General features: G+C 38.8%; 1 protein-coding gene across 1 annotated transcript; it reads left to right on the top strand.

Moving 5' to 3' along the window:
* Positions 1-138,916: 138,916 nt before the first annotated feature.
* On the top strand, positions 138,917-140,661 carry LOC119784113. Its single transcript, XM_038286013.1, has 4 exons — positions 138,917-139,311; positions 139,383-139,438; positions 139,518-139,802; positions 139,877-140,661. Exons 1-4 carry the CDS (start codon positions 139,286-139,288, stop codon positions 140,380-140,382), a joined length of 873 nt encoding a protein of 290 aa, XP_038141941.1. The 5' UTR covers positions 138,917-139,285; the 3' UTR covers positions 140,383-140,661.
* Positions 140,662-144,179: the final 3,518 nt, after the last annotated feature.

Raw genomic sequence — 144,179 nt, 5'->3', positions numbered from 1 at the left:
CAAACCTTTTAAATCTTGCATGTAAAATTCCACATCAATCCTTGCTCTCTGGCATTACATTAACCTCACACACCGTCATTACTTGATATGTCACCACCGGAAGCATGTGAGGATGTTGAAAGAAAGGACGCTTTTCTCTCTACTAAATCTACAGTTTTGTTTTAAGCATGTGTGCTTATAAAACATTGATTTCTGCTGCAGAGCTGAAAAGTTAATAAAAGCAGCCTCATTATCTATATTTTTATTACAGAAATTGCTAAATGAGTGATTTATTATTTATCTACAGTGCTAGTTGAGTACTGGAAAGCATTTTAGGAAGCGCTCATTTGAAACAGCTAGAGTTCTTTCTCTTTGTTCCTTATGCCAACAGTTTTCTCTATAGTGACTGGCTAGCTGGGCTCCGAAGGTAATTGGACCATGTGGCTTAGGGGAAGTATAGACCCACCAGTGATGTCATGATCAGCAGCTCCATCTTTCAGGAAAAAGAGCTTTGTTGTACATGAAAAAAAAAACAAAAACGGTAAAAGTCATACTAAAAAGTAAGCCTGGAATGTCAAAAAGCATTGAAAACCAAAAGCTTTATTTAAAAGATGTTTTTTTTGTCACTAAAAAATGAACTTCTCAAGCAAAAGAGGTCATTATTGGAAGGTTCTGCCTGTCTTGGTATATTCAGAAATTCAGGATAAAAGATAAGCAAATGCTTTTCCTGGCGTGATCAGTGCATCCTGGCTTTATATGCTTCACAAAGACCAAGTCAGACTCCCAGGGTGTGGCTTTGTCAAGCTAGATATAAATAATCAACCTAAATGTAGGTCCACAACTTTTTGTAATAGACCATGTGTTTCACCACAGATTCATTGATTTGGTGAACAATACATAAACTTAATCCCCAAGTAGCCTAAAATACACATTTCCTAAAGAATTCCCTTTTCAAATAAAAAATTATTAACTTTCCAATATTTAGATGAAAGCCAATAATGCAAGCAATGCAGATCTTACAGGTGAAAGATTCATATAACTTTTTTGGCGTAGCGTATTCAGTCCCTCTGTGGGGTAGTGGTTTAAGTGTTTGACTTAAAAAGGGACTGTTTCCCTGCTACATCAACAATGGCATCTGGTATAAAAACAAGTAGTGGATATGATTTATCACTTTTTACTTGTTACACATCCTGTCAATAATTATACAGAACTAATGTGACAAGAACAAAGAGGACCTGGCAACAATATAAAAACATTTGGTAAGCCAGTTGTATCTAGAACATTTTTCGGCTATAGTGTTAAAATGTCCCAAACTATGACTTAGAAGGTGATGCACACAAATTTGATCCTCCTACTTATTTTAGGTGTTAAAAAAAGACAGATGTCTGGCACAAGGGGTTACCTTCCAAAGAGAGGCCAGTTAAGGAAGTCAGAGTGTGGTGTGAGGGGGCCATGGAGAAATTCCAGGACTGCTTTAAATGCTCTGACTAGAACATGATCAAAGCTGCAGTAACATATGACAACAAAATAGATATAGATGAGTATGCCATGACTGTGTCAGCCTACATCAACAAATCCATTGAGGATGTCAGCATCACAAAGAACATCACCAGTCGGGCCAACCAATGACCCTGGATGAATGGGTAGCTTCGGAAATCGCTACAAGCATGGAACTCAGCTTTTAAGTCTGGTGATAGAGAGGCTCTGATAACAATGCGTGCCAACTTGAACCATGCCATCAGATCAGCAAAGCAGAACCACAGCCAGAAAATTCATGATTTCTTACACGAGACCAGCAACACCAGGAGGATGTGGCAAGGCATACAAGCAATCACAGACATACAACAGCACTGACTCTTATCATGATGAAGTGCCTTGAAAAGCTGGTTAAAGAACTCGTCTCCAGTCTCCCCCCAACTTTTAACCGGCACCGCTCCAATGATGACACCATCTCCTCTGCTCTTCACATGAGCCTAGCACAACTAACGGAGAAGAACACCTGCTGTATGTGCGGATGCTTTTCCATTCAGCACCACAGCATCTGATAGGCAAACTGGATGGGCTTCAATATACCCCTCTGCAATTGGCTGCTAGACTTCCTCACACACAGACCTCAGGCAGTCCGGGTCGACAGAACACCTCTGATGACATCACCCTAAGCCCGCGGTTCTCAAAGTGTGTGGCGCGACCCACTGGTGGGGAATTGAGACGTGACAGGTGGGGCGCGCCAAGTTCCGGTGTGTGTGTGTGTGTGTGTGTGTGTGTGTGACTATAAATGTAGAACGTGTGAGAGCAAACTGTCCTTATAGCTGTATGTTGCCGCTTTTTAGACCAATCAAACCCACAAAGTAATCATTACTAGCCTACATGCAGTCTAATTAAAAGAACATTAGATATGAGAAACATTTCACCTGGAACTGAAGTGCCAAAATAATTATTGACGTGACGTCGGCATATTATTTGTAACGGAATAAACTTTCGCGCCCCAGTGTTGCCAACTCAGCGACTTTGTCGCTATATTTCAGACCCCTCCAGCGACTCTTTTTCAAAAAAGCGACTAGCGACAAATCTAGCGACTTTTGGAGACTCTTACGTGAAAGCACGTATCGTTCCTTTTCTTGTCCTCCAGCGGCAGGTGCTGCCGTGGGGCGCCTCCTCCGTCCCAACCCCGTTCTCCCCCGCTATTGCAGGAGTCCCTCTCAGCGCTGCAGTCAGAGCAGAGACACAGCATGTTTAACTTTAGCGTCCAGACTGCAAATAAAGCGCACATGCGCCGGGATTGACGGCGCAGGTTGATCATAAATAACTGAATTTGAAATATTTTATTAGTTTATTATGCAATGAAAAATAAAGTAAGTCTATTTTTTCCTATTCTGTCTGCAGCACCTGCTGATTTTAGGTCTGCTGAGGAGGACCAGTTTATTGAAATGACGTCTGACTCCACCCTGAAGCTCAGGTTTAATGCTCAGACTAATAGTGAATTCTGGTTAGGAGTGGAGAGGGAGTATCCACTCATCGGGCAGAGAGCTGTGTGCATTCTTCTTCCCTTTGCCACATCATATCTCTGTGAGATGGGCTTTTCAGCTGTTGCTTCAATGAAAACAAAATACAGATCTCAGCTGAACATTGAGCATGACTTGAGAGTGGCAGTATCAAGCCTGCAACCCCGTTTTGAGAAACTGTGCAATGCAAAACAGGCTCATTGCAGCCACTAATGCAGGGATAAATAGACCTGTCTTGCCAGATGGATTTCACTTCTTTTCTTTTATTAACAGATTGCAGAGTGGCACTTTAATTTTTTCTATCTTTGAGCTTGATACAAATTTTGACACAGCTGCATTTTTGTTTTCTTTATTTTTTAGCTTGCTGTTATTTGATGTAGATAGTTTGTATTTAGATACTACTTGTTACTTCAGTAAAATTGGAACATTTTAAGATTGTTGCATATTTCATTATCATTGTGTTGGGGCGATGGGGACAGGCGGGGCTTGAAAATTCCCCCTTGTCCAAAGTGGGGAATGACAGAAAAAGTTTGAGAACCACTGCCCTAAGCACAGGCTCCCCTCAGGGCTGTGTCCTGAGCCCCCTGCTGCTCACTCTGATGACACATGACTGCGCCCCCAGGTTCACGACCAATCACATTGTGAAGTTTGCAGACAATGTGGGCCTCATCAGAGATGACAACGACCAGGACTACAGAAAGGAGGTTGAGTAGCTGGTGGACTGGTGCAAAAATAACAGCCTGAAACTAAATGTGGAGAAGATAGATGAGATCATTGTAGCCTTCAGAAATAATTGGCCCAACCACGCTCCACTGCTCAGCTGTAGAGGTGGTCAACATCACTGAATTCCTTGGGGTGCACATTTAAGACAACCTCAACTGGACTGTAAACAGCACCTCACTGGTCAAGAGGGCACAGAAGCACATGTACTTCCTGCGGAGGTCAGGGAGAGCCCATCTGACCCCACCCATCCTAACGACCTTCTACATAAGCACCATAAAGAGCGTTCTGACCAGCTGTCACACTGTGTGGTGTGGAGGCTGCAGAGTCTCAGACTGGAAGAAAGTGAAAAGAGTAGTGAGAACAGCAGAGAAGATCATTGGGGCTCCTCTTCCCTACGTAAAAGAAATTGCATCCCAGTGCTGCATGTCCGGAGCCCGTAACATTATCAATGAACCCTCACACCCCCACCATGGTCTTTTCTCCCTGCTGCCGTCTGGGAAGAGGCTTCGCAGCATTCGATGCAAGTCCAGCAGATTCTGCAACAGTTTCTTACCCATCACCATCAGCCTGCAGATCTGTTGAAAAATCTCTGGATCATGTTACAGACTCTGCATCACACTGATAACACCAAACCAAAAATACTGCATATTTCCACCATATATATTAATACTCGAAACTACGATATCATTGCAGCACTTTATGGAATGGAAATGTTTATTTTGCGTCTGGAAAGGCATACTAAACTAAATGTTTTGTATACACTGTGTGTATACAAAAAACTATTAACGTTGTCTAAGTATTAAAAGGGATTCAGGGAGGGAAAGGTTTGGGAAATAATTTAGTTGGGGTGGGCATACACTGGACATTTTTTGCCCTGTATGGGCTGATTTCTCAGAAACAAAAGAATTTTTGGGATCATGCTAAGTTTCAGCTTCATTGTGCATCCTGCGTTGTGTTGTGTACAGGGAGTATGTAGGGGTGATAAGCCTCTGAAGACCACCTCCCGATTTGGAATCGTGTGATCGGATGTACATCAAGCATGTTTAAAATTCAATCTTGCAAGGAGATTGTGACCATATGCAGTCGAAGCAAATCAACAAGCGTTTACATGGTGATTTATTTAACCTTGTTCACTGCACATGTGCAAACAAGGGAATTATTTTTCTTCTTTCCTGGCTTGTCTTCAGGACAGATGAGTACGGCCATCTTCCTACGGTGCTGACTCCATTGTGTACTTTTTAGACGTACAATGTGAGCAGTCAGATTGCCTCAAAGCATGTATAAGATGAGATAGCATAAGCTGTGAACTTTTAAATCCTCTGGTTTCATCATATAGTTTTAGCTGTAGCTGAGTCCAATGACTGAAATAACCGTACAGCGTATGCTTGCCCAAAGCCATTTCTTTGATCACCTAAAAACAGAAATGATCAATTAAGAGTATTTCTGACAAACATAAAACGACAAGCATCTTTAAAAGACAATCTAAAAGTAACAATGTCCTCAAAGAAAATAATAATGGTATAGGCCAAGGCTTCCCAATGTAAGGGTCACAAAATACCAAGTTGAGCGATCAGTAAATTCATCATGATATAATCCCTGAGGTATATTGGCCAAAATAAAAATTGCATGAAGTTGAATGTCCTTTAAAATACATAAATGTACATTGAAAAAAGTAGATGTAACTCATTTTTTAATTGTATTTTATGCATAATTCCAATATCTAAAATTAAAGTATTGAATGTCCTATTAATTAATTAAATGTTCCATTAAATAACCCAAATTATAATAAAAGGCTTATTAAAATAACTTGATGTTATAAAAAAATACATTTTGTAAATATGAACAAAATGTAGGACATAGTCATACTTCTCTCCATATATAAAAATAAATAAAGACTGAAAAAACAACACGTTTTTCTAGAGGGTTTGTATCACTGTTGTTTCGGGGGTCAAAGGCTGAAATGTTTGGGAACCTTGTATATGCTACCATAATAATAAAAAAAATTATAAAGTACTTGGCTAAATAACAACATGTGTAAGTGGATTTTAATGTAGGCTGCTAAAAAATGCATAAACACGACGAGAAGAATCACTGACAAATCTCATTGCTTTCTGAAGGTTGTGATGCTGACTGAACAGATAAGGTACCAGGATTACTAAGCCTGGTTGTGGACCTTTTCTGGAGCAGGCTACTTGCCCAGAATAAAATCCCTGTGGTAACCTATGTGATCCTGCTTTTGTGAAACCTAGTCGATATCAGGAAATTTCTCCTTAATCCCTTATCTTGGTTTTGTGAGACAAGAACTCAGCAACTTCCAAGATGCATATGAATCTAATACCTTTAGATGAAGTGGTAGTGACGACGCTCAATATCAACACAACTTTTCCCTGTTTGATCCTTGACCCTTAAACCTGCTTGATTTCACCCTTCTCTCTTTTTTATCACATTGCTATCAATAAATCCCTCGTCGCCAAAAAATAATCTTTAACAAAAAGAAAACCGAAAACCAATCAGAAATATATGAAGTGCTTGTCGATTCAAGGTCCCTCCAAAAACCCCCAAGTCAATGGCCGGCCATTGTAGTAGCAGTGTGACAACAGTATCCTAGCAGCAGTATTATGAAAGCAAACAGATGATCTAAGGATATTTTGTTCAAGCAATTTGAGTATGAGTTACAATAAACCAAACAGCATTGTTATATGAATAAACATCAGTGAACCAAGTACTTAACATCTAAGGTCAAATCAAAGTCAAAATTTAAGTCAAGGTTCCTGATAGAAGATTTGGAGTAGGAGGCTAGAAGAAAAGTTTAAATATTTTGCTGGAGGATGAACAAGTTTTTTTTTTTTTTTTTTAAATCAATAAGTGTGCACAAAAAGTTCTGAAGAAGGAGCATGTAGAGCATAAATATCTAGGGCCCAAAAGTAGAACCCTGTGGTACACCATAGTTAGTTTGACTCTATGGGTTTGATTTTTTTTTGTGTTATCACTGCTTTATTTTATGTTATTAATGAAATAACACGACTTTTAAGTGTATTTGTGTTTTTTTTTTTTTTTTTTTTTGTCTAATCACATTTTGGTACAAAGTGATCTATTCAACATTTTGACATGCCAGGAAAAAAAAATCACTATTGTAGAAAACTTTTGTCATGTGGACATGTGCATTATTATATTTTGTCTACTTAGGGTTTAAAAATTCAGAGTTTGCTTATGCTACATTACTATCTCTCAGTAGTTAACATTTTGAAGAAGATAAACTGTCATAAATATGCGTGAATGATATTTGTTTCAATATCTTTTATATATATTTTTTAGTTAAGCTTATACATTTGTTTTTGTTGGCTGTTGATTTGATCCCCATTTGGGAAAGTTGTCTCTCACTATTATATTACAACCAGCCAGGGAAGGAGCTAGATGGGGGGCCAGGGGTGGCCATGGCCACCCTAAGCCAATCATTGGCCACCCCTGTGGCCACCCCTACCATTTTATTCCCTCTAATACAGACGGTGGCAGCAGTAATACTCTCAAGTGGAATATTCAAAACATTTACATTTTTTGTGGTTAATTATACAAATCAGTATACTAAAATTAAAGATAGGTACAGAATTCATGCTCTTTTCAGACCTACATTTTGTGTTATATATGGGGTAAAGTAATAAAAATAAAATGTTTCTGGAAGTCATCTAGGAGTCTGAAGTGAAATCATAGATAAATAACTATTTTAATAAAAACTTATTAAAAAAATTAATTTATGTATGTGTAAGTATTCATAAATATAGATTTTATGCAGAATGATTATTGATAAAAGTAGGTAAGTAATGACAATGGAAGAGGTGTTCGCCCCAGAAATCTAACCTGAGAGAATTGTATCCACTATACCTTTTATGTAAAAAGCATGGATGTTTAAATATATGCGTCTATTTGTTAGCAACGGCTGTAGGAAAATATAGTTTGTCTTTCTTTTGAAAATGTGGATGTTTTGCTTGTTTTTAAGCTGAAAGTGTATCCACTTTCGTCCACCCCTCAGTGTACATTGGTTATTGCCTGGCCACCCTTATAAAAATCTTCTGGTTACGCCTCTGCAACCAGGCCAACAACATTAAGCAGATCTATTTATTTATTTTTGGCAGAAGTTATATTCCGACATTTCAAATAATTTACCAGTAGGCTTATTGAGGTAATAGAAACCCTGCAGACTCAACAGTTATGACATGCATGTTACTGAATTATTCACGGAATTATACCATTAATTCAACTGCGCATGTTCAAAATAATACCATTCAGTGCAATCGGTGAGGTCAAAGCAAAGTAAAAGGAGTCATTTGAGACATTGTTTTAGCTCCATTTTGCCGAAATGCATGCATCATAATAGGCTGCACAGCTGGAATGATCACTGTTGGCCTAAAAGAGAAACTAAAACTGAAAAGATTTGATAGGATCAAAGACTCAGTCAACAATCAGCACCAGAGTAATGGTCTGAGGGAGATATTATTAACTGATTGAAAAAGAGATGGGGAAACATTTTATGAGTAAAAAAACTTAGTTTGTTGTTCTTCGGTTATATCTTAAGAAAATGCTGAAACACAGAATTTGAATCAAGGTTCATCATGAGTTATGGTGGCTTAGCTTTAGTAATATAGGGACTGAGTTTCTAGTGTTCAACCTATTAATGACATACCAAGAATCCTGGATTAGTGATAATCCATCAAAATAATAATGTAATAAGAGTACCAAAATAAAATCAAGGAGTGATTGTGACAGAAGATGAAAGATTGCATCATTAAGCATGCCTTTTTGTAGACAAAACATAGGAAATCAGATACATTGTGGAAAGAATTCCAGACTTCCTTAGTTTTAATATCTCCTGACATGTATAACAAGCTGCTTGACTCAACTTTGTGCAGATGAAAATATATTTTCAGAAACAGTGGTTACACTGCTAAATACTAGTTTACTGATTATTAGCCACAGCATAGCCAAACTCATCTTGCAGTTTATCCAGTAAATGTGTGAGTGTATAAAAAAAGATGCAAATATTGTTATTTTCATTTGATCAAATCTTCATATGTATCTATATCTAATAAATCTATATTTAAAGGGCATTAAATGGGCTATAGATTGTTATTTTAGATTTAAAAGATTGCAATTGAATACCTTGTTAGATATGTACGTATATAAAGTGTAGAAAACAGACAAAAATATTTTTGCAGAAGGCCTTGTGCTTTGTAATGGTTTTGACTAATGCAAATATCTTAACATACTCATTATATTTTATGGGTGTGGAAGTTCAAAAGTCTGGTTTTTACTATTTAAATACAGGCTAATATTCACGCCTCGAGACAATGGCCTTTAACAGGTGAATACTTCCTCATCCTCTGTCTTTCTTTTCAGCAGAAAAATTCAAATAATGTTCTTTCCAATTCAAAGTGAGCGTTTTTGGCAAATCTACGGGAAATTAATCAAGCTGAGTTTTATTAAAAAGGATTTGAATATTCAAATGAACGCTTGACTGATCTTTTGTTTAAGCCCTCTCCCTGTTACCAGTTATTAGCTCAAGAGGCTGAAAAGTTTCCTGCATTTTGACGAATTTCATGTTGGATTTACACTGGGGGGGATTTTATTAAACCATTATTTACATTGACTCATTTCCATTTTGGCTCCCTACATAAAGTTCAAGATTGACGCTTTTGAACAAACTTTGTGGGTTTTTTTCCTTCATTTGTTAGTTTTTATTATAGATTTGCAATGATGCCTCAATAAAAATAGCGTTGCGCTCACTGTTTACTGAGATGTAATTGGCTATCTGGAGAAGAGCGGTATTTGGGGCTGAACTTTAGGATGGAACAGAAATTACTGCCTCAGAGCCTCTTCCTAACGGAAGGTAGTTATTCTCCAAATAGAAATCTCTGCCTTGTGATAATTACTGCCACAGACTCTCTGAGTGATGCGATATGAATGTGTGAAGCCATTGTACGTGGGGGATCAAAATAATGACATGCCGACCCACGAGGGGTAAGGATTAAAAATGAGATGGATTGTTTTTTTTGCATGAAAAGCAGTTCAGTGATGTTGAACAAGTGGAATTCGGTGCACTGATTCAAAAAAGGACAACTTGCCCTCTGTGTGAGGCGCGTTAAACAAACCAAGTAATAGTGGCAGACTTCCCATTAATTAAGCTTGAAGGATTCTGCTTCAATCCTCCATTTGTTGATGGGGAATTGCATACTTCACAGCCCCTGCCCCTTTGATGGTAGTTTTGGGACCAACAAATTGATTGATGGATCGCTATTTGCATGTATCTTAAAAATGCATCTTTTTTTTCTTCCTATTTTTATTGGAAATAATGGAATGGAAGTAAGTGTGGTGGTGGGGCTGGTTGTGTGCGTCTGAACGGGGTGGTCGGCTTGTTAAGCAGAATTCATTTTCCACCAGATCATAATGCAATCATAGTGGGCCCGCTTTATTGTGCCAGTCAGCACTAGCGCACACACCCAGCCACACTCACACAAATATATCTTACTCTGTTTAGGAGATTTGATTTTATTATTCCATCTCACTGTGTCCTATTCAAGCATACACAACAGCCAGACAGTCCTATTTATTTATTCTCAGACTTTTGTAATCAGCCATATCAAGCATGAGCAAGGCTGTTACCCACTTCTTTCACGTTGCCTGTGAATCACAATGCTTTAAAGAAAAAGTAAAGTAACACTTTGTTGGCGACACAAAAAAAAAAAACACGGCTAGATTACATGTTGGCCTTCTGTAAGAAAATTGAAACCCTCTGTAATCCCACCTTAAGGAAATTGCTTTGATTATCATGTTCACTGCAATGTTATTATTGATGAGGAAAAGAGAATTGGGAAGAGTTGCTGTCCAAAGACCTACATTAAGTGCAATATTCAAATTGTCCTCCCCACTCTCAGTGTGAGCAGTGACCTTCGGGTGCCATGAAAGCACAGCCTTATAACCAAGGTAGCTAGTTTGCCTAAGGCATATGAGATATAAGCATATGTATATTGATATATTGAGGTGGTTCGCTCCCTTGGCAATGCAGTGAAGCGGGATATATATTTATATCTAGGTGTCCGGTGGATGCAGCGCCTGTGTCCGCTGATGAGAATGGGTATCTGACTCCACCGCATGTGGGTGAATTTACTTGAAGGAGTGTATGCAGGGGTTTCAATCTCCCTGCAAAGCATTTGAATATAGGCCGCTGATTTATTACCTTATTTGGTCTGTCTTCTGTATGCAAATGTATTAGTGGGGGGGCTGGGTTGATGGTGGCTTTAGCAGTGGTTCCATTGGTGCTAGGGGGGGCATGCTTTGGCTATATGCATAATGAGATTCCCAGGGTCATCCCTCCGGTGTGTCAGGGACCAAAAGTGAATAAGCCTCCAGGGTATGTAGAAATAGAAGGGGTGGGGGTTGTGGCGAGAGGGATGGAGGACGGTTATGGCAGACGGGGCCTTGCAACACCACATTGGAGTTGCATATTCCACCTTTTGTAACCCTTTCTAAACCCCTGGCAGGTCCACAGCCTATCTGCTGCCAGCTAATTCTACTGCTGCCACACAAACTAGCTCACAGTAAGAGTCTCTCGGGGCTCTTGGCTCGGTGGAAGTGCATTAGGCCTCATGACAATATATCCCCCTCCCTGGCCAATTATGGATCTGATCTGTGTGTTTAATAATTGCCCTCTTCAGAAGCATTCAATTGTGTCCAAATGGGAGTAGAATTGATTTTTTTCTTTGTACGATATTAGCCGATTACTTTGAGTGCCCCCCTAATTTGAATCGATTTGAATAATGGTTATTCATGTGATCTTTGCCTTTGCTACTGTGCGGCGCAATGACACGCCCTGGAGGTACAGTACAGCTACTGTGATAACTATACTGTATGCTACAGTGTTGGCATGTGCACACAATTTGTGATTACACAATGTGTCATAACTTTAGAAGTGAGAAATGATTAATACATTAAAGGCAAGGAGATGCATAGGAGACTCCAAGGGCATTGATCAACACAAAGTCCCGAGATTGATCCGTTATGCTGCAAATCAAATCACATTTATGTTTATCATAAGCTTTCAGCGTGGGCTATTTGCAGCTGGAGAAAACTTGCTGTTAGAATATTCAGTCATATGTGCTTGCTTACATGCAGTGTCCTCAAAATGCATAAACCTGCAAGATCTGAATGAAAATTTATGAAAAGACCCGCCTTGACTCACTTTGGTTGCGCATATATGCAAAGTGCGGACCTGAGTGCTGTCATTCGTAGCAGAATGAATGCTGCCTTGGCCATCATATGTGTCTCAAAGAGACCTGGGGGACACAGACGGTGATTTACCCCCCCACCTCCATCCTTCAGTCCCCCCCAATAGATAGACAATAGGGCTGTCTGACACTTAAAATATTAAAGAGGGGAATATGCACCGCTACGTTGATCTTCACTATCAATATTTAACATCCTTTTATGCATGTATGCTGAGTTGTCCAATTTCATTAAGGCCATTTGTCATCCTATAGGGCACTGGTCTTGGGCACTGAGAAGCCCAGGGACAAACCAATAGAAGGGGGTGTCCTCATATAGGTAAAATAACCTGGCTTCTTTGCATCATATACGGCAAGCTGCATAAGTTTTTTGGTCCTCACAGATAAACTGGATCTTTGCATTTTTGTCCCCAAAATCTTTCACATCATGTACAAAATTATGCAAGACAAAGATAAAACGAGTGAGTGCAAGGGAAGCTTTACATTGACAGTTTAATGTTTTTAAAGGGAAGGATCCACCCAGACCAATCTGGCCCAATGCGAATAATCCATCCCCCTTGTTGATTGACCACATTTTTTTTGGAGGGCTAAAAAGAGTTTAAACATCATGCTTGGATCTAAAGAAATGCAGCAGCATAAGCAAATTAAAGTGATGGTTTTTATCAGTCTGGAAACATCTGCTCTTTAAAAGGCTTAGGAGCTCCCGCAAAACTCAGTGACCGCCTTCAACCCCAATAAGGCAGTGTTGAGCCTTTTTATACAGTAAGATGGTCACATACAAAAATGACCCAGAACTACCTTTAAAGCACCTAAAATAAACTGAATGAAATTCATCAACCAGAACCACTGCTGTCCAAATGGATAAAAATCACATTCTCATGTTTGCCCAGACTGTTGTAAAACATTTTACAAACTGAAGGGGCAAATGTCTAACTTTAGTTGATGCATCTTGTGTCACACTAACACCAACATTTAAGAGAAATAAATCTAGTTAAAACATGTTGGTGGGAATACGATTGTGCTCCTTTAAGTTCTTGACAAACGACTTTGAAAGAATGGTCTTTATTTAAACACTTTTAGGTCAAACGCACTTTGGTATGTAGCAGAATGATAATAATGGAATAAAACTAGCAAGTACACCTCTGAATGGCGCAAAACTTTTCTTTGAATTTAGATAGGCTTAAAAGTCTAAAATTAAATCCAGTCCGTAGCATGACTTTATCAAAAAACATACATGTTTAAAAACACCCTATATGGCTGAATTAAATCATTTCAATAAAATAGAGTGGGCTCATAACCCTTCACAGTCATGTGAAAGACTCTTCGCCAGCCACAAATACTAAAGAGTTCGGGGAATTCATTTTTTTTTACTCGAAGTCAGGTTAGTATGAATAGGGTTTTTTTAACCTTAACTAATGCAATTATTACTCAAAAGCTTCCTGTTGTATTTGCTCAGGTACATTTTGTTCCACATCACAACTAAAGATTTAAAATATTTAAGATTAACAAACGAGGGGAATCTGTAGTGGCGGTACACTTGTTTTTGCATCACTATAAAAGGAAAGTAAAAAGCAACAAAGAAACTAAATGAAATTTTCTGTTGCTGCTGGCGCTAGTGCTAATTGTATAAAAAGGTTTATCTGCTCAAACATCATCAGTGGCATGGATTTCAAGCATTAACATTTCTGTTTCACTGCACTCAAAGCAACTACATAAGCACCTCCTGTGTTTTTGAATTCTGTCATTGCTTTGAACAACTCAACATTTCGTTTTCATCCGTTCTATGAATGTCACTGTGTGGGTAAACGCTCCCTTTTTTTGTCATTATAGAGAAAACGTATGAGTTCCTAAAAGAAAGGTGCAAGGAAGCATATAACCACAAATTGTGCATTCATCAGTATGTGTCTGTTCTGTGGGCGTTGCTCTGAGCTCGTTGACTAAGACAACGTGGTATACACGGAGCTCTATTTGCTACCCGTACATTTGGCTTGCGTTTATCACATTTCCTCTAACAATACATCTCGATTCCTAAAGGCACCGAATCTCAAATGTGACATTTTAACAACCCTTATTCCTTTCATACTGCACCATTTCCTTTTTGCACTTTAGTGTCATTTTCATTCCAAACCTGAATTACCAATTTGTCTTTGTGGCACAGGCAATTTACATGCATCCGTTTCAGTTTTTTTTATATGCAAAATGCACTAAAGTGTAGCATTTTTCCCATCACAAGGATATTTTCCTGGGTCTAATTTCATGGTTTTGATGGTGAGTGAGTCTGTCTCGGAGGAACTGTACCTCTTGTTCTCATAGCTCCTGGGTGACGTCTTGATGACAAGTGTCTTTAATATGCATGGAGAATGGCAGGTCCCACATTTTGTCCTCACAGTTTTGCATGTTGAGGGGAAATTGCCCAGTGCTGGAGCTGTGGTTACTGTAGGAGACGAATGTCAGTACCCATTCAAAAAGAGACCCTGGCTTTTTATGATTATTGCCTCTGTGTACGGCCATTAAAAGCCGAGTGTGGGGAATTGTCCGTGCGGCATTTTCGGCTTCTACAGTGAGGGCTAAGTTCCAGCAGCAAAGTCTGCAGAGACTTTTTCCCTTCTTATCTTTACCAAATGCAAAAAGACAACATATTTGCTCAAATAAAAATCACATGGATTGTTTGCTTTGGATTCCAGGTCCATAAGGACATCAAAAGTTTAAATTATCAAGGGAAAAAAAAAGAAAATACAGATTTAGCTTACAGTTAGGACATGTTTATTTCACTAGTGTCATTGAATGTATTTTGGAAATGTAAACAGAGGTTAACCTCAATCTCAAACCCCACACAATTGGGATCTCAGCCATTCCTCTATGTGTTCTGAATGGGTTGTGCTTTTAAATGCAATGATTAAATCTAATTATAATGTTATGTTTTTGCCTGATATCGATGGAACTTGTATTGTCTCATCATTATCTCTGATTAGTAAATTTGAGGGCATGCGTATGTTTTAAAAATATATTATTCACATCTGTTTTGTTGAATGAAGCCACTGTTTCACAGCTGGAGTGAATATGTGTTGACTTGAAACTAAGCCATCAGATTTTGTTCAAACAGAACCTAGAAGAACAGGGATGCCTTTTTTCATCACAAAGAGGGCTCATTGCTAAATGCAGTTTGGATTTAAATTCCAAGAAATTAAAGCTACTAGCTGACATCAGAACTCAGATACAGAATGTACTTTTAGAGAATAATTTTATGTTTTTTTTTTTGGCTCCAATCTGCTCTTCAGGTTTTCACAATTTTTCCTCATTTTCTTTTTTTTTTTAATTATTAGATGACAGAAATAATGTTGTACTGACTAGCGGTTTCAGTAACAATAAACTTGGACTGAGCACCTGATTTTTTGCGGATATGATGTCAAGAGCTTCTCACTGTTGATAGGCTCGGCCAAATTGGAGCCATATGAAATGTTTGCCCTGTATGAAACTTAACTTATTCTATCTTTTCAACAGCACTGCATCACAGACAGGTTCAGAATAAGACAGCAAATGGAGATTAAAGGGACACTTCTAAATATATCTTTTTCACTTTACAACAACATACGGTATTAACATTAGAGCTTATGTAATATACAAACATAAAGTGGTGCATTATTCTAAAGTGGAAATAAACGTACTTGTAGAACGTTTCAGTAAAGTTAAAGCATGAAGTCTAGGGCTTTGTCTTTTCGTCTAGGAACTGAAGATTTTGTCCTTCATTATCAATAAAATAGCTTAGCCTTGAAGGTCTTTTTGAAGCTACTTAGGTGTGTGTTTAGAAAGTGAGGGTTTTGACAAGGCCATTTTAATACACTGGATGCTCTAAGCTGAATCAATGCTCAAGTTTCAAGTCTTTTTCAGGCTTCAATAAATGTTTGTTCAAGATTTAATTTGTCTTTCTATCAATTCTGAAAGATAAACTTGTGGAGATTAAAACTAACAGCTGTCCTGTCAACAGATTTCCCCACCTGAGCTGTAGATCTCTAAAGCCCCTCCAGTGTTACCATGGGGACTACCATGAGAACCATCCATGCTCAGCCTTAATTTTGGAGTGTAGTTGTGTCTTGGTATGTTCACAGTAGTTCTGTATTTTTTCCCCATTTTCAGATGATGGATTGAAGTATGCTCCTTGTAATGCTTTTTGCTTGACATATTTTCATAATCCAACTCTGCTTTCCACCTCACTACATCTTCTTCTCTAACCTCTCTGCTGGATCCCTTAGTCTTCATGATGCTGTGTGTTTACTAATGTCCTTTGACAAACCTTTGAGGCCTTCTTAGAACAGATGGACTTATACTGGGATTACATTACACACAGGGATCCATTGTTTAGTCATTTTCTTCAAGGACAACTGGTTGATCTGGGTTTTATTTGGGGATTTTAGAGTAAATAGGGCAGAATAAAAGTTTGTGAATCAACTTTGGAATTCTTCATTTTAACCAAGTATGCTTTCACTTCACAAATGTTATTTTTCTTAGGTCAATCACATGTAATTGCAATAAAATGAATCACCAATGTTTTTTTTTTTTGTTTTTTTTTTACAGTGTCCTGTCTGGCAATGTGGCAATAAGAATAATTGTCTTGATGCCAAAAAAGAGCTTAAAAGGTTTTACTTTCATAAGTGGAGCAGTACGGCTATCGCCATAGTGTTCAACTTAATTGATACATATAGATAGCTTTATTATTATTCATGTAGGGAGTATTACAGATTATATGGACACTGCAATGTAAATAGAAAAGGAAAGGAAAAACAGGAAAAAAGGAGAAAAGGTGAAAGAAAGGATATGAAAGGGAGAACAATATTGTGTTCTTAATGTGGAAATAGAAATTAAAATAAATTGTGAAAATCGTAAGGCACATATGTCAGAGATTACACAACAAAATGAAATACAACTACAAGAGACTATTACAACTGTTTAATCATGACAGAAGACTGTCAGAAATTAGTTTTCTTTGAGCCATGAGCTTTTGTTTCTTCTGGGGAATGTGCTGCTGCCTGTGTTTCTTAAATGTATGGATGTGTTTTACCTCCTTTCTGTATCCCAGGCCTTCTCTCTGATTATATTAATAAAAATGAGGTTGATTGAAAACTTTAAATTAAACTTACATCAACTCAGTTTCTAGAACTTTTTGTGACTGTAAAAGAAACAGGGATGAGTGGTTGGGTGGGTTGGACTATCCTAGCACTACTGAAGAAAGGGGAACAATATCTGATTCACAACAACAAAAAGAAAATATTAAAACAAATAAGAAAGACTATGCTAGCACTTATATTCATAAAGTTTTTTTGTTGTTGTTCAGCAGTAGAACGGAATGGTATCAGGATATTAAAGCAACACTGCGTAACCAGTTAGCTTCAGGTAGGCAGACCTGCTTAGTGCCCTGAAGGAAACTAGCAATACAGCACTCTTCCTTGGTGTTTTTGATTCTGATAGCAGCAAACTTTGGAACATCAGATTGAGAAAAAAACTAGATTTACTTATAAAATGATCTTTATAGCAGCAGAATGAAAACTGGCAGAACCTCCATCTTATTAACCAGCACCAATTGGCTTATTATATATGTGTTATTCCATAAAAAAGCAGAGCCATAAAAAGTGATGATATAAACTGCAATGAGCTGTTGAAAAGAATTTATCTGCCAGTGTTTGTTTTTGTATTTTGGCTAAGGTGCAGCCATAAAAATCATTACACCATAAAAAAATAACAGCAAATGATACAATATATCTGTAAATATTATTTTAACTTTTAAAGAATAAAAATCCTATTAAAGATTTCTTTTTCAAATTTATGAGCTAAAATCAGGATAACATTTTCTCCTAAATGGCTTCATGGCTTTAGATACTATCTATGGACTTTGAAAGAAAAGCAGAATTTCTGAAGGAAACTCACAACAGCCAATATACTCCAGCTGTGAGGCATCAGTGCTGAAGCCAAATAATTCCATCTAAGCCTTACATTAATGCGGCAGCATATAAACAGGATGTGATATTCCCTCTATTCTCTATTACATAAGTAGTGCATGTGCACTTTTAAATAAAAAAGAGAACTTTGACAATGTAAACTTGTGATCATGCTTTACACTGCAAAAAATCTAAATCTAGATAAGTAATTTTTTCTTAAAATAAGTGCATTTGTCTTGAATTGAGGAGATAAAAGAGACATCTTGCCAATGGAACAAGACAATTTAGATTTATGTCAATGTCAATGTCAAATTTATTTATATAGCACTTTAAAAACAGGTATAAAACTGCACAAAAGTGCTGTACAGGACAAACAATAGTACTAATTAATAAAAACAGATTTAAGATAAGAAAAGACAATTGCATTGTCTTATTTCAAGTGAATATTATCTAATTATCTTATTTTAAGAGTAAAAATACTGATTCCATTGGCAAACTATCTCATTTACCTACTCAAATCAAGGGTAAATACACTTAATTCAAGAAATCTTTACTTATTTCTAGATCGTTTTTCCAGTGTATAAATCAGCAGAACTTTTATTGGCTTATGTTGAACCTAAAAACAAAATATATATATATTTTAAACAAGTATAAGCCAAATGTCAGTAGTAACTTTTTAAAGTGAAACCGTTGAATAATAAGACACCATCGTAATTTCTTATGACATTGAAAAATAAAGTTTAATCCAATGGATGATTTGCTCACATTATATATCAGTTTGAATCATTTCACCCGCTGTAGAGTCAGGCTATTTAGTCCTATATTTAGTGCTGAAATCTTACTGTTTGTGGTGAGGGAAAAATAAATTCATCAGTTGTGACAAGGATAGAGAAGTTCTCGTGATGAGTTCTCACTTTTGTCCTATGGAAGATTTGTTCAGACACAAATACCTTCGTCTTAAAGCAAGGCTGAATAAGACGCATCACTTCAACTCTACATAGAACATGACAGGTGATCTCCAATCATTGAGAGCTGGAAATATGTGAAGGTATCTCGAGTCAGGGAGATGTATTTTTTCCCCAAGAATGAAGACTATATAACCTGGGTTGTTAGGTTTGTTTTATGCTAATATTTGATGGTCTCAATATATATTGAATTTATGAAGGAGAGATCTTGTTTGTCTCTTACTTCACGCTTTTTCCCCCCTCTCAGCTCTCCAGCTTGTCTCATTTCTCACCTGAATGACACTCTTTGCAGTCAATCCAAACACACACGCACAGATCACACATAGCAGTGCACTTAACCATACACACTTGCAACACTAAACCCTTAGCTTTTTGTCTCACGGACACACACAGACAGACACACTTCTGGTGGCCATATCCGCCACACTTCTCACTGGCGCTAATCAATCTTACAATACATTCATCATCAGCACCCCACCGCAGGCTCAGTCCTGCTGAGTGAAATCTCATTTAGGCCTCTTTGGATGTTTCTTTGCGGAAATGCAAAATTACATCACGGACACAGAGAGACTTGGCCTGGTAGGGAGCAGCCGGTGACAATTAGACACCGAACAGACCAGGTGTGAATGGTGTTACTGCACTCCACAGAGAAAAAAGATTGCTCACAGGAAAACATTTGAAAAAGTGTCTGTCAGAGTAAGAGAACAACTGTTTGTTTCCTTTGGATCAGCAAGAAGTGTTAAGGTAAGTACTCTGAAGGTGAAGTATTCACTATAAAACAATAGCAAATGTTAGAAAATTTTTACTTCCTGTACACCTTCTGTCCTGTAAGGCGATATATACAGTAGGGGTACATACGCTATGAGAGTATTACCTAATTCATACAGTACAGTGCCTTAGAAAGAGCTGTTCTATCATATAAACTTTTCCACATTTATCAATGAATCATTTTAAATCCACATTACAAACATATTCTATAAAGTCTTTTGCAAATTCTGTTACATTTGTGGAACCACCTTTCATAACAGTTATAATGGCAAGTTGTCTCTACAGCACAATTTTGGTCATTTATCCACACATCAATCCACTATCTATATCTGTTTAACCTTTCAGGGTCATAGGAAGAATGGTCTCCAGCTGTCATCGTGCAACAGTCAAGCTACACCTTGGAAGATTCATTACCTAAAAGGAACCCATATATATGAGGAGAACATGCAAACTACATGCAAAAGTTGCTATTCAACAGCGTAAACCCAAGACATTCAGGGCAAAAGTGCTGAACACTGCACCACTGTCCTGGCCAGATGTATTTATTGAGTTATCTACTGTATTTATTGATTTTAATAATTTATTGCACCAAGTCTTTTTATTATGTAAACATCATAATAAAGTAGTGCATTATTAAATGCAACCATGCATCATTAAACAATTACCAAACAGAGTAAATCAGTTTACGATGAAGACATGTTACATGTTGATTGATTAAAGAAACCTCAGAGTGATAAAGGTTTGTTATATGAATTATAAAGAATATGTGTAATACTAATGAAAACTTGATAAGTTTCTAAAACTTTTTGTTTAAAATGCATTTTGTAACATGTCAACTTATCTAAAGCAACAGCTAACCGTTTTTTTTTGTAAAAGCACAACATATTGGCTTCATTTAGATTTATTATTATAAGATTGTGATTTTTCCTTATGGGTGTTTGCAGGGAACATCAAAAAGAGTTATGTGTTCTTTGTGAAAAACAAACAACAGGTTCCCAAACCATCCCGGACCAGGTTTTTCGAGGCCCAACAATATGAGACCAATACCAAGACTGAGGCATCATATCACATCCCAAGACAGAGACAAGAAAATGGTCTTGAGACTTGCTCCCCAACCCTTGATTTGCCCTGATGACTTATTCATTCATTATTAAAATCAGAGGTGTCAATAGTATTAGATGTAAAAGTAATATTACTCAAGTAGAAGTTTAATCCTACTTTTTTAAAATACTTTTGTAGAAGCTAGAGTATCAACTTAAGCTTTTCACTCAAGTGAAAGTGTAAAAGTACCTCTTTTAAAACTATGTAAAGTATAAAAGTAAAGCATCAAAAATGTAAAGAAGAGATGCTTTAAACATTATCCTGGTTACTGCACTACCCTATTATAGGAACATTTTCTACAATTCTGGATAATTATTTCCTAAAATTCCTTAATTTTCATAGTTTTATAACTAATGGTAACAGTGTCAAATTTAACTTGGCATCATCTTGAAAATCTATTTATTTTGGTAATTGCTGAATAAGTTGGTGCAGCACTGACTCCCACCAGAAATAAATACATTTTCTGGTTATATCTTTTTTAAATACCAACAGGCCATAACGAAAATAAGCTCAAATGTAACAAAATAAATCTATTTGTTAAATGCAAGAAGTAAAAAGTAGAGAAAACTGCAAAAAGGAGTAGAAGTAAAAACGGTGTCTTAAAATAATTACTCCAGTAAAGTATACAGTATATATATATATATATAGCCAAAATTTCTACCTACGTACTGTAAGGTAACAAAGTATTTGTACTGTGTTACATCACTGGTTAACATGATCCTCTGTGCTACTTATTGGATTGATAGTCACCTTTTCATGCCTTTCGGTTTAGTTTGGCATTCATGTCTCAGCAAAACCTTAGTTGGATAACTCTCAGTTCATCTGAAACCCACATTTCTCAATGCGATGTCCAGTATGATGCTTTTTTCTCTAATAAACATCAGAAGTTTTCAGCGGAACAGCTGGTTTATACATTCATAGAATAATACTGCATTCCGTCTAATATGGATTTTGGAATTGAAGATAGCTCTGCACTTTACATAACCAAGTTTTGTAATAAGAGCATATATTTAATTCCACATCCACATCTTACCACTTTTAGCAATACAAATCCACAACAATCTGAATTTTAGGAACTTATCCTTTTAAGCAGTGTAACCATAGGTACGCTAAAAGAGTTCTAAAGTAAATCCCAAATGTTAAAAGAAGTATTTCACTTATAGTAGCCTTTACCATTTTACATGTAGGGCAACCATCTTGGCTTAAAAGGTCAGGGTTGGAAGAAAACTTATTTTCTGAACTTAGAAAAAAATTTTAAATAGACTTTTCCATCTTGGCACTCTGCAATTCCCAATTTCAGGCTGAACATATATCTATAGCAAAAAGAACCTTGCACTAAAATAAACCACTTCGAACCTAAAATAAAACTAAAAAAGGCACAATCCCTCTAATTTTATAGAATTAAAAAAATAACAACAAATAAACTCTAGATAATTTGCAGAATTAGAAAGTGGCTGAGTAGATGGTTTTAGTAATATTAATCCCTCCTGTCTTTTCTCCCATAGAACATAAGCTTAGTTAACATAAGAATTAGCCTGCAAAGCTAAAACTGGAGTCCATTTTTCAGGGGCCTAACAATTACAGCACAACTGAGACTTAAATTAGGAGTCATGCGGCAGTAATGGTATTATTGTTTCGCCAAATCCTCTACACAGCAGTGTTTCTGCTTTAAATGAGTCCATCCAAAAAGGAAATTTGTCCCATTCTATAATTATTTTTTACAAAATTAATGAACGAAACGCTTAAGCACCGCAACGTCTAATTACAATGAACCTGAGCCTCATATTGGGAGTTTTAAGTGTATCAGGACTGTTAAATGTAGAAGGGCACAGCAATACATCCTGTCTCACAACTTATTAACACAAAGAGATATATTTCAGGGTTGCAGTGGAAATAAGATATAGATCCAAAATGTCAAACTAGGCTTACCGTAGTGCTTACTCCTCCCCGATATAACCACTTTAAAGTATTCTTTTTTTAACTTAACTTGCCTTTGGGTTTGGTTATGAGAGGCAGTATATGACAGAAAGTGAGGGGTCGTCTGTGCTGTTTGACAGCAAAGTGATGGAGGAATATATGTGACGTTTTGAAGGCTTTTCTTCGATGAACAATCATTTTTTAATATCAATTTTGTTCCCATATCATTTTATAGATGCAAGTAAATTACCTGGCAACCTGAAAACTATTTTTTAATATGTTCTCTCAGTCACACAACTCAATGTGAATAACTTTTATTAAACATAAAAATACAGACAACAAAAAAACCCCCAAATAGTTAAGAATTTGACTTTAATAGAATAATAAGTGAACCAATTGCTGGTAGCCCAATTTTTTTTGTCTTCTGTAACTAATTGACATTGAGAAGATTTCAAATGTAACTACACATATCAATCTGGGAAGGCTCCTGTAGAAAGTGTCCGTAAAAGGGAGGGACATGTAGTACAGTTCTTTTTGCTGATTGGGTACCTGTCTCTTGACCCTTTTTAGCCAGTCAAAGCAGCAGTAACAACTTGATTTGTTTCACAATTGACGGAGTTAACCGATAAATGAAATCGAATGAGTCAAAAGAAATATACAACCATCTTTCCCATCCACAAAGACAAAAATCGTGTCCTTTGATAATTTTTAAAAAAATAAATAGAAGGTATTCCAACTAAAACTGGTGCAGCCATGTTTGTTTTGCCTCATCCTTCCACTTCTGGTAGAAACGTTGACATCATACACTTCGCTGCATTTGATTGGTCTGAAACATTTTTGTATCAAGCAGAAAGCATCTGCTGGCACCTTGTAAGATGGGCTTTCAAGAGTTTGCGAATTCACAAATCTTACAACAATAAATCTTGTTTCCAAAGTAACAGAGTTCCATCCTCTAATATTATACAGAGTGTAAGCAAGAGGGAGTTGTTATATGACCAGTCATGGTTGTACAATCTCTCTAGACCTATAAAGTATACAATCTTTACCACTCTGGCAAAAAGTGACATTATCAAAGTAGCTGTGAGTGACATGAGAATATTTATATGCAATTACAGAAAAAAAGGAAGTCATTGTGGGTTTTTAAAAACCAAAATCAGACATGCAATTTTTTTCATTCTGCATTTTTTAGGCTGCTTTGTTAAAGAAAAACATTAACTTGTCTTTTTATATGGGCCACTAATTTTTACTTTCTCTAGTAAATCTGTTTCAAGAGTATGTGTTTCTTTCAAAGATATAAAGATTATAACTTAATTTCAGTAACAAACAAAAGGGTTTCAATGTTTCAGGTAACCTTTGGCCCCACAATAATGATTTCATTGCCTGTGCTGGTGGGCTAAACTTGCAAAAATTTGTAATTGTGATCATGAACTGTACAAAAAAATTTTTTGAGGGAGGGTAGCAAATGTCCCGGGGACCGCTCTTTGGATACACTGTTACTAGAAAATCCAGAGGCATGGCTCCATTTTTATGGCTTCTTTTTTTTTAGCCCACATTTTTTCCCAAGGATGTATATCTTAATTTGACTGTTTATCTAATATTTGATTTGAAATGTCCTGGTAGTTTGGATTCAGATACGAAGCCCTCAATATGGCCTCCAAAGGTGCCTATAAAGTGCCCTTGCAGTTAATTTATATACTTCCATTGTTCAGCTCAGTGAAGGCTTCTGTTATGATTGTCAGCCAATAAGCCGGGTGCTTGAAGTAAGCATGTGGTTACTTATGCAGATAGGATCGGATGAAAAACGGTTTCATCATTACATTTGTGCGAATGCACTGTGCCACTGTGAAAAAAAGACAATTTGATGGAGAAAGAATCACAGCTGTCAGCCCTGCTCCAATAAACCATAATTTACTTTATGTTTATGATGTTTTTTGTTTTCAAACAGTTTGCTCAATCACAGTATGTATCTTTCCCTGAAATGAAAAATTTTGCCCCTTCTCCATACAATAATCAGAAATCAACCTCCAAGATGACCACCATCTTGCCAAAGGAACTAAGAGCCTGATCTTCAAATATTTAGAATAAATTGTGCTAAATTGCTCATGGTATTTTTTTCATTAAGTACAATAATTGTGCATGTTGTATGTGATCTACAAAGATTGCTGTGCACATGTTCAGATGTACAACCTCCTGAATGTGAGGCTGAGGAGCAAGAAGTTTCTAATTTCCACCAGTTACTGTGACACTTCCATGGAGAAGGGAACTAGGAACCTGTAGAGGTCTAGCGAACGCCGTGCCAACAAGAGCTAGGGCACTGCAGGAAACTAATGGCAGACATACAAAATGCTGAGGATTGGACACTTTACCTACAAATAGTGTAGACATTTATGGCTGGGTTTTATTTGAGAATAAACTTGCAATGTTGTACAAACAATACCACATACAAGCTGTATTCTGACTATTTTACATAATAACAGTGTGTCATATCTTCAGTATTGTTCCACATAAACCTATTATAAAATATTTGCCAAAATATGAGGGTAATAAAAATAACTTCTAGTGCATTCTCACCTCAGGGAGACAGGATATCTTTGATTATGAATAAAAGTTCCAAAGATAGATAAGCTTAAACAAATTAATATGAAATAAATGAATTGCCTAGTTTACTGCAACTGTTGATTTAACTGTTTTTAATTAAAAACAATAATTTTTTACCACATTTTCACCAATTTTACAACCAACAGCCTATTTTTTTTTATTTTAAATTCTGCTGAAAAGAAAACCAGGTTTTAAGGCCTATGTCTTTACTGAGGTGCCAGCAAATGTTTCTTTTCTTTTGAAAATATTTAAATAGAGAATTATCTTTGAATAATTACAGCATTAAAGGTGGCGTTCAGAATGGCAGTCGGCACAGCTGGCAGGCAGTGAAACGAAACACAAAGGCTCATCCATTAATTATCACTTTTCACTCACTAATTTCGAGAAATTTTAATTGATGGAGTTTCAGAAGAGCTGCCTTACAACTGGACTGTGACTTAACGGTGACAGCGCAGAAAGATACAAAGAAATCTGAGCTCGTCATTTATGCCTATGTGAGCTTTTTATTTTTATTTTACTTTGGGTGCCTCTTAAGATATATCCAACCAGCTGATTGGCGAGTGAGCATGCAAAGTAGACATCTTTACAGTGCAAGAGTATGTGTGTTGATGTGTCCGTGCATGTGTGTGAACGTGCTCGCAAGTGTGCAGGGTTCACAGGCCCGGGCTTTGACATTCACGCTACACCACCTACGCGCTGGGGTCCCATCTCGAGGTCATTTACATATCTTTGAAAGACAGATTGAAAAGAAAGAGAAAGGAGGTGGCAGAGGGAACGGAGGGAGGGTGTGCAGGGGAAAAAAGAGGGGGAAAGATGAGATAGATGGAGAAAAGAGGGGTGATAGAGAGAGTGGGAAAGGGAGGAAAAGGGGAGAGCGAAGACCAAGCTCGAAGATTACATTCCCCCCATCTAGCAAAATGAGGGGGGGAAAGGCAGGGTGTGCAGGGGCCTACTGGGAGGATCCTTATTCATATTTGTGTGTGAATTGTTTATCACGGTGACAGAAGCGTGCCAGGGCTGAGATAAAGGCAGCGCTCCATCACGGGGCTGTGACAGCGGGAGGACACGGCGCGCACTCACCGCAGCAGCCCCAGAAATATTATTAATAGATGCTGACTTGATTTGCCACGATTGCAGCGTCTTGGCAGCGCTTGATTGTGGCCTGTGAAGTTCCGTCCAAAGGGGAAGCTATTTTTCATGAAGTGACAGAAGTCTTTGCGATTTCTATCCATACTCCCCGCACCTCCACCTCACCTTCCTCTTTCCTTTTCCCATCACTTCCTACCTTCTTTTCTCCTCTTCTTCTCAGCAGTTGAGCAGTTGCATCTTTTTGCCACTGAGCTGATATGCAAGGCTGCTTATTATGAGAGCAGTGTCAGATTTAGGGGGGGAGGGAAGAGGGAGAAATAGTCGCTCCTTTGATGGGATGGCCTGTGAGATGGCCTGTAGATGATATCCGGTGTGTGTGTGTTTGTGTGTGTTTGAGGCTGCCAAGCATGCATAAACTTCAGTAGTTGCAAGCAATATCACAGCTTTAGCTATATTGGAAAATTTGTTATCACACATGTGCATACATAAATTCATAAGTTCACACAAAGCTGGTAAACACAGATTTTTCCTTATAGACACACGTCAGCGGCAACGATGATGCCTACATTAGACCTCACAGCGAGGTTCGGATGAAGGCTGAGCGATTTACAGTACAGAGCAGGAAGCTCAAACGCCTCTCAGTGCTGACAACGTGTGTCGTTGCCACACTGAACACGTCCATCCTCGCTCAGTTTGAGGGAGATTCGCTTTCACTTTTCCCTCGCCATGTGCGTGCTCGTGCAGCCATGAGAGGGCATCTTAGTTCCACGAACTGCGCGGAAAGAGTGAATAAACTCAGATTTTTCGGGCTGTCAAAGTTCAGCTTATGCACACACCATCTTTGATAAATGGCTCCGCGACTATGATTTGAATTTCAATCCTGGCCCACCAACAAGTTTCACAGGCCTCCCCCTCCCTCCAGAGTGCGACAAGAAAAACAGAAGGAAAAGATCTGTGAGGATATTTGACAATGAAATAGACACTGAAACCTTTGTGCCGAGCATTTTCATCTCAGAAACCGCAGACAAGCCTCTCTGAGGGGAGTTGAAAGCTGGAGAGTACAGTGAGATCACGATTGTAGACCGCCGTCATAACGGCAGGGCCGCCTAACCCTCCCTGACCTTGTTTGCGCGCAGACTTATCAAAACGACCATGAGATCAGAACACGGCGGAGTTTCTCAGGTCTCTCTTTGTCGCTGCTCACACACACACCTGCGCCTGGCAACCGCAGGCTCTGTCCTCATTGGCGTGGAGACGGGAAGAAGCCTGCGGTCGCACATACACACACACACTCACGCACACTTGTACATACATTGCAGCGGAGTGCACTGCTGGTGGGGCCCTAACCTCATACAGGATGTGCGCTTGTCTCCGTACAGCCCTTATCTCTGCACTCTGCACTGCTACTGCAGCCAAGAGGCCACAGTGTGGGTGTGACACCTGCCAGGGAGAGGAGGTGGGAGGAGGGGAGGGAGCGGGAGAGTTGACTGAACAAACAGTGAGATGGGGCGATGGAGATAACTTTTTTAGCTTTTTCTTCTTTTTTTTTCTTAAGAAACTAGATTTGTAATTTCGCCAAGTTTTGAGTCCTTTTCCTGAGCTGCAACTCTAATAAAATTGAATTGGCTCCAGGCGTTGTGCTAACCAGTCAAAGACCTGGTAGCCACCAATATTTCCCACTGAAACCGTGTTTTACCCAAACTGCTGCTTTACTCCGGTAATATTCTACACATGCGTTTCTTTGAAAACGGCAATCTTTTCAGTCTCCAGACAAATAGTCGCACTGTTCACACTCGGCTGACAAATTAATTCCCATAATATTCAAATAGGATGGCGGCAGTAGTGGCGGCAGGCCATCTTTATTCAGCATTATGCTTTCTCCTCGGAACATTGTTTATCCAATCTGCAGCCGTGCCGGCCGCCGTCTACTTTGGAGTGTTCTGTCTTTCCAGCAATCTGTTTCTGATATTGCTCTATTTTCCTGGGACAGAGTGATATTTTTGCACTGGCCTCATAATATTCCAACCTTAATGGAATCATGGTGCTGAACCCCACCTCCCGACTACCCCCAACCCACCCTCTCAATTTGAATAAGCGCATTCAATTAAATCAAAACCTAGAATAGTGTGGCTTTTAATTGAAAGGGAATTATCCTCTATATGATTTCCGAAACGATCTCTGGGGAGGTAGTGGTGCTTTTCAACAACTCACCAATTAGACACTTGTCTCTTAAATGGAAACTACCTCCAAAGGAAATGCCCCGCATTAGGGCTTAATGATTTGGGCACTTACCAATTACGGTAGCAATGAATTTCTTTTCTCGTTAAAACAAGATGTCATTTTATGGATTCATAAAAGCCACTGCTCTGTATACTGTTGAGGCTTAGAGGAAGCACTAAGTGGTGCAATTACATCATATATTTGTAACACATTGTGTATTTAAAACTGTTTCATAATTCAGATGCTGGATATGCTGTGTGTATTTCCTGTTCATAGGAAAAATAATTTTAAATAAACACAGAAATCCATCCTTTTAGTGTAAGTTAAAAGTTTTTGCACCCCTCATTTCTTCTGCCATTTTGTAACAAATGTCTGTGTATATTTTGGGGATTAAGACTAATAGAGGATAATCTGTGCAGGTAATCCTAATTATCAAAAAATATTTTTAAATTGAAAAATGCAAATGCAAACAGCGTGAAAAGGGGTAGTTTTAAAATTGAGATATATTTTATAACTGTTCATCTGAAGGTTTGTTGGAGAACAATATAGCATCATGAAGACCAAGGAACAATGCAGACAAATCATGTATAATCATGTATTGGAACATTTCAAATAGAGCTGATTAGTTAATCTGAAAAATAGTGTGGGAAAAATGTGAAACCATTGCAAAACTTCTATTATATGGTTTTCCACTTAAGCAGTCTTCGCACATTTAGGATTAAACTGATACCCAATCAAGAGGCCCATGGTTACCTTGGAGGAGCTGCACTGATACTCAGCTCACGAGGGAAAATATTCCATAGGAAAACTATTATTCCTGCAATCTGGCCTTTCATGGAAAAGTAGCAGGAAGTTTAGCATGCCAAATAAGGAAAACGTCAAACATGTGAAAGGAAGATGATCTAGTCAGACCAACAACAGTGGAAATTTCTCATTCAATTCTAGGGAGGCTAAATCTCCCCTGTAAATTTAATCAAATTTCTGGTAAAAAAAAAAAAAAAAAAAAAAAATTCATAAATGTAGTCATTAAACTGCATTAAATACGCACAAAAATGCACCCGATTTCATTGGTGTGTTGCACATTAATCATCTGTTTATTCTGCTCTCGAACATGAACTTCCCTCCGCTCTGGAGCATTAGGGTTAGCGGTCAGCCTCTATGAGTAATCACTGTGAGGCGTTGTGCTTAAGAGGAGTCTTGATTGGATAACACACCAAAACATGTCACTTCCAGTGAGGCTAAACCTCTTAGGGGGTCTATGGAGCAGGGACAGATCGTGAAGCTGGCTGCTCGATGCTGATTGGCAAACACAGTTAAGGATTTGACAGTGGCCAGGCAGCGAGGAGGTTTTCCTCATGCACAGAGAGAAGAGTGATCATTCAGTCAGAACAGTAGTCTTATGCGGAACTCTTGCAGCGGTTTCTGGCGTTTGTTATTTCAGAGCGCTTCACGACAGCTATTTTCACCCATTGTAGTGATGTGTTTTATGTGTTTCAAGGTTTGTTAATGCAATACATGACATTTGGATTTTATTAACACCATTGAGTGGCCATATCATGAAACATTAGGAGATTTGAAATTACTGGGGATGCATGTGAAACAGTAAGCATGTACGACCAAAAACAACAGTGAAACACAATGAAGCCGGGATCATATAGTCATTTATTTAGACTAAAGGGACGGGGAAACTTAACAGAATTTATACTCAGATTGGTGGAATTGAACACTGGGTAATCCTTGAATTAAGAGCTGCAGAAAATTTGAGTGTGGCTGTTGATCCACCTTCCAGCAGATTGTTTACCCTAATCATGCTGTAGAATGCTTTAGATAACAGCATAGGAATTTCTCAGGATGGTCTAGTCAATGTCGAAACCAAAATTCAACTGAGAATCAAACAAATTGATGTAAAAAACGATGATCACCTTGTTCTACATTTTATCTGAACAAGCCTGCGCTTCTTTCTTCATGAAAGTGGCAAACTTTGGTACAGACATACCCTTAAAGATTTTCAGCTGTATCTGTACGCAAATTGGACTTAAAAAATGTTGACACTCGGGGCTGAATTCAAATGCATATCACATGATTTCTAGTTAAAGACGCCTGAAATTCATGAATGAAAAATAACGTAGAAGTTTTTGATTGTAGCATTAAATATTGAGGAAGGATCTATGAATATTTTGGTTAGGCCTTTTTCTTAAAAACTTGTAAAACTTTAATCCTGTTTGTTCAGTAAAGCCATTGTTTAGACAAAAGAGGGCAGCAGGCTGCTACTGAATGACCGTTTAAGAGGGGAAGGAAAGGAGAGGAGGGGTGATCTTGGCCAAAGAGACTCTGCGCCTGGTTTTGCTCACTGAAGAGGGCCTGCTTGTCTGCTCCATGGCTGTCTGTCTGTATGAGTGACTGCGAGATTGGTTTATTTTAGTTCATCATCTCGCTCATCAATCTTTTACATGGGACTGGGTCAGCAAAGATGACAAAAGTGAATCGCTTATGTGGTCTAAAGTTTCTGGCAGCGACTCAGTGTGAGTAAACTCAAAGACACGCTCTTCGCTTTCTTCTTATAAGCCCCCCTTCCCTGCTCAAGTGCTACCCACCCCTCCTATTTCTTCTCTGTCATCCACTCCCACTTTTTGCCCCCCCTTCATTCCTCGGCCATCACACACTCTCCACTCACCCCTTTTCCAGAGATATATGAAGGCAATGTGTGGATCTGGATGGCTTTGTGAACTAGGTGCCAGACCACATCTGAGAAGCTGTGCTGAGGGAGCACATTGCACGGTGATGTCGTCCTCTTTTCCCCTCTCTTTTCTCCCTGCGTGCACTTCTCCTTTTCTTTCCCTCCGAGGTGTTTGCAAGTGACCACTGATTGATAGATTTCCCCATTTGGCCAAGCGTCCTACCAGAAAATATCCCACTGATTCCAGATTTATTCCCAGTTATGTGCTCTGCTGAGTGTCTACTGGATCAGAGCTTGTGAGGATGGGGCGACCAGCAACCGTTTTAATCAAGAAAGAGAAGTAAATAAACTGAGGTGCATGAAAGGAATACCAGAATCTCAGCTTTTTCTCTTGAATTCAAACAGATGTCAGTTGTTGAACGGATTTGTCAAAGTGAGGAAAAACGGGCAGAGGGAATGCTGAGGCCTACTTGGTATGTGAGTACTATTAAATGAAGTCTTACCAAAGTTGAGACCCCAGCCAGCCTTCAACAATTTACTTAGGAAGCCTTCATTTCTTTGACCTTTTCCAACGACTCTCATTTTACATAGGTTCTCAAACTCATCCGGTTGTCAGGCTGTCATCTAAAGTCTACTAACACTTTCAGCGTGAGATTGGATGGGGGTAGAGGCTGCTTTCTATGAATAACATGTAAATTTATTTTCCATTTAATTAGTGGGAACACACATAAAAGTACCCTTGATGAGAATAATTAATTAAGATTAATCTCTTTCGTGTATTAAATGCCAAATGTCTTTAAACCCAGAGTGAAGCTGTGAAAAGGTTTTCAAGGAACTGTTTAAAATCCCCCAAATAAATCAGATTGATTATAATATATATATATATATATATATATATATATATATATATATATATATATATATATATATATATATATATATATATATATATATATATATATAACTAGCCTGGGTCAGAGATATTTTTAAGTTGTTCAAAATTCTTTGTGTTTAAAAAAAAAAGAAGTTACAAACCCTTTACCCTTCAGGTAGCTGTTGATATAAACAGGACATCCTTGCTTTTGTTGTAAGAAAAATGAAAAGCTTACAGTAATCTGTCACCTTGTTCTGACCTTAGGCACTACTTACTGTATTAGTTAAACTATTCTGTCCTTCGAGAAAAATAAATATCAAATTTAAACATATTATTATATTTAAACGTAATAGATTATGCTGTGTAAATCTAATGTATGATTTGGTTGAATAGTGCAAAGATTTGTTTGAAAAATTAATTTACTCTTACTGTGTTACTGTTTACACCGTTTTTATTTTCTGTTAAGATCATATTTAAGTATTTGAGAGCCTTTTAACAGAATTTTCCTGCCATCAAAAATATGTTAAGTTTTACTTGCTGGGATTGAAATAAAGATGCAATTGAGAACAGATTAATAATCTCTGGGTGGTAGTGGGGAGGGTGTATGTGTGTGGGGGGGTTGTTAATGGCTTTTCTTTTACGTTAAGATCTTAAAACCACATTTCAAAAGTTAAACTAAATGAGGAAACACATTTTATCCTGAGGGAGTAAATGTCCTTGAGCTTGAAGATTGTTAGATAAGAGTTCTTATGTGCAACTTCCCAATGAAGAACTTTAAATATGAACTAAAACCAAAGGCTCCCTCATTCTTGAGCTGACTGTGAATATACTGTGAGCTACACGTATATTTCAGCCTCCATAGTCGGGCATACCTCCATTTCTCAGGTCAAATCCCCTCATTTTACAAGCTGCAAGGTGTTTTACAAAAATAAAAGAAATTATGTTTAGTTGGGCACCTTGCACCATTTTTTTCTCCTCTGCTGTATAGTAGCACTCCTGGTAATGCAACCGATTCAGTGACGTGTACATGGGTGTTGCCATTGTAACCTATAAACATGACAGCTTAATTCTTTAGGTGTAGTATCTACAAGGGGTCACACCTGATGAAGAGTTGGAAGGTTTCTCCTTAACAGATAGATATAACAGAAAAATATAATCTATTTTATCTTAGCAAGGTGTAGCTAAGACGCTCAAATTTAAATTAAACAGATCATGCTGTAGATACTCTAAGTGTAATATGGCTAGACCATTGTGAAAGTGCATTTAATGCTAGTATTACAGTAGTAACATTTTAAAAGCTCCCTTTTAGGATGAAAGCCAATCAGATGGCCCACCAGTTTCCATCCAAATTCGGCCAACCTCCCTCCAAATACAAGCCGTTGAAGTGGCCCACCTTTTTCTGCCGGGAGTGTCCATGTTTACAGTAACTCTACCAATGGCAGCTTAGGGGTGATGCCTCAGTGACAGCCTCATCATAGGGGATTACATTACCCCCATGGACCTGTACCAGCAAAGGACCTGCCAAGGACCCATCATGGAAACAGAACATTTTAAACCGCTACTGTACATACAACGCTGGTCTGTAGTAATACTTGTGATCATTGATCACAGTTTGTAATTATGAATACATTTTTCCACCTTGTACACAAAGCAAATATACCCTTGTGGCTTTCTATGTTCAGGTTCTCTAACATGTTTTTTAACCTGATTCATGACCAAAAGGTTTGTTTTTATCAGCTGATTGGTCAATGTCATGTAAATCACAATGTTTTTAGTTGTGATACAGTATACAATTTAGTTCAGCATTTTAAAACCACAATGTGTAACTTTTGACCGAAGTTCTAAAGTACATACTGCCCTCGGCTCGTATTGACAATGTAATGACATATCCATACGCGTTGCAACTTTCCAAAAACTTGGCTTTCTAACATGAGACGGTTAAATCTGCTACAGAAAGAGTCATGTGACCCAGCCGTGTTATGGCAATCTGTACTCCCCTTTAACATGAAAGTTAACTATCTAGAAGTTGTTGTTAAAAAAAAAAAAACTGAGAGGAAATCTACCAGATCAGAAATTATTTGGATCTCTGATGTAGCAGATTACAAAACACAAATGGAGACTTTTTTTCATTTTACGACAGTGCAGGGTTGCCAGTTGCTTTCAGGAGTGCTAAACCAGGAAGATACAAGTCTAGCACTCCTAGTGGCTAAATGTGAAATTTCAAGATGCAAAATTTAAAACCTTTTGTGTGGCGAAACTTTATACTTTGTATCAGCGTGGATCACCTGTACGTTTAAGTCAGTTTTTTAACTTCTAAGGCTTTGACTTGAAGATGTATATTGCTAGTTTCTGATGTAATATACGTATTGAGTCCTGTCTAAAATGTTATTCTGATTTTCTTTTTTGACAGGATACAAGAGAGGTTACCTTGCAGGAAAGACTGATTGTCCCAGATTTGGTAATTCACAAACATCTTGCTGCAGGCCAGCCGATGCATTATCCTCCATCCAGAAATGTTTTGGACCAATGAAATGCAGCGATGTGTATGACATCAACTCATCAACACGATGCGGAAGACAAAACAAACATGGCTGGTTTTAGCTGAGATACTCTCTATTTCTTTTTGAAAAACAGGCAAAAAGATTTGATTTGTGCCTTTGTGGACGAGAAGATGTTTGCTAGTTCATCATGACCGGATTTGGTAAGAGTTTAAAATATTAGTTCCTCTGCTTATTGTGGAAAACAACAAGAATGTTATATGTCATAGATACTACTGCTGCTGTGATTGGCTTAAAGCTCAACATGGGAGGCATCTGGCACTTTCAATGTTGTGCCAGTTCATAATTAAAAAGAATTAGCGTTAAAAAGAACTAAGTTCAATGCACAGATGAAAGTGAACTAGCTCACATTCATAGTTTACCGTTTCAAACTTATAAATGAACTATTTTAACTTCATTTGGTAAATGAAGCCAAAGTCCTATACAATAGAACCTCATAATTAACCCTTCAAATGTGTGATGATATAGAAAGGAAGGGAAAATACTCGATGCAGTCAGGGTATACTGTATGTGCAGTGATCCCTTTATTTAGCCAAATTACATTGAACTTCAGAAACATTCAGGTACAGTAAGTTTCTGCGGAAAAGATCTGAATCAAAAATGATTTATTCTGTTGCTCATTTAGTTGCAGATATTTCCCAAGATAACTCGGATGCTTAACTCAGTGTGTCACTTTAAATTTAAGGTGGAAGTGGCTGACATACAGATTTGTTTGTTAAGTCCCGGTGGGAACAATTTGCACAAAAACGTGAGTTTTTTTTCTGTCCGAGTTTTCCTTTATTAGTTCATAAAACTTTGCAAAGTGCTCTGCTAAACTGACATCAGAAATACCAGTAAATTAGTCTGAATCGCGAAGACTACTACTAACAGTAGACATGCTGGTCTCTCATGCCATTTGCTATAATAAGTGTTGTAAAAACCTGACATCATCCAACGAAAGGGACGTTATCAATCGAACGCCATCATGAGCTGTGTGTGTTGCTCATTATTCTCAGAGTGAGGTCGCTGTCGTTCACATTCATTATTTAAAAACTGGTCCATTGAGTTCACCATTCACTAAAATATGAACCTATTCACTGAACGCCTTTCATTTAACGCATTCATGCACAACACTGTCCACTGGATTTATGCATTCAGCTAAAAGAATTGTATCCTTTTTCTGAAAACTTTCAACAGACGGATTTCGTATGGATGCGTATAGTTCAATTTTAAATCTGCACAGCATCCATCTGGCTTTGCTAGGTTACTAAAAAGCTATGGAGAAACATTGTGTCTTCATACTTAATAGCTGAGGTGAAACACAAAACAAAACCAAGGGAATCTTAACTGCATAAAAAAAACAAAAAACTTGGACTTTGCCAGAGGATGAAGATACAACTTTCCAGGAACATGTGACTCATCACACAAACTGCTCCACCACAGACGTGATCCGCTCTCTTCCAATGCAACCTCCACTGCCCTCTCTCTGTGCAATGCGCACACATACACAGCACACACAGAGAGAACATGGGTCAGCCAGCGCACATCAGAGAGAGACTCTTTGAAAAATAAGTCCTCATTTGGGCAGAGTGGATTCAGATGGCTTGGCTGCGGCTCAAAGGCGTGCGGCTCTCTGGGTCAGCTTATTATTTCGATGCAGGCAAGGCGCTGATGTTCTCAAGTGTGGTGCACTTCAATCAAGCAAACCCCAGCAGATCCACACATGGGTCAAGGCTATGGCCTCGTCTGTAGGGTCCAAAGTGGCCAAGTGTAACCTGCAGTGGTCTGAGATGAAGCCCAGTGTCCCTGGGCAACCATTCCAACAGCTCTTCTCAGTAATGAACTTGTTTGAGATCCCATACAAGCAACACAAATAAGTAAATAGATATTTAAATAAAAGCCTGTAAATTGAATTCTTCTGTGGCTAGGGAATCCCAGACCTGACCAGGGGAAAAAAAGGAAGAAAAATTAGTAAAATGTGCCAAGTTTTTTTGCAATCTTGAGTAAGAAGGCAGATGTTTAATTTCGTTTAGTGTGAGCAGCGACGCAGAGAGGTGTGGATTTCAGTGTGCGTGTTGGGGAATGAAGGTGGAGGTGATGGTGGTTGTGGTGGTGGTGGGGGGGTTCTCATGTTTGCATTTCGTCAGTGTTTGTGTTTGTGATGAAAAATATTTTTGCCTCTTTCTTTTTTTCTCCTCTCAAACAGAGGAGAGCATAATTAACATAAGCAGACTCTCCAAACAAAAACAAACAATTAAACTCATGAGTCACAAAAAAGTATGGAAGTAATCTTTGCCGTTTTTGTCTTTGGCTCAACTTTCTACCCGGTCTCCAATGATTCCTAGTTCACGCGTTTAGCTCTATAAACATACTATTGTTTGTTCGGCTGAGCTCTGATTATTACCATAAAGGATTGCTTTTCCACTTTTAATGTTGCGGTAGTGAGTTCCTTAAACACCGGCAGCAATTAAATCACACTACAATTGACCACACAGAACAAGATCCACCCCACACACACATTTAGAAATGTGTGTGGGGGGTGAATCAGGCATGTGCACACAACGAGACAAGAAAAAAAAAAGCTGAAATTACTAAAACTAATAAACACTTAACACAACGGGGTGAAACATAACTGTGGCTGAATAGCTGTCATGTGTGCTTGACCTACACTGTTCCTTCCTGACTGGTCAAATGCAGCCTTGCGAGAAGGTTAACTGGACTATATTTGTTTTTATTTCATCGTGGGCATCTGTTTTATGGCTTACATTAACAGTTATCGACAGCACCAATATTTGTCATGGCCCTGGAGTTGTGTAATTCAGACTTACCAAAGCGTGCCATCCACCACCATGGTCTGTTTCCCCCCTCTAGCTGTGCCGTGATAGGGTAATGTGGGATGTAATGATGGCCAATTAGATGGGATCACCAAGCAGGACGTGCAAACAAAGCCCAACAGACCAGACCTGGAGGGAATGGGTCCTGCTGTGGCTGTCGGCAAATTCGCGCCTCTCTTATCTCTTATCCGCATTGGACCTCCACTTCTGGGTAATTTCATTAAAGCCTAAATTATCTCAAATCTGAGTCTTTAACAAATTCTACTGGACTTAGAGTACAGCAGGATCCCTGACTGAGTTGGGCAGAGAGAATTAGCTGGACCACCCAATTTACAGCTGCACCAAAGGGCCATTGTGCAGCCAGCCAGTGCCTTGGATCACAGCACACATGAGGGTTGGTGGATGAATGAGAGCAGTATGTGGCAAGAGCAGATAACCTCTGGAACTTTCTTTCAGTAATTGACCCTAATTAATTGAACAGCCTTTAAGATTAGCTTGGTGCAAATTGAATAATATGTTTTCCTGATGGTTTGTTTGATATCTCACAAAGGCTTGAACATGCTTTTGTAATGCTATGTAACATTATGCCTAACAGCATTGGGAAAAACTGACTGGGTACTGTATCACTTTTGCGCTTTCTCATGTTTGTCCATATTTTAACAGTCACCATACATGTTCCAGATCATCAAATTAACATCAGTATCAGTTTTCAAATGATGAATTGAAATACTAAAGAGAAAACATATGAAAACCAGGTACTCCCAAAACTTAAAAAAAAAAAAAAAAACTGGTTGTGTCACCCTTGAGGCAAGTGTGGCTGTCAGTGCTGTACATGTTGTTCTGGGCTGTTCAGTGAACCCCACTGTGGTTTCTGGAGTCCTGAAGGCTTAGAAATGACTTTATAACCCGTAGTCTCTCATATGTTCTTAAATATCTTTAAACTGGAACAGTTTTTATTCATGTTATTTCTTAATTCTACTGGTCTGGCACTGATCAGACACTAAACATGGTGGCTAGTTAAACAAAGTCAGATTGCACCAAAAGAGATAATTCATAAGTTAGAAAGGGGTCTGATTCAGAAAAAATATATTCATGATCTTAAATATGTGAGACAAGGATGCTGTGGTGTGGGGGATTGGGAAGTTTACTTTTCTTCACAGCAGTCTATTCGGACCTGACATAGTACTATGAAATTTACACACTTTATCCTAACATACACTATGCAAAACAGGTGTGTGCCAAACGTGACAGGAAAACTTCACAGATGTGAGTAGAGCACCGATGGAAGCTCGAAACTTGCAGTGCATTGATACGGCCCGGCTCACATGGCCGCAACTAAAAACAGGCAGGACACGGCAACCAGAAACTTTTTTAGCCCTTCAGAGGCATTCATTAAAGTTATAAATGAGAGACAGCCCAAGATGTGTTTCCAGCAAGTGCTTCCCCCTCCTGGTCTTCTCTCAGCTTGGTTCTTGCCGACCAATTCCAGACCACTGGATCCGACTTAACCCAGGACTCGGTTGTGGTCCTATCCCCGTCTGATCCCCAGGATCAACCCTGGTCCTCTTTAGTCCTCTCCAGTGACACCCCATATCACGGTGACACACACCTCATGGGTGAAAAGGCAACCATGAGGAAACTACCATCTAGGTGGCCACGTAATTAGAAGCCCCTCCCATAATCAAGGACCTGTATTGACAAATAATTACTGCCTCACAGCAGGGCCGTCAGAGCCATGTTTGTGTTGCATCCCTTGGACGTTTTCTATATGCTTTCCCACCGAATTTCATTTCCTGTCACCGTGATGTCAATTAAAGCCCACTAATGGCTAAACATAAAAAGCAAAAAAATAAAAAATAAAAAAAAACATGCCTGCTTGATGTTTCCTAAGATAGCATCATAAAATACTGAAATTTGTTTTAAAAAATGCAAGGAAACTTTGCATAATATGTCAGAAAGGATGCATTTATAGGTTGTCTGAAATTAATCATTGTGTAAGTTGTAAACAATATTTCTGGGTAAGTCCAGGGTAAGGTAAAAGGAAATATCACAGCTGAGTATTTTTTTAAGACTCCAGGAAAATGTTGAACATTTAAAATCATGACTTGAAATCCAGTGAGGTAAAATCATACATGGTGAAGGCGAAAACAAATCCAGAAAACTTGGAATTTGCCATAAAAACTGGAGTATTACTGTCCCATGATGATTTCTGGATGACACATCAGTCTGTGTATGGAAGGCCAACCCTGTCTAAACCCAAACTGTAAAAACCACACATACCAGAATGTTAATTTGTGACATTTATGACAGAACTGTTCTGAAGCCGCTGCAAATGCAAAGAATATGCAACTGTCAAATATATATTTTTGTCAAATCCCTCGTAAATACTTAAAAAATATGTACTGTGTTAACAGTTCTTCAGCAGGAAAAGCCACAACACAGGGCAGACTCCCTGGGAACCGTCTACTCCACGTCAACAGCTCAGCTACACAGAGAGTACAAATGATGTTAGCAGCGCCTTTTTTCTAACTATAAGATTAACTTATTTGTATGTGCAATCCATACTATGAACCAGCTGCCAAAAGGACACATATGATTCTTATTTTGTTTAGATTTTTATTGTTGATGCTTAGAGCCTGAATTTCACGTACTGTGACCAAAGACACAGAAAGGCTTAAGATGTTTTATAGGCAGTTTCAGCAGCCTTAAAAGATTGCATCATGTCATATACTGTACAGAAGTGTGGATCAACGTCTGCTGGGTAGCATGTGGGCATCTTGATACAGCATGGAGAACATACAAAGCAAATGCATGGACAGGGTGAGGGGTGGTACCTATTACAAGAAGTTCCATTTGGAAGACATGTGAATTCAGCTCTAAATGAATAAGTCATGTTGAATGTGGATTTACAGCAACTGTTAAACCTTTAGTACAGGCAGGCCTGCTACAAATTAAACATGTTCTTGGGTTTTGTGAGGCTCTGTTTTCATCTAATTTATTATCCTTTTTTTTTTACAATTGCTTTTTAGGCAAACACTTTTGCAGTGTTCACTTTTTTATCTGATGTTACAAATTTACATTTCCTTCCCGCGTCAAATTTAAATAGACCGACATGCTCTGTATTGCCGCGAAAGTTGTCCAACAGATATTGAGAATTGAATAGGATTCATTTCACACTTTAGGATTCTATTGATAATTTTTGTCAATACATTTTTTGATTTTTTGCTCAATATAAGTTTTTTTTTTTTTTTTTTACTTATTCCCATAATTTGGAACCTAGTAGTGTCGGTACATACTTGACAGGTCACCAGTGCGTCACAGGGCAGAACCCATAGACAAACCTCCAAGCTACTCACATGCTTGTGCTCACTCTAACGGTCAATTCTGGATAAATAAATAACTAACTATACATGTATTTAATTTTTTTGGTGGAAACTAGACTACATTGATATTTGGTTGTCTCCAATCACTGCTCTACCTTATTTTTTATGTCGCAATGCTGTATTATTAGTAAGCAAAGCTTTTTTTTTGCATTTACTATCATGTGAGTCCTATTTATAAACATCCTTTTTTAGGCTGTGATTGCTGAACATCCAAATGTTTTCAAGTTTAAACAATCTGACCAAACAGTCAATATCTAAGATGATATTAATTACATTGTTTAGAAAAACGTAGGAACCACAGGTTTTAAAACTATGTGATGGAATTTGCTTTAACATCTGGGGCTCGGTTAATATGGACTTGGACTGAGGAGGTGCAGACTAAAATAGAAACTTCTGTTCAAAAGTCAACACGCTCAGACGTGAGATTTTGGCCAACCCACAAGACTTCTAAAGAGAAGCCTCATGGCAGAATTGTACACCATTTGGAGAAACTAAGAAAAAAATTATTGGAGGAGAAAAAGGTGAAGCTGTCAAGCATGGTAGTGGCAGCATGATGTTAAAGATCTGCCAAGCTAACATTTGTACTGATGCACTACATAATAATGAAGGAAAACAATTCCTTGAATTCTTGTACTTTACCTCACCTAGACTGGAAACCTGAAAATCAGACACACCTGTGCTCTAATAAAAAACAGTCTAAAAAAAAATCACACTGGTTTTGAATGGATTCATGAGGCTCACGTGAAGCTTCTAGAATGTGCTTCTCATTTAAGACCTCAGCATATATCCCAGCATTTCAAAAATCCTTTACAATGATGAGATGAGCCAGTTGTCTTATTTTCACTTCTACTTTCTCCTACTAAATAAAAAGAAAGTTTGCCATACTTGAATTAATTGTAGACTCTGATAGCCAGACGTTTGATCCAAATCCCCACTGAGTAGATTTTAAGAGCGGCGTCTCTATTCTCCGTGATTCTAAGGACTTCATCTTGGGTGGCTGTATGGAACAAACCATCTGCTACATCAGGTTCAAATCTGAAGGGTCTGTCCTGACATGTAAAGTTCACTTTTGAACACCCCAGCCTGAAAAGGTGGAAGCAATCTTTTCAAAAATTGCAACAAATATGGGGCCGTAAATATGTCACCGATTGCACGTGCATGACTGCCCATTCTGACAGGCAGGAAAACAGTAAATTATCACAATTATTCACAAAAGGCTAAGCTGAATTTTTCATACGCTTGTAAAAATTACAAGTTTATGGCAGCACCTTGAACCGATTTTAATAACCAGTATGGAAATATAATGCATATATAAAAGAATCTGAAATAAAATATGTTTTACTTGTAAGAACCGTTTATATATGTAGTAAAGTAGTGTGCTGAAAAAGCTCCAGTTTCCTCTATTAGAAATGAATAAGTGCAGCTGCCAAATCTGGCTCCCCACCTCCTCTCGCTCGTTCTTGTTGAGGCTTCATCACTAAAACGCACATGCAAACATAAATTATGCTAAGCTACACACATGTGCATGCAAAGCAGCACATACCGCAGATACACATGCACCCTTTGCTTTGCCTTTGTGATGCCTCTAGTGGGTCACAAAGCAAAACATGCGATTGACACCCTCTGGTTTCAACTTCTGTGACCCTTCCAGCAGCCTGTGAAGTAGGCACAGCACAGCAGAGCGGGGGCCCTTTGGAAATATCTGCGGTCAGCTGCGCGGGGAGGAGGGAGCGAAGGAAAGAAACTTGCTTTTAATAAACAAGATAATGGGTGCCATACGCCCCTTCTCACACCAGCGCTGCTTGCAGTCTCTCCCTCTTACCCCCCTTCCCCCTTTTCGTTGCCTTCTTGCTCTCCACCTTACATTTTCTATAAAAATTACATTCATCCTTAAAGAATGGAGTGAAAAAAGTGGGAGAGAGAAAAAAAATGAAGTCAATGGGGTGGGAAGGTTTGACTTTGGTGGAGGAGGTGGTGGTGGTGGAGGGGTGATCTTCAAACCAACAATTAACTGGCGTCAGGATGTTTATGGGCAGAGTTAGTTTAAGCGACTGGTCTTTGGATACTTCGGCGGTGGCCCTGTGCTCTTTGAACACAGAAATTATGAAAAATAAACCATCAGTTGTTATGGCAGAAAAAGAAAAAAATACGGTATTTAGGATTAAAGCTGTTGTGTCAAAGTAAACTCCTAGCATGTTTTATTATTTGTTAGGTGTGCACCCAAGTGGGTAGAAACACCTTAAGAATATTTTCCCCTATCAAGCTCAAAATGATTAAAGCAATTTGGACACCCGTACTGCACAGAGGCAAGGACGGGCAGAGGGACTGGAGCTCACTAGACTCCAGCTGTAAACGGCATGCTCTGACAGGAGCTCTGGAAGCTGTGACGCCATGCATGTTTCTGTTTTTGGAAGGCCACTTTTTCTGTTAAGGAAATGACAGAATCTTAGAACTGGAAGATCATTTTCCCCCATTAGGGATTTTTCACGGGGAATGTGCAGGGAGGGACACATCATTCTCAAACCAATACTCTAGCATTTCTTCAAGAAAGTGTCTTTCATAAGACTGGCTTGTCTCTCCTAATCAGCTGAAAATGTATCATTTTTGTAATTGTATTTGAAGAAGTCCAAAACTGGATGTCTTTGAATCTTTAAAGGACAGAATGAGATAATAGATATCCAGAAGTAGCTGCAGTTCACCAAGTGCCTTCTTTCTTTATGCATTTGTTCGCTTTTTCCACAATTAACAAAGTTACAGCACAGTTGTTATGAATATCACTCAAACAAATTTAGGTTGTCGCATTCTAACCTCACCGTGCTGATTCTCCAAGAGTTTGCCCTCTTTTTGTTTGACAAATGAGGAGAATCAGAGCTGCTCAGATCTTCACAACCAACTATTTATATTTGAACTGCACGTAGATCAGAATAAATGATGTGCAAATAAAGCAGAAGTACAAGTCTTTGACTTTATTCAAAATTAGTTTAATCTAAATTCTGCTTGTTCTTAAAACAAAACCTGAAAAATGTCCAGACAAATTGAAAGAGTGCTTTAAAAAAGTATTAGAACAAACAAAAAGTTTATCACATTACAGGTACAAATTTTAGTGTAAGTAAAGAAGATTTAAAATGATAAACAAACAAAAAATAGTAATAAAAGTGCAGTAAAAGAAAAATGATATGCATATTAAAGCCCATTCTTACGTTACTTCTACCTGTGCTCTTTGGGGAAATGCCTCTAAAAGCTGATATCTCTGGATTTTCATGTTTACACAATAGCTCAGGCTCGGTCAGCTACTTTCCAGTCTATTGCGCCTTCAAATAGGTTTTCTTCCAGGATAGCTCTTTATTTAGCTGTATATTTTAACAACTCTAACCAGTTAAGTTGTCCCTGCTGGAGAAGACACAGCATCAGGCTGCCATCACCATCTCATTCTGTTTGAATGCTGTTTTTAGGGGTAACCTGTGTTATTTTTCATGCCACAGTAGGAAACCTGATCTTTAAAGATTCCAAATAAGTAGGACTAAATTTGCTTGAAGAAGCATTGGTCTGTCGGGGGTATTGTAGCTTAAAGTGCATCAAAAGTTTTATAGATTCCAGCATGTGTGTCTGCATCTGGTCCTGCTTGAAGTTTCTTCCCGGTAAAGGTAGTTTTTCCTCTCCACTGCCACTTCATGCATGTTTCATGTGAGGGATTGCTGAAGAGTCAACAAGACAATGCAAGTGAATGTCTATTGTCATTACATGCTTATCCATTACATGCTTATCCTGCAAAGTCAATAATTCTATCAGCTGGATTTCCTTATATATATGTAACTTTTAATGTGACTCTATAACTTGATAAAATTGTCTTTGTAAATTCCCTTGAGATGACATGTGTTGTGAATTGCTGCTATATAAATAAACTGATTAGAATTGAATTGTGTCTCAATGCAACTCATTTTGTGGCAAGAACAGACATTTGCAACGCTAATGTCAGCATCCAAAGCTGCTGCACAGACCACAATGGACCAGATGACGAGCTTCAGAGCCAACGTAGAGAGCACGTCTGAAAGCTATACAGCTCCCTAGTATAATGAGCATTCACTGCTTGTCATAGTAAGTGGGATAAGGAAACATAGTAGCATCAGTGGTATATAGGTTTTAATTGCACTAAATGCTTCATGTTGTGGAACTTTAACTTCTGTTTACAGTAAATGTGAAAATAATATTGTATATATTATTTGCCTTGATGCAATATATATTTTACCATATTTAATGGAAGAAATTTGACCTTACAGTGATCATTCACTGTTCACACTATTATAAAAGGAGGTCCTTTTTGTTTGTTTTTGAACTTTTAGAACTCTTAACCAACCTAATGGTTGAATAACCTAGATATAGTCGATTAAAAATTATAAACATTTATTTAGCTCTGCTCATGTTTTACCTATTCAAAAATGTATGAGCCAAAAGGGATACTGAATTTAAAGGATTGTTAATTTTCTCTATATATGGTTTTCGATTAAAATGTGAATCATTGCAATTATTTAATCACAGACCCTTTTTTACACTGATTAGAATTTTAATCAAGTCTCACCATTAGAAATTATGACAATAATTATTTAAGAAAAAGCAAAAATAATAATGATTCATATTATTTACAATTTCTTTTTATGTAAAAGTATCGGAAATTTCTACAAACAAATGTGCAAGAATCCCTATTGCGACAAGTTCAACTTGAATCCTATCAGGTGCACACAGAGAAAGTCACCCACCCCACCAGCAGCATAAATGTCAATTTAAAGGCTTAGTGATGATTATTCCCTGGGAGGTTGTTAACATATCATTCTGTTTTTTTTTCTTTGTTTATATATGTTTAATCATGTTTTTTTTTTTTTTCATTTAATAGCATAATGATTGAAGAAATACTTTCCCTACTAATACCATTTTCACTGTTATTTCTGACAATCTAAAATGGTTACCATGCCCCCAGACTCTCTCTACATCATCTGTGATTAAACCTATATCTTCTTTCTGGCTGCAACTTCTGCAGATATTGCTGCATGTGAAGTTGTACTTGATTTTTAAACTTGTTGTGTATAGCCACCAACATGCTTTTTCCAACATGCTGGATGAAGCAGTTTTTATATCAGCATATCCTCCTTCCAGCAGTTTCCCCTCTTTGGTCATCAGCATATGTTTTGCTTAAGTCAGGCAGTGTTGGAAAAGTTCTCTTTCTACGTGAACTAGTTCAAAGTTCAGTTCACACATTTTAAAATGAACTAGTTCAGTTCATAGTTCATAATTCAAAATTTTGAACTAAGTTCACAGTTCCAAAAAATGAACTAGTTCATAGTTTTTTTCATATATTGCTCAATTACACCATAGCCTACTGTAGAACCACAGACAGCAATTATTTTATCAGTTGTAACACTGAAACTGTGCGTCAGATTTCATCTTCATATCCAGTTTTGAATCCTTATCCAAGGTTTACATTAGCATTGAGGGGACAGCATTTCCCCATTGTTACTTTAACGCTTTGTTGCTGTCCATTCACTTCACACTAGTAGCAGCTGCAGCTTTCACCCCTACAGTATATTCTCAAAAACATCAGGAAAAATGTGAGCTTGAATGGTCTTTTTTATGAGGAATTCTTAAAAGAAAAACTGGAAAGTAGTCTTTAAGGTGCAAATGTTTTTTAAATTGTAATAATTTTTTCAATTTGAAATTCCATTTCAGTACATACTAAAAAGGAATACTGGAATCCTGGAAAATTATACCAGGCAGGTTTAACAAACAAGTTACATGAATAGTAAAACCCTCAAGAACATTTTACTAACTCAAACTGAGGGACCAGGCTGAGGTAGGAATTTAAGGTTACTCAAGTGCGGATTTTTTTAAATGAAAGCCGGCGGGCAAAGTTTGCAGAGAAATGTAAGGTTGTTGCCATCATCCTCACCGACCACCTGGTCATAAAACTGTTTTTGCTGATCATACTGCTGCTTTGTCGCCTCCATGCTGCTGTGGCTTCCACGCTGCATTTTGTTTAGATGACGCACGCGGCTGTAGGCTACGACACTGGTAGCTGGTGTTGCCAGATTGGGTGTTTTTCCCGCTACATATTAAGGCCTGTTTACGGTGTGATTTAGCCGGGGTTTCGCCTGGAGTGTTCTATAGAAATTTTGCAACCTATTGAACGGAGCTGAACTGAGAGAGCGTGCCGTTCACAGACACCAGAATGAACGAGTTCACAATAACGTTCATCAGGCAGTAATACAGAACGTTCAGTTCACGTTCGCCCAAAATATGAACGAGTTCATGAACTTTCGTTCAATGAACGCGTTCAGGCACAACACTGAAGTCAGGCACACACTGTACGATTTTTTGCCTTTTTTGGGCCAGTCTTCCAGTCATGTGAGAATTTTTCGATCGGACTGACTTCCAGCTAATCGTGCATCATGTAGTGTATGAGGGGCGATCAGCCTCTCATGACCACCTTCTGATCAGGAGTCGTAAGGTCGGCAGAAAATCTAAATTCAGTCAGCCGTCGTTGGCAAATCGCTCAGTGCGCAAACAAGGATTCTTCTTCTTCTTCTCCCTCTCAGACGAAAACACAGAAGCATGGCAGGGGTGCGAGTGAAATGGAGTTCTTTCTATAAAATTGACAGACCATAGTAGCCACGTTTGCTCAGCCATTTCTTTGTCCAAATACGTCGTTGTCTTTTCTTTTTAGGGTTTTTTAGCAAAATCGCACAAATTGCCAAGGCAGCGCCTTTCACTCTAGTGAGCTTCATATTCCTGTTCTACTGATTTGGCTTTAGGATAGACGAGTCCAAGTAGCGCCATCTCACTGCAGAGCTGAGTCTGACGTGGTTTTTGGACATGCAGTGTAAGCAGGTATATCGCATCAGAGCGATATACCTTTGGTTTCGTTGTACAGTGTGAGCTGTAGCTACAATTGAAAAAATTGTACAGTCTATGTCCAGCTTTAATGACAAACGCATGCATGCAAAAAATCTTGATTGCAATTTGTTGTGCATCTGCTTTGTAGTTCAGCTTTCTGCATGCTATCATGTTTGCACATGATATCATCTGAATATTAGGACAATCTTTTTTGGGCGCGGGGCGGAAAGTCCCACAATGTCTGTTATGTCTAATTGCTTGTAATAAAATGTAAATGGAACCTCAATGCTCACCAAAACATCTTAGATATCTTTACAGAACAAATGTATTTTACCTGATATTTACATACTTACTGTAAATCCATTTTTTTATTTCTGAAGGCCCTTAGGTGTGAATAATTTTATATAAAGTAACAGGTTGAAGGGGTTAAATATAAAGGCAAAAGCCTTCATTTTTAAAGCAATTTTAAATTTTTTTCCTCTTTGCTTTGAATTTATTTGTAGTTGTTTCAGAACGAGATAGGAAAAAGTTTAAGGGGTTGGAATACTTTTGTCAGGCATTTACATTTGTTCATATTTTTCTAATTCTAACTCACAGTGCTGTCTGTTGAGAAGAAAAGCATAGAGGATCAGTGTTTTGGATCATTTCAGTGTCAGAGCCCATGACTGTATGAACACGTAATTTACATCCAAGGCAACAAAGTGGTTTTCACCACAGAGTCAAAGCTGTAAAACCGCCGCTAACTGGTTGATGTGGATCCCAGCGTCTTGTGAGACTTTATATTATGAAATCTTAAGTCTCAGTAGACTCCATCCTGGCAACCGCTCTGCTGCGCTGGGACTCCGTTTTTATTAGCTTGTCCGATCTTTTTCTCTCTTTCTCCCTTTTCTCCCCCTTTGCCCCTGCCTCTTAATTTTCATTGTCTTTCTCTCCCAGTTTTGCTCTCATCTGCTGGTGCTGGTTGGCCCTCTGAGACCACCACTGTGGTGTTGCGCCAAGTATTTTTGGCTCGGCTGTGCTTACATGCAAAATGCAAATTATGGTGAAATCTATTTCTCCATGATCTAATTTACTGTTAAAACCACGTTTTTTAAAGTAATATTTGTCACCCTAGCTCATTACAGGCAGACTTTTACCAATACATTAGTGATAGTGGCTCATATTTCTGGCACAAAAGAACCTGTTTTATTCAATTTTATCACTTGACTTTAAATTAAGATCCAGAAATGGATACAGTAATGTTATCAACATGAGTTAACCACATAATAACTGTTTTCTCCTCACTTAGATTTAATCATAGGACGAGTAAACACCTTACCAGGTATATCGCCTTCTCCTTCAACACTAATGTATTGTTTGCAGTCAGTTAGAGCAGGGGATCCCCTCCACCACCACCCCCGCCTTTGGCCAGACATTTGGCCGGCCCTATTCTCGTCTGGCACGCCATAAACCAAGGCCTGCCAGAACATGCTGGAGAGCCAGGATTTAGCTGCTCCGCTCGCAGGAATGTGTCAGTCATCCCTGACAGTCCGTCGATGCTGATGATTCAAAATGACAATATAATGAAAGCGGTGAGGTGGAGAGAGTGGGTTACTCTGATGTGCTACTCTTACCCACTTTGCTATCAGCTGAATGGGTTTGGGGGAGGAGGGAGGGAGCATAGTGCCAAGAAAAATGTTTGTTAAAGAATGTTGGTGAGTCAGAGTACGCATGAGCAACTAATTGTTCATCCTGGGCCTTGATAGAATATTCACCTTTTCTCACTTTAAAGCCATAAACCTAAATTTATTTCATTACAGCATATGACAGACCAACACAAATGAGTGTATAATTGTGATTCGGAGGATAAAGGATATATGCACCTTCGTTATTTTATTATTATTTTTTTTTTTTTTACAAATTAAAAAGTTACAATATTCTACTCTGTTAACTGTATTAACAATGTTATCAGTACACATAGCCTGTATGAAAAAATGGCAAGAAGGTTGTTGTGAATGAGAGCCATGATGACTCCCTTTTAACAGGACCGTGCAAGTATATGCATAAAGCAGTTTGCTTCAAACTATTTGGTCAGACCCAAGTGTAACATTTTTGACTAAATGGAGCAAACACCTGAAGGAAAAAACACCTCAACCCATTACCCCTATGAGAATACATGATAGCGACAGCATCATGCTGAGGGAATGTTTTTTCAGGAAACAGGGAATCTAGTTTGAGTTGATGGAAAGTTTAATGACATAAATGCATATAAACCCTGGAATTAAATCATGTTGGAAATTTTAGAGGACTTAAGAATGCAAAAAACAGGCTGGAATACAGTGGAAAGGTTCAGTCAAAAATATTATTGACTGAAAGGCCCAGTCAAGCCCAGATGTTGGTAAAATTTTCCACCAGTTTTCAGACTTTAAAACTACTGTATATTCAGATTCTCTTCCAGTCTGACCTAAGCAGAACACGACTGGGCTCATGTAAAGCTTGTTGATTCTTATTAAAAGATTTGCAGCTGTGATTTCGCAAAGCTTAGTAATACATACTATTACTAACTAGGACCCTAATAAAAATTCACCCCATACCTCTCTGATTTTTGATGATTACCATTTGTTTAAAACCATCTATCTTTTTATAGTACCTTATGATTATACATGCATTTGTGTTTGTTTATTTAAAAAATGAACTTGATAGAAACCCTAACTAAATGCATCTGAGTTTGTAGTTGTAATGTGACAAGATATAATTATATTTCAAAAGTATTAATAGTTTGACACAGCACTGTAGGTTTGAGAAAAAATGTAGAAAGACTGTCTCTTTATTTCCAAAACATTCATGATATGAAAATGGCTTCAGACAAAAATATCCCAAAAAAAGCAAAACAAAGAATCTGAATAAAAGGAGAAAGTTTCCCTTTTCTCTCCAACTAATAGATTTTCAGTACATGAAATATTAATCAAGATGGATTGTTAAACACTGGAGTGGGTGCATGGAGGGATTTGCATATTCAAGCCTCTTTCAAGCTCACCCATTATTTCATCTCTGAAATTCCACCTTGTGGCTTCTGTCAGCTGGAGAATACCTCTGATGAAGGTGTCCTAGTCTGTCTCTTTCCTGGCTCTGTCACCAGACAGATGTTGGCATTTGAATCGGAACCCTTGTGGGACCGGTGTGCTCCTCTGGGGCGTAAGGGGGAACAAATTATATTGACAAACATGCATGAGATTCAGCCTCCCTCAGACAACCTTTTCAGCAGAGAAAACTTCAACCGAGTCTGGCAGAGCATTAATATTCCTCTTTTTTTTTTTTAAATAAGGGACGACTCTGGTGACACTTTCTCTTGACTGACAGATCAGTTTGAAAACACAAAAACACACCATTTTCAGTTTTCTCAGAAGACTGCAGAAAAACGCTAACAAAGTGCCGTCTCTTCACTTAACCAGGTGAGGGAAGAACAATTGCAGCCTTTTTGCACCAGCATCCTATTTCAGCATCCCAGCGAGGGTGTTGAGTCTAATCTGTGGCTAAGTATCCTGATACTCCTCGCTTTCCCTGAAGTCTCCCAGGGGATGTCCTAGCTTGGCCGTCAGCTCAGGATTAATTAAAACTTCCCGCGTCCCTGCAGACGTATTAGTGAGCTGAGCGCCAGTCAAACACCAGTTAGCAGTTAGTGCAACAGAGGCTAATACCTTGTGCTTCAAGACGCCGTGCTATAATTAATAACTACTACCTCTCTTCTTGCTCAAGCATCACAAGTTGTTATTCAGAGCATGTGACCTAAAGGCTTTTATCCTTTATTACTGCTGGCATAAGGGAGCACAAGCAGTGTTTCTTTTTTTTATTTAGTTAATAACACTCTTTAACATAGTGCATGTGTGCCGTTTTAAAACAAGTGATTCACTTAGCTGTTTGCTAAGTATGTGCATGCATTAAATGTCTAAAGAGCTAATTAAAAGGGTGAGTTATACTCTTATGTATCATATAATGAGTGGAGTTTAGTCTATTAAATGGTCAATCATTTTCTTTAGGAGCTGAAGCTCATCTATAGATGTGGTCAGACGTTTACATATACTGATCAGCATCACATTACAGCACCTTGTTTTAATAAGGATAGAAGGATTGTTCAACAAAGTCAGATTATTTTTAGGGATAACTACACATTTGCAGTGGATTTTTTGCTTACATCAACAGCGTAATATTGATATAGTAGAATATTATAGATGCCCAATTTTTAGTAACTAATCTTGATATTAAAATTTGTTGGTTTTCATAACCCTGCCCAATTATACAGCATACTGAACTACGCAAAGGCCAGAAAACAGTGGACATGATTTATAATCCGATCCGAAAATTCAATTCAATCCAGTGTATTTATATAGCACCAATTCCCAACAAATGTCATCTCAAGGCACTTTACAGAGATAATTGAACCAGATCATATAGGCAAATTGGTTCAAGGTTTTCTATCTCAGGAGAACCAGGTGATTGCATCAACTCATTGACTCGAAGGCAATCCCTCACACCAAGCATGATTGTAGCGACAGTGGAGAGGAAAAACTTCCTTTTAACAGGAAGAAACCTCCAGCAGAACCAGGCTCAGGATTAGTAACCATCTGCCAAGGCTGACTGGGGTTCAAGGAGACAGAAGCAGAGATACAAAAGGCAACTCTCAACAAGCTCCTCAGGCGGCCCCGTCCAGGAAACATATAGCCAGGCAGACGAGTTCTGAGCCATCTCCCATGTCAGAGGATGAAGAGAGCACATACAGTTAGTGACAGTCAGAGAAACAGGAATACACTGAAAAACAGGCCAAGCTCCAGCATCTATAAACAAAGGAGTTAATGGCAGTAGCACAGCTGATACGTCTCTCCAGAATAGTGTCACAGCCAAACATGAACAGACCAGATGAAGCTACTATGAGGAAATGTAGAGAGAGCATAATGTTAGAGAGTGAACTAACAAATTGTGCAGAGTGGGAGAATAGAGATAGAATGAAGCAGAATCATGAAAAAAGGTCCCTATGTCCACCAGCAGTCTAAGCCTATAGCAGCATAACTATAGCGATGCTCAGGATAACCTGAGCTACTATAACTATAAGCTTTATGACAGATAATTGTGTAGGATGAATTTGTGGCAATTAGAGTACATCTCACTGAAACGCATGTGGGTGGTCAGATCTTACAATTCTCTGTAACAGCGAGTATGTAGCTCTGACCAGTGCAGCCCCCTTGTCTGTTTTAGTCGGCTCTAGGCAGAATTTGACGGGAATGTCATGTCTCTGACAAGAAGAGAGAGTCACAATTAAAAAGAAAAAAAAAACTAATTTGCTTTGGGGAAAAGTACAAATTGAAATTTCAGAAATGCATCATTAACCAGCCAGGTTCTGCTTCATGTAGGATGTTTACAAGCAGGTCAGTGTTTAAAGTACACAATCAATAGAAAATAGCATACAGTACTTGACCCATAATAGGAGCTCAGGAGTACAGACTACCCTCCTTGTTTTTATCTATTTAAAGTATATCACAATACATCAATATTAATACTTTTTTTGGAATCATTGTCCTGTTCTGTTAATTAGAATACTCTAAAATGAATAATTTACTTTTGGACAATTATCAACGAACCCAGAACCCTAAGAGACTAAATATACTTATAAACTAAAAGATACCAGGTCACCAGTGTCTATTTCTACTGTGAAGTGGGAAGAACTTTGTCATGGTTCTCTTCTCAGCAGCTCACAAACTTCCACAGGCCCATGATTGAAAGTATCCTGTGCCTCAGCATGACAGTGTGATTTGAGAGGTGCACGCCACAGGATAGGAAGGCCTCAGCTCAGGGGGTGATAACAGCACAAGGGATTGAGGGATGCTGTCTAGATCTGGACTTGGTTTATGCTGCAATAGTCCAGAAAATGACCAGACACATTGCTGCAGATCCTACCATCCTGGTTAATGCACTTCAGAAACATTTAAACAGAATCATTTAATTCAAAACAAATAGACTTAAAAGCAGTTAATTTCCCAAAGCTGTGAGAGTAATGATCACAAAAGCTGTAATTTATCTAAATACTGTATGCTACATTTCCATGTACTTATTTTTCTTTCAACGATGTTTATATCCTCTACAAGTGCTTCTTATTTTTTCTTCTAGGAGTTTCTCTTTCAATTTTTCTCTTGGGGTGTTTAATATTTTATGTTTATCTTCTGAAGCTGTTTAATATTTTATGCTTTTTTTTAAGAATGTCCTCTAAGAATGTTTACTATATTATTTTTTTAATATGTTTTTAATTTCTGTCTTTGTTCTATCTGTGCATTCTGAGCTGGGAGTCTCACCTATAATCTACTATAGTATCATGATAACAATAAAGATAAATTTAAAAACATTTAAGCTTTAAGGTAATGCTTTCATACAAGGGAAAACCAACTGTCAAACATGCTGGTGGCAACATCATGTGACAGGATGGGAAGATGAAGATGTAGGACAACCTTCAAATTATTTAACTCAGAGTTTATTATTAATAGTTAAGTCAAGTAAGACAATAATGTTAAAACAAAACAAAACACAAAACAGACCAGTAATACACTTCTTAAATAGTTCCAATTGAAGATTTAATTGATTATGTTGGGGAGTGGTTGCCTAGTGGTTGGGATCCCATTCCTCTTGTGCTCTGAGAAGGTTGCAAGTACCCAGTTCAAACCCCACAGCCTCCACTATGGGTTCCTGAGCAAAACCCTTAACCCCACACTGCTCCTTGGGTGCCAAACAATGGCAGCCCACTGCTCTCCAAGGGGATGGGTTAAAGGCAGAGAGTTAATTTTTCCATTGTGAGATCAATAAAGCTCCTTTTCTATCCTTTTATTATGTTCTTCTTCTTTAAATGTCTACAAAAAAGAGTGACAGCAAAACTTTTAGGTGTTAATTTGTGCAACTTGCTAAGGGACATTTTTCATGACATCCATGATATTGTTGTTTGCTTATATTGTATGTCTAATGTTGAACCTATGTGATATGTAATTTAAGAATTTCACTATAATTAAGATTACTTGTTTCTTGTGTTTTTTATATAAACTTGGAAAAGACTTGGAAATGCCAAATAAAACCCCACGTTAGGGCAGATATTTGAAACTAAAAAGTAGGTAAAACATAAATTACTTTGACATTCTAAATGGTAGAATTAAAAAATATGTCCTGTTTCAAACAAAGATGCATTTAGAATGATGCAATAGGACAACTATCTCCATATTCCTGTCTGTTTCAAAGACTGTAATCCCATAAAATCATAATTTAAGAAACTGTAAAGACAATCAGTTCAGTTCCTTTGTGAATTCCAAAATAACTTTGTTTTTTAAGAAAAAAGCTAGACCTTGTACAAATGCAGCTAAGCAGTTTTGTTAAATAAACCTACTGAGATTAGATATTATTTGTGTGTAACTTTCCGCTTTTGCAAAGCTTGCTGATTTTTCTTTCTTCACACTTACTCTAACCAAATGGACCCATTCTCTTTGAATGAAGTTTTACTTTCGCTTAAAAGACTCAAGCTGTCTTCAGACCTGGCTCTTGAATAAACATGGGCTGAGGGGGGTATCAGGGGGGACGAGATTGCCTGTGGTTTGGCAAAATGTCAGCACAGAGAGATGCAGTACTAGATGGGGCCCTGATCTGCTTGATCACTCACTCTTACAGAGTCCACTGAAAGGGTAGCAGTGCGAGTAATTTCACTGGCAAACAAACGGTGAAAATATACAAATAAACACATATTCTGACTCTGAGGATATCATATCATATCTCTTATGTCCAAATGGATATCAGCTATTCTAGGTTACAGGACCTGACCAGCACCTTTGAAGGATTCGAGGAGAACACATGAGGATGTGGAGAGAGGATATAGGCAATCCCTGCAATATTAATGTCCAAAATGTCATAGAAAAGTCACAATAACTCCTGGTTAGGTTTGCAGAGTGACACCGGGAGTCGGTGTGAGACTTACGTCGTATAATGAATGAACTAAAGGCTCCTACTATCAATCCCTCTGGACTCAGGTTTGTCCCTGAGTATAAACACGACTGCAAAGTGACTTTCCGTCTAGACATAAGGCACCCTCATGAAGAACAAGATTTGAGTCCACAGTCTGCTAAAATTAGCTTTAGATGACATTCATTAGCAGAGCGGGAGGTAGGAGGTTAGGATTTCAAATTTCGACAGTAATAAATACTTTTTCCAGAGACATTGATAAACTGTTACAGTAAAAAGTTTTGCATGCTGATGCTACTGACTAGAAATATGAAATTCTATAAAAACACAATACAGTGGTTTATAAATCATTTCTAAAATACCTCTACTTAATACTTTTTTTAATCAAGTGAATGTAAAAAGTAGTTTTCCAACAAATGACTCCAGTAAAAGTAAAGTTCTTACTTGATAAAAGGGCTACTGAAGCACTGATGAATTCAATCATAATATGTTTGCAATTTAATAATTTTGGTCAGAAGAAACAGTTTTAAAAAATACATTTTTTATATAAACTCATCAAATCAATCTTCACAATGGATAATACATACGTTAGGTAAGGATAAAGAAAGTCAAGTGACAACATCTTCTTTACTTTATATTGATCTGATCTCAAAAAGCTATAGTTGGACTTGGTGAATTAAGCAAGCAGAATGTTTTATTCAAGTACATACTCTTGCAATAACAATTTTTAAGTAAATTAAAATGTACAGGTACAAGTAGCCTGTTCTTTTATTTCCAAAAGTTTTTAGGTAAATGTACCGGTAACTGAGTAAATGTTTCTGCTGATATGTCAGATATATAGTATAAACCTATTTTTTTGGAGGGATTCATATGCTTACAATTGTTGATTGTTAAAAGTTAAAATCACAAGTTATGAAGGGAAACACTGTTGATTTTCTAACATGACAAATCTCTAATGATACTCAGAGCACTTCTGAATAGTTCATGACTTCCTCTGAATGATTCCTGTTCTGGAAGCACGTGTTGCACCAGGTAGAGTACTTATCCTGTTGGTTAAAATGTAGACTGCCTCCAGGTTTAATGTCCACTTTTACCCACAAGATATAAAATAATCATTAACTCATCCAAGTGAAGACCAAGTGGTCAGTTTTACCTTCTATTTCAAGCATTAAACAGTAAAACATCAGAGCAGACACCATACTGCTATTTGAGATTACAAATAAATCATTGAGCGCTTTTAAATCGCTGGGTAACATAACAGTCTGCTACTACTGTTAGTTACTGTTACTCCTTACAGGGAAAAATACCACAGAAAACTTCAGCTTATGATTTAAACACATTTCTATCATTACCCTAGATCGAAGAATGTACGTTTATTTACTTCTGATCACCTCCCCCTATAAAAAGAGGCTGCACTCAGCTTTAAACACAGGCCAGGCGTACACAGATGAGCCTGCGCAACGTCTCTTTTGAGAGCGTGTAAGCCTCTTATATCGAAATGGTTTGTTTGTCCCCAAGTCACAAATCATTAAGTATTTTGCTCCACTTTTTCGCTCAGTGGGTTGTATGAAAATGAGCAACAAGCCTGTATGCCTCCTGTGTACGGATTATGAGCCCGTGTTTGTGAGGGTCTGACTCTAATGGGCAAGTAATTACAGTTTGTTTATGAGTTTATCGATGCATGCCACCACCATGCCTGCATGGGTTACGGGCAATGCAAGATAAGGATCACGCATTTATTATTATTCTGCTACACTCCCTCTAAAGAGTGAGTTAACTCACATTGTGAACTCCCACCGAGATCATATTACAAGGCCCAATACTTTTAATCTGTGCTTCTGTTGGTCGGGGGCATGAATCTATCTTGACTTCGCTACCTTGGGATGAACAAAATATATAATTCTTACTTTGATCTGAAGAACAAAGCTGGAGAGAGAAAGAAAGAATTTACTCATTATAGAAAGAATTAAAACCTCTATCACGTGTCTGAAACAATATTCTTTACCTAACAAGGTCAAAGGTCACCCTGTGTTTACATCCGTCTTGCTTTGGGCCAAAAAATGTTGCAGGGCCGAATGGCAGTTCAGAGTCCTGCACCATGTTGCTCTGGGGGTATTTTACATGGTGTGTTGTCAGCACGGCAACAACATCAGGCGGCTTCAAATCCTGCTTCTGTTTCTAGGGCTCCTGTCGACCTGCGCAGCATATGCTCTGGGAACTCTTGACGCAGACCTGCTTGCCTCTATTCCTGTTGGTGCGGTCAGATTTAATCAAAATGGCATCTGTTGGTGTTTAATGTGAGTAATTGTTCCATACAGTATCCCTGTGTGTATGTGCGTGTCTGCAGAAAACCAATGTTAGCATACATTGAAAGGGAGGGATTGGGCAAATGTGGTTTCTTACTGTAGGCATTCATTCAGATTACTATTAATGCATAATTTTGCACCACACATTGTCAACACCCTGGACTGCTTTTTTTTTTTGCAACTTTGTCTTCTTGTTATGAACACATTCCCTTTGTGATGGCATGCTGGCCTGTGTCAAATTATGTGCCAAAGTAATAACTGTCTTGTATGAATGTACCTCCATCTGGCTGTTCAAATAAATGTCCTCCTCGACAACAAATAGATCTCTAATCAAATCTGCCCTCCTATCTTGCCAGAGTGAAGATACATGGAAATATAGCATATGTGTGTGTGACCGAATGTGTATCTCTGCCTTGTGTGAGAGCAAAGATAGATTGCAAGTGTGTGCATGACTCCAATGTGTGTGTTTGTGTACAGTATGCGTGTTTGCATTAAGGTTTGCCTAACAGCCCATTGTTGACTTCAAAAGGATTCCTCTGAGGTTTTAATTATGCTACTGCTTAGCTTGGCACCAGAAAAAGAGAGTGATCCTGGCTGAAGCCTACAAATCTCTCAGTGTGTTCACATCCACGCCCTTCAAAGTCATCAACTCACCCGGACCTCCCAGACACATTAAGAAGAAGCGCTTTTGTCGGGCCCAAGCATTCACCTCATTGACAAACACAAACAAATGCACACATGGACAGGAGGAAAGAGCAGAGGCCACATGGGCAAACACTGCCCAAGGTGACCTGTCCTAACATGTGTATTTGCATACATGCTTGTAGGCTATCAAAAAGACCAGATAAAAAGTTACAGTCATTTATCAATGCATTTTGGTAAATTTATGGATCAATAGTGCAGTGTCTACAACGTAGATCCAAACTTGTTGCCATAGGACCTCTTTATACCTTGTTAGGACAACTCTACAATAATCAACCAAAACATGGATGGTGTCTATAAGATGGTCTAGAAGTTTTAAATTTGTACTTCAAGAATGATAAAATAGATCTTGATGGGTTTTCCATCTTGGATGTTCTTTATCATAACAGTCTGGGTTCTGATGTGGCATAATGAGCCTAGTAACAGCAATAGCAGCTCAAATAATCGGAAACAGGGCTAGTTACCTTGGCCTCATTAGAAACCTAAAACTTCACGCAGAACCAATGCAGTCATTCAAAGTATATTATTCTTAAGCTCTAATCACCGGGGCTGCTTTGTATCATTTACTGCACTGGTTTCAATCAGAATCTTATCAAGCAGCTGTGCAAGCAGCCCACCCTCTCCTTTGGAAAAACGCTGTGCTATCCCAGGCCTGTCTACATCAAAATGTGTATTCCCTGCAATTGGGATGAATATAGAAGAGAAACACGAACACCTCCAAATTGTGCATAAGCTCTTAATCTTTTCAGATAATGAGATATTAAAGGAAGATTTTATGCTTGTACTCTTTTATATTCCAAATGTATTCATTGGGCTTCCAAAGAAAATATCTGGAAGTATATGGTCAGTAAGACTTTAAGAGAAAAAGTATGTGGTCACTTAAGTAGTGCTTTAATGTTCAAAGTTCTAGCATGATCAGCTCCACTTACAATTATTAATGAAAAACTTAATGATTTGGAACTTTGTGTTAATAATTTCTCCTTAGGCTCTACTCATCTTATTTAAAATGGATGCTACACTTGTTGGTACAATACAAACACGGGGCTGACAAAAACTGAACAAAACTTTCTCCTCCAAGAACGAGGAGCTTTCCAAAATATCTATATTTATGTTGAAAGAAATAAATCTTCATAGCTTAGATTAGAGTTAGATGCAAAGCAGATAAGAAACTTAAGGTGTATGTAGAGCTATGGTAAGAGGCTTTTATTTCCAAATTACAGCCAGATATTTGATAGGCTGATCTCACCGCTGGGAGGTTAAATAGTCTACAAGAAGCACCAAGTCTGGTTGATTTTTTTTTGGTTTGTGGGTTTTTTCCCCTGTGATGTCTCTGAAAAATCTGAAATGTAATTTAGATTCTGGATATAAATGTAATTCTACGTCGATTGAAGAATTAAATATTGCCAAAATAATTTTTACACCAATAGGAAATTTGTTGTGGTGATAAGGTGATACAAACTGAAAAGCAAACATAGAGTTTTCATAAATCCTGACATCAATGGGACTTTTGGAAAAAAATATCAAACCTAGGATCAGCTTGGAAATCAAGCAAGGTACTAAGTTTAGACATTTAACAAATAGTAGTCATAGGAGATGAACCTCTGCAATTGTCCTCCATTCTTCCAATTTTATCCCATCTATCCATCCTCTAAACACATCTGGTCAACTTTCTTATTTTTACAGAAAAAAAATCAACTCTTTTTGTATTTTTTTTTCTTTTTTTGTTGTACCAGAGTATCTTCATCAAGCTAATGCTGTTAGTCACAATTTCACAACTATGCACTACTTGGTGTTGGTCTATCACTCCTGAGAAAACACAGGAGAGTACTGCATGTGGCAAAAAGTTAAAAGTAAAACTGTTTTAGTACTCAGTAAGATTCTCAGCATAGAAGTATGTTAAGTTATTGTACCTTAAAGAGAGCTTCCAGTTAGGCTGCAGTAAGAAGATAAACTTAAAGGTTTCTTAGTCACTATACAATCTGATTTAGAACTATGAATTCAGTTGATGATCCAGAACAGGCTGTTTATCCATTTTAATGGACCCCTTAGGTTTGCCAAAAAGTCAGACAGCAGAGAGGCAGACAAGCCAAACAACCCTACACAATCACACCTAAGGGCAATGCAGAGCAACCAATTCAGATAGCATGTAAGTTTTTGGATGAGGGTAGAAAACCTATGTAAGTGTTCAGGGAAAACCCACGCTTGCACGGGAAGAACATGCCAGCTTGTTAACTCCAAACATTACGACTGCTGCCAAGAGTTGAAATGAGAACCTTCCAGCTGTGAGGGTTAAACATGTTCCCGGTGTTTTCAACAATCAGAGCTTATCTGTGTTGTGTCCGATTCTCTGCATGCATGTTGGCTCGACTGAGGGCCCACATTTAGTAGAAAGAAATAGCTTATTTGATCCAAAAACTTCTCTCATTGCTGGTAATTTTGAATAAAAATATTGACTTTGGTCTCCAAAAGTGATGACCTGAGATTTGAGTGACAGCATTAGCTCACATCCCCCACAATTCCTCTTAGACTTTTGTTGCAATGATACAAAATAGAAAAAACAAACCATCTTCCACTAGCAATAACAGCAGAAAATGTTTTTGTGCCTGTATTTTTACCATGAAATGACTTTCTTGATGTCTTCCAGAGTGGGTGACATATAGTTAATGTAGTGTATCCCCCTCCTCTGTCTTACCCATATGCCTCTAAATCTGAAGTGGAATAACCGGAATTATCTCAAAGGCAAATGATGGTTGTTGGTAGCAGACAATCTTCAAATGACTGTATCTTTTATCCGTGTACCCTTTTCCAGGGTAAAACAGAAGAAGTAAGGGACTTGAGAAGTGATACATCTGCGTACCTGCTTAAAAGAGTTTCCTCTCTCAACGAGGGATTAAGAGCAAGATGTTATTTTTCTTTCTTTTTTTTTCCTTGTTATTCTTCACCATTGCACTCCACCCTCCTCATTAGAGACCATGCATATTCTCCCTGGAGAGTCCTCCGACGTTTCAACTCTTCTCCACAGGTACAGGTCTCTGGGGTCCTTCACTTTTTCTCATCCTGTTCCATCTCCTCCCCTTTCCTTCTTTTTGCTCTCCTTCCATGTTACCTACTCGTCAGTCTCCCAGTCCGTCACCCTTCTTTTTATGTACTTCCCACTCCCTACGCCTTTAGATCATCTCTATCTCCTTCCCACAACCTATACCTTTACTTTGGTGGTTCTCGGTGCAGTCGCTCCCGTCTTTGCTCCTTCTCGCCTTCCTTCTCTCTCACCTTCTATCTGCATATGCAAGTGCTTATTTTGAAGTCGTGGCCCACAACAGATATTCAATATTAATGAGGACCCTCATGAATTTTTGAGCTCTAATTAGATGGCTCATAGTTCGTTAACTGAGAGGGTTTCAGTGCTCAGTGGTGATGATGGAGGGCTTGGGGGTGCTCAGAGAGAGAGGGGCAGTCAGACCCTTATCCATCACCTATGCACTCCCTCCCCCCAAAAATATCCCTCAGTCATGGCAACAACATTGTAAGAAGTGTGTGGGGTGGGATGGGGGGGGCAATATGAGAGTTCGGATCAGCAGGCCTCATTAGAAGACAGCTGGCCATTAGTTTTCATGCCCCATGCATTGTATCATCTCTGCAATCCGTCTCCTGCTGGGACATTATTTAGCAATTCTATTTTATCGTCACTTCAAATGATGCAACGGCCTTTTCAGGCACAAGTAGACAGATGCAGGATTGAATGAAGAAGTTGACACCTCCACCCATCTGTGGCAAGAGATGCATCCCTTTCAAAGACACAAATGACCAAGTCCTCTATCCATCACTTCTATGTTTCGCCTTGGTTTGGATTACAGCCCGAAAAGGTCAACATGTCTACATTTTTTATAGACATTGATAATATCAATGACATGTCCATGGCTTTTTTTTACCCTTGTCTGGACAAATTCCTCTAATTTAAAATGTATCTACCTATACTATGCTCAAAGCATTCAAATTTTCCTTATTGTTTCTGATTCCCAAAGGTGTGACATGAGCACCAAATACTACAGGCATCCTCACCTACCGACACCCACCCTTCCATTCAAACCCCATTCCCAATCCCCTCCCACCCTTTCCCTGCTTACTTGTGCATATGCAGAGGAAGGAAGCATCTCTGCTGTGGCATCAGCAAAACATCGAACTACAAAAGAGATGCGCACCTCTGACAGTAACCATCAAGAAGGGCGTTGACAGAATAAGGGCGGTAGATGATGATCTGAGAGGCAGGGATGTGCAGAAGGAGGCGAGAAGGAAAGAGAAAGGGCTTTCTTTCCTCACACTCCCCCCTTTTTCATAATTTTTTTCTCCTTTTCCCAAGATTCATCAAGCCCCTCTTGACATATGTCTGACTAGGGTGACGTTATTCTCCCTAGAGGGCAGGGTGCCCCTTTCTCCTTTCCTTGCCACTCCTTCAACGAGTCCTTTCCTTTTCCGTCAATTTACATTTCAAAACAGGCGATGAGCCGATCAAAGACGGTCACTAACGATGAGGCCTTTCATCAGCAGCTGGCGTGGAATGTGGAGATAGTATACAGTAAGGTTTCATTGATCATAAGCTGGTGGGTGTGCTGTTTGGCAATGGGGCTGTTTGCATTCAGGGCTCCTGTCATTCTTGTACCCTCTAAGTTTGTCTCTTGGGGCAAGGCGTTGCTAACGAGCGTTGTGCCAGCAGCTTTACATGCAAATAAATTAATTGCAGGCACCTGCAACTGCATGAATCGTAAATAAAAATGAAAATCTTATATTGATGCAGAGTTTTGATGGTGTGTGGAAAATAGCAGGGCAGGAGATGGAGGCACAAACCAAGAACTTTTGAAAAAAAAAATGGATATACTTGTATTTTTGTATTCTTATCAAGTGAAAACTTTTCTTTGGTTTGTCTTAAGAGCAAAATTATAACTTTTGAAAAACTTAAAGAAGTGAATATTGCAATAAATACTGAGTCAGATCCGTAATCTTGGGATCATACCCCCAGGGTGGGAGATTATATTAGCAGAGACATTCATCTCCAGTAATTTAGTAATGTAGATAGTAGATTAGCTCTATTCCCTCCCGTCTGCCAACACCTGGGGCGTAACTCATATTCAATACCTCCTTGTTCTCATCCAGTACGTTTAAACTGTTGTAGGTGGCCATTTGACTCCAAATTACCCAGCACTCCAGGGAGGCAATTGAATAGAAGCTGACCAGAACACCCCACCTACTACACTGTAACCCCCCCCCCCCCCAACACTATTCTCCATTCACACAAGTCTACAGACACTTTTCACTCAATTACTATTGCAGATCACACATTAAGGTGTAAAAAGAACCGGATTATGAACATTAATGCCTAATCACGTGTCATTTTATAGCACTCACATGCATTGAAACATGTGCTCTTTTCTCCTGTAATTACAACCAAGCACCAGAAGGAAGGCATACTAAAAATGTCTTTGAGGGAGGAATGGCAAAAAACTCCAAAGATAGATTTCAGATGGCATATTTGCGCTGAGGATTTTTTTTTTGTGTTTGCCCTTCTTTGCTTTCTTTCCAAAAAGGACCCTGCCGTTTTGCAGAGCTTGCTGCTCCCGGGGTAGTATGCTTTTTATTATTTTTCCAATTAGAGTCAATTGACCTGACAGAATGGAGGGCAATTAGCGATATTTCCCCCTCCTCACAGGCCTGCGGGGTAATTTGCTGGAGGTTCTCGGCAGTGCTTTATGCGGATAAACGCCCCGCCCCATAAACCCTTTCTGGAACATAATGGCCTATGATTTTTCAGAATATATCTCCTCTTAGTTTCCTCTTTTTTCCAAAGTACAATTTCAAGCCGGTGAAAGGTATCATCTCTTAGACGGCCTATAAATTCCCTCTATCACACAAAAAGCGGGTCTAGAAAATGTATTGCTTTAGTATTTATGCATGGAAATGAGATTTTTACTCATGTTTGGGGATTGTTGCCAGAGTGGTAGCTGGAGCTGTGTTGATTTCATAACATATCCATAAGGAGGCATAATTGTGAGTAGATCAATGCTCCAAGTGTATGCAGAATTAACTAGGGGCATTGAAAGACGTACTTACGGAGGATGGAGAGGAGGAGTTGTGGGGCGAGCTTGTTGGCTTAAATCTCGCCTTGCTATTGATAAACTTGATGAATGTAATTTGTGCCTGCAACCCTGGGTTTTTGTCCCCTTTTATACCTGCAATGCCAGAATGCTCTGCTCCTGTATGCAGAAAAGCACAATGGCCCAGTCCACGTTGGCTCCCATCTCAATACCTGTATCTGCCTGTGCCTCTGCTGACGAGCCTGACACACAAAGAGAAAAATAATCTTCTGAACTAAGCTCGTCTGGCACATCCACTGCTGAGTCTATAAGTGCGGTGGAAATCTCCTCAAACTGATGCACTGAAATAAATACGCTTAATTTACCGATGATGAAGCCGCGGCAGAAACTGTAAAGGCCGTCAAATAAAGGAGCGATCGACATAGCGGCATCGAGACTGAGACAGAGTGGGTTAGTGGCGCATGCTATGTGTATGGTTAGATGCTAATTCAACCCGAGAGGGGTGGGTTGGGGGGAGTGCAACAAAAACACATTTGATTCATTGGGTGAAATTTATTCCATGCATGCGAATCCACTGCCCCAACCCGAGCACATCATTTGCTCGACATTCAGTACATCTGTTGTGTTAAGTGACTGTAATTTAGGTGACATTGGCACAAAGCCTCTTAATGTAGCCCCGGTGGACCCCCTGTAAGAGGGGCACGCGGGAACAAACAGAGGCATCTCGCAGCTGGAGCCGCGTCAAGGATCATTTCCCTCTTCACATGATTAATTACAGTTTGATCACTTGAATCTAAATCTGATTAATTTTGGTCACATGTCAGGGAGGCATCGACGGTCCATGATGTATACTGTGTAAATCTGCTGCAAACTCTCCTTGAGAATAATTTTATGAGGGTACAACATGTGAAACTAATGTCTTGCACATGTGAGGAGCTAAAATGATCACTTTGTGTCATTCATGCATGAATCTTTGCAGTCTCATCTGTAAATGTGAGAAACTGGCACTGAGAAAATGAAATATGCTTCCTCTAATGGGCCATCTTTGCAATGGGGTGATTTGAGATATACATTTATGGTCTCTGCGTTTTTGCATAAGTAGAAAAGGAGACAAGCTGCTAACTGCTGTCCCACATTAACCTTCCTGGGATATTTGGTGTATGGGGTTGGCTTGAGGAGCTTACCTTGAAAAAGTTTGAAGTTGTATCTCACAGTGACCAGCAGTTGAAATACATCAGGCAAGAAGTAAAAACAAGAGTAGTGAAAAGCACATGTGCTGTTTTCCCCTTGGATTCTAGGCAGGATTCCCATCCTAAGTGGGTGTTGTGGAACTCCTTAGATGTCGAAGCTTCACCATGACCACAAGTTTACAGTATGGATCACAACTGTTTACTTGCCGTGTCTCAAAACCCACAGGAAGACTTTCTTTATTAATTCATTTAAAGTCACTTTATCCCTTTGTTTTTTTGTTTTTTTTTTGACCGTCCAGAAGCAGAGGGGCCTTCAGATGTTTTGAATAAGGATGCCAGTAAGAGAAAACCTAACATTTTAGGGTGGCACACCAAAACCAAGTGGTATAACAGAGTTTAACATAGTTCTTTGCCATATTTATGGGTAGGGGTGGTGTAAACATGGAGTCAAGGGTGATTAGCATGTTATTACTGACAAAAAATGTCACACACATTGCGATTAATAAAAAAAAAAAAAAAAAACTATTCTTTTGTCATAAATTCATATTTTCACGCAATAAATAAATTATTTATTCTTAATATTTTTGACCAGATAAAAAAGAACACATTAAGGCCATTAAAATGATTTAATCCTTATGAAACATTTGTGCTTGGCTTTAATCGTTTAACACATACTGTTAATGTTTTATTCCTATTTCAACAGAGAGATAAAGGCTGTAAATCACATACTTATCTGCACAGACCTAAATAGTTAGAGCCTGAATGGTTTCGCTTTTTGCCAAATTGAAAAAATATATACTGAAAGATAGCCGCTACAAGTGTGGAAGACTCCATTGTGCAACCCATAAATGCTGTCATCTTAGTCGCTTGTTTGCAAATTACCATCCACCCTGAAAGTTATTACGACTGCACATTTGTTGCGCACATGCGCCCTGCACCTCTGTGTGTAAATGACTGCTGGAATGTTTTTCTGAGTGTGGAAACTGAGAATAATTGGCTTGTCACCCTGGAGTCAATTTGGGTGTACCACTACCTTCCTCATCCAATCCACCAAATGCAGATGTATTTGCTATTTTCAAGAGAATATTGCAGCTACTTTGAAATGTTTATACCGACCTCATGCTGTCAAGAAACTTTAAAAATTTTCCTCAGATTTTTATTTTATTTTATACCATCAAAGCTGCATATTCCTGACCCGAGTTGAGCACAGATTTGTTTTATAGATAATTGTTTCAATTTGCATTCTTAAGTTTCAATATGTGCCACACATGTAATTTGTTTCATATACCGGTATGTATTTTAGACTTTGTTATAAAACAAATCCCAACCTAGAGACAAGCAATTTCTAGCCAACTTTATACACCTAACTAGTCAGTAGATAACCTTTCGTCTTTAGAACTTCATTTGATTCAATTCTCCAATTAAGTTTATAATAAAAATATTTGTATGTGATTGATTTGATACGTTTTCTATAATTACTCTGTATAATTACACTCCATGATCTTGCATACAGGAAGTTTTACAAATATGCATTTAAACCATGTACACACCGTGAAAATAAAACAGTGAAATTAAATTGATCAAATAACAAACTGAGCCTGACAGGTTTTAGAAAACATTTTTCATAATAACTTTCTAGACTTCTTTGTTTTTTTCTATATTTTTCAGCAGGTATGTCATGAAAACCTGTTTTTAAAACAAACTGATAAAGTAAAACTAAAAAAAATGGATGAAGAAAGTTGCACATGAATTCAAATAAATTAAATTGATCTTTAAGATCATTGAACTATAAATAAAGTGCTTAGTGTTTGACTTAAAGCATGCAAAGATTTTAGTTTTTTTAAATTGATATTGTTCAACTATATATTTGTTTAATTCTAGCTGATTATTTAGATAACCCTCCTTACCTGCTTTGCTCTCCTATGTTGTGAACATTTTTAGATTAAATTATATTAAAATAGTTGGCTACAATTTGTTACTGAAAATAAAACTTCTAATCTTTATAAAATGCTATAATTTTAAACATTATATTTTCAAATAAATATGCTTGATTAAAGTTTTAAATAATTTTGATTGCAAAAATTTGTAAATTCAATAATCTCTGTGCAATAAATCAAAATCAGTACATTGTAATAGAAAACTAATCAATATCAATCGAAAACTTGTCCGATCAGATTCTCAATATTTCCACTAAGGTCCATCCAGAACCACCAGCTATAGATTTAGCCCTTTAATCTCTAATAGCCAAACGAAGCAAAGTTGGTTGTAGCCCTGACCTCATTTCAAAGATTAAAGGTGATGTTTAGGTAAGATTAGAGTTACAATTTCACTTCTGACTTTTTTCTCCTGGTCCTTATTTTAAAATATATACAGACCAGTATGGAAGACTTATATTGTAATACATTTTTAAGCCATCTTGCAAAGTTCTAAGGTAAAGACATACACATACACCAACATAAAAGAGTCAGGATCATGTGTTGGCTGGAAGGACGGGTGCACTTCATAAATTAGATGAAAACATTAGAGAAATGCAGCATCTCAGAACATCAGTCAGGAAGTTTTAACTTGCAAACAAATAAGTCGTCTTCTGACAATGAACCTAAGCTTCAGACCAAATAAGTCACAACCTGCCCTGAAGACTTCAAAGTTAAGGTTTTTTGGTGACCATCAAGAGTTGATCTCAGACCCATAGAAAACTAGTCTGCAGGCCTGACTCAGAATCATTGGATTTGTCTCAAGAACTAAGATAAAATGTAATCAAATATCTGTTTGAAGCATATGGAAAGTTTTACAGTGTTTGGCTTGATTACACCTTTTTTTTATAGCAATTTAACTAGCAGTTCATAAAATGTATTGCTTAACATGTTAACTGGTTAACATGATTTGCATCCATATGGAAATGTGGGTCTGAACTTTGTTTAAATTCAGATATTGTGTCCACTGCATTACAAATATGGCAGGAATGTTTTGGAAGTGGAAACTTTACATGCCATGCAAAGAAAACACAGTGATGCTACAGTTCACCTTACAGAACCCGAAGGCCCCAAGGCCTTAATCTTGTTTGCCCTCACTCTCTTTCTCTCTCTCTCTCTCTGCCTCTGTGTGTGTCTGTTTGTGTGAATCTTGTGATCATAACTCATCATTTAGCAACACAATCAACATTTCTGCCAAACCCCGTAATTAGATCAGGATTATAAACATAGTAGAGCTAAGTATTTAGTGAAACTGAGTGTCCAGTAATTTACGCAGTTTTGCAACAATATCTGGATGCCGTGTTTATGTTTCCCCTGTGGGCTTCTTTCAGCCATCAGACGACAGCTCACTCACAGTGGCGTAATTTTCCAATCCTGCAACGATAAAATAATTTGTCAGTGTCAAACAATGTTTAGTCTAATAAAACTCACCTTCACTGGGCTTTGTGGACAAACAGATGAGAAGCTGTAATTGTGGATGTGTTGTGTGTTTACCAGAGACTAGACTCCAAAAAGAGGAGCGGGGGGTGTTGGGGAGTGGGAGTGGGGGGGTGATACTTACAGGGAAGCTTTGTGAGGAGTGTGAGCTCTGGAACTGTGATCCTCAAGGGCGAAGCAACGGAAAACAAAAGCGCACTACAGTCGTGGCCTACATTCACGTCGTGGGTGCTTTCAACGCCAACCGAGCTTATTTTCATACACCATTAATTGCTTGAATAGATTGCCTGTTGAATTCTTAATATGCTATAAATTCCATGTTTGTTTTTGCCTGAGTTGACAGGCACATTGTGTCAGGCCTTGCCCTGTAATCAGCGCCGGCCTTGGATGAAACTCATTTAAAAAGCAAGACCAAACAAACAAAAAAGCTTTTCTGTCTTTTTCTCTTTAACTTTACGCTCCTGTGGGCTTTTGTGACCAGGTTTGTGCCTCTTCGCGCCTCTCTAACAACAGATCTGCCCCTTAGATCCTCGGTGGCCTTGTGTTTTGCGCATTAAACTGACTCTTTGTGCTCATCTTCCCTATTCAGAATGTGGGTGTGAAAACTGGAGAGGGTCACCAGGCAGTACGCAGCATTGCCAAACAGATTATCCAGCAGCACAGTGTGAAGTTGGACAGCAGTAAAGGGACATTTCTGGGGTTTTGTCTGCCTCAAAGTGCAGAATCATTCACTCCGGGGCTTTTACCTGTAGGAGTCAAACCCCTGCTTCCAATCCATTTTAATGCATAACCAGCAGGGCTTTCCTTTCCAGCTTAATTCATACGCGGGGACTTTGCATGTTTAAAGCTCTATGCAAATATTATTGGATTTTCCAAGGATTTGGGCGGATTTCCTGCCATGGATTTTCCTTTACAAATGTCTTTAGAAAATAAAGTGAACCTATTTTATTTAAATTCGGTTTAAGGAGGCAAACAAATATTTAGATGCTAAAAATATTGAAGGATCTTCTGAAGTGGGAATCTTAACTTTAGATTTTTTTTTGCATGCAATGGCATTTACTTTTCCCCTAATCTTTTTGATGGAAAAATAACTTTTTGCTAAATAAAATCACAGTTTAAACTTGATCATTATCAGTAAATCAGTCCAACATACCTAAATTCTACAGATGCAAAGAAGAACAAAGAAATGTCCCAACGGATCTCTTTAATGATCATCTGCATTGTTTTTCTGCGGCCTTGACAGATAGTATATGAACCCAGCCTTGAAAGAAAGCCCTGACAACATCACATCCTTGAGCAAACCAAAAGGCTGTCCGGAATAATGGGCTGCTGTTGCACTCATGTCATCTGAGAGGAGAGTTGTATTCAGGAGCAGCAGAGAGGAATATGATGGGGGTTTGTTTGGACATGACCGTGGCTGCTATGCGCCATCCCCTAAAGCCATGGAAAATGACACTGGGAACCAAACAAGAACAGGTAGAGGCTGCATCTATGGAAGATTCTCAAAGGTGGCCCTCGTAAGGGAAAAAAAAAAACTTCTAAGAGATGCTGCCTGTATATACTGTACTCCTAATTGCAAAAAAGCCGCCCCAATGGAGCAACAAGGACTATAATCAGATGAGAAGAATTTGGGGAGCACATGTTTTTGATTAGTTATAAACGTGCTCTCCTTCTGTGTTACACTATATGAACAGGCAAACTTTACTTTACTGTTTCACAATATGGGTCAATATCTACTTTAGAGTTCTATACAGGTTAAAGCACATCCTTAAAGCCGGTTCCTTGATATATATCTGTCTGTTCATTTATACAGCTTTCATTTATCACAGTTTTGTCTGTTGGTGGCTTTTTTGGCTTGGAGTGAGGCAGGCCCTGGCCTCAAGCTGAAGGCTTGATTACAGTCCTGGCAAGAGAACAGAAAGCTGAGGGGCAGGAGAGATGGGATGGTGGAAGATGGTGTGTGTGTGTGTTTTTGCTGGGGACAGGGATAGGGGGTGGGTATATGGAGGTACATCAGGGCCTGACTCAAAGCAGCTGTGGAGGTAGTTGGGGTCCTTTTTGCTTTTCTGACGCTGACCTCAGCAGAAGTACTGTATACATGATATACAATGTCTACAAGTCAGTTCTGCTACTTCAACTCTTAATCAAAAAGCCAACAGCATTGATTTGACAACTGAAGTACTGATCAAACATCAAGAGAAGCATCTACTTTTATTTATCAAAGGAGTGACGGATATAAGAACCTTGACGACTTTAATAATTATATCTGTATAATCACAAGCATGTTGAAGCAATAACCGATAGTATCTGTCTGATTACATGAAAAAGGTCAAAAGATCTCAAACAGAAACTTATGTCTCAAGAATATATTAGAAACAAATTCGATGATTACTACCAGCTACAAAAAAAGACTTGTATAGAGGACAATCTTTTATTTCTGTGTGGATCATCTAAATAAATTGTCCTCCTAATTTTCAGTCATTCTGGTTATATGTTTAATTAAGGCCATCCTATGTGCTCGTCCTGTTTTAAAGCACTTTCAGGCATATATCTGTGGTGAGCTACAGTTTCAGGTTTCAGACAGTCATTGAAGCTCACATTTCTCACCGCGGTTCTTTGAAAATAACAGAGGGTCGTAAGAGAAAAAGTATTTACAAAGTGTATAATAAGAAGAGAAAGGAGGAGTTGAGTGACCAACGGAGCAAAAAGCAGTGATCATTTATCCGAACGGTCAGTTAACGGAGTTTGCTAGTCCACTACGTAGTCCCCACTCTATGTAGTGATTGAGGTATTTAGGGGGTTAGGGTGGACGTTTGGGCTCAGTAAGCTTGTATGAGCTATGAGAAGAGCAACTTTTAAACAGAGCATGCATGAGGAGAAATGTGCACATGAATTTTTTTTTAAGTGGAGAGGGAAAAAATTGCAAAAAATTCACCACAGTACCTTTAAGTATACAACAATGAGAAAATGTTATCTTTTCATACTTCAAACCTGACCTTTAAAAGAATTGCAACAACCCTCCTCACATCAGCTAAAAGAAATCTTGATAGTCACAAAAACCTGAAAAGAAAAATACCTTACAATATAAATTTTTTTTCCTTCTATTACATGTGCCCCACTATGTAAAACAAACCTTGATGACTTTCATATATAGAGGCTGTATTGTGAAGACCAATAGATTCTTTCAAGAAGTATGAACAGTATAACTCTGTAAGGAGCAAGCATTTAATGATATAAAATTGGGGGGTTTGAAAATTGCTGCTAAAAGGGCTATAGCTACTTCCTTGGCTCGATTAAATGCATTTTTATTTGTGGCATTCCAATTTGGGCTTTTGTGGGGAAAGGTTAGCCTGGTAAACCAGACTAAATGGGAGATTGTTGATAAGAACAACCCGTTGTTTTTCAAACCATGTCTTTGCCTATTGGCAAACCCTCTGGCCAATGAGTGCAACTGACTGTGACGCACTGTAGTAAGGGTGACAGAAAGCTGGTGGGGGAGTGTAAACAAACAGCCTGTCGGTAAAACAACAAATACCTCAAAAATGAATGAGCGTAGAGCCTCTTCCTGCTCACGTTTCAATGAAAACCCGAAAGTCTAATCCTTCTAAAACTGATTCCAAAGCTGAGTCAAAAATCTCCATCAGAGCCAGCGGTCATTCACACGTTACTATGCTGAGAGAGGGCCACTGCAGGCGGGCTGTGGTAAGCCCTGGCTGCTGTTAGCTTCGGAGCTCCACTGGTTGCCGCGGTCCTCTCAACTTCAGAAATTGTTTTTTTTTTCATTTAGCATTAAATCGATAAATGGACCATATAGTGACACTTTGAAGAATAATATTACTATATTATAATATTACTTTTATTGAACAACAGAAAGAGAACTTTTAACTTTGAATGGAGCGCTCCATTGAAAGCTGCTGCTGCTGCCGCAGTGCATGCTACTGTATTGTGCACCTTTGTCGTCACGCCCTCAAAACCCCGCCCACTTTGCATCCGGACATTCAAAACAGATCTTTGACATTGTGATTGGCCCACCAGATTTAGGGCCTGGGGCATTGATCGCGGCTAGACCAAACTCACAGGCAAAAATTATTTTGGCCGCTGGCGGGTGGGGCTAGTTTACTACTGTAGGCAAGGGAAAGTTTACAATTAGGTAGAGGTTATAAAACCTCTTATGATGTTAGATACTTGATAAACATTTATGGGGAATCTAAACAGCAGCAGTTCTTTTGAGTGAAGTAAATCATAAATCATTTCATTAAAAATTAATACTTCAAAATATATGTTATAGAGATTTGTTATCTCTAATGACAACAAAATGTTTAGAATTGCAATGCTCTAAAGAGGGAAGTAGGCTTTTTGAGTGGCCTAAAAAAAAGTATGAACTCTAGAGGATTGATTTGAACAAGAAGACAAATCATAATCTGATAAGAAGATAGACCGAAGATAGAGTTAAAAAGTAGACTTGTACATAATCAATAAAACATTTCAATATACAAATTACCTTAACAACAATAGCAGTTCAAAAGGAAAGAAAATGCATAGAGTGAGAAAAGCCTGAAAAAAACAGAACAATGAAAGACAAAACTCTCACTCTCTTTAAGTAAAAAAATAAAGCTTTAACAAACTTCACAGTTCACTCTCTGAGAAACAACTTTTACTGCCTCACCAAAAGCGAAAAGGCCTCTCTATGAACTGTAGTGAGTGCAAACGCTATGACCCTCGGCATAGAGTTATGAAATTGAATAGTCCAGGACAGCCCTGAGGTACATTATTGTTGAATAAGGTAATGTATTGTCATTTATGCCATTTGGGTTCTAATGTACAGTAAGTATTGAAGGTCCACAACAGTTTGGTAAATACATGGTATTATCATGATTAGTATTTGCAAAAGAAAACTAACATGCTACAGTAATATCTATAAATAGCTCAAGATGAGCATATGCCAGCTGGGCCCGTCAGGTTTTAAGGCTTAATCAAGTAAGACCTCATCTTTTTAGTCCTCAAAAGCATACCATTTTCACACTTACCATTGTGAGAGTCTGTCAATGTCCAGTCGCCATCTCATTATCATCTCCTCATCATTGCTATTGGCTCAGTCTTCCCCTCAATTTTCCCCGTCAGGCTCAAACATATGAGGCAGCAGTTGTAGGCCCTGTTTATTGACTGGATTCTGTTTGTCATGTTGAAATATTGCCTTACCAATTGACGAAGATTCATATGTATTTTCATGGCTATTGCTATCTGTTTCAATGTGGCCAAAAAAAAAATAAAAAAAAGGTTTTAATTTTAATCATTATTATCTGAATATCTCAAAACTTAAGTGTTGACAGTAATTAAAGACAGGGAAGCACTTTCAATTAAATATTTCACCCTATCTTTAATTGAACTTAGAATTTAATGGTAGATAAAGTGAACTTGTTTATTTCCTTAACAAAAATACATTTTTAGTTTAAACAACACTGATGAATAACACAACACTAAAAGTAAAGGATCAAAATTCATCTAGATGTACACATAAAATGCAGGAAGATTGCACCCCTTCCAGCAGCTTCTGCTACGTAAGCTACCTACTGTATCTTTAGTCTGGGCTATATGACTGAAGTAAGAGCAAAAGCAGACACTAAATTGAAGCAAAATATTTCCAATGATTAGTCTGTGCAGCATTTATCTAGTTTGGATGTTGGCTGGTCTCACAGACTCAATGGAAATAGTTTAGAAGAATCAGATTACAATCAAATTACTATAGGTGTGTTCTAAAAACAGTTCTTACAGTAGCTTGTTGTAAATCTTTTTACATGAGCAGCCCTTTTGGGATATAGTGAAGGGCATCATTTAAAAATGCTCAGTTGCAGCTGTAATCTTGGTTGTAATCTACGGTTACAGAAAAGCAATATTGCATTGTTTACCCAAAACCTGACTTGTGATTGGTCTGTACTGTAACCAAGTATTGAGATTTCACAGACCAACTTAAACCCCCTGTAAATCAATCGGGCTAGCCAGGCTAACATCAGCCCCTTGCCCCTTATTAGCTGCTTGATCTCCAACATCTGAATAAGGAGATACAGCTTTAAAGATTTCAAGAGAACATGAAAAAAATTTTTTTATCATATATTTTAAATATTTAAAATGGCAGTTGTTTCTTGTGTATAAACTGCTTTTGCATCAGTATCTGTTCTCACTCCTCTTGTCTGCCCTGTGGTTCTTGGCATGAAGTCCTAGTGACGTTGCTTTGTTTTTCAGTGGACAGTGTTATCTGATCGGCTTGAAACTAAATTGCTCGCATAATTACAGAATATATAGTTTAGCCAAACGCTCAGAGCAGGTGACGTTATCATTACAGGATACCTCTGCACAACAGCTGAGAATACTACTACAGATTAAGGAACCCAAGGTGCATTTTGGAGCTCTTAAATTGGTTTAAGGGAATCTGTTGTTACTGTCTGGAAGACATTTAACATATTTGAGTTTTACCAGAAGGTGATTGTTTTTTTTTCTTATTTTTAACTAGCAATGCAACAAAAGTTTATCTCACTTTAAACTTTAATATTTTGTTTCTATAAGTCAAGCTTATCAGCCCTATAAGGCTGTAATGCAAACCCTTTGCTTATTATATATTGCAAGTTTAATTGAATTGAATTGTATTCCAGCCAAAGCAGTTAATTTTGCAATACCCATCAAGGGTTGTTTATTTTCCATTATTAAATCACTAAACCCGGGCTTTTGGGTTCAGTAAGGCTCTCTCTCTCTTTTTTTTTTTTGTGGGGGGGGCGGGGGGTTACCTATCAAAGGAGACTTTGATGGCAGGATACAGACCAGTCTTTTACTTTTGCAGGAAACCAAAACATATGCATGTGCAAATAGCACTTTACAAGCTATTTTAACAATGTGGAAACCCTAATTGACGCACAAAGCTATGTAAATGTTGTGTTAACATTAACAAAGCCAATATTAATTTACCTTGATGGACTTCTTTGTGCAATCCGAATTTAGTTAATTAATTCGTTCAAGGCGCACATAATTGACACAAGTGATGGTCGAACATGCAAATTAAATTGATAGTCTTTGACAATGCTGTACTAATCAGATTCTTTTTTCTGAAGACTGAACACACATCTTTTTTTTATAATAAGAATAAGAAAAAATGCATCCTAATTTAAACAACCACACCTGTTAAGCCTGGGAGTTTGTCAATTCGAGTGATGCAATGTTGTCTTTTCATTAAGTTTTTATGCATTCAGAACAGATAAAAACAGAGAAAAAATATGATGAGCTGGAAGTGTTGCCAGAATGATAATATATTCAAAATAATGACAGCAAGAGGAAGAGAGAGAGAAAAAGAGCTCCCTAATGGCAATGATCAGGAGAAGAGTATTGTAAAGAAGTACGACGAAGCTGACTTGTGGAATGGGTTTACTAGCCAGAAACTCCCACTCTTTTCCTCACTATCTGAGAGGGGGTGGTTCCTACACAGACAAAACACATTATGTCCCAGTATAGTTATCTCACACACTCCCACAAACCGTCTGTTAACATTTAAGAGAGGGGCTCCAGAGAGGATCTAGATTTGGGGAGCACCTGGATCTCAGCTAGAAGTGAAGATCTGAATAAACAGAAAAGCAGAGGCATAGAATCCGTATTTCAGAGCTGCAATGGGAAGCCTAGCACAGCAGCAAACCAAAGGGCACAAGTTTGACTGAGGAGATTTATTAAAGAGAGATTTCAATACATGGCATGGCCATTCTTTTGATTCCTGACTGACAGCTGGGTTTGGATTAAAGTGACTAGAGGCCATCCTCAAAGGCAGAGGTCGGGCACACAGTGAGGATTTATCCCTGCAACTAATGCAACGCGTTTGAGCGTGAATCAAATGCCTTTTGTTTCAGAGCAGGACTTTAATGCGAAGATCACATGTTGTTGTTGTTTGAAATTTTCAAAATGCATTCTTAAGTATCCCTCTTGAATGTGAATCATCTCATTACCAGGCATTCTCACACTGCGATAATGTGAAGCATAATGTGTTTTATATCATCATGGTATGAAACGGGGCCAGCAGTGCACTGTGTAAAAATCCCCTTCAGTGGCATTATTTTGGTCGTCACAAGCATAAATTTGGATGTGAGAAACATCAAAGCCCCCATATAAATGCCTTTCTCTTCATGTTGTCAGCCTATCTTTGAATCACTCCCCCTCCCCCCTAGGGCCATGGTTATTTACATTTTCAAATCTGCATTTTTCATATAGATCTGTCTGCCTCTGATTTTAATATCAGTGATGTTTCCCACGACACCTTTTGTTTTATTATGCATTATGAATTTCTTCCCCTCTCACTCCTCCCTTTTCTTTCCTTCCCTCTCTCTGTCTCGCCTCCATCTTTTTCTAATCCCTATCCCCCACACTAGGCTTATGAGTCCCAGTGTTTTATCATGGGGAGAGAGATTTATCATTTCAATCTCATTTCAATAAATAAAATAATCTCTCTTCTCCTGTACGTGACAGCAGCTAATAGTATTTTGTTATCGTGGAGTGAAACTTTGGAGACTTGGTGCTCTGGCTGGAATGCTTTGCAGTGGGTTTCTGCAGAAGGCTGCAGTTGCATTGCATTCATAGTGAGGCACAGATATCAATTGAACTGTGCAAAAATGCTTTCAATTGGATGGTTTGGATTTAGTTTTGCACACAGAGTAGAAATATTTTAGTTTTTGAAAAAGTGAAAAAAATCCAAAGGTTGGTTTAAGGTGTGATGCATATCATTGTGATGAGAAGACCATTAAAATATATACATGTTTTTTTGTTTTTTTTATCATTCATTAAATTACCCACACCATCTTTGTTTGGTCGGTGACCCTCTATGGCACAGCATCCAATGATCCTTCTCAAACTTCTACTTCACATAAACCTCAAAACTTCTTACATATCAGTTGTCTGTTGCTCCAGTCAAGTAAAATGTTGTCTTAGGCCCCGTCCACACGAAGTCAAAACGAACACGAAACGCTGATATTCTCCAAAACGTTTGCCGTAAAGACGGAGACGTAAAATAAATGTGAGCGTCCACACGAATGCATGAAAACGCTGCAAAATGTATGCCAGGCCTGTAAGTGGCGCTGTGGTCGACGAAATGTTGGGCATGGGCACTAATATTTATACATGTTTGCCCTGCGGGCCCATTTTCGTGGTTAAGTCAAATTCAGGTGCTGAACTACGTATGTTGTCGATATTGCTCTGTTCTTCCTGGAGATATTCCAGAAGAAGAAGATTCTGTTGTAAGCCCGACAGCAGGGTGAGTAGCATTAGCAGCAACGGCGCCATTGTTGTTTTGATACTGTGTCGCGCATGCGTGTTTAGAGGCGACGCTATGACGCATGCGTGTAAAAAAAAAAAATGCGGTTAGAGCGTAAAGATGGAAACGCGAAAAAGGCGTTTAGAAATCTTCCCACTCTGAAGGCTGAATAAAAAAAAGATCGTTTACAGACCCCCGAAACGCCGGCTTCGTATGGATGAGAGGCTGGTTTGGTGAAAAATTTGTGCGTTTAGGCCAGGGTTCGTCTTCGTGTGGACGGGGCCTGAGTCACCTTCAGCATGACAAATAAACTGCCTCATGTTAAAGGGATAGTACGGTATTTTTGACATGAATCTGTATGGCATCCCCATCACCAGTGGCATGCAATCACACTGACTTACCCCTGGCAGCGTCCTGTGAGCAGAGTTATCGTCCAGTTTTGGTCAAGCCGAAAGTAGTCCGGCAGGTTTTTAGGAACAGCGAAATAAAACTTTTCTCTTCCCAAAACATTATGTGTTCAAAAGAGTGATATTTTTGCATCCCAAAAACATTGTAGTGGAAAAAGTCACACGTCGTTATCAATTGGTCCATGTCTCCCTCTGCCTAGCTGTGCGGAGGGAGACATGGCTGTTGTTGGGCTCGCTGTCTGAATGACGGCGCGCACTGATACGAACAGAGAGAAAATAGGACCAATTGATAACGACGTGTGACTTTTTCCACTACAATGTTTTTGGGATGCAAAAATATCACTCTTTTGAACACATAATGTTTTGGGAAGAGAAAAGTTTTATTTCGCTGTTCCTAAAAACCTGCCGGACTACTTTCGGCTTGACCAAAACTGGACGATAACTCTGCTCACAGGACGCTGCCAGGGGTAAGTCAGTGTGATTGCATGCCACTGGTGATGGGGATGCCATACAGATTCATGTCAAAAAAACCGAACTATCCCTTTAATTAAGGGCTAAAAATCACCCAAAACCTGTGTTAACAGTAAGGCTGTTCAACGCATATTAATCTGTACCTTCATAGGAGACAAAGTAATTAAGCTGACATGGGTTTCTGGGTTTATCAATTCATTGGACCACTTGTGATTGACAATCAACCGTACAAGATTTAAAGAGAACTATCCGAGAAAACAAAGGAAAGCGCTGACATCTCATCAGCCTGTTGAGAGGCTGTTGCCTTAGAGGTTTAACAAAAAATATTTATATATATATATGTTTTTTTAAGTATCCTGTTTAAGTACAGACCTTCAAAGGGACAGCTTGGATGCTTTGCTGTAATTTTCTTTGTTGAATTTTCCTGACCTGTGATAGAAATATGTCATAATTGAGGCTGCTGCACCTCAGACTAGAAGAATGTGAGGAGAGTGGTGAGGACAGCATAGAAGATAATCTCCTCTTCCCTTTATTAAGGACATTTCATCCCAGCGCTGCGTGTCTGAGCCCGTATCATCATCAGTGACCCCTCACAAACCCACCATGGACTGTTCCCTGCTGCCCTCTGGAAGGAGGCTGTGCAGTATCAGCTGCAGTTCTAATAGGTTCTACAACTTTTACCCCTCTGCCATCAGACTGTTGAACTGCTGAACTAAAAACTAGACTCTGTATCACATTATTTTGCACTACCAATGTTGGTGCACTTTTATAATCTTTTTAAATAGGACACAACTTAATGTTAGTACCGCATTTTGCACAATATTTATTTTTGCACTGCACTGAATGTTTTCATATTAATGCCCTTTTGCACTGTTATCTAAACTTTTTTTTTCTCCCACAATGTTTACATTTTTATCACTGCTGCACTTTATATTGGTAATGTTTATCTATTCCAAATGCAATGTCATTACAACTGCTGTAAGCAACAAAATTTTGTTTTGTATACACCCTGTGCTAACAAAATGACAATAAAGTTTGTCTGAGTCATAATCAAGAACTTAAAACATCCTTGAGCATTTGGATTCTAACAGCAGTACTCCAGTTTTACTGAATGTGTAAAATTCGTACTATATATTAACAGTAATGGCAATAATATTGCTCTTTCAAAATTTGGTGGGCTGTGGGCTTACAAGTAGTCTGTGCAAAAAAATAATCAAAGAAGTGGCCTACCATGACTATGAAGCTGATCCCAGTGGGAAATTTGTCATCTGTATTTGTCCCTAACTAGGCAGGGCCAGTGATTGCCTTGCCAGTCCAGAGACTGACTGCAGTTCTACTGTGAGGGGCCTTGGTCAAGGTCAATGACCGGCATACCTGACATGTAACAACAATACTATGCATACTGCTTTAAGTTAATAGACTATATTAATTAGGCAATGTATGCTTCCAAAAAAAAAAAAAAAATCCACTGTCCCATGTCTTCTTTTTTTTTTACAACTAGACTATTAGTATTCAGATACCCTAACCCTATAACCAGGCAGGCCATTATGTTTAAACTTTTTATCTAGCTATTTAAAACACACTAGAATGTGGAAGTTTCATTTCATTTTGACAGTGTTTTCTCAGATGGGAACTATCTTGAAAGTTTAGACAAAAGGAGTCTAAAGTCTGAAACTACAATAGCAGAAATATACTAATTTAGGCTTTGAAACTTGAAGATAAGCTGGTTTTTGCCATTTATTGAGGGCAAATATGTATCTACTTCAAATAAAAACTGTTAAACCTTACGTACAACACAGATTTTGTCTTTTATTTAAAAACACATTTTACTTTTAATCTAATCTTAAAGAGAACAGAACCTTAAACATCCAATAACTTATTTTGCAAAGCAAAATTCACATATTCAAAAGAAATAGGAGAAATTCAACAAGCATGACCCACATCTCATTCTTAGCATAGAACATTTTTTTTCTTTCATTAGGTATACAGTTGACAGAAGATCTAAAGTTCCCTTTTCTACAAAACTAACTGCTTTATTTATTTCATTCAAATATCCCCTTCTTATCATCTTGCTGAGAGCAAAACTAGAGAATTCACAATTATGTCATTTGTGGTTCTTTTATGTTTCTTTTTTGTGGCAAGTGGATACTTTCAACTAAATGATTTTGACTCAAATACTATAAGTTTAAGTACCACTGATGTAAACTGATAACAAGCACTACTATAGCATCCATCTCCTACTATCCTTTAGGTATAAGCCCTTTATAGTTTGATTTGCAATGAATTGCCCATTTCAATAGAAAACAAGAGGGACAAGTTGGAAAAGCTATAAGCCGTCCACCCCATCGGATGATTTCTTTATCTTCCTATAAAATCTGTACAAAATGACATCATTCCAGTTGAGCACATCATTGCTAATTACAATATCTCAAAAACCTCTAACAAAAAACATAATATCTCTTTGAAATATTGTCGCTTATCTCTCACTTACTAAAGTGAAGCACGGTGTTAAACAATTATACTTGTTGTTCCCATGGATGTAACAGTGTAAAATAACCCTGCTCCGACATGCATTTGTCTGCAGATTCACTGTCACTCAGAGGTTAAACTTAACATTGTGTTAGATGCTCGGTTATTAGACGAGTAATGCACTTATTGCGTTTGGTTTGTTCTCATTTCGTCTCCAATATGGGAAGCCACTTGCAGCCTCCTGAAAGCTACTGGGCTGCACTCATGTATGCTTTTATCTCTCAGCCAGGAGATGTTCTTAAAGCACGGTCTGTCAGATCTGCCTGCACCGTGGTGTGCAGAAGAACAAGAGCAGCCATCAAGACGACAGTTTTATTTTAATTGCTATCTCCCTTTCCTCTCGGTCCTTCATTTTCCCTTACCCCTGGAGCAAATCAACAGAAAAAATGTAAAAGGACTGACAGGAAAACAATTGCGTTTCAAATTGAACTCCCTGCAGAGTGTGTTCACTTCCTTAACCTGACATCCCTCCCTTCCCCACACATGGCAGAGGAGAAGGCAAGGCATGCAGGCAACCACACTAAAGCCGGGGAGAAGGGTTGGTAGTGGGGGTGTAGTGGGGGGGACCGTCCTTTTGAATATGTGTTTTCTGTTTATCATTAGCTGACTGGGTGCTTCATCATTCGGCGAAAATCCCTATCTGCTGAACATAAGGCCGAGAGACAGCGGGGAATCAATCTTTTGTGCTTGGGCAGATAAACACAGGACGCAATCAGGGGGAGACGGAGCGACGGAGCAGGCCGCGGGACTCACGCCGCCGGTGATGGATGGCGGAAGTGAAAGTGTCAGGATGGCATTATGCAAATGGGGGAGGCATCCGAGCATCGCCCCGGTGATTATGGGAGATGGGAGAGCAGCCTGTGGTCCCCCTGGCACCAAGGCAGCCATTTTGGGGGGCTCGTTGTTTCCTGCTGAAGCGACGGGAGGTGGGGAGGGGTGGATAGAGTGGTGGTAGAGAGGGAAGGAGGAGATGAAGGAGGAGAGGGGAGGGAAGAACGTGTCATGGTATCATTCCCTCACATGCGCCAGCGCCTCACCCCCACCCCGCACCCATTACCCAAAAAAAGGGGGAGGAATAAGTCTATAAGCAGAGTGAGAGGCATCTGTGTCATTTACTGAAACAAATGATCAGCCTTCTTTTTCTGTGGGGATTGAATGAGGAGGGTGAGGCGGCCCAGTGATAGAGATAGAACACTGATGGAACAATCATGAATAATGAACTTGAACTGGACAGAAATAAAAGCTGGTTGGGGTGATTGCAACAGCTGCTGTGCTCCCTTTTTTTCATTTTATTTTTATTTTTTTCCCCCTCCAACAAGGGGAAGTGACTGCAGACCGAGCAGCTTTCAGAGGCCAACGTGACCCCTGGGTACAGTGGTATCCATCCTGACTGCGTCAATTTGACAGACACATACACTATACCACACACACACACTCGCAATCTCAATGACAAGCAGGCAGGACACACACTTTCACGGTAATGACCAAGGATGCCGCTTGTATTCAAATGAGGGTTGAAGTGAGAGCAAGAGCAGATACTTCAGGGAGCAGCCTGGCCCAGAGGGGAGATCCACTCACACTCCCTGCTGCACCATTACAGTAAGATTGGATGAAGATGGAAACATGGAAAATATGATGGTATAGTGAGAGGAGGAGGACGAAGCAAGGAGACTGGCTGGCCCTGATGCTCTGTGTCTGCTGGCCTGTCTGCCTGTATGTGAAACTAGCACTTTGAGAGGCAAACAATTCTGTTTTGCTCTTACAACACAAGGGAAGCATGCATCTCGTAATGGAACTGATTCAAACACTTTTATTGCTGCTGATTTAAGTCTGATCCCAGCCATTAAACTCTCACCATGTCATCCCCCTCCTGAAGTCCCCATCCTCAAAAAGACAAAGCGAGCTGAAGTGCCCCGTCCTCCACCTCTAACGTTACCACTCGCCACAACACACCAGACACTACCCCTCCGTTCTGCCTGATTGGATCCATTTGCATTGGACACCTCCTCTGCATATTGATTGATGGGTTTAATCAGCGAATCAGGGGGAGAGCTCAGACATCAATCTCTGTCAGACCGCTACCTTTTTTCCGAGCCTCTGATTCCCTGCTAGGACTCATCAAGGGAAGCAAGTTTAGACAGAAGGAAAGAGGGAGGATGAGGGACCAGAGACGGAAAAAATGGAGTGAAAGGAAGAAAGGCAGCCAGTAGAGTGGAAGGAGAAAGTGTTGGAAATCATAAAAAAAAAGTTGGGTGGATTTTTCTGACTGATCCCAGTGAAAATACATCAGGTGTGGGAAAAGGCTGGCCAACTGAGTGAATCCATGTAGGAGATATAGAAATGAAAAAGTAACCAAACACAAATTCATACATGCTTTCCATGGACAGTAATGCAGAACATGTAAGCATCAAGCATGGAAGAGGAGTTCAAATAATAGTGGTGTGTTTTACATGTGAGGATCCACTGTTATCACTGTTCACTCTTCTGAATCCTTAACAGCGCCTGCTGAAGGCATACCTACATTTTGGAGGTTAACCATCTTTTATCACTTTACAGCCATACTCTTCCATGTTTGAATAATTTTTATTAAATATCAATTTGATATATTATTTTCTTAATGATTTTGTCCCTATTAATCTGAGATCCGTGAACAAATTCTAAAACAAATAAAATATGTGAAATCTGTTTTTTTTTCTTTGTGTTAAAGACAAATGTAGAAAATGTACAGAGATTAAAGAAAAAAAAAGCCAGGTAATTTAATCTGCATTTCTACAGCCAGGCTTTTTAAAACACATGCCTAAATGTACGATGTCCGCAGACAGTGTGAAGAGGGTAAGGTATTTCCAGGTACCTGGATGTGTAGGGGAACTTTATAATGTCTTTACAGACATCTTAAATACTATCTCACTCATTCGAGCAATTGTTCCTAGATGTTTCAAAGTAGCCAACATCAATACTGTCGCCAAGCACTCAGCTCCATCCCCATAAAGTGCCCTTTCACACATTGGTCTAACAGCTCAATTGACAATCCTATTTCTACTGCCCTATACAGCTCTCACACATATGGACAAAGGACTCTTATGAACCTTGTTCATCGACTTCAACTCTGCATTTAATACTAACCCCCGCCCCCCCAACACTTTCCTCAACTAGGTTGGTCTGTTCCTGAACACTTTAGTATGAATATGGCTGCTGGCCTTTCTATCCTCGAGACCACATGCAGCCAGGATTAGCAGTAATACTTTCCCCACCATCACACTGAATACAGGTGCACCCCAAGGATGTGTGCTGAGCCCCCATTTAATCACCCTGCTGACACAGAAGTTTACCCAGTGAAATGGCTCAAACTTCCTAAAAAGAAGTGGATTTTTGCGATTTTTTTTTACAGACCCGTCCTCTCCACAATTTTTCCACTATGTCAGACTCATCACTGGTAAATGAAAATGGGGATGAGCATGTAGGACGGCCTTACATAAACATATCACTAGAATGATTGACAATAAGGAGGGCCACTTATTTTTATGATCCACCCGGAAAAAGAACATCGTCCGGTATACCTTTATGCTTGTGGATGACAGGAAAACGGTAGGTCTTCTCTCTGACAATGATGAGTCAAACTACAGATATGAGGTGTATTACTTGGTCCTAAATAAATAACTGACAAAATGAATGTTTATTTAAGAAAAAAACACACCATCAACAATCAATAATGTTCATGTAGAGAAAGGAGCAACACCAATTTCCTGGGAACGCATGTCTCAGAAGACCTGGCCTGGAGCAGGAGCACAACGCCATCAGCCAAGATAAGAAACCAGCATCTCTTTCTTTACAAACTGAGAGGAGCCGAAGCCCCAGTCACCAATCATGTGTACCTTCTATAGGACTGCCATCGAGAGCATCCACTACATCCTGCAGAAATTCTTTTCAACATGAGAACAGCTGTGAGGATCATCTGCACCCGTTGCCTTTTACCCCAGGATCTACACAGCATGGCAGGTGACCCCACACACCTGTTACAATGCCTCTTTAGCCTGCTGCCAGGAGGAAGGTTTTGGTGTCTTCAGGTCAGAACCAGCTGAGAGACATTTTAATCAGCCAGTCAGAAAGCTCTGCTCTCTCCCTGCTTTCTCTAACGTTTCTTTCCAACCCATTTGAGATAAAACTAAACTCTAATTTCAAAATAAACTTTAAAGGTATCTTTTTACAGAATTAGAGTTTATTCAAGAGGCATTTGGATTTATTACCTCAAATGTAAACAGTGTTATCAAATATAATTCTAAAGGGGTCATAGAATGATTATATAGGGTATTTGGTGCTGGTTGGGCTGAAAATGGCATATTTGCTGTTCTGTGAGCTCTAATGCAAGCCTGGTTAAAAAGCCCCAGAATGAAACAACATTTTCTTCCTTTCATGGTATGCTCCTGAATATTTAGATGAGCTGTGCGCTGACTGGTTGGTTTGCAAGGAGCGAAGCTGCTGAGCAAAGAAGCATCATAGCAACAAGCACTCACTCACTGAAACATCAAAATTGTTTATATGGTACGTTGACCAGACGTCCTCTTTTTCTTGGACATGTCCTACTTTTCATACCCAAAAAAATGTCTGGGGGGAATTTCGACAGTGCAGCACATAGTCGAAACACACCGGGCCTTCGAACCAAGCCATCAGCTCCGGGGCTGGTCCGGGAAGGGGGCAGGGAGCAAGAGGGGACGGATCGACTGAATCCAACCTGGTGACAGTAGCCTGGACACAGGCAGCCCCATGTTTCCCCCCGCCTGCCTTACGGGCCCCCAGCCCCCCTTCTCCGGCTGAGAATAGGCGGCTCTCTGCTCCAGGCGGCTCTCTGCCCCCCCCAAAAACAAAAGAGGTTTTGATGGCCTTACTGTCGGAAAAGCCCCTCGTTTCAGTAAAAGAAGTTAAGCAAATCCTGCTTTAAGCTGTCCAACAATTTGAAAGCTGTATTTGGTAAGACACATAGAGCAAATGAAGAAGCTGAGCATCAAACTTTGCAGGGATCTTCTGATAGACAAAAATAATTCATGCCTGTCGAGTCTTTAGATCCTTTGGAAGACTGAAAGATTTCTCTTTTCTCCGTGCAGCCTGGAACACTGCATTTACCCCCGTGGTTGTGGCTCATTTTCAATAGAGAAACTGCCTACTATTTAATTCTTGTAGAATCAAACCCAACTTTAGGCTAAACAGCTAAACTAGTGTCTTACGTCTTCATGACCTCATGTTCTTGGGCCAATGAACCAGTGGGCTGGTCTGTATGTCATCGAGATGTTGCGATAAGGCAACATCGCAGAGTTTACGTCAATTCTGGACTTAGTTTGGATTAACCCGTTTTATGGTGAAAGTTTAGAGTTGTGAGTTGCAGAGAAAGGAGGTGTCGATGAGGTTATAACTTCTCTGTATGTCCATTTCACCCAATGAACTATCGTTATTCATCTATGACAATGTGAACTCTTTGCATTCTACTGTATGACCCCTTGAAAAATAGAAGACATAAAAAATAGAAGTACAGACCTTTGCAGGCAACAAGGAACTTAAATAGAAGTGCATAAGTAAAAAGAAATAGAAAATATGTTGGGAGCTGGAGAAAATCCCATCTTTCTCCAGCAGAGTCCGCCGTGGATCCTCTGAGGGAGCCTCCTGCACAGCTGCAGCTCATCTAGATCATCAGAGGATCCACTATATAAGCTGTCTTCAGACCTTGCCTCAACGCCGCAGTGTTGTTCCAGTTGGAAACCCGAGTCTCCTCTGTGAAAGCTCAGGAAGAGCTAACCTGCCGAGCCGACCCTCTGAGCCAAACCCTGAAGACTCTCTGAGAACCTCCAAGCAGCTCTGGACTAGAGCTGGGAAACCAAAGCCAAGGTCTGTTCAAGCTAGACGTGAGACGCTGAAGCAGCAAACGGACTCTGCTGATAAACTCTTCTCCAGAACCAACAGTGACTCTCCCAAAGAGAACCTCAAGAACCCTCAAGGTACAATCAGAGCTCACTTGAAAATCAAATCCTGTCAGCAGTCCATAACTGCTCTGTCTCTCACGCAGACTCCGGTGAAACCAGAACCCAGGCCCGAACCAGTCATCAATACATTCTGTGTGTTGTGCATAATAAACTTGTTAAACTTTTCATCCTTGTGTCCGTCAGTGGCGTTCTGCATTATTGGGTCTCCATTAGAGAACCCATCATGACAAAATAAAAAAGCCAAAAAATTGGAAATACAAAGAAGTCAAATTGTGTGCCTCTTGCCTTTTGTAGTGTCACCAGATGCATGTGAAAGCTTTTGTGTGAGAGCATAGATATGATGTTCTTTATACAGCAAAATAGATAAACAGAGCTGTAAGTTGTAAATCTATAGTTTAAAAAACTGCTTTGGCTGACTATGACTGATTTTATATAAACGTCTGTTGAGCAGCTTTACTCTCAGTTAAAAAGTGAAGGCTTCACTAACTTTTTATTTATTTAGGGATATTAGATTAATGTGTACTAAATATCACCTTACACTCAGATTTATTAAATATTTTTTTACTTCAGTGTGTAATTTCACTGTGTTTGTGTTTGTCGGTCACATACAATTCAAATTAAACGTCAAACCTTGTGGTTTTAAAGTAAAAAAATATTTTTTTAAAAAGATTATAAAGGAGACAAATGTTTGTGGGAGACCCAAACAGTTTAAAGCAAGTCTTATTGTGAAAACCGTTACATTTCTATTTTACATGACTTCACAATAAAGGCAAAACTTCACATTAAACTTCCAATTGTCTCTTTTTAAACTTTGCTGCTTGGAAGTGACAGATGACAAAACGGTAAGTTAATTGGTACCAAACAGCATACTCTTCCGAGTTCAACTCTTCCTGTCTAATTTCACAGGTCCTCCAACAGGTGTAGCTGTCACAGTCACAGGATCAATATAAGGGGCTTGGAAAACAGCCCGTTCCCTCCTCTCAGAGCAGTTTGTATGCGCACACGCATGCATGTGCTTCTTTGTCTGCACAATTGTATATATAGAAAGTGTTAATTGAGTTGTGATTGCCATTGTGTGTCTCATCTGGGGATGAACAAGACCCCCCGCCCCCACCACCTCACCCTTCCCATGTCAGTGTGAGTGTACCTGCGACACATCGAGCTGACAGACGTTTCGTTTCCTTCTCACTTGATAATTACTGTAATACAAATTCAATTAAAAGTAAAGCAGCTCAAAAGGCAGGATGAATTAAAATTGGAATGAAAACAGAAATCAGAGATACATATTTTTACAGATGTGTGTAGAAGATACTGGCAGATTACACAAGTGGGTCTAATTCCTAAGTGTAAGCAGACAGAAGTATTATGCTTTGTTAATATTGACTGATTCCATGCTTTTTATAGATTTTAGATTATTAAAAAGTATACAATACTTAACAAAAATGGTAAAGCAGAATATCTGGATTAAGGGATCTAGATGTCACACAGACAAACACGCAAACAGTCTAGCAGAAGCCATGCATTCAGCAATCCCAGTGCTTTATTTATTCTTTTTTTTTTTCTTTGTTCTGTTAAACTTTTTCATTTTCTGATAATGGAAGAGATAACACATTTCTGTTATTGTGGAGCATTTGTAGACCTTTAAGATCAAAGGGGGACATGTTTACTGACAGCTTCTATTCAAATGGTTTTTCCAGAGATTCTGAAGTAGAGCTCTGGAAACTCCTTATGAGCCTTTTTACCTACAGTAAAATTATGTCACATCAGTTTGAGATTTTTGAAGTTATAAAAGAATACCTGAAGTGTTGGAAAGCTAAAAATCGAATACATAATGCTAATACTTAATGGTAATTAATGGTATTAATTCAACTTAATACCAAGTTTTTATGATAAAGTTTGAAAATCACAACACTATCCAAATCAAACTGGTCTTGACAGAAATAGTGATTAGCTTGATTAATAATAAAATAGATATTAATTTAGTTATTAGAGCAGTTGAAAATTACCAGCTAGTCAGATGTATACCATTTGTTTTATCTGACTTAAGATATCTAAAACTATTTAAACAGACTATATATTTCTATCGGTGGAATACCATCACAGATATGAGCAGTCTGATAGAAAGTGAGTTAGATCTATTGCCCTGTTAAAAAGCAATGTCTGTCTTCCTATGTGAATTTATATTGTTTCTGAATGCTGACCGTATTTATCAGCAACCTATCAGCTCACTTTAGCTCCACTAAGAGCTATCTAAACCATTTTTAGACCTTTAGAATCAGAAGGAGTAATTTGATATAACATATATTGTAATCTTTTTTGCTTTCCATGACTTCAGGGATTTTTTTTTTACAACTTCAAGAATTTTAAACTGATGTGACATAATAGAACTGCAGGTAAAAAGGTGAACTTTCCAGAACTTCACTTCAGAATTGTCTGGAAAAAAAAAACAAAACAAAAAAAATTTGAATCGAAGCTGTCTGGAAACATGTCCCACTCTGACTTTAATGGTCTACAAGGACTCCACAATAACAGAAATTTGCTACCTCTCCCATTCAAAGAATATGCTTAATTCCGATTAGTGTACATGCAGTTGCTTGGATACGCAGTTTTTCTCATCATAATTAAAAAATTTGTAAATCGAAAAGTTTTTTGTCTTTTCTTTGGTTATTTAGTCAGATGTTAAATTCTGTTTGATGATCTGACGTATTTAAATGTGACCCACGGTGCGCAAGTAAAGTAAAAGATTTATTGAACTCCATTCCTCTGTAGCTCATCTTTAAAACATCTTTCTATTAAACTCAATTACTTCCTGTGTGAATTTGGCATTGATGGAAAGGAGCACCATAATTTTGTTCTGGGGTTTATAAAAAAAAAACAACATAAACAAAAAACATTGCAACATGCTCATTTTTTGGAGGAAGAAACTTTTAATACCCACAGCTCTTAATGACGGCACTGCAATTAGAGTGGCTGCATTTTTGCTCTAGCCGCGAGTCAAAGGAAAACAAATAAAGCAGCTCGATTTAGAAACCTTATTAGACTTTGAGTCCCAGAGCAATTAAAGTATTACAGCTGAAGTGCTTCTGTGAACCCAGCGATGGAAAGCATTTATAGGTGGTCTCTACTTTACTGGTGGTCTGTTACTGTTGCTTTTTTTTTTTTTTGCTCCTTTATTTGTGGCATTCAGCTCTGCAGACGCTCAAGTGTTTATATGTAAGTACACCGTCAAAAGATATTGGACAATGAAAGCTCTTGAAATTACAGTGTCTTTCAAGGGCAAATTACACACATACAAACTTTAACGGCCTCTGCTCGCTATTCATACTCCGGTTTATGGCAAAATATTACGATGTACGTCACAGATTTACGGAAACTGTAATTATTTAGAGCCTAATTCCAACAGGAAAAAAATGATTAAAATTAAACACATTGCATCTATTTTATCATTCATACTTTAATCTTCCTGCTGCAGCGTTTGCCCCACGCAGTGTCTAAATTGGCTTGGCTGTGATGATGCCCTTTGCAACGCAATCTCTCCAATTTGATGCCTTATCAAATTACTAACCCAGAGGAAATTAATGGTATCATCTATGTCAAGGCATTGATGTAGTTTCACTTAGCCTGAAACACTGAGGTCCTAATTGAAAGATTAGATTCCTTTAGATTTTCTATCCATCTTTATACTAATTACAATTGAAGAGGAAAAGTGGCTGCCCCACATGTCAATTCAACAAATAAAACCAGGTAAAGATTAAGGGAGGAAAAAAGATGTTTCACTCACTCAAAAATTCAATAACACATTAATGTAATTGGCTGTAATTGGAGTAGAAGTGCTGTGCAGACAGGCAGGATTTCATTTTTTATTTTTATTTTTTCTAATATTTTATTTTAATCAGCTGTAATACATATCTGGACTATAAACATTGACTGAAACCTGCAGTACCACTAGGGGGGGTGGTGATGCTTTATGGGCTTCTGGGAAGCACATGGCTCACTCTGAATGCATGCTCAAGTGTTGTCTCTCATTCATGCACAGGAACATGCAGACAGAGGGGAGGTGTCTAGGAGGAAGAAAGAGGGAAAAATGTAAAAAAAAAAAAATATGATCACAGCCTGTGTATCTGCTGCTGCAGCTCTGTCTGGTGTAACACCAGTGTGTAGTACTACCCTCAGTCTTTTAATACCATAATCCCTCTGACCTTCACCTCCTTGGACCACTTCTGACACCTCCAGTTCGGCCACCTTTGGCCTCGTTGCTCCTCACAATCACAGAGCAAGACCCCCAACTCCACCATAATTGACTAATGACCCCATATCAATATTTGACTGTGGTCACAGGCTTTCGGTACTGTTGTAATTTAGAGTGGATTAGTGTTCGCCTCAGCACGTTTCTTTTGGCAGCCAGCCAGTGGGACTAGCTTTTGATAACAGGTTCCTTCTTGTGTGAGTGTGTATTTCCAGAGTAAGAGAGCATGCGTGTGTGCGTGGTTTGGAGTGCATGCATGTCTTGATGTGAACTAAATAAGCTGCCCATTGCCCCACGGGACTTAGAGACACCAAAGCAACAAAAAAAAAAAAAAAAGTGCTGCAGTGTTTCCTGATGAGAAGATGGGAAAACACACATGCACACGCATCTGCGGTCACAGGTTGACTAACTAACTGCCTCAGCCTGTTCCAAAGAAATGTCCCAGCCCAGTTTTTGTTTCTCTCTGCGAATGGTACATGAAGGCCAAGACGGATGAATACCTGTAAAAGTAACAAGCAAAAAAAACATAGAGGACCAATTTAGGACGACTTATAGAATATCAAAAGAAGATAAACTTTTTTTACTTTGTACATAACCTGAGGAAACTTGAATGTACAACCACAGGTGAAAGTTTCTATATAGTTGTTAGGCTTTTATGTGTAAGACCAGTAAATGCACAGAAAACACAAATAAAAGCTATATAATGTGTCACATATTTGTGTCCAACCCTCTTGATTTTCATACACCTTAAAAAATATATCCAGTGCCTTCAGCAGTCACTTGATTGCTGATAGGCTGAAGATTCTGTTGAAAAGACAGCTATTAGCCACACAATCCCTGTAAAAAGAATCTTCTTTTTTGGAAAATTGGCAAGAAGAAAGCCATTGATGAAAGAAAGCCATAAGATATTTTTCACAGTTCACCTGAGGTTAGGAAGTTGGGAAACAGCAAGCATGTGGATGTTCTTGTCAGATCAGATTATGAAACAATGAAACAATTCAGTATTAATTTTAAAATCTTTCTGTGGAAGAAAGTACCAATGCATATTACCCAATGGGGGCACATCATGGAGTTGGGAAGCTTTTACTTAGTAGAAAAAAGAAAATGTACATCAGAGAAATGGGTGGAACTAAATATGGAAAAATCTTGAGGGAAAATCTGGTAGATCTGTAGCTAAAATGTTTAGATAACAGCATGTTAAGAGTGGGCCGGTCAAAGTCCATAAAGAAATTAAACTGATAACATGTGTGAAGACAAGACAATTGATGTTAAAATTGGGCAGCAAATCTAAGCAAGCCTCTTTGGAAAGAAAATGCAATAGGCAAAGCTTGGACCGGAAAGTCTAGAAGCTGTAGTATCAGTGAAAGGTGGTTCTGGAAAGAACATGTTAAATTGTTAAACATTTTATAAGCAGATTAAAATTTCAAAACTATTTACCAATTTCTTTTCACATAACAACTTATTAATTTAAGTTGGTCTGTTAATGTGGAACAGTTAAAGACGTATGAAAACTTGTTTTAAGACAGTGTGTGTGATTCATGAAAAACTCTTATGGTAACTCTTAAGTTATGCTTGAAAGATTTGGTTTGAACTACTAGAAGAAGTTGCCTAAAAGGGACTTTTCAAGCTTGACTATGACCTGGTTGACTTAGAATCTTCACAGACCTCTACAGATATGCTAATAAGCACAAACTAACTCAATCCTTACTTGATTTATCTATCTTGAATCTATTCAGATTTATAGACTCCTCTTCTTCTATTTTATGTCTGCATTGCCAGTCCAGACTTGTTAGGATCCACTGTCTGGCTCTCTGCTGCGCTAAACAAACCACCCAGCTGAACTATGGCGGCCCTGAAACACATACAAGACAAACAGAGGTGTGAGGGGGGGGAGCCCAAGTCTTAGTTTCTACCCTGAGCTTGTGCTTTCTGCATGCAGAGCACGCGGGCGGTGTTTATCTCGCTTGCCGGTGGAATGTTTGTGTAACTGAACCCTACGCTGATCGAGTTCAAATCACGGGAAGGATAATTAAAAACATGTTGATCCCTTCAGTCACAGCGAAAGGGGGCAGATTTATTAATGATACTCTTACGGCATTAGCGGACTGCATGCTGCAACTGAAGAGATGGCCACATTGCTGGAAATCATTGGTTAGATTGTCGTTTACCTGCAGGCCCGTGCTGGCATGAGTGGTCTTTCATGTAAATGATTTTGTCTAGAGAATGAGAGAAACAGGAGACAGAGGGAGGAGTGTGAGATTGAATTAATAGCTTCGGGTCATGGGGGGGGATAATGATTTCTTCATGGACATAGTCTGAGTCAAATGGCCTGGGCATCTTTTTCTGTTCTTTCAAGGAGGAATGAATGAAAGGGCGAAACATTACATTGAACAGGGGCATTTACTGAATATGTAAATGTGTTTGGTTTTACGACACATTCTACATGCCAATAACGCTTCCAAATGACCCACTTTGCATTCACGCAATGCAAATTTTCCCACTGCGTCGTTAGATCTTGTTGATTGAGTGGTGCTCCCATATGCTAAACAACTGAACATATATTTTCTTTACGATATCAAAACATTATGACATAAGGAATTGAAACCCAGTTGTTTCTAAATATCTTCTTCAGTGTGTTTAATCAAGCTTGAGTTTTGTTCAATCCCTTTTTTTTTTTAGTTACAAAACAGATATTCCCCTTCAGCATTCTTCCCTCCATCAAAGATCCAGGTGTTTGCTGGAGGTCAATGTCTTTGCGAACTGTTTTTGTGAATTGAGCCTCCATGGACACACGTGAATGTAAAAGGCGTACCTAACACTCCCAACAGCCCATGCCAAAAGAGCCCTGTGGGGGTCTGGGAGCAAGGAGGGGTCCAGCAGAGAGGGCCCAGGCCAGGGCCTAATGGTGGGAACAGTGCCGAGGTGAAGCTTTCTTTTTGTTCGTTTTGGATAAAGAGAACTTTTGAGAGGCAGCGTGCGTTTTTGTTCCATAGAGGGCCATCAAAGGCTGCAGGCCATGCTTGTTCTGAGCTGTGTTGTTTTGGTGTGTGTGTGTGTGCATGGGGGTAAGACATTGGGCAGACAGGGGACAGAGTTACTCGCTCCAGGGAGAGAAATATGCTCTTGCAAGAATATTGGAAGCAAGAGACGTATCATCTGTCTGCAACAAGAAAAAAAGAAGTGAGAGAGTGTAAGACGGGGCAATAGAAAGAAACAGATGGACCGGGGGTAGAAAGTGAGACAGAGAAAGTAAGGTGTGATGGGTGTTTTATAGGGTACTTAATGTCTCATGTATCTGAGCTACTGTCATTTCAGGACATCCATTTTAATGTCTGCAGCAGACTAGTTCAAATTTTTATTTCTGACAATATCAATTTCCATTCTTAAATATTAAAATAACTAAGTAATTCCAAATCTCCATGACAAGAGCCTGCTGTTCAGCATGATCAAGAGATGATTTTAGGCGGACTGCTGTGAACTCTCCATGCTCCCTGACCTGTCTGACCTGTCCAAGAGTTCCACTTCCACACAGCATTCTGATTGATGGGCCTTCAAGAGCCCTAGATCACCCCTTGTCTCCTGGGTTGAAGGTGAACAGAAATTTGTCAATAAGTTCTTACTGACACCTAATCATTACAAAAGATCTGATAGAGACTTTGGTTTAATGTTGATTGTCCAGCCAAAACCCTGTCTTTAAAAGACTCCCAGAAACTTCTGAACTTCATTGACCTCCCACTGGATAATTTTACATCTGCATTTAACCCATCCCCTTGGGGAGCAGTGGGCTGCCATTGTGTCGTGCCAGGGGAGGAGGGTGGGGATAAGGGCTTTGCTCAGGAACTCAGAGTGGCGGCTGTGGGGATTGAACTGGTACTTGCAAACTTCTCAGAGCACCAGCGCGCTGCTCTAACCATTAGGCCAACACTCACCCCAATAAAATTATCAATCTAAATGCTTTCTGGTGTAAAATCTTAACCCAGATTTATACTACTTGCCTCTGCGATTCAAGTCACAACTTTGCTGCTTTCATTTCAGTCCTAATTTACACTGCAAGCACTCTGATCTACTCTGTCATGATCTTAGTGCTGATGACTGGCTTAATTTCTCATTTCATTCACCTGCCTAGCACCACCCAGTTTCTCAATACTGCTCATATTTTTCACCTGATCCAGTTTCTATTCAACCAACCTTTTTCCAGTCATCACTGCCTGATTATTTAAATCCTTGGCGAGAGTTTTCTAGCGGATCTTATTGTTTCTGATTGCCTGATCCTGATCCATTCTGCCTGTGGACCTCTGAGGCTGCCTGTCCCTGCTCTGATCTGTTTGCCTGACCTGTCTTTGGACTCCTGCTGGATTCTGCCTCTTTACTAACGTTGGCGCTGCTTCCTGCCACCACCCTGGATTTTCTTTCGGTACCTCTTCTCTGATCTTCTGGCACAGACTACTGTGAGCCTCCTCAAAACCGGCTTTGGCTTCACTCACTGGATTGTCCTGCCTTTCTTCGTCTGCTTTTGTCTGATCTCCTGCCTGTTGTCATCAGGGTTTCAATGTCTGGGACTCTCAGGGCAGTGTTAGCAGCGTCTTGTCGGCAGCTGACTGGCTGGAACTTACCTCATCCTCTGGGCACGCACTGAACTTTAAGACCAGGTTAGTGACTCACACGTTCATAACCTTCCTTCGCCAGATTGACTTTGTCACTAACCTGTTTGGTCTTCCTGCTGAGGTTCCTTTCTTAGACACCTTAGCTGTTCACTGCAGCTCAGTCACTTTAAATAAATGCTTTTTGAGATATCATATTGTCTGTCTGCCTAAAAACTGTGTTTTCTGTTCTGAGCCCTAACAGTAAGTCCCTCAATGTGCTATGAGAAAAAATGTGGGTCCAGCATTAATGCCACTATCATAGTTTATCTGCTTATTATAATGAGTGCATTTACCTACTAAATTTCCGGACAAAGTATAAATTAGTGGTTATGGTCAGACAAAAATCCATCATAAGTACGCTAAGCCAGCTGTGAAACATAGTCATGGCACCATAGTGCTGTGGGATTGCTATGGGTGCAACAACAAAGTTAGAGCAAATTGACTAAACCTGCTTAAAATGAGTAAAGTGGGCAAGTAATAAACTTTTGAAATGCCCATAGTGTACCTTAAAGGCCCGTGTCTTACTAGAAAACCAACTGGACTATGCCAGTTATGTTTAACAGAGCAGATAAATATCAAACCATAATGGACCTTGTTAATGGCTATAAAAAGAGCCATCAATCATCTTTAAAAGGCATTTATCCAAAAATAAGTGGGGGCATATGTTTGCATTAGAGCCTGTATCTACACTTTTTACACTGTGTAGATTAGAGAACACATAAATCATCACTGTTCAAATAAACCGCCATAAGCCAATAATTATTGTATTATATTCATGCCGATGATTATGTAATGACCTAAACTCAGTTACTATGGATGGATTAACAAGGAAATAACTAAGTAAATCAAGAAATGCAGTAACTAAATGACTCATTTTACTACTACTACTACACGGAAGACCTCGGAGCCTGTGGTGGTGTAGCTGTTAAATGACCCTGTGGGGCTTTTTTCTTTGGTCTTTTAACTGTTCAATTGATTGTCAAGCCTGTAAGCCCTTAAAGCATCCATTAATTTGTGAGGGAGCATTGGTCTCCTCCACAGCTTATTGTAATTGATGGGATCACATGGCTTTTTAAAATAGCAGGGGCAGACAGCTACCTTGGAAGTAAGTGGTGTGATGCCTGCAAAGCTCTCTATCCTGTTAAAGCTGATTCTTTAGAACTTAGGAAATGCTTCAAATGATTACAAATAGGAAACAAATACGGTGGACAATGAACATGCTAAATACAATGTTTAGTTACACTCCTTTATATGATTAAAATTAATCTTTAAATGTAAGATTTGAACTTTGTTAACAATGTATGCAAATATATAAAAGAGATAGATGATACCCAAGACGGCTTCCTGAAGTCACTGACCATGCGTCTATTATTACTCCACTGTATTCATGCTGTGTAAATCTTCCTCGAAGGACACAACAATGCAGACAGTCATCTGTAAAAGGCAAATTAACTTTAATAATAGCTTTGTTTGACTGCTAATTGCTGTAATCCATAAAGCATCCTCCGAGATGACATCACGTAAAGGCTGTCAAGTATCAGAGATGCATGAAAAAGAGTCAAAACCAGCTAATAACCTCTGACAAAATATATAAAATGATTGAATGACTCCTCTCCAAAAGGAGCTGCACTCGGGATAAGCTTGGACATGCAGTGAAAGAGGAAAAAAGTCAAAGCATGCTGTCCATGTAAGTCTATACATGTTTACATGTACTGATTTAAAGAGTTACATCATACACTATGCTTCTGTTGTTATTTGCAGGACCCTCTGTTAGCATGGCCATGAGTTACATTACAGGGGTTTCCTCACAATTTATTTGAATAAATTTTTTTTTTCACTACTATGATTATTTATCGCATGTAAAATGGGCTGGGACACTGTGATGTATGTTATCGGCCATGACAATGATAACCAGGACAATAATTACACAAAGCCCAGCTCATCCATCACAGTCACTTATCACTTAAACAATCAGGCGTTTAACAGACAAAGGCGAGGAGACAAAAGGAAAGATCCACAGTCGGGATTCTCTGTTGGTTGTACCTCTGTCAAAGCACACTTAGCTCCGCTGGTCCACTACATGCTGTGTCATGAAGATTTCTGGTGTCCAAAAGTTAGGAATGAATTCAAATCACTTTTATTGGACTCTGATTGAGCACAATCAATAATTGTGACTTCTGGATATATATATATATATATATATATATATATATATATATATATATATATATATATATATATATATATATATATATATATATATATTTCTTTATTCATGTATATGAATAAAGAAATGAGAATGGAGGTGTTAGTTGTGTTCATCAGATTGACAGCCTAGGGGTAGAAACTGTCTATATGGTGGTTGTTTTTTGGGGGGGGGTTTGCAGATGGTGCTCTGTAGCACCTGCCTGGAGGTAACAGTTTATCTAGGATGTGTGGTGTCTGCAGAGGTGTTAACTGCCCTTTTTCTTACTCTAAACCTGAACAAGTCCCAGACAGAGAGGAGGCCAGTTTTGATGAACTAAACCACACTGACAATCTGAATGATGGTAGTGTAAAAAATGATCAGCACATCCTATGGGAGGTTGTACTCCCAGAGTTGCTGTAGGAGGTACAACCTCTGCTAGGCCTCTCTACAAACAGTGTCTATCTGTCCACCTCAGGTACTGAAAAAGGAATATTGGTTGTGATGTATTAATGCACCATTAACAAAGTTATATAATGTTGAAACTACAGTCGTAGGTAATCACCCGGGGAGCTGTTATAGCATTGCACCCAAACCATGGCGAAATCAAGAATAAAAAATAATTAAAATCAAATGCAATGCAAAACCTTGTTATAAGTAAGTAATGTTTATTTATATAGCCCCTTGTACAGACATAGAGGGTTTTTTTATTAGTGTATTGATCAATATAAAGCTTGAAAAAAGTTCAGACTGAACTTTTTCTAGCTTTAGCATAACCTGGACAACTGTGAATCTTCACAGATAAATAATCAATAAACATTACTTTAGCAACAGGATTAACTTGTCTTTTTTATCAATTTAATCAGGTTTTTAAACTAATTGGATTTGGTTTCTATGTAAATACTCTGATACCTGGAACATTTGATGATTTTAGCTTAAAGATCCAATCCATCCATCCATCCATCCATCCATCCATCCATCCATCCATCCATCCATCCATCCATCGCTAAATCATGTGGGGATGGTGCTTGCATACTGGTCATAATATGTGTGTGTTAGTGACTCTGACTGGATGAACTATGTGGTCATAGTGTGTAGCACTTGAGGCGATTTGGAGAAAAAAAAGTTATAAGTTTAGTCTGTTTGCAATCAGAATAACTACCTAAAGCCAGTGCAAACATTTTACAAAACAGATTCCCTTAATTCTTAATGGTATTTGGTATTTTTTTTACTTTTACTCCGTATTACCTTTAAATCAGAGGTACTCTGAGGGAATAAACTTTTAATGTTCAGTTCTCAGTAAGTGTTTTATACACAAAGGGAAGTTGTTGGTGCACAGCCTGTAACTTTTTCCATAAAAATCTCCCCTAACACAAGGAAAACAATAATTGTAAAGTTAATAAAATAACATTTGCTTAAACTCATAAAATGAGTTTGAGCTTGGAGATGATTTTAGACGGTAGAAACGAGTTCAGTCTCACACTAACCAGCCGCTCCATTTTAGTAACCTTTTAGATTTATATTAAATATAGATAACAGAAAGGTTTTTAGATTGTAACAGCTTTTAGCTTTTTAAGGTAACTTCATTATAAAAAAACTAAACAGTTTTTTAATTTGGCAAGTGGTTTTTACTATGTGACAGTAAATGTTAGAATTCCTCAACTTTCTTCCTAGTTTTATCAAAATGACCCATTTGTTTTTTTACTGTATGCATAAATTTTTTTTTGTTACTGTGTGCGTACAGTCGATTATATAGACATGCCATTGATCATGAACTTGAACCCCAAAGCCAGCAGCCTCAGATAGGACACAGAAACTGGAGACGGCACAGCTTGAGTGACAGAAAGAGTGAGCTTCCCCAGCAGCAAGAGGTCAAAGGTTACCTAAATACTCAGAAAGCCCCCTGGGCCGGGTTGATCCACTCTGGGGTAATGGGTTTGACACCTCCTGGGACTTGTAACCCCTTAACCCTGGACTGTCAATGTATTGGCCTGTTGGGAGAAAAACGTAGATTCCTCTGAAGAGGCAGCTAGAGCTGCAGAATGTAGAGACACAAGGTATCTGACCTTCGGCCCAGCACTGGGGAATATAAAACTAACCACTATCAGCTCAACATATCATTTTCAATAGAAAGCTTGGAGGCTGTATGGCCTTATGGAGAGAATGTGGTGAAAAACTGTATAAAACATTAGGATGAAGAGCAAACATCTGCTTTATGCAAGTTCAAAAAAAAAAAAGGAAATGCACTTTCCAGCAGAGTTTTATTCCCTTGTTTATTGCTGAAGGATTGTGAATAAGTTTCCTTTGAACATGATGGATCATTAAAGTAATGGTGTTCTGTGGTTTTGTTCTTTTTCTGCTTAGATGTTTCTTCTTTTTAATACAAATTTCTATCTGTGTCTTTGTCTCTCCTGAGAGCTGCTTTTGCTCTACTTACCAGGAAACACTTTCTAGATATGCAAATTTCCTGAAACAAGAAAGAGTGAAAAAGTAAGTGTGCGTGGGAGAGAGAGTGGCACATTGTTGTATTTGTTTTAATACAGGGACAACCATGGGTCTCAAGGCAACATGTGCGTCTCTGAGAACATGCATACACTGAATACATTGTGTCGTTTTTCTATCAATGTACATACTTGCATTAAAAAACATCACAATAAAGTGGCTACAGACTCTGTAAGGCCACCCTCTTATATTCATTATGTTCTTATGATGCAGTTTTGAACTACAACTTAATTTGGTTTCCTGTATTAAAGTAGAATATGATTCTAACCTTAAATGGCAAAAGTTATTTATATAGAGCAGGGCTGAAATAATTAATCGGATTAATTGTGATTAATCAATTATTTAAATAATGGTCAACTAATTTAGCAATGGATTAAAAGTTAACTGAGAATAGAGACTATAAAACATGATTTTAGCTGACACAGAAAAACCCGCATTGAGCATCAGTGATACCAAAATGATAGTAAATATATGTAAACATTTTGCATTTAACATATATCATTTTTGTCTGTCAATATGCTCTATCCAGAACTCCTCACGTGGAAAAGTTTTAGTTTCACCTGGTTTAATTTTGATAAAGCCTTCTTTAAGGAACCTTTGGCTATCTAATTATTAATAATTTAATAAAAAAAAATAATAACTGGTTAATCGATTTGCAAAATATTTGTTAGTTGCTGCCCTAGTATAGAGTTTAACAAAAAATATATAAGTCTTAAACCTCCTTCTATAACTGTCCATAATTGTAGAATGGAAGGAATAAAAGGATAAAGGTTTCATGCTAAATATTGTACTATTAAACAAGTTAAAATAAAAATACCAACGTCTGCGCATTAACAGAAATATAGCATCTGAAAGGTCTTATTTATACAGTTTATCTGCAAAAAAAAAAAACTGGTTTGGGGTTTAAGTTACTCTTTAAGTTCACCTTACTTCAATTTTTTTTTTTATGTGGTTTAATAGCTTGAGTGTATATTTATTTTCTTATATTAGAAATCTGCCCTCGCTGCACAGCCTCCTATTATTCTTTACTTCTATGCTGTTTTTTGTTGTTTTGTTTTTTTGCCCTTGTGTATATCTACATAATTATGCTACCATTTGCATTTTACTCTGGATGCTGTAACAAGAATTTCCCCTCTGAGGGTCCATAAAGGATATATCTACTCTATTGTATTTCATAAATTTTTAAAGGAAATGTCTAAAATTGTGGTAAGAGTCTTTATTTTCCTACATTTGGTCTAAATATATTTATTTGTCTTCAACAGTAACATTTTTATAAAAAGTACACCTCTGTGTAAATTAGTGTTGGGATAAAAAGAGCTGTTCTCTACAGACCTCTGAAGTTTGTTAAAGAGCTATAGATCAAGACACTTTAGATTAGTCTGCACTTTATGGTTATAAAACAATAATTCAAGCTTTAAACCCTTATTTAGTTGAACAACAGAAATAATAGAGAATAGAACATTTATTACAGAAGCCAAGTAGCTTATAGTTTCTCTGGAGGAGCATAACACAGATCAGAGAATCTATTGAGAGGGAGGCTATTAGTTCCTAAATCTGGCAGTTATAGAAGGAAAGAAAGAAAAGAGCTGTTGTTGAAAAAAAGCCACAAAAAGTCTCTTAACAAGTAGAGGAACATGCTCTTGCCAGAAAGGACCATTAATAACCTTATTGGCCTGCATGCAAAGTATCGTATTTGATGGAAAACTAACAGAGCATCACCCCGAACACATTTAGACCTGAAATCAGCAACATGCAAAGGGGATGCTTTTCTTTAGCTGGAGAAACAAAACGACTGTTTGAAGTTGATGGGAAGATAAATTGAGTTAAACATGGGACAGTCTAAGAAAATCTCTTGGAGGTAAAAAAGCACACAGGATCAGAGCTGCTACTTAAAGCAGGTTAAAAACCCTAAACCCACAACCAGAGATGCTTTGAATCAAAGCATATCAAATTTCAAAGTGGCCCAGTCAAAGCTCACACAGAAATTAAATGAAAATCTTTAGAAAGTCTCAAACATTGAGGTCCACCAGGATTCTCCTTCCTATATGACTGAGCTCACATTATTTTCTTAGGAGTATTTAGGGGAAAATTGAGTCTGTAGATGTGCAAATTTGGTAAAGACAGAGGGACAGTTCACAGTTAAAATCTACTTTGTGCTTGTTTAGTCAACAAATCCTTACAAAAACATTGAAGTTTGGGGTCTTAATGTGTAAACGTAAAAAAAATAAATAAATAAATCGAAGGGTAGTGAAAGATTTTGCAAGCCACAGTATCATTATAGACAGGAAATCAAATACGGTTCCCCCAAACACATTTATAGACAGATGGACACAACATGTTTGGAAGGAGCAACCTCCCCCCAAGGAGTAATTCAATGTCAGAACTGGTATGTTTGATGACAAAATCAAACAGCTACATTAAGATGTGTTCCTATTTAGCTCTTATATCTTACCTTTGTGACCCATGTCAGAAAGTCAATAACAAGATACACACCACTCTTTACTGGAAGCCCAGTGCACCACTTTAGCAGGCAATTTCCCTGACAGTCATTAGCTAACAACTAAATCAGAACCCAGACACAGCTACATAACAGAGCCTGATTAAAGCACAAAAGCAGGTGATTAGAAATTACAGGAAACGTGTTATGTTTTTTACACAAACTTGTTCCGAGTGGAAAGAGAGCATATGTTTGAAAATGAGCCTGTAAAGTGATTTTGGATTTCTGCCACCACCCCTCAACAGCACTGGCAGCGAGTGTCATTCAAGATGTGGCCTTTCCACACTCATAAAGAACACATAAAACACACATTGTGCACTCGTTAAGTACTTACAGAGGTGAGATTTATGTGCAGGGGTCTGGTTTTCCAAATAGAGACCGGTGCTGTCTATTGAATTGCCTGCAATATATTTAAAAAGCGCTTCGGCATGAATGCCAATATGATTGCGTAGAACAGGTAAATAATTTCTGACACAACGAAGAGTTCAAATGAAGAGGATTCCAATTAAAAACCAGCTTCAGCAACAAACCGTAGATTTAAAAATCCTACTCAGCCATGTTAAAAGCATTGTTGTGATGTAAGAGCATGGCCATAATAAATTATTTCAGATCTCTTTGTGTTATGTGAAATGTATCCTGTAAAATTAAAACAAAACTTTCCAAACAAAAAACACCTTTTGCTCCTTTTGGTCACAGTATTTAGCCAAATAAGAACAGCAAACTCCAAAAATAGACTAACACACAAAACATATGCAAAGGAAAAAATACTGCAATAGCGAAATTCTATGGTCACAGAAAACATAGCAGCATTGTGCAAATATATTTACAACCGGAAGTGAAGTGAAGCTGCAAACTAGCATGGCATAACTGAAGTGCTCCAGACCAGGAGATTTAGATGTTCGTCAAAACATGTTTTCCTTTTAACCTTCTTACCACCTAGGCTGTGTTTGATTTCAGCGGCTGTTAAAATACACCATGAAAATAAGGAGGCCTGAACCTGAAGAGTCCGGCTATAGATTTAAACAGGTTCAGCTTTATCCAGCTGTCACCATCCCTCACTCAGCGTACGCTCAGCCATGACAGTTGACTCACAATGCAGGCAAAGAATGGATGCTGAATTACTTACTACTGTTCTGTCAGATAATTTCATTGTTGAGGAGTTTCAGCACCACTAGCATCATTGCAGGTATCAGCTTTGTAGTCCCCACACTGCAGAGATATTGGAATCTGTGCTTAAATGTCAGCCAAACCCATTTGCTCAAGGACAGATAAAACATTTCAGTAAACCAATAGACTCACCTAACCTTTCAATTAAGAATTTTCATTCATTTATTACAGAACTATTATATTAAACAGCACTTATAATTCAAAACTTTTCATCGCCATTTCCTTTTTCCTCTGAAGGAAGAGCTGCCAGCTTGCTTGGAGTTGAATTGAATCACAGGATACCAAAGGCTAAGGAGGATACACTTCCAAGCAGGCAAAAAGAAGGCTGCATTTGTCAGCCGCATAATATGCGGCTGACAAATGCATATTTGTCAGCCGCATATTAGACTATTAGACTTCTTCATATTATGAAGAAGTCTTTGAACCCAAAGATGCCTCAGTGCCACACTATGACATAATCTGACAACAAATCTGGCTTTTGGAGGAGGCAGCCCCCGGATTCAAACACAGCCCTGACCTCACTAAGCATACTGTTCATGCATTTGCTAGGGATCTAGTTCCATATGAGCTGGTGATCATCTTCCACTAGTGGTCTGGAGGACTCCCATTATGGGGAGCTACTCGACAGGTTTTCTTGAATTGTAGTTGTTTTTGCCTTTTGCACTATTTTTCTTTGCATGTTTTGTGTGTTAGCATCTGTTATGTTTTTCAGCAGTTCTTTGTATTTGCAGTGCGTTTGCACTTTGCTGCTCTCCATATTCTGTTGTTGTAGCATTTCTCTTTAGTAAAATCTGTCCTATGGATGTGTTTTATCTTTGTGTGTTAGTCTCACATTTGTCTTTGCCAGTCTCATTTTGTATGCCGTGCTTATTTTATTTGCTGCATGTTCATATGCAGCCAAAGCCTGCAAATGAGGAACATGTCAAGAAAATCCTACTTGGATAGCTTGGCTTTGTCGACCATTGCTTGATTAACTAGAACTGATTGCAGATGTGCAACAGATTGAATACTAGGAAAAAAACAATATTTGATTTAGTTTGAGGGAATTCACATTTATCTGGTTATTTCAGTGTATTATATCTTACTTTTAACAATTTAAAGGTTTGATTTCTGTTCAGCTAAATGATAAAGAATGAAAATTCAATAGAAATTTTCTGAAACGATCTATCTTGGTTGATTTTATATACCCTGCAAAAACCTGGAATAAACATGGTTTGGTACCCAGTGTTGGAAAAGTTCTCTTTCTACGTGAACTAGTTCAAAGTTCAGTTCACACATTTTAAAATGAACTAGTTCAGTTCATAGTTCATAATTCAAAATTTTGAACTAAGTTCACAGTTCCAAAAAATGAACTAGTTCAGTTCTTTTTTTCATGTATTGCTCAATTACACCATAGCCTACTGTAGAACCACAGACAGCAATTATTTTATCAGTTGTAACACTGAAACTGTGCGTCAGATTTCATCTTCATATCCAGTTTTGAATCCTTATCCAACCAGGGTTTACATTAGCATTGAGGGGACAGCAATTCCCCATTGTTGCTTTAACGCTTTGTTGCTGTCCATTCACTTCACACTAGTAGCAGCTGCAGTTTTCACCCCTACAGTATATTCTCAAAAACATCAGGAAAAATGTGCTGCTTGAATGGTCTTTTTTATGAGGAATTATTAAAAGAAAAACAGGAAAGTAGTCTTTAAGGTGCAAATGTTTTTTTAATTTTAATATTTTTTTCAATTTGAAATTCCATTTCAGTACATACTAAAAAAGGAATCCTGGAAAATTATACCAGGCAGGTTTAACAAACAGGTTACATGAATAGTAAAACCCTAAAGAACATTTTACTAACACAAACTGAGGGACCAGGCTGAGGTAGGAATTTAAGGTTACTGAAGTGCGGATTGTTTTACCGAAAGCAAAGTTTGCAGAGAAATGTCAGATTGTTGCCATCATCCTCACCGACCACCTGGTCATAAAACTGTTTTAAGTGATCATACTGCTGCTTTGTCGCATCCACGGTCGCCTCCATGCTGCTGTGGCTTCCACGCTGCATTTGTTTTGATGACGCACGCGGCTGTAGGCTACGACACTGGTAGCTGGTGTTGCCAGATTGGGTGTTTTCCCCGCTACATATTAAGGCCTGTTTACGGTGTGATTTAGCCGGGGTTTCGCCTGGAGGACTCTATAGAAATTTGGCAACCTATTGAACGGAGCTGAACTGAGAGAGCGTTCCGTTCACAGACACCAGAATGAACGAGTTCACAATAACGTTCATCATGCAGTAATGCAGTACGTTCAGTTCAAGTTCGCCCAAAATATGAACGAGTTCATGAACTTTCGTTCAATGAACGCGTTCAGGCACAACACTGTTGGTACCTATTTCGTTTAAAAAAAGTTATTAACTTCTAATTTTAGAGAGGTAGAATAGATATCATGAAGTGATGTTGCATGGACTAACAAGACCAAAAAAAAATTCTAAACAGAGAACCTACAAAGAAGGGGACTAGTAATGTCCACTGCTATTTAATAATTACAATCTCAAACATTTTGCAAATGCAACTTACGAAAGTTAACACATTTCTAACTGGTTAATGAAATTCAATTCCAAAACCATGTAAAAAATAAATAAATCTAACCTATTTCTTTCAAAGCATTGTTAGGTATGCACTCAAGAGAAATCCAACAGGAATCCAAGCCCAGTCCAGAGAGCAGGTACTGGCATGACAAAAGACAAACAGAAGGGAAAGAAAATCTATACAACAGAAAACAGACAGCATATACACAGCAGAAGCTAATAACAATGAACAACAGGTGTGTGATTCATAAAGATCAGATGAGTGACAAGTAAAGCAGACTTCCAGAACATGAGAGAACTAGCTCTTCACTAAAAGTGAAAGAAAACATTTTAATTTTTTAAATAGATTTTATGAAAGAAAAGTGGAATATATAGGTCTGCTGGTACAAGTGTGAAAAAACGGTAAGAAATGGGTAGGAATTGTGGTCTGGGGGACTCCCATTAGCGATATTGCTGCTTGGTAGTGATGTATTAAATCAGTTTGATTTAACTAAAAAGACTCAAAATAATATCTGCAAGGTTTCTCTGAGTTATCAGGGTCATAACCACTGTAATGTATCCGCTGGCCCGGATGAAGTTCTAAATGTAAAGAAATTGAATATATTATAGTACAGAGTTTTCAAGTGATGAAATATATTGAATGAAAAAATATATTTGATTTCAAAAAAGTTATAAAGGTTAGTGCCAATGCAATTACAAAATTAAAAAGAAAAAAAACAGGGATGAATGTTACGTCTCGTATTACGTCAATTTTCTTTGAATTCAAAGTGAAAATTAAATAATTCTTCCATTTTTCAAAACAAAAAAGGTTTTAAAAGTTGGACTGTTTTCACAGTTTTTTTAACAAACAACATGAGTGAGTATGTAAAGGTTATCAATAGATCTCACAAGGCAATAAAAAGCCTTTAAAGTGTGACCCTTTTGGCTCTTCATATATATCCATCAGTGACACTCTGTTGTTACCATAGGTCAAAAGCAAACCAGTTTTTTCACTTTGCTGTTAAAGTTCAAGCAGAACAGCTTTTAAGCCTTTCTTTGTTGTGAAGCTCTTTAGTCATTATCTTACTTTAATTACTAATTATTGTTGGTTTCATTGCATGTAGAAGTCTGGGACATCTTTATTGCTACAGTCCAGTTTGACCATAGTGTTACCTAAATGCTGCCGTTGCACAGAGTCCTGAAGCTATACAAAAATGTTCAATTAAAAACTTGCAAAGAATAAAAATGCAGGACTAACGGAAGAAGAGCGCAATGTCCGATCCAGTATTGTCCGAAAGGCAAAATATTATTTTTAATGTGATTTTCTATTTTCAATTTTTTTTTTTACCAGGATTATTTTAGTTTAATTTTATTGAATAAATATAATTTTAGTGAATAAATATAATTTGACTGCATGAAAAAAAAATGTTCCCTTTGCACAACAACTATCAATCTGGATAGGAACAAGTGCTACGCAATATAATGTGAATATAATGCCAAGGTGCAGAATAAAAACATTGCTAAAGACTGTGTTAAATAAAGTATTTGCTGGTTAATCTATTCTAAGTTTCAGAAAATCAAACTTTGTATGTCAGAAAGATATTCCGCTTAGACAAGACTAAGTCAATAACCAATTTATAAAAGATAACAAAGAGGGTCGTGTGAACAGGAAGCAGAGGACAGACTACTTTCATAGTGATTTCTCTCTAAACTTCTCTCTTGCTGTTGTTATTTTTTATTCCATCATAACTCAAATAACACACAGCATGTTTGGCTCCAATGATGCACTCAAACAAGCATTCAAACAAGCAGACATAGAGTCTTGATAAGACTGTGCAATGAAATAAAAAAAAGAAATGCAGCAAAACTCTTTCCTGAGAGATCACAGGTCACCTTTAGCTCATCAAAGGATAAAGTTCCTCTTCAACAGAAGGTGTCACTGCCGATACTAATGCGTCTTTAATTCAACCAGTTACACCCTTAGACGTTTGAATCAAAACATTTAAGCAGACCTGCTCACTGGAGGCAGAAGCGAACCTTGTAAAAATGAATTATTGATGGCATACGAGGCTCCTTTCTGACTGGGAACAATGTAACCAGCACATCTGAGCTCTTTAAAATCAAGGTCTCTCTGCTTCGCTTTCATGTTCTGACGAGAGCTCAGCCTCCAAGCCACAAGACATTCCTTGATTAACCGGTGATGTCCAAGTCTCTTTCTCTGAGGCACTGCAGTCCTGTCGGGACAGAGCGCGTTATTGTTGGGATACCTGCATAGCTGCATGATTGGTGTCAAATAAACATGGTGCTAAAGCTGCAGTGCTAGAGGTCTTTTTACCTGTAATTATTGCATGGCTAGCTTTCTACTGTGGGACGGCTGCCAGCTTGCTTTGGCTTTTATGGGGCTTCTGGTCTTTTCTTGTGGTTGTCATGCTGCAATTAAAACTGTCTCCAATCGCTGGGTGGCAAAAGGCACTGAGACAGACTCTTGTCTCTCTCTCACACAGACACACATACAATATGAATGCGTACCAGTGTGCACACCCACAAACACACGCTGGAGTCTCTGGCTGGGGGCAATGGGAAAGCGTATGATATAGGAAAAACATAGTTAATTACATTTGACAGGTATCTATTAAAGTGCATTCTTAGAACATAGAGGGCTTCACACATCTAATGGAAACACACACTCATCTGCTGCCCATGAATAATACGGCTTCCAAACCAAAAAGCTTTGGGCCCCCCCTTATCTCACCAACATCAAGCATCTGTCAGCGAATAGACAAATCACCACTAATCAAATGCACTAAAGTATAAACCAAGGTCTTACACTGGTATTCAGATGCTTTTTAATTAGTTATTCAGGGGTTCTTTTCACTTTTGAGTTAACACACTCTTGAATCCCTCATGAGAAGGAGCAAAAGCTCTCCTGTTTATTACAGACAATAGTGACGTGATTATAATCATGGTGCTTTCGTCCTGATTCTGCTATCAAAGGAAAGGTGTAGGGACTGCAGAAATGCTGCAGATAGGACCTGCTGGGGAAATGTCCAACATGCAGTGGTTGGTGTGTCTATGCATTAAGGTAAGGATAGTTTTTGCCTTTTTTATGTTCTCTCATAGGGTGTTTGACTGTTGACTTTTTTGTCTCGTCTGAACTGTTCTTTCATCTAGTCTTGTAGAAGTCTGTTGGATCTGTTTTCATTAAAATCTAATGTGGGTGACTGGTAAAAAGAAATAAAACAAGAGCCATACTGGATTTAAAATAACACGGCACAAAATGGAAAAATATAAATCCGATGTGAACAGCTATGATGCATACTTTTGAGAAGTTCGTCAGTTCCACAATTATCAAATTACTAAATAAATAAATTGTTTTAAATATTAGATGCAAAATGACAGTAATCCCTGATTAATGTGCATAAAAACTAAAATAGATAAGTGTTTTATTGCAGCAAATCTTGCACTGAATAATTTGATATATTGCAATTAGTTGCAGTAAAGTTCCTCTTTTTCGGTCATAAAACGACTAGTACCCCAGTTTTGTCCTTCCCGACACTTCCTAAATAAATATATCTGTAGCTTTTTTATTGTTTTTGCATCTATAGTTTATCTATTGTTTTCGTTCATCATATTTCCATGGAACACATGCATAACAACATGATTTCCTGTTTTCCTTTTGGTCTAAATACACTATATTAATTTAAACGATGAAGTCGGGAATATATTGCATTCATATTTCACTTTTCCAAAACGGGTCCTTTATTTCCATCTGAAAATTGTGCCCCTTGTCTCAAAAATATTTAGCAGTTGGTTTAAGATACAGCTGAACCCAAAGCCCGCATCTATAGTCGTATTTTTAAAATAGGCCATATGGAGGTGGAGAAAGCATGTGTATCTGTCTGAGTTGGGGTAGGGAGGGGTGGGGGGGTGTGGTCTTTGCTAGGATGGAAAGCGTCACGAACATGGAGAGAGTAATCACACTGATGATAGTTTTGGAACGGAGCAGTTATGTGAGATGGAGGACTACTTTCCAGAGGCAGAGAAACAGGGTCTAAAGAGGGAAGAAATGTTGTTAGCTTTGCTATGAGCATTAAGAATATGGAATGCTCACTCTGATGATTGTCTTATTATTCATTATTTTATTTTATTTTAGATTATGGGTAATATGTAGATTAAACTATAGAATCTATGGTCTCTATCTAGATACGCTCCAACTCACTTGAGGCATGTAGTAGGCGGGGCCCTTTTTATATCCCACAGTGGTAGAGCTACTGACATCAGTTTTTCTAAGTGATGTCACAATAACAGTAAGGCCAAAACCTATACCCATTCAGAATTACTCTCACTGAACATGAGGAGGTCCCCAAACAGACATTTAGACACAAAAACAGATATACAAAATTCATGCAGCAAACTGTCAAAATAATGCCTTGAATTTGGGAATTATTAGAGCAACTTAGACTCGTAAAAAACAAATTACCCTATGAAAATTTTTCAGTAAAGTTAAAAAAAGTGTAATAAAAGGTAGTGATCATCAGTAGTTGTTCTAAACATTTGGATTAATCTAGACATCAGAATTGGATCTTTAATTTTAAGGTCGTAGAGAAGCTGCTCGACACATTGAAACTAAACAAACAACGAGATCTGGTGAAAAGACCTTCTAAAAAGAAATTGATAAAAGTGATCATTGCAAAAAATGAAAAAAAGTGTTCCTATTTCACAAGTCATTACACAGTCATGACCAGATTCATTAAAATAAAGATGGAAAAAAGTGAAGCTAACAAACCTTAACAAAAATGTGGAGGATAGGATATGCTTATGTATGGAGGTGAGGGACTGGGGACACAGAGCCATAACCCAGATGGGCCAATCCAAACCCTCCTCCACTTTTTACAAACTAAAGATTTTAACATTTTCTCAATTCCAACTTTTAGCTAAAGTCAATGATTGGACAGAGGCTACATAAGGGAAATATGACCTAACTTTATATGTAAAAGAATCAGTTAGGTGAAGAGTATTAAACAACCTAAGTGCATCATATAAAAGTACAGTGATGCAGTCAAATACACAGAATTTAGAGAAACACAGAACAACATCAGTAAAAACAGATGTTTCTGTGCAGAAAAATAAATTTTTACTTTGGGATTGGCCTAATAGGACTCAGAACTGACAGTTTACATGATCACCTGATGTTGGCTAAGGCCAAATGTATTTTTAAATACAAAAAGTGAAAATACTAGAATATAATTTAAAGCTGATTTAAAAAAATTTAAACAGCAAATGAATGCTTTGAATATTATCCCTACTTAGACTCCCATTCAGGAGCGACTAAACAGTAGGCATTGTGAAGGCCTTGTTGCAAGCACATGTTTGACAATCGGAGCAAAGCTGCACTAAAGGCATAGTAAGCATGTGAGGTAGATGCACAGAGAGATTGACGGGAAATTTTGCAGAAGAATCTGAAATTCTATGTTTATTCAAATCCCATAAACTAACCAGGGACTGGAGGTGGTTGGGACATGGGTTTGGAAGCTGGATTTTTTCAGTCAAAAACTTAGAGTTGTTCAGTCCCTCTGCTGCAGCAGAGCAGCTGGTGGAGGAAGTGGCTGAACTCAGAGAGCTGTTATTCGGCTTTCTCTATCTCACACAAAGGCTCACTCTAACCTATGATGAGCTGAAACACCCATTAAGTCCAAAATATGTAGTAACACCTGTAAGCAGATAAGGGCTCTGTAAGACGCAGCTGAAATGTCAAGCAAACAAATGCCAAGTGACCAACTCTGAAATTTGGGTTTGGTGTGAATGCACATTAAGGTCATTCAATCTGATGCAACTACAATTGGACAAGCTTTAAGTTAAATTTAAGACAGACTTAAATCTGAATATATTTTTTTCATTTTCTAATTTTTTTAGATTCAAAACACCCTCCATTCTATCAAGAGACTTAGCATATCTCATATCCTCTACAGGCCAATTTATGCTTCTGACGCATAGCCTCTGCAACTGTGAAATATGTGCGTGACCACGCCCCCCGCGCAGAGGTTCTGCAACCGTCGTTGCGCACATCAAAAAAATCCTGACTATGCGTCGGACGGTCCCAAACCAGCGCAGACCTCAAGTGGAAGTGCGCACACAAAAAGCAGCTGTGATTGGACCTTGGTATGCCTTTCCGGCTGTCTGTGTGGTCGTTCCTCTCGATTTGGTGCCGGGGCGCCATTTATATAAACCGAGGAACAACTACAATGGACAACTACGACGAAAGGTTAATCGGTCTTTTTTTGCCAACTCCACTAACAGAACCAGTTCCTCTTCGATGTCTAGCAACTCTAGATCCATCTCCGTGATATCTTGCTGATGCGCCATTGTTGTTTTAGAAAAACACCCCCGCCGGCGCCGCCGAAGTTTGGTGGGAAACTGCCGTGTGTCCCCAGGAATTCCAGACCGATGGTGCAGAAGCATACTGTTGGGTTTTAATCCAGAAAAATGTGAGTTTAAAAGATTAAAAGGAAATGATCAACACAGAGACAGGGTTTTGTGACGTCAGCGTGTGCCGGGTGGAGAGAAGATGCTGGCTCGGAAAAAACCAGCACCTTCTCACACAGATCCCTTCATGGCAAAGCCTTTTATTAACAGTTTACAACATCAAACAGGCGGGCCTAAAACAGAAGGGCCAGTAATGATTGTCTGGGAGGATGCAGGTAACAAGATAGTGTGAATTGACCAACTGGGTGGATGGAAGTCACACAACCGTGTGATTCTGACTGGAGGTCATAAAAGTTTATGACCCTTCTGGTTGATTCACAGCATAGAAATGTAACATCCTCTTTCTTTCAATGTTTCATATGTCCACACAATAATTTTATAATTATCACTCTAACACATACCACCAAAACTGGTTCGCTACCAGACCCAAGCGACATTTGATGTGTGCGGTTGCAGAAGTATAATCTGCCCTCACCTAAGGAATTCATCTCTGCATGGTTTTGGCAATACAAAGTATTTTCTTGCATTTCATGAATGCCTTTTGGGGTTACAATTAACAGCATAATCTGGGAATCATGTATGTAGTGACCTTTTTTTTTCTGTCTTGAATTATCCTGTAAGAACAACTATTTTAGGTGTAACGTTTTCAGATAAGTAAAGCATCAGGGATGGTGTGGGAATTTCCTCTTTAAACCGATTGGCGACATTGTTTTAGTCCTTTTTCACACTGTTTTTTGAGTTCTATTTTCATAAAACATCCCCTCCCATAGCTCCAGGTTTCTCCCTGTCCAATCTCCTATCATTATGAGGGCTAAAGGATCACACACAAAGCCAGGAAAAGATTATGATGATAGTTTTGCTGCCTGCCCCCCTTTGTCTCTGTCCGCATTCCTCTAAAATGAAAGGCGGTGAAAATTACCCAAGGGTTTGATGCTTCAAGTCTTTTGACATTTACCTAGAGAAGCAGGTCTGGTCTTCTTAGATGTAGGGGGTTTCTTTTTTTGTTGTCACTGTCCAAGTGAAAAAAGGGCTGAAAAAGAGGGAGTGCCCAGTTCTTTCATGGAGTAGCAAACGTTCATAAGCCAACAATTATTGGCATGAAGAGCTGTTCCACATGTACTAGACAGCTTTTCATGGAACAAGTACTCCAAGTGTTAGTTACCGTCATGGAAGAAACAGTCAGGATTCAATCTAAATACCACGGTAGGTCAGGGGAAAATCAGCGTTTAGGTATTTAAATAGGCCGTACATCAAAACATTTTAGAGTGACATGGGTGTGTGTGGAAAGTGCTAATACTCCCTATGAGCTGATTCCATCCAACCTGCTGCCAATGTCAGAATCCAGCTGAATTTGCTTTCCAAGATGTTCTTCTGAGGTGAAAGCCAGCAGTCAGTTGTATCTCCGCTGGTAGCCGTTTCCGACGCTTTGGTAGAGTAGCATCAAAGTCGCAGGGCACACATATATTCTGCAGGATTAGAGCGGCGTAAAAGGACAGCCCCAGCCCATTCACTGTTGGCACGGCCGCCACAGCCTCGGCACAAGTGAGTTTTTAATGCATTCCATTTAACTTTAATTACTCCAATCTCTGCGAGGGCACACAGGAAGAAAAGGCCCGGGCGTTTGTGCCGAGCAGATTACCCCACTGCCCTGCCAAGTCCGCGGCACGCTGCATCCTAAGATAGAATTCAAATTCAAATGTGGGCTAAAGAAAGTGCAGCTGTCACCCCTCTGGCCTGCGAAGCCCCAGCCGGATCAAAGATGAGCTGTCCTCCTCCCCTGCCCGTGTAAAAATGAGCTGTCCTGGCCGTGCCAGTGTCTCGTCCCCCTGGGGCACCTAATCCTCCTCTCCTGACTCCACACTGACAGTCTGAATAAAGGCATTAAACCCCGCAAAATAATTACCAATTAAAACGGATGGAGAAGTCATCAGGTAGTGACTGGGGGGGGAGCAGGCAGAGGCTGCAAAGAGGGATGGAGCGGTGGTGGGTTCCTTTCCTTCCTGCCAAGAACAACCTGTATTCCTTCTTTATGGGTTATGCTTTTGCAGTTCTGGATGAGTGAGTGACCTTACAGAGTCGTATCAGACTGGGAACAGATTTCTTAAAGCTTTCAGGATGTCAAGAAAAATGTTTGTGAGGCATCCCAGCTGAGCCAAAGCTAGAAGTAAGTGTATAAGTTTTATAAGCTGCTTTATGTAGGAGTAGTTGTCTTATCTTGTGCTACTCCATCTGGGCAACTTTTGCACATGCTCAGGATATTGTGAAATTGTAGAGATCACTGGGTATTTGTTTGCATGTCTCAGCTTATGGATGTGTGTTGCAGGTACACAGGAGTGAAGTCCACTGCGTTGGGAAAGCATGTGTGTGCTCGTACCTGTTGTAGGGTGTTATGGGGGTGTTTGCAGACTAGCGTGCCATGAGGCCCGAGGCACTAATCCACCAGCGCCGTGCTGCCGAATCCAGGTAAAGTGATCCTAAAGCCTTCTTACCTCTCTCCCTCCCCTGTTCTCCTTGCTCCCCTTTGAGCTCTGACTATTAGCAGTGGCAGAGATCAGACTAGAGAATATCCACTCAAAAGACCAGTCTGGACCAGGACCCACAGTTTGACAACTTAATCTCCTCTTTGATGGGAGGAAGAAGAAGAAAAAAAGGAATTTGTGTGACAAAGGGGTTCAGACTTGACCATGTTCCTTAGAGACTAGTATGTGAGACAGACTGTACTCCTCTCCTTTATACACTATCATAACTATGTTTCTTTTTATTCCTTTTTCAGGTTACTAAAAAAAACTTTGTTGCAAGCAATGTTTTTCATTGCTTATCTGTGTAAGATTTAATTGCAAAGTAGTAAATACATGTCATTCATTTTTATCTTTCTCCTTATAAAATGTACATGTATCTTTGATGTTTCTGCCATGAAGCAGGACTGATGGACCCAGTGTTCAAGGTGAGACAGCCAGTAGGAAAGTTCAAAACTTTTATTAAAATAAAAACAGAAAGGGGGCGGGGCACCACCCAATTTCAGACACTCTGATTGTGGGAGAAGCACAGGTAAGTGACCACGATCATCTGACAGGAGATGATTATCAGAGTGCGTAACTTACCTGGTTTAACAGTTCAGTCCAACCCCTGAAAGGGGCGCAATCCAGCTGCTGGATTGCCAACTGATGCATCACACGTCACCCAGAGTGTCCCCGGTGCTGCAGCCCCGGAGGACATGCAGGAAGCTGATAAGAGCAGACAGAAACCGTTGGATCCAGGCTTCCAGGAATCCTCAAAGCTCCCAGGTAGGTTCAGAGTCTGACCAAGTTCAGAAGCATGACTACGCATACATGCACAGATGCAGAACAGGCTCAGATGCAGCCGGGCAGCCTCAGTGGTGAGAGTAACAGAGACAGGATGTTGCAACCAAAACTTGAGCAGGACCTTTAAACTGGTCACCTCCTAGGAGCCAGACTTACGGGAATGAAAACCAATCTACTCCGCATTCCGAGCCAAAACCCTGAGGGCTCTGCGGGGAAGGACCAGTGCACGATAAGGAGACGAGACAGACACAAAACCCCCTCCTGCCACTGGCCACCAGGAACCAGGATGGAGCAAAGACTAACAGAAAGCAGATCAGGTCTGGCCCCGATCGCTCGAGCTGAACTGAATATCAGGCAACAGACGCAGGCGGATAAGATGCAAGATAATTAGAAAACCGGGCAGTTAGGCAGGTGAGTGAAATGATCAATTAAGGTGAGCTATCAGGCCAGATCATGACAGTTTTACAAAATAATCTACACAATTGTGTTGCCACAGTTTCTCTATCTATTGGTAATTTCTCTAACTGTTAAATTCTTTAAAAAACAATCATTTTTAATTAAATCTGCTCTGTCTGCTCCTTTGATTTGATCATTTTGATGATTTTATTGTGTGTCTCTGGCATTAAAAAGGTCTCTCTGAGGTTTTAACCTCTGTAAAACCCCAAAAAATTAAGTTGAATTAATTGACATATAAATGACGCATATTTCCAATGAGCTGTAGAGTATGACTTTAACTAGGCCTCTAACACAAATCAATATCCTTTGTTTTATAAATGTTTAATATCATTGTCCTACTGAAGGTAAACATTTATTAATGTTTCAAGTCTTTTTCACTTTCTTACAGTTTTTCTCCCAGGTCCCAGGTTTGTCCTGCCCCAGGTCCCTGTATGCATACCTGACAACGTTAGGGCATGCTCCTTATGAGATGACAAATTCACATTGTATCCCCTCCCATGTACTGACAAGGGCATCACTGAGTTCTTGGACAGTCTGAGTAACATGTAAGCTGGTGACATCAGATGGACCTAAACATAATCACCCAGAAGTATTCTAATGGATTTAGGTCACATGAGCATGGAGGCCAGTCATTGCAATCAAATCTAGTCATGCAAAACGAAAAATGCAAGACCCCTGCAATGGGCCTAAGGTTTTTATCCCAATACCTACTGGCAGTTGTTCATCATGTACATGTCTGTGCACCCTCACATGGATATGCCTTCCAAGTCCAGCACTTTATCACCACCAAACCCTGAACAGTGCTGGAAGGTTTATATGATTCACCCTAGGTTCTAGGTGAAAAACAAACAACAATTAAAACAATCAATCTGGCCTCCACCTGTAAAACATGTTTCCTTTTTTAGGATCCTCTCATTGTTACCCCTATAATGCCCATTTAGTTTGAAGCTTGCGATTATAGTGAGATAAATGTAAAAAAAAAAAAAGTTAAAGGATATGAATGTTTTCCATTGAGCCTCTTAAAAAGAAACAGACTGGTGAGGAGATTCTGGTTTCACGCTGAAGTCTACTCACCATAAATCAAAGTGCACATGCAAATAAGTATTTTCTTATCACGCTATCATGGTTAAGCAAGCAGATCACTGCAGAATTTGAAGCTAAGTGTTCCTTTTGATACCTGGTGCGGCATTTTACTGATGTTGATCAATTTTAACCTGAGGGATGGTTTGCAGTGCTGATGTGACTTGTTTTTTGGTTATTGAACCTGTGCCAGAACATCCCTGGGCAAAGTACACTTGGACTGTGGGTGTTGTAATATGAACTCATGTGTTTTTATTGTGCATTTCTGTGGAACATATAATTACTTCTAGTTTTAGCCACCCAGTCAAGCACATATTTTGCTTGCCTGTGTGTGTGCATTTAACAGGCTACCTTTACATTCAGCACTAATTTATAGAAGACATACCTTGTGTTTTAATCTGTCATTTATTCTCTTTGATAAAAAAAAAAAAGAGGAAACATTATATATGGGGTATCCAGAATTATGTTCTGGTCAAACTATCATCTTGATTTACTGACTGAACTCATGAGGGGCAGACTTAGCTAAATGATTCATAATTTGAAGGTAATATTAAGGGTAGTCTCAGACATTTTAGGCTAAAGACTTTCACATGTTCACTCATCTACAGTATACATCTATTGATTGAGCTAAACTTGTTTTTTTACTGACATTTTAGAAATAACATAACATGAATATGCAAGGATTAACTTGGATAATTACAAATCTTTTCACACAAAAACTCCACCTCAGGAGTGAGCTGAAGTTAAAAAAAAGATGACACACTTTTCTCGCAAAATCTAAAACAACTTAAAAAAAACATGGAAGAAACATCACATGTAGACATAAATTAGCTTAGGTAACTAATTATCAAATGGACTTCAATATATCCAGTCATATTTTTTATAATAGAACAACATAATGGGTTGTATGATTGGCAAATTGAGGGCCATGTAGGGAGCAGTTTTAAGTTTTGTTAGGTCAAAAATCAAACCTTTTGGCTAAACTACAATATCCAAGTTATGGCAAAAAAAATAAATAAAAAAAAACATTGTTCTCTACTTCTCACTGAAATCCAATCCCAACTGAGAAAGATGGTGGTGGAGGTTACATGCTGTGAGATTGGTTCTCTTCAGCAGCAGCTGAAAAGCACACATACCTGAAAGAAAAGCTGTTATGGAGACCAAAAGAATTGGATTGGAGCAGAAGTTTACTTCTACATAAACTGAAACCCGGAGCCAACATGGACAGGGTTCCTAAATTCCAACCCTGGTTTAAATCCTTTATGTTTAAAGTAAACTTAACAGAATAGAAGGATGTTGGGAAGGAATGAAAAGTGCAGTTGTCAAACACTCAATACAGTCTTGCTAATTTTGAGCCATTTTTACGAGTTAGAATGACCAACAAAATATCCTCTAAATTTTTAAATTCAATAGAGACATATGGTAAATTTGCTGAAACAGTTTTTTTTTTTTTCATTTTATTCTATTACTTTTTATGATGTATTACCAATGGCAAAATAATCTAAAAGCACATCCACCTTGTGTAGTTTCCATTAAAAAAAACAATTAAAAAAAAACTTTCTTCCCCTTCAGATTTAAAGCCCCTGTTGGTTTGTCACAAAACAAACAACAAAAAGAAAATTCACAATAAAATACAAAATAAAATACATAAAATAAGATGCTCTGTTCGTCATTATAAATGCAGGGTACATACAATGAAATCTTACAAATCAGATGGAGGGTTAGCCTAAGCTGTTGTGATTAGGGATGCTGCCATTGATGGCCTACCTCTTTAGTGGTTTTGGAAACTGGGGGGACCAGGAGGAAACCTATGCAGACACAGGGAGAACATGCAAAACTCCACACAGAGAGGCCCTTGCCAAGGCCAGGACTCTTCTTGGGACCATGTTACTGCAAGGCAAGTATTCTAACCACTGCCCCACCGTGCCGCTTTCCTTCTTTTTATGTTAGTTGAATGTATGTTTTTGGTTGAAATGTGGTAAAATCTAAAAAAGATTCTGACAGAATACCAAATACTTTGAATTATCAAGAGCTGCCCTTACACCTGCACAGAGCCCTGTGGCTGTGTGGAGGTGTGTGTCGGTGCATTACCTCTCTAATTGCTAAGTGGAACCTCTCAGCTGAAGCTTGTTCAAACCAATCAGGAGGAGCTTAAAAGGAGTGGGTCTCCTAAGACAGATTGTTCTTACTCTTTGAATACTAATCCAGTCTCCTCTACTTTGTTATGTATATTTGGCTTACCTTGTGTCCCCCCTCTATTAGGAAGGAAACCAGGGCTCCAGTCCTTTGGTCCTCCTCATCTCACAGAGCTGCGGAACTCACCTCTGATTCCCACCAGAGGATCTCCTCCTTTAGTGGTCCTCCATTGATCTACTGCTTTGGACTTTCCCACTTAATGTCATCAATACAGCTCCTTCCTAGAAAAAGAAGCAAAAGCCATCAGCAAACTGTTCTACACCCACAATGTAACCAGGTGACTATGAACTCATCAGTGTTAGATAGATGCTTAGAACAGATCAATGCATAGATGCACCATCACTTTCTCCAAATGAATAAAAACAAAACTGAGGTAATAATCTCAGACCAAAGGAGGAGTGATCCAGAGTTAGCTCACATCTAAATTAACTACAGCAAAAAACCACTGATTATGGCCGAATTCTTTGTTATTTTAGATGGGATCAGACCTGAACCTTCAGAGGCACATAGAGGTAGTTACTGATCAGCATTTTATTACATGAAGAAGATTTCCAGGATTAAAGGACTACTGTCCAAGACGGATCTAGAAAAACTCATTCATGCATTTATTTTTAGTTGAATTGCTTACTGCCAAAAAGTCTTAACAGGTTTGCCTTAAATGTCGATCAGAAAGCTGCAGCTGATCCAAAACGCTGCTGTTCATGTTCTTAGGCACTGCAGGCTGAGGTGACCCAAATCCAATTTTTTTGCCCATATGTGACCTGGATCTGATCTTTTCATGGCTGTATGAACAAAACAGATCAGATTTTTTCCAATGTGACCCATGCCACTTTAGCCTGGGTGCCATTCCGAACTTAGTCCCGCCCACAAAGTTTGAGGTCGGGGAAGTTCGGTCTGGCTCTGCTCCATAGTAGCGTGAGTATTATCACCCACTGTCAGGCGATCCAATCAAATTGTCAGGGCGGGCTTTATACGATGATGGACAGATGACCAACAGTAACGTAATCAACCACGTGACCAATGTGCGCTTGGGTGACAACAATAATGGCCTCGCTTAACATACGTCACGCACTCCGTTGCTCTTATTGGTTGTAGGTCTATCCAATTGAGTGCAGAGGCATTTTTTTTCCTGGTTCGTTGGAAACACGCCCCATAATCACAGCTCTATGGAGCAGTATCAGACTCATATTCTGACTAGAATTGAGTCGGACTACGTCAGACTAATGCCACTTGGCTATGTGGTCCTGAATCCGATACGAATCTGATCTTTTCAAATGCGGCCTGTGTCTGAATGGATTCATCCGACCTGAACGTCATTAATACCCGAAAAACGTCACTATTATGCGTCTTGCTACGCAGAAGCCAGAGGTGGGGACTCGAGTTTGTGACTCGTACTCGAGTCGCACTTAAGTCGCATATTTAATGACTTCAGACTCGACTTAGACTTGCATTTAAAGGACTTCAGACTCGACTGAGACTCGTGATTTCTGACTTGTGAACAATATTTTATTCCAGTGTAAAAACACTTATTCAAGTGTTTTTTGTTTTACTAACTTGACTGATCGCCGCTCGCCTTACCCGCACACAGAAGAGGTAAAAAAAAAAAAAAAAAAACACACCTCAAAGACCCAAACCGTGAAGCACTCAAGTTCAAGTGTTTTATTTATACAAAAAGCCACAGCAAAAGTGACATAATAAAACAGTCATTTTCTTCTCCTGATAAAACCTAAAATTCAAGAGTTTTCCTTAAAAAACAGAGGCTGGAAGTTGGGCTCCGCTTGTTATGCTGCTTCTGGTGCGAGTGATCAGCCTGCAGCACCCACTGGCTGATCCACAGACTCTGCAGCGCTCCAGCACTGTTCCATTCCCTGGCGTGCCACACCCCTTTCCAGACCGATCCAGCTAAAAAGAGAAGCAAGGAGAACGCCAGCATCCACGCGCCAAAACCCCGTCGGAAGATATACAGGTGCTGGTCATAAAATTAGAATATCATGAAAAAGTAGATTGATTTCAGTAATTCCATTTAAAAAGTGAAACTTGTATATTATATTCATACATTACATACAAACTCATATATTTCAGATGTTTATTTTGTTTAATTTTGATGATTACAAATGACAACAAATGAAAATCTCAAATTCATCATATCAGAAAATTAGAATATTACTGAAGACCAATAAAAACAAAGGATTTATAGAAATGTTGGCCAACTGAAAAGTATGAACATGAAAAGTATGAGCATGTACAGCACTCAGTATTTAGTTGGGCCTCCTTTGGCCTGTATTACTGCAGCAATGCGGCGTGGCATGGAGTCGATCAGTCTGTGGCACTGCTCAGGTGTTATGATAGCCCAGGTTGCTCTAATAGTGGCTTTTAGCTCTTCTGAATTGTTGGGTCTGGTGTATTGCATCTTCTTCTTCACAATACCCCATAGATTTTCTATGGGGTTAAGGTCAGGAGAGTTTGCTGGCCAATTAAGAACAGGGATACCATGGTCCTTCAACCAGGTACTGGTAGCTTTGGCACTGTGTGCAGGTGCCAAGTCCTGTTGGAAAATGAAATCTGCATCTCCAAAGAGTTGGTCAGCTGCAGGAAGCATGAAGTGCTCTAAAACTTCCTGGTATGTGGCTGCGTTGACCCTGGACCTCAGAAAACACAATGGACCAACACCAGCAGATGACATGGCACCCCAAACCATCACTGACTGTGGAAACTTTACACTGGACTTCAAGCAACGTGGATGAAGTGCCTCTCTTCTTTTCCTCCAGACTCTGGGACCTTGATTTCCAAAGGAAATGCAAAATTTACTTTCATCAGAGAACTTGACTTTGGACCACTCACCAGCAGTCCAGTAATGTTTCTCTTTAGCCCAGGCAAGACGCTTCTGACGCTGTCTGTGGTTCAAGAGTGGCTTGACACAAGGAATGCGACAGCAGAAACCCATGTCTTTCATACGTCTGTGTGTGGTGGTTCTTGAAGCACTCACTCCAGCTGCAGTCCACTCTTTGTGAATCTCCCCCACATTTTTGAATGGGTTTTGTTTCACAATCCTCTCCAGGGTGCGGTTATCTCTCTTGCTTGTACACTTTTTTCGACCACATCTTTTCCTTCCCTTCGCCTCTCTATTAATGTGCTTGGACACTGAGCTCTGTGAACAGCCAGCCTCTTTAGCGATGACCTTTTGTGTCTTGCCCTCCTTGTGCAAGGTGTCGATGGTCGTCTTTTGGACAACTGTCAAGTCAGCAGTCTTCCCCATGATTGTGTAGCCTATAGAACTAGACTGAAAGACCATTTAAAGGCTTTTGCAGGTGGTTTGAGTTAATTAGCTGATTAGAGTGTGGCACCAGGGGCCATCAATTTTGAACCTTTTCACAATATTCTAATTTTCTGATATGATGAATTTGAGATTTTCATTTGTTGTCATTTGTAATCATCAAAATTAAACAAAATAAACATCTGAAATATATGAGTTTGTATGTAATGTATGAATATAATATACAAGTTTCACTTTTTAAATGGAATTACTGAAATCAATCTACTTTTTCATGATATTCTAATTTTATGACCAGCACCTGTATTCCTGTTTATTCTTTAAGCGAGGGGGAGCGCTACTTACAGGCGAGGTTCCTCCTCTGCCCTAATACTTCTTACTGGGCCATAAGTGCGCACGGATCCCGCCTGCATCTCCCCTGGCAGCGCGTCCGTCTCTGTCACCTGCAGATTCCGTTCTCCTTCTCCTTTCCTTCAGACTCCTTTTATGTCGGCTTTAATCAGCCCTTGCTCACACCTGAGCGCAGCAATTACGCAACGCAATTAATGCACTCCGCCTCCTCAGACAACTACTTCAGTCCAGTGTGCATGGATTGTCACAAGGGAAAAACAAACCAAAACAACCCAACATGCAGGAAAAATTCAAAAGTCTAAAATAAAGGAAAACAATCATATAAAAAAGAAACATCAAAACATGCAAAGCTCAAGAAGAAAATACAAAGAAAAACAAATCATATCTTCCTCTCCAAACATGCAAAGCATAAAACTAACATTTAAATGAAAGAAAACCATAAACCATATTTTTCCCTGTGCAACACACTGACGTCACTGACGCAACATTACGTGGACGGCAGGATTGTGATTGTTTTTTTTTTCCACAGTCCTCATTTTCAATAAAAGAGCAGACATTTACTGCTAAAACTAGGAAAAGTTGTAACCACAAATGTCCGGTAAATGTAAGAAAATTTTGCGTGTGCTTTTTTTAATTGTATTTTTCATTTAGCAGTTCAAGATAATGATAATTCCATAGATATAATAGCGACCTTTAAGCTATACCGTCTCAGTGACGGAAATGAAAACACAAGGAGAAACAAGCAAGCACGAAAATTATTGCACTTTTTTAAATGAATCAAGTGATTAGAATTTTTTGTGCGATTAATTGATTATTGCGACAGGCCTTCTCAAGACTTGAGACTTGACTTGGACTTGAGCTCTCAAGACTTGAGACTTGACTTGGACTTGCAAAAAATGACTTGTGAACATGTCTGGCAGAAGCAGCAATAAAAACAACAACCATGGCAGACGATGATGCGGAGAGCAGTATTTACCGTATTTTCACGACCATAAGGCACACCGTACTAGAAGGCGCACTCTCAGTTATGTGTCCCATTTCTGTATTTAACACACACATAAGGCGCACCGGACTATAGGGCGCGTTTTTTATATACAGGTACATGTCCTCTACTACCTTTAAATACCTCTACTGCGTATTTAAAAATACATTGGGGGCAAAACTGAGTATGACTGTGCTTTATTCATGTATTTATTACAAAGTATTAATCAAACCTGGGAGCTGGCCGTGAGACAGACACATCGCAGATGACAGAGCGCTGTGGTCACTCCTAAATTAACTTAAAATCCTGAAACCTGCCGACGGAATATGTTCGCTTTTATTACCGGTATCCTGGTGCCTGCAGTTTCAATTATTTAGATGAAAAACACCTGCCAGCCACCGCGTGAACCCGGAGGCTGCCCAGCCTAGAGGCTGCTGTTGAAGGGATTTCTACTGTCGGTGCACCGCTGGTATGTGGGGGTCTGAGCGCCTCCGACAGAAATAGATAATCTGGATGAACTGACTGCAATTATTAAGTTTTCAGGTGGACTTTCTCACTTAAAAACATATTAAAACTACTTTATTCCCACTGATCACAGCAAATATAGCTGCAAGATTTAGATTATTTAGATGAAAAAACACCTGCCAGCCACCGCGGTATACGCGGAGGAGACCCGGCCCAGAGGCTGCTGTTGAATTAAGTTTTCAGGTAGAAAAATAGAGCGGGAGCAAAACTGAGTATGATTGTGCTTTATTCATGTATTTATTACAAAGTATTAATCAAACCCATCAAAGTCATCATCCTCTGTTTCTGAATTAAACACCTGCGCTAAATCAGACATGCCAATTTCCCCTTCTTCGCTGTCAGTGTCACTTTCCATGCAGCGCGGCTCCTCAGAAATAATGGCGGCTTTTGCGAAAGCTCGAACAACAGAGCCAGCAGACACGTTAGTTCCAGCATCTACAATCCATCCGCAAACGGTGGCGTAACTTGCCCGGCGCTGCCTTCCACTTTTCCTGAAACTGTGGTCTCCGTCTGTCATCCATCACTCCCACGCCGCTCGCAGCCTTACTTTGAACGGCCGCTTCACACCGATGTCGAGCGGTGGAAGTTCCTTTGTCAGACCCCCGGGATAACGGCGAGCACAGCGTTCATTTGATTCACCTTTTTTTCCACATCGGCTGTGAGATGGGCACGAAGCGATGGTGATGAGTGGAAAAAAACCACCTGGTCTCCTCACATACACCTGCCTCAGCCACGCTTTCATCATCTCCTCATCCATCCAGCCTTTTTCATTTGCGTTAATATCATATGTCATCAGAGCGCTGTGTCTGTCTCACTGTCAGCTCCCAGATCAGCTTCTCTGATTGGTTGATGCGGCGCGTCCAGCAGCAAAACTTAAATTTTTCATCTCGAGCTGCAGCAGCGCGTTGGCGGTGCGTCAGATGCTTAAACGCTCCCGACGCGCAGCGCCTGCTGCTCAAAACGCGCTGCGGGACTTTTTGCTGCACCTATACGCGCGTCAACCATTGACTTTGCATGTAAACTCGCTGCTTCTGCTGCACCTGCTGGGTCCGGTTCACACCGATGTCGAGCGGTTGAACAGCGAGCACAGCGTTAATTTGTTTCCCCATGTTTTTCACATCAGCTGTGAGATGGGCACGCATGGAGTCACATATTAACAGCGATGGTGATGAGTGGAAAAAAAACACCTGGTCTCCTTACATTCAGCCACTCTTTCATCATCTCCTCAATGAGGTGGTCTCAAAAGTCGCAGTTACAACACACATAGGGCGCACCGCACCAAAGGGCGCACCGCACATTTTGAGGGGAAAAAAAAGACGTTTAAGTGTGCCTCATAGTCGTGAAAATACGGTATGTTTAACCATATTGAAAAGATAGTGTTTTTATGGTTGGAAAAGACCGCTAGATGCGCACCAGCACTACCATACACGTTTACTTCCGGAAAAAAAGGGCGCACTGGCCTGTTATGTCATTGCGTCCTCTACTGCGCAAGCGGGACACTTGCGTTGTATGACTGCAGTTCACACAGGGGATCACATACAAGTCGCATATATTTGGAAATATGAACGGCAACACAAAAAAATCGGATTTCGCAAAAAAAATCGGAATTGAGCATCAAGGCCTGCAGTGTGAACGTAGCCTTGTTGAACTAAGAAAGTAAAGCACATCAGCCCGGTTCTTAAAACCTTCACTGGTTCCCTGTAGCTCAGAGAATTGACTTTGAAGACCTAAAAATCACTGAATAGATACACACCTCAATACATAAAAGATTTTTTTGTCAGTGTATCAATCTCCCAGACCACTCAAGTTCAGGCTTACTCTGTTCACCTAGGACCAGAACCAAACATAGAGAAGCAGCATTTAGTTTCTATGCTCCAATGATCTGGAACAAACTTCCAGACCACTGTAAAAGAGCTGAAAGTTCTTTTAAGCCAAAGATAAAAACCCATTTGTTTAGGACTGCCTTTCACTGAGGTATTATTATAAGGTTGTGGTCCAACAGTTTTTTTTTTTTTTTTTACACGTTTTTTTTATCTTTATTTGCTTCTATTTTGCCTCTATACATTATCATATTCATGTAAAGAATTGTCCATGTACTGAATTGTGCAATAGAACTAAACCCACCTTGCCACCCGTCAACCTGCCAACCTAAGCATTTTAAAGGTCTGTAATGCTTCACAGCTCTGATGGCAGTAAGGCTCCAGCTTCTCCTATATCCTCACTAAAAAATATCTAGCTGGAGCTACAGGGATCCATCTCCTAAGGTGTGGACCTAGATTGATCTCAATTTTCACAAACACACATATCTGATTCATACATGCCCAGGACAAGATCCAAACATGCACAGCACGATCCATACAAGCACAAAAAAATCCACACACACAAACAAACACACACACAGTCAACATCCACAAACGCACAGCATGATTCAAGCAAGCACACAAGACCCACACATGCACAGAACAAAGATTCACCAAAATATTACTGTTCCATAAACAATTATAAACTAAATTACAAATTACCAATTCTTTAAACGTCATTGCATTTGTGTGTGGATTTTTGAGACTGCCATGATGTGCCTCTATACAAAAATGCATTTATTAATTAGGAAATGGTTTGCCACCAATCTTAACGATCCCTTGTATAAGCCAATCACAAGAAAGTTCTCCATTTGGAATGACATACCCCCAGCTCCGCCCGCTCATGTACGTTGTGTGGAGCACTTGTTCCACATGCACCGCTACTCCTTCAAACGTCACCATCCACGTATGTCTCCTTCGTCCCTCCCCTTTAATACACGGAGTCAAGCTATTCTATGCTTGGCTCCGGTCCGGCAAGGTCATGGTCCGCAATTGCAATTGCACCAAACAGGAAAAGAACCTCAAGAAGATCTGGTTAATCAAATTATAATATAGTAACGACAGCTCAGTAACTACAAAATATAGCATAATTCTTATATATTCCCAAAACTAAAACTCTTTCATTAAATCATTGGATGCAAATTATTGGAACTTCAACATACCAGGAAGCAGATTTCTCTTCTCCATCAAAATATTTGTTTTATACCGAGAAAATTAAAATAAATATTTTGTTTTATTTTCTCAGTAAAATAAAATTAAAAGTTTAATCAAATCCAGTGACAACTTTCGAGAGCACCTCTTACAACTTCAAAAGAAACTTATCACACCCATGCATGAAGAGATGCTGAGTTTGGAAGTACAGAAAAATCCAATTTTGTATGATTATTCTTACAAAATACGAACAAAGAAAAGAAACGCGTGATTGATTCTAATTATGTCATATTAAATCAAGTGTTCATTACCGCATGTTTTTCTCCTATAAATTAAAATATAATATAGCGCATGCTCTTCTTGAGCTCTGAGGAAGTCGAAGCGGAGCAGGAAAGGAAGAACCATGGAATACTTTCTTGTGATTGGCTTATACAATTGAGCTTTATGATTGGTCACAAACCATTCCGTGCTGAATAAAAATGCATTTGTGTATCGAGGCACATCAGGAGAGTCTCAGAAATCCACACACAAATACAGTAAAGTTTAAAGCCTACTGGTACTTTGACATTTAACTTTTTTTTTTTATGGACCAGAAATACTTTGGTGAATCTTGTTCTGTGCATGTGTGGGTCTTGTGTGCTTCTGTGAATCATTCTGTGGGTTTGTGGATCTTTTCCTGTGCATGCATGAATCACATTTGTGTATTTGTGAAAATTGAGACCAATTTAGCTCTATACTAATCAGTGTGTTCCTGGAACCCGCTCCTGGCCTGAAACAACAATCAGCAGATCAGAGCAACATGAATCCACTGATTTGCTTTGTGGACACCTAGCATTTAAGTTGCATAGATTAGACTCAAACTATTAAGTTTCTTGCTGATAAGCGAAGAACTTCCATCAATCTTTGACCACTTATCCATTAAGTTCGCACAGGGGTAATCTCACCAAATAAGCTACTGTTCCCTATTTTTGATTACAGGAGGCAGCTAGGAGCACATGAAGAGAACCTAATCATGCACTGGGAAAACATGCAAAAAAAACCTGGGCCAGGATTCAAACCGGCAACCTTCTCGCTACAAAGCAATAGTGTTACAAACTGCAACACAATGCAGTCAAACACATCCTTTTACTCCTGATTTTACATCCATCTGGATGCAAGTCTGGATCCACAGACATACAGGTGCTGGTCATAAAATTAGAATATCATGAAAAAGTAGATTGATTTCAGTAATTCCATTTAAAAAGTGAAACTTGTATATTATATTCATACATTACATACAAACTCATATATTTCAGATGTTTATTTTGTTTAATTTTGATGATTACAAATGACAACAAATGAAAATCTCAAATTCATCATATCAGAAAATTAGAATATTACTGAAGACCAATAAAAACAAAGGATTTATAGAAATGTTGGCCAACTGAAAAGTATGAACATGAAAAGTATGAGCATGTACAGCACTCAGTATTTAGTTGGGCCTCCTTTGGCCTGTATTACTGCAGCAATGCGGCGTGGCATGGAGTCGATCAGTCTGTGGCACTGCTCAGGTGTTATGATAGCCCAGGTTGCTCTAATAGTGGCTTTTAGCTCTTCTGAATTGTTGGGTCTGGTGTATTGCATCTTCTTCTTCACAATACCCCATAGATTTTCTATGGGGTTAAGGTCAGGAGAGTTTGCTGGCCAATTAAGAACAGGGATACCATGGTCCTTCAACCAGGTACTGGTAGCTTTGGCACTGTGTGCAGGTGCCAAGTCCTGTTGGAAAATGAAATCTGCATCTCCAAAAAGTTGGTCAGCTGCAGGAAGCATGAAGTGCTCTAAAACTTCCTGGTATGTGGCTGCGTTGACCCTGGACCTCAGAAAACACAATGGACCAACACCAGCAGATGACATGGCACCCCAAACCATCACTGACTGTGGAAACTTTACACTGGACTTCAAGCAACGTGGATGAAGTGCCTCTCTTCTTTTCCTCCAGACTCTGGGACCTTGATTTCCAAAGGAAATGCAAAATTTACTTTCATCAGAGAACATGACTTTGGACCACTCACCAGCAGTCCAGTCCTGTTTCTCTTTAGCCCAGGCAAGACGCTTCTGACGCTGTCTGTGGTTCAAGAGTGGCTTGACACAAGGAATGCGACAGCAGAAACCCATGTCTTTCATACGTCTGTGTGTGGTGGTTCTTGAAGCACTCACTCCAGCTGCAGTCCACTCTTTGTGAATCTCCCCCACATTTTTGAATGGGTTTTGTTTCACAATCCTCTCCAGGGTGCGGTTATCTCTCTTGCTTGTACACTTTTTTCGACCACATCTTTTCCTTCCCTTCGCCTCTCTATTAATGTGCTTGGACACTGAGCTCTGTGAACAGCCAGCCTCTTTAGCGATGACCTTTTGTGTCTTGCCCTCCTTGTGCAAGGTGTCGATGGTCGTCTTTTGGACAACTGTCAAGTCAGCAGTCTTCCCCATGATTGTGTAGCCTATAGAACTAGACTGAAAGACCATTTAAAGGCTTTTGCAGGTGGTTTGAGTTAATTAGCTGATTAGAGTGTGGCACCAGGGGCCATCAATTTTGAACCTTTTCACAATATTCTAATTTTCTGATATGATGAATTTGAGATTTTCATTTGTTGTCATTTGTAATCATCAAAATTAAACAAAATAAACATCTGAAATATATGAGTTTGTATGTAATGTATGAATATAATATACAAGTTTCACTTTTTAAATGGAATTACTGAAATCAATCTACTTTTTCATGATATTCTAATTTTATGACCAGCACCTGTATAGATTCTACAGATCGACACGTCAGAGGGAATTTTTAAAACGATCCAGTCCTTACAGTGCTTTTGGAGCTGAAAACAAAATATGTTTCGTTACAACATATCTGAAAGAAGTTTTATGTCTTGAGCTTTGGGTGAGGTGATAAACCATTAACGTTACAAAGTTACCGACCGACATTCTTCAAAATGTTCCTCCAATCTTTATGACACACAGAAGCTAACTCAACTTAACACTTTGAACTGGCTTTTCTCTTGACTTTTTTATGTTGACACGGCAGCCAGCCAAGCTCGATAGAGTGAGATATATATTTTCATGTTATTGTTCCAAAAATCAGCTAAGGCCACTTTCCATTACTGCTCTCCATTAAGTCTGAAAAGAAAGGCCTCTCAAATCAAAAATGGCACTTAAGCAAATGCAGCATTCAGAGTGTTAAAAAGTGCCTTTGATGAGGGAGATGAGAAACTTTGTGATATACTCAGGTCGAAGGACAAGATGATAATTTAAGGAGGGCAAGGAAATCTGTCTTCATCAAAAGAAAGCCTTCGTTAATAGGAAGAGAAGGCCTTCGAGCCTTGTCAAACATCTTCATTAGAAGCCCCACTTTAGTCTTAATGCATCTTCAGTAGTGTTAATTTTAGCAGCCATTTTTAAATTTAGTTTTAGTCTTAGTCCAGTTTCAGCATCGTTTGTTAGTTTTTATCACATTTAGTCGACATCATCGCATTTTTATTTAGTCTAGTTTTAGTCGACTATAAGTCAAGCATTTTAGTCTTTATTTTAGTCCAAGAAAACATAATTTTATTAGTTTAGTTTTAGTCAACAAAAACTGTCAACATTTTAGTCTAGTTTTAGTCAGGACATAATTTTAACCTTTTACTTTTTTGTCAGCAGATAACGTTTAAGATTTTCTAAAATTATTTCAACATTTTCTCTCATCTTTTTGATAAAAAACACAATTTTAAGGAACACATGCAGACATGGAAGATGTTCTGACAATATTTGCATATTTATTTTGAACATTGTTAAGGTTCAAAGACACAAACACAAATGCTTGCATTAAAACAAATAAAATACACCTGGCAAAGAAAACAAATAAATAAAATAAAGTGTCTTATGAACTTTACACAAGTGCTGGCTGTTTAAAGCTAGTTCACATAGAATAATAAAATAAATAGATTTGAGGTCAATGTTGTTAAAAAAAAAAAAAAAAAACTCCAACTGATACAACAAAAGTGCTTTCCTTCCAGCTTTAGCTGGCCTGTCATTGTTTCTGGGTGGCTGGTAGGTTGTTGTTGTTGTTGGTGGTGGTGGTGTATCTTTAATCTGGAACAGAAATTAATACAATATCAGGATAGATGCACAGCATAACAGGAATTCCAAGTGTATAAGTAGCATATAGGTCTGTTTTTTTCCTTAACAAAAACTAAGTCTCTGTAAAAACTACATTTGACCATCCATTTCAAACTCATACAAACAACCTAACTATCATTTTAGGCAGAAATAGATTGCAGACATTTTTATGTGTGCATGCATTTTGGTTGTATTAATATTCATGCCAATTCAAATCAAATGTCCTTGTTATAGTAATATGCAGATAAAAAGAGCAGCATTTTATGTCACCAAATAAAGACATCCCTGCAGTGGTTCCCCTAGCAATGACTATTTTGTGTATGAAAATCTAGGTTAAAGTTGTTCTGAATTATGTGTGGCATATTATTTTTATTTTGTCTTATCCTGATAAATAGTTTCAGTTCTTTTTAGCATTTAGCATACACATGTAGCTGCCAAGGTGTTTTGTGTTAGCTGTAGTTCACTTGCAGCTCCTAGATTACCTAAAACGTCTGTCTGCTTTAATCAAACTTGCAATTTAACTGAAACTATAGTTGCCCGGCCAGTATAACATATCTAAGTTAGCATAAATTTAACTTCACATACAATTCTATCAACAAGTGGCTACAGTCGCTACGTGCTAACAAGCTAACGTAACGTAGCCAGCCTGGATACTAAATGCTATGAAAGTTAGCCAACATTAGTTAATCATTGGGACATTATAGCCGTTGATTTAATGTTACATTATGAACAATCACCACCAATCTTTCTGTTAACTTACCGTAATGTCTTTGCGGTGAACTGCGACGTGTCTCTTCAGGTTTGTTGTGTTTTTTCCAGCTATCATGTGGCCATATTCCTTCCCTTCCACTAAAATCAAGCATTTGGTTTTGTTCTCCACTTAAATGAAGCGAAAATGTGTCCATATATCACGTCTCCTCTTTCTCCCGAGCCCCAGAGTAGGCTACTCTGTGCCGCCCGCTCCAGGTTTGAAAGTGGGTGTGTGGGAGCTGACGAGGAGGAGGCGGAGGAGGAGACGAGACAGGATTTGAAAAAAACATAAAATAATAATATATATTTTTCGTCTCGTCTTTGTTCGTGAGCTAAAATGTCCATAGATTTTAGTCCAGTCTTTATTTACCGAAATGCATTTTCGTCTCGTCTTTATTAGTCCACGAAAATTATTTCTGATTTAGTCCCAGTTATTGTTTATTAGTGGGTATTTTCGTCTCGTCTCGTCTAGTTTTCGTTAGGTGAAAAATGTGCGTTGACGAAAATATTTTCGTTTAGTTTTCGTTAACGAAATTAACACTAATCTTCAGTCATTATCCGTGCACAATATGTCAAAATCCTCTTCAAGAGGAAAAATACATACACCTTTTCAAATAATTGCTCCATGAAGGACAAACAAGCAGCATGTGGAGGGGTGTCATTTAGGTGCAATCTCCAGCAAGGCCTCAGAGGCCTTCACTCTCTTGCGCCATTGTTGTAGAAGGCCACGCGGTGCCAAAATGCCCAAGTCATTTGGCAAAAAACAGCATTAGGGCAAATGTGGGTATATACTGTGTTTAATCAGAGCAGCTGCCATAATAAACACTTAAAGGTTCACCATTCCTGGTTTAAATAATAGCACAATTTAATTCAAACTTACGCTGTTAACTGTCAGCACACAAAGCTCTGACACCCTTCAGGAACACCACCCTCCTGGTTGTCAATCAGCTGTTGTCGGTCTCAGTTTTGTTTTAATTAATACGCATAGTTAATTAGTTTCTTTCTTCTGTCAGGCACTGGTAAAATGACAGCTTGCTGAGCTAACCAACATCACTATGCTTGGATGGCTGCCATATTGTCTTCTTTATTATAGTTACTCTCTCTTGATGTCAAGTTCAAAACCAGTTCTGAAGAGATACAGAATTAACCTCTCCTACCGGGCAATAAAGCTGTTTAAACAATCCACTGGAAACATCTCGGCCATGCTACACTATTGATATGTTTGGATGTGCAAGCTATTAAACCCCCCAGTAGAGCTAAGAGAGAAGGGGGAAACTTGCAAGATCTTCACATAGCTGATTGTTAATTATCTGGTTTTTGAACTGTGGTTGATGTTTCAGTGTATCTTTGTTAGAATGTCGTTTTTTTAGCTTTAAGTTATTTTGTTTTGAGAAATAATTTGTTTTTTTTTACAGGAACACATATAATTTTGTTAATGTTGTACAATTGCTGTATTTGATGTAATGGAACTTCTGGCAGAATTTCCATCATGGTTTTGGTCTGTCTCTAAAGGCTCTGCCTGTCCAAACATGCAGAAATGAGTCCAACTCTGTCCTGGAATCTATTTCTCACTTAGGATTTAAAACATAGCACTTAATCTTTAGTCTACATACATCCAGATAATAATAATTTAAGATGCAGGGTGTATATGCAGACATGAAGTTAATACCCACACAGTGTCTGCCAAAACAGGAAAAGCAAGGGTAAAATAGGACACGTTTTTTTGGCAGCCCTTCATCTAAAGCATAAAGCAGTGGCCACAAGGGGAGAAGTAAACAGATTAGGAAAGCTATTGACATTTCCCTGTAGCAATGAAGGGGTGTCGAATGGCAGCATGGATGATAAGGTGTACAGGCATTCACCCCCCCATCCCCTCATGTTTTATGTATTTGCGATCACAACCGATCGTGAGAGAAATTAATCAATACCAACGCTGCCACAAGATGTGGATGACACATGCCGTTGCCCACCCCTCCCCTGCTGCCTCCTGTGCCCCCCCGCCTCAACCTTGCCACACTCCCCCGTTTCTTCACCCCCTCTTCATTCTCCTCACCCCATCCATTTTGATTCGGGGGGCCTGTTGTTCGCCCACGTCTAGGTGAGGGATTTTTACATCCCCGGCGTGCTTGGAGGAACTCCATATGGCCGGGATCAAAGGTGTTGCTGGGTGCATGGTTCTGCTTGGTTGCCAGCCACCGCCGTTAATTAGAAAACAAGATCAGAGGCGGTATTAAAATCCAATTAAGCCCGTATGAACAGATTGCCAAGTGATGTTCACTAATGCATTACTGAGCACCATGCAAATTTTAGTGGCAGCATTTGGCTTTATGTTATGTGTTTGTGTCATTAGGAGTGTGCATATGTGTATTGGAGAGTGTACTTGAACGCGTGCCCGAGTGTGTCTGTGCACGCGTCACTTGCCGGCTATTCAAGGCTCTGTGACATTGCTTGATCTTTTCCCTGATACACAGCCCTAATCTCATATAAACAATCAGCTAAAGCTCTGCAGAGCAACAACACCTATCCTCCCAATAAGATTGGATGATATTGCTTCTCACAATTAAAGCATAATTGAGAATGCTGAATTATTGATCCATCATAATTGAGTTCTCCTCATTTGATTTTGTGCAAGAAACTAATATGATGCACAGAAAATCCTGCAAATTTGAATGAAGAGCTTTGCAGTATTTGAGTTTTCAAACTTGCCATTTGGTCTATACTGTCCACTTAAAAGACAAAAGTCCCAACTGGGACCGTAGCTTTCCATTTAAATCGTCTTTGAAATCTGAGGTAGCTGTCGGCAGACAAAATTAAACATGTTAAGGAATTGGATGAGGCACATTTAAAATGCACGCATAAAATCATTCTGCACAATAAGTGCCAATTTAGTCCATGAGTTTTATTCACATAGCAGACAGACAGGGCATCTGTACCAAAGAGTGACAAGTGGATGCAGCTGGTGGCCTATGGCCTGAAGCATCCACATTATCACAGACGAGGGCTGTTAATGCTGGGCTGAATAGGAGCCCCTTTTGAGTTACAAAATAGCATTCTGATTAGAAAGTCAGGAAATACACATGTGAAGAGCCGGAAATTGTCACAATGCAGATCCATGGCCTATTTGGCACCATCTCAAACCGAGTATGGAGGAGTGAGATCCTAACCGAAGGGATGTGCTCAATCAACCACATTGAGATTACTGGTATACTTTAGCTTATTAAGAGGAGATGTTCCTGTTGTCAAAGTTTTATCCTCCATATGGTACTAAAAACTACAGAGGTGTACTTTCAAGCTTGCATGCAACATTTGTTGCAAAACAGGTTTTTCCCTTAAAATTCCAGCAGGTAAAAAACAGTTTTGCCCCCTTTTTTTATACATGTATATATAGAGAGATATTTAAGGCAGATGTTTCTAAATATGTTTTTTTTTCTAAAAAAAAAAAGACTAAAGGTACAATGGATGGATGGATGGATGGATGGATGGATGGATGGATGGATGGATGGATGGATGGATGGATGGATGGATGGATGGATGGATGGATGGATGGATGGATGGATGGATGGATGGATGGATGGATCCGTTACATTCATTAACTTTCTCTTTTACAGATGACAATTCTATTATTCAGAAAACAACATATACAAAATATTTTGTGCAAAATGTTAGTAGCTATTTTAATGCTTTTGATAACCAATCTTTAAACCTAAACCAACAAAATTAATGAAAGTGAAGCTAGGACATAGAATAAAATCATTGCCAAAACAAATGTTGAAAAGCCTTCAAAAAGCACATCAAAAACCCCTGATAGGCACCCCCTTTGAAATGTTTAGATTAAAAAAAATTTGCTTAAATTTAATTTTGTTTTGTTTCTGTGTAGGCCATTGGTGGATCCACAATATTTTATGTGGAGAGTGGCCAAAGGAGGGGCAAAGTACGGGGTAGGGTGGCAGTGATGGACCTCTTTATTCAAGGATGTAAGAAACCCCTTATATAAAAAGAAAGTCGACAAAACAGCCAAAACAATTATTAAAAACTATGTGTAGTGCCATAGTTGGGAAGTGACGACTTAGTGGTTATGGCATAGAGCTTTGAATCCTAAGGTTCTGAGTTTAAGCTGCCACTCTGGGTCTCTGAGCAAGATCCTTAACCCCATACGGATCCCCTGGCACCCCACGATGGCAGCCCACTGCTGGTTAATATCTCAAGTTTGAGATCAATAAAGTTCAAATATTATTAATGAATTAAATGCCTCTTTTGGATCAATAAAGTATTTTGAATCTAAGTGAATTTTCTCTTCCAATAATTTTTTTTTAGTATTTTAAATAGCCAAACTCAGTTAAACAAATATTGCACAAGATAAATAAAGACATAAAAAAATCTAAAACTATAACTTTGGCACACATTTTTTTTATAAAGTTTATATCTACAGTTATATATTTTTGTTAAATTAACATCAAATCTGCAGGGGGTAAAAGGCTTTTGGAAAAAAAAAGCGATAGGAAATTTCAAGTATCTCAAGGACATAAAAGTAGGGGGCAGCTGTGTAGAACCGCCCCTGGTGTAGGTGAGTGAAAGGAGAGAAGTAACTGTGATTATAAATATGCTTTAGGAAACAAATCAGCATGTGATTTTACACGTTAAAACACAAACTTTGAATTTTTCCACCATTTAAAGACACTAATTTAAAACATTATTTATTTTACCTGAAGGAAGCTCCTGGACCAAATCTGGGTTTTCATTTCAGTCTGAGCTTCAACCTTCATCAGGATTAATGACTAGCAGCTGCAAACTTTTCACTTGTGATGCTGTGATTGGTCGGTGAAAGTGCCTTGCAACTATAATCAGCCATTTGCAAGGAAATGCAACTCAAGCAGTAAGGCAGCTCATCAAATATGATGGCTGGCTTGGCCTTTACAGGGTAAGAACAGCTTTGATAATTTACTTCCTGATCTAAAATGGTTGTAGTTTTATTCTGCTGCTTTTCAATAGGCTGTGGCTCCTTGTCGTTCTTACTGGTGCAATTAAAGCTTACCCCACCAATAAAGGTAAACACACTTTTTGACCTACTTAGGCACATGTTAATATATTTAATCAGCAAAAATGTACTCTCTTTTCACTGTGCAGCCTCGGATCATTTAGGGGTCTCCAATACAAACCCTTCCTTTGGTTTCAGTTGGGAGGAACCTGCGCATGGATTTGTGCATAAGGAGTCTGCTTTCCAGCCTGCATCAAACCCAGTTTTACAGCTTCATCCAGATAAAGAACCTGTATTTTATCCTGGTGATCATATAAGACCAGTTCCTGCTCCTTATGGTTCCAATGTATTTTCTCCACCTGTACATCAAGGAAATGATGGTGGCTTTCCTGTAGGTTCAACACAGTCTAGAGCTCAATCTGCACCAGACCAAGGTAGGTGATTCCCTAGATGTTTTCTTTCTGCTGTTAGTAAATGTAGACTAAATTTGAATTCTTCTTGCTTGCAGTTAAGTGGGCAGTTGATCCTCACACACATTTCTCTGGAACTACCCTTCCTAATGATGACAGAAAGTTTTCTGAGAGTCCTAGCTTTATGACGCCTCAATTCAGGCCAGGTGAAACTTCATATGAGGAGAGGACGTATGAAGAAGGGGACTTTCACTCTGAATCTGAAGACGAAGGCCTTCCCTCCCAGTACTTACCAGTCATGGCTCCAAACGAGCCTGCCAGTGGTAGCCCACTAGGAGGACTTTTGAATCGACTTCGGCTTGGCTACCCTCTATATGAGTACATGTTGCTGAATAGGAGGTTCCCACCAGGCACGTACACACTTACCTCTGACCACCTCGAGCATCGGAAGAACCAGAGACATGACAGTCGCTATATTGGTGATCCTTACAGGCCTGATCAAAAGTACCGGGAAACTTTCTCTTACCCAAATCTTCAAAGGCATCCTATTCGCTCTGCACAACAAAGAAATTATGGCTATGGTTCTCAAAATGTTTTTGGATAAGTCTCATGGTGCTGCAAGTTTTACTTGAGATCCTTTAGAAGGTTGCATCTATATTACTCTGCTAAAAGGTAACTTTTGGTTGGCAACCTGAATTAATTTATTTCCCTCAGCTGCTCCTTGATCCCTTTTTTGTTTGGCTCAGCTTACTGCTTCAGGCTTTGTCATTGTGTCAAAAATCTAATGTTACCTTTCACAAATCTCCTGTGATGTGCTAAAGTTTACTTTAGTAGTGTTGGAATGAGGTCCTAACTTAATATCGGCAAAATTTGCAGCACCAAAGGGACTTTTTTGTTTGTTCCCAAAATGGAAAAAGGGGGGGGGAAATCCACATCATTAAAGAAGACTGGAAAAAAAAATCCAGTATTGATTTCTGTGCTTTTTTTGCCAATCCTACAGCTTACAAAAGACTTTAATACTTTATGTAACATGGACTTTCCTGTATTGTAATCAAATATGGCACCAATCTGGTATTACTTAACCAAAAAACATAAGCTACCGGTTGAAAAGATTTCTAACTGAAACCCTAAGTCTATAAAGAGCAAACTAAAACAAAGCTCTGGCCTGAATAATTTTAATTTGTATAAATGGTATGTATATATCTAGAGAGGTCCATGTGTTGGGTGGGTGTTTTTATTTTTTTCACTTAAATTTTCAACCATTGCCCTAAACATATTTATTACTACTGTAAGTTGGGCCTAAACAGGAAGTAAGGGCTGGATACATGTCCTCACTTTGTTGCAAATTGTCCTCAATATGAAGTTGGACAAATGGTCTCCAGTCTATCAAAACAGGAGCACAAGATGTGCTTTGAGTAACTTTATCCTTGTCTGAATGTATATTGAGATTACTTCCATATGTTGACGTGGCAAACTACTTTTGTCTTTGTTTGCCTTTTCAATTGTAGAAATGCAGCTCTTTAGACATTGAAGATTAAATTTGCAATTAAATTTAAACCAGCTTTCATTCAATTGAAGGGTACTGTCCAAATGTAAACATTTAATTTTTTGATACTGAAATATCAGTTGGCTTTGAGTCTAATGTGGAACCAAATCTTATTTCCATATTTTCTACAATATCTACGGATTCATGCCAGTTTGTCTATTTATCCACATCATCCCATGTTGTATAGCTCTAACTTCTCTCTTAGGCTGTACAAATTAGTTATTGATTTAGATTTGACAAAATAGTTGGTCACACTCTGGTTTCTTCAATCCCCTGGATACTGGTATAGTTTGAATGCTTTGGTTCCTTTAACATCAATATATATTTGTGATATTCCAATTTGAATTACTTTGATCCTAATTTTCTTAAAGATGCCCAGTAATCTTAAGCTAACTCTTGCCTGAGTTTTAGAGGCATCTCTACCTGCACTTGAAGATTTTAAATGACCTAATGGATCCTTTAAAAAATGGGTCATAAAACTTGACCCAAACTGCTTTGGTTAATCATGTTTTTATTGCCTTTTCTATGTGCTCCCAATTCCTTGCCAGTCGATGGTACCTTTCCCACTGGACTGGGACTGGAGCTATCTTTGCACTGGAGGAAATCAAGCTCTGGATTTTTCTGGTTTTGCTCGCTAAAAGCTGCAGCGTCTAGACCCAAAACTGGCGCTACAGTAGCACCACCTTTTGATGAAAGGATGAAACGAGATCTTGCCTGTAGTCAAGTACAGTAACTTTTGGGCAGTTTTCACCTGATCTGGAGATTTTTCTGAGGACACAATCTTCCAAAGAGGATGCTCACTGTTGTCAGTGTTCTTCAGTTTTTGAAGAATTCTTCTTGCTGAAATTCTCTCCAGATGTTCTAGAGTAGTTCCTAGAACAGTACCAGCCTTCTTTATCTGCTTTTTGTGCCATTTTAAGTAATTTGCTTTGATGCTTTTACCCTACCAGACTTATGGAAGCTATATATAAATATCTTAATAATTGAACTTCCTTGATCTCACACTGCAGAATTTTACCTCTGCATTTAAACCATCCCCTTGGGGAACAGTGGGCTGCCATGGTGTGGCACCGAGGGAGCAGTGTGGGGTTAAGGGTGATTGTAAGGGACCCAGAGTGCAGGCTATGTGGATGGAACCAGGTACTTGCAACCTTCTCACAAGCGCACTGCTCTAATCACTAGGCCAAAACTGCCCCATCTTGCTGCAAACACCAAAGGAACAAGGCTTTGTCCCTTTTTGTAGATGGCTTAACAGCAGCATCTCTACACAGTAAATTTTGCAGTGTGAAATTAACACTTTAAGAGTGCATTTGGTCCCACTCGGAATTAGTGTTAAATTAGAACTCTACGTAGTGTATATTTTACTCTAGTTGTTGTAATACCTCTAAAAGAATCAATACTTTGACACTGCATATTTAACACTGTGGAATTTACTGTGTAGTTATTGACCAGGTGAGCACCAAGGTATTTATACTCCTCCACTTCTTGTTGATAGGATTCAGTTTTTTTCCTGCTTCTTCTGAAAACTAACATATTCCCACTTGTTTTGTTCACATTCAGGATCAAATGATTCCTCACAATTACAAAAAAATATGAGTATTTTTAGAAACTTTAAACCTTTGTAAAATTCACAACTTTAGTTTTATCATTGAAAATTTCAACCTTATTTGACCAAGGTTGTCCTTAGGGAATTTGGAGTTTTGGTTCTTTTTTTCCCCCCTGTGAACTAAATTCTTTTCAGACTTTCTATAGTCTATGTGCTGGTATCTTGTATTTGTTAGATAATTATTTTCATATCTTTAGCATGCTTTCTCTTTTATTCCTCTCTTCCGTGGTTTTATATTAAACTTGTTTCTCAATATCTAATTCTGTGATTTTCTGAAATCAAAACTCACTAAATCTGTACAGTTTAGATCTATATCTAGTATCTGCACAAAAGATTGTTGAATTCAAGTAGCTGGCATTACATTATTGGCAGGCAGAATTTTGGAAGGTAGTTCAAATATTATAGCCTAAAAAAAAGCCATTCCACATTAAACTTTGTTATGAACACAATTTAATAGTTTGTGTAGCTCTTGATTTTCAAAGGATAAAATTTATTATTTCTGCTATACTATAATACAACTGTGTTTTAAGGAAGCTGGGCTTGAACTGCCATTTCAGCCTTCCCAGGATTTACCATTAAGCCTTAGACAGAATAAATGGATGAAAAAATGAAAAGGCATTCCTACATGATCATGTTTAATGCCTGGCAGGTGTGTATGGTTAACTCGTTGTGCTCTGATTGTACAGTGCAACTTACTTGCAATGGTTATGAGCTTTCAGAGTAATGCTTAATAGAAATAGTACAGAGTCTCTTCACTGGCCTGAGGGTAAGGAGTGGGTTACCGTACTGGTTAGGTTCTTCTGAGTGGCTGTAGTTTTAATCAGTTTTTCAATAGGGTGCGGCTCCTTATCATGCTTACTGGTGTGAATTACATCCATCCCACAAAGAAAGGTAAAAATCCCCTTCCTCTAGCTCTGACCACTGCCAGTCTGGTCTAACAGTTTGCCTAACATCATGGTTTATATCTTTGTGTTTTTAAAAGTACTAGCTTTGTTTCCAGTCCTACAAAAAGAGTACTTGTTGGTGGGTTTTTAGGCCCTTCTTTCGTGTTTCAGCTAATGCAGTGCCATATTCCAGTCAAGGCCAATATAAATAGTGCTCTGCTTTTATCCTAGTATTTGTGTAATCTATTACTAAAGTAATCTATTACCTGTCACTAAAGTCGGAATGTTATTCTGTGATATGTTTGTCTTTCTAGAATCTTTCAGACAATTTAATGACCAAACCTCGCATTGGTACTTTAAAAGGA

The sequence above is a fragment of the Cyprinodon tularosa genome, unplaced genomic scaffold, assembly GCF_016077235.1.
Source record: "Cyprinodon tularosa strain WSP-4 unplaced genomic scaffold, ASM1607723v1 ctg22, whole genome shotgun sequence".
Taxonomy (NCBI): domain Eukaryota; kingdom Metazoa; phylum Chordata; class Actinopteri; order Cyprinodontiformes; family Cyprinodontidae; genus Cyprinodon; species Cyprinodon tularosa.
The sequence above is the reverse complement of the archived record's forward strand: the minus strand, read 5'-3'. Positions and strand labels throughout refer to the sequence as shown.

Coding starts and splice junctions, on each gene's coding strand:
- LOC119784113 (XM_038286013.1), top strand. CDS start 139,286: ATGATGGCTGGCTTGGCCTTTACAGG. Junction 139,312..139,382: donor GCTGGCTTGGCCTTTACAGG/GTAAGAACAGCT, acceptor GCTTTTCAATAG/GCTGTGGCTCCTTGTCGTTC. Junction 139,439..139,517: donor AGCTTACCCCACCAATAAAG/GTAAACACACTT, acceptor TTCACTGTGCAG/CCTCGGATCATTTAGGGGTC.